The sequence below is a fragment of the Pongo pygmaeus genome, chromosome 21, assembly GCF_028885625.2.
Source record: "Pongo pygmaeus isolate AG05252 chromosome 21, NHGRI_mPonPyg2-v2.0_pri, whole genome shotgun sequence".
NCBI lineage: Eukaryota > Metazoa > Chordata > Mammalia > Primates > Hominidae > Pongo > Pongo pygmaeus.
The window spans coordinates 48,566,600-48,697,500 of NC_072394.2; the positions used below are offsets into that span (position 1 = coordinate 48,566,600).

General features: G+C 48.5%; 4 protein-coding genes and 1 pseudogene across 13 annotated transcripts in view; 4 read left to right on the forward strand and 1 right to left on the reverse strand.

The window, feature by feature from the left end:
* Positions 1-6,993, forward strand: part of MMP9 (matrix metallopeptidase 9) — a 7,669-nt gene extending 676 nt beyond the window's left edge. The window contains exons 2-13 of the mRNA XM_054467661.2: positions 289-521; positions 922-1,070; positions 1,368-1,496; positions 1,588-1,761; positions 2,019-2,192; positions 2,581-2,757; positions 2,871-3,026; positions 3,696-3,975; positions 4,098-4,237; positions 4,566-4,716; positions 4,813-4,916; positions 6,682-6,993. Coding sequence (XP_054323636.1) covers positions 289-521; positions 922-1,070; positions 1,368-1,496; positions 1,588-1,761; positions 2,019-2,192; positions 2,581-2,757; positions 2,871-3,026; positions 3,696-3,975; positions 4,098-4,237; positions 4,566-4,716; positions 4,813-4,916; positions 6,682-6,800 — 1,986 coding nt within the window. The 3' untranslated portion in view covers positions 6,801-6,993. The remainder of the gene's footprint in view (positions 1-288; positions 522-921; positions 1,071-1,367; positions 1,497-1,587; positions 1,762-2,018; positions 2,193-2,580; positions 2,758-2,870; positions 3,027-3,695; positions 3,976-4,097; positions 4,238-4,565; positions 4,717-4,812; positions 4,917-6,681) is intronic.
* A 5,108-nt stretch (positions 6,994-12,101) lies between these two features.
* SLC12A5 (solute carrier family 12 member 5) lies at positions 12,102-50,306 on the forward strand. Of its 2 annotated transcripts, none has more exons than XM_054467659.2 (26): positions 12,102-12,222; positions 25,147-25,241; positions 25,594-25,725; positions 25,967-26,113; positions 26,932-26,986; positions 27,446-27,576; positions 30,572-30,813; positions 31,527-31,738; positions 33,351-33,521; positions 33,831-33,929; positions 34,074-34,131; positions 35,164-35,338; positions 36,077-36,195; positions 36,536-36,634; positions 37,653-37,772; positions 38,181-38,285; positions 39,835-40,003; positions 41,868-42,063; positions 43,147-43,316; positions 43,768-43,899; positions 45,095-45,202; positions 46,333-46,455; positions 46,548-46,747; positions 47,058-47,072; positions 47,330-47,463; positions 47,674-50,306. In XM_054467659.2, exons 1-26 carry the CDS (start codon positions 12,102-12,104, stop codon positions 47,763-47,765), a joined length of 3,420 nt encoding a protein of 1,139 aa, XP_054323634.1. In that variant the 3' UTR covers positions 47,766-50,306. The 2 variants fall into 2 exon arrangements, with proteins under 2 accessions (XP_054323634.1, XP_054323635.1); XM_054467660.2 differs by lacking the exon at positions 12,102-12,222 and adding an exon at positions 19,451-19,646.
* An 840-nt stretch (positions 50,307-51,146) lies between these two features.
* On the reverse strand, positions 51,147-80,211 carry NCOA5 (nuclear receptor coactivator 5). 3 transcript variants are annotated; one of them, XM_054467627.2, is made up of 8 exons: positions 79,970-80,211; positions 69,561-69,627; positions 60,379-60,705; positions 58,655-58,791; positions 57,225-57,351; positions 55,222-55,421; positions 53,532-53,852; positions 51,147-53,066 (listed from the first exon to the last, which is right to left on the reverse strand). In XM_054467627.2, exons 2-8 carry the CDS (start codon positions 69,596-69,598, stop codon positions 52,477-52,479), a joined length of 1,740 nt encoding a protein of 579 aa, XP_054323602.1. In that variant the 5' UTR covers positions 69,599-69,627; positions 79,970-80,211; the 3' UTR covers positions 51,147-52,476. The 3 variants fall into 3 exon arrangements, with proteins under 3 accessions (XP_054323602.1, XP_054323604.1, XP_054323603.1); XM_054467629.2 differs by having other exon boundaries at positions 53,509-53,852; positions 79,970-80,134; XM_054467628.2 differs by lacking the exon at positions 69,561-69,627 and having other exon boundaries at positions 79,970-80,104.
* Positions 80,212-89,838: 9,627 nt separating this feature from the next.
* Positions 89,839-90,487, forward strand: LOC129021878 (large ribosomal subunit protein eL13-like; annotated as a pseudogene).
* A 17,961-nt stretch (positions 90,488-108,448) lies between these two features.
* Positions 108,449-120,280, forward strand: CD40 (CD40 molecule). 7 transcript variants are annotated; one of them, XM_054468014.2, is made up of 9 exons: positions 108,449-108,902; positions 112,332-112,410; positions 112,741-112,866; positions 113,118-113,264; positions 113,634-113,727; positions 117,170-117,231; positions 118,758-118,844; positions 118,950-118,978; positions 119,501-120,280. In XM_054468014.2, exons 1-9 carry the CDS (start codon positions 108,852-108,854, stop codon positions 119,657-119,659), a joined length of 834 nt encoding a protein of 277 aa, XP_054323989.1. In that variant the 5' UTR covers positions 108,449-108,851; the 3' UTR covers positions 119,660-120,280. The 7 variants fall into 7 exon arrangements, with proteins under 7 accessions (XP_054323989.1, XP_054323986.1, XP_054323987.1 ...); XM_054468011.2 differs by having other exon boundaries at positions 108,750-108,902; positions 117,170-117,271; positions 118,955-118,978; XM_054468012.2 differs by having other exon boundaries at positions 108,750-108,902; positions 118,758-118,856.
* The last annotated feature ends 10,621 nt before the right edge of the window (positions 120,281-130,901 follow it).

The following is a 130,901-nucleotide window of genomic DNA, read 5'->3' on the forward strand; positions in this document are numbered from 1 at the left end:
GCTCAGGAGTTTGAGCCCAGCCTAGGCAACATAGTAAGATCCCGTCTCTACAAAAAAATTAAAGAAATAGCCAGGCACAGTGATGTGCACCTGCAGTTCCAGCTATGCAGAAGGCTGAGATGGGAGGATCGCTTGAGTCCAGGAGGTCCAGGCTGCAGTGGGCTGATACCATCTCTCCAAAAAAAAAGAAAAAAGACTTCCTCCATGAGTGTCTGGAGGGATTCCTGGCCCCAGCTGGGCAGAGAAAGGGGTCAGAGATCTGGAATGTGTGTGTCCTTTCATCCACAGGAATACCTGTACCGCTATGGTTACACTCGGGTGGCAGAGATGCGCGGAGAGTCGAAATCTCTGGGGCCTGCGCTGCTGCTTCTCCAGAAGCAACTGTCCCTGCCCGAGACGGGTGAGCTGGACAGCGCCACGCTGAAGGCCATGCGAACCCCACGGTGCGGGGTCCCAGACCTGGGCAGATTCCAAACCTTTGAGGGCGACCTCAAGTGGCACCACCGCGACATCACTTATTGGTGAGCCGGGGCCGTGGGGGCAGCGGGGTGGGGCGGGGAGGCCGGGTCTGGCTCTTGGGCCAGCGGTGAACATGTCCTGTCTTGGACGCGTCCCTGGGTTTCACTAGTTAATGTGTGGCCCCGGGGGAGTGTCTCCACCTCTGAGCCTCTGTTTTTCCTTCAGGGAAATGGCTCTTGCAATCCAAGTCCTCCTGCCAGGGCCATTGTGAAGGTCTAAGTAGACAAAAAAACAAAACAAAACAAAACAAAACAAAACAAAAAGTCTGGAAGCGATTTATAGATGAGAGCATGGACGGCAGGGAGCATTGTGTATGTTGAAGTCACTGCGATATGGGGTGTCCCTGCTGCCCCGCTCCAGCCTTTCACTTCTGACCTCCTTCCTCTGGCTCTTACCCTACAGGATCCAAAACTACTCGGAAGACTTGCCGCGGGCGGTGATTGACGACGCCTTTGCCCGCGCCTTCGCGCTGTGGAGCGCGGTGACGCCGCTCAACTTCACTCGCGTGTACAGCCGGGACGCAGACATCGTCATCCAGTTTGGTGTCGCGGGTGAGAACGTGAGGAGGGAAAATCCAGGAGACTTGGGTGGGGTCAGGGAAGGGAGGACCACGGAGAGCGTGGAGGAAGCGTGGAGCAGTGGCCCCGGCTTCCTCTTGCCTGCCCGCGCTGCCCTGGCTTACACGGCCCCTCCTGCCAGACAGTGCAGAGGGCCAGGGCGCCAGGCTGGGAGAGCTTCGCGCAGGCGGGATTTCAGCCTGCACTTATTTCGGAGCCCTTGCCTTGGGCAGCGCACAATCTGCGCAACAGTACTCGGCTAACCCTCTTCCTCTCGACCTGTTTCTTCAGAGCACGGAGACGGGTATCCCTTCGACGGGAAGGACGGGCTCCTGGCACACGCCTTTCCTCCTGGCCCCGGCATTCAGGGAGACGCCCATTTCGATGATGACGAGTTGTGGTCCCTGGGCAAGGGCGTCGGTGAGATTCTGAGTCCTCCTGGCCCCTGATTCCCTTCTTCTCTCCCACCCATCACCCGCCGCCCTGACTTCGGTCCCCCCTCCTCCCGCAGTGGTTCCAACTCGGTTTGGAAACGCAGATGGCGCGGCCTGCCACTTCCCCTTCACCTTCGAGGGCCGTTCGTACTCTGCCTGCACCACCGACGGTCGCTCCGACGGCGTGCCCTGGTGCAGTACCACGGCCAACTACGACACCGACGGCCGGTTTGGCTTCTGCCCCAGCGAGAGTGAGTGTGGGGGCGCGCCGAGGGCTGCGGGCGCCCACCACCCTTGATGGTCCTGGGTTCTAATCCCAGCTCTGCCACTAGTGCTGTGTGGCCTGCAATTCACCCTCCCTGACTCTGGGCCCAATTTTCTCATCTGAGAAATAATGAGAGGAGGGATGAACTGCAGACCATCCATGGGTCAAAGAACAGGACACACTTGGGGGTTATAATGTGCTCTCTCCGCCTTCTCCCCCTTTCCCACCTCCCCCTCGCCCCAGGACTCTACACCCAGGACGGCAATGCTGATGGGAAACCCTGCCAGTTTCCATTCATCTTCCAAGGCCAATCCTACTCCGCCTGCACCACGGACGGTCGCTCCGACGGCTACCGCTGGTGCGCCACCACCGCCAACTACGACCAGGACAAGCTCTTCGGCTTCTGCCCGACCCGAGGTACCTCCGCCCTGTCTACCACGCTCAGCCCCGCCCTCTCATCATGCATTGGCCCCCAAAACGCGGCTCTTCCCCTCATCAGTTTGTCTTTCCACTCTCATTGGTCCTCAGGACTACCGTGACTCCGCCCACCTATACCACATTTCCACCCCTATCCCTGACTTCCAATGGCCCCGCCCCAGCCACTGAGGTTCGGCCTTTTCTGCTCAGCTGGCCGCCTCTTCCTTGGTCTGGTGTCCCAGGCACCACCCACGGGTCTAGCCTCTTCTCAGGAGTGCTCTACAGCGCCCCCTAGGCCACTAAGATTGTCTAGCTCCCTGTCGGGTCGGCCCCTGGCTCCTTATTGGACTCACCCACCTGGCTCATCCAAGGCCTTGGGTCTCTCCAGCCGACTCGACGGTGATGGGGGGCAACTCGGCGGGGGAGCTGTGCGTCTTCCCCTTCACTTTCCTGGGTAAGGAGTACTCGACCTGTACCAGCGAGGGCCGCGGAGATGGGCGCCTCTGGTGCGCTACCACCTCGAACTTTGACAGCGACAAGAAGTGGGGCTTCTGCCCGGACCAAGGTAGGCATGGTCCCGAGGCTTCGGGGCTGGGGTTCCCGGCAGTGGTGGTGGTGGGGTGGCCAGGGCTGGGGGCTCGGCCCGGCGCTCACGTCTCAGGCTCCCTCTCCCTCCAGGATACAGTTTGTTCCTCGTGGCGGCGCATGAGTTCGGCCACGCGCTGGGCTTAGATCATTCCTCAGTGCCGGAGGCGCTCATGTACCCTATGTACCGCTTCACTGAGGAGCCCCCTTTGCATAAGGACGACGTGAATGGCATCCAGCACCTCTATGGTGAGGCAGGGGCAGGGATGGGAGGAGGAGGGGAAAGGGCGTGGCTGTGCCACAGTACCAAAGAATTGGGGGTCGGGGGTCGGGGGAGGGACGGGGCGTGCAGGAGAGGTGGGACCTCAACGTCTATCTGGAAGCAGAGCCTGGGCCCAGTCGCTGCCATGTCAGTGCTTAGAGGTGGTGATAAAGAGAATCTAGAGAGAGATAGGCGTGACTTCAAAAGCCAGTCTACGCTGGGCATGGTGGCTCACGCCTCTAATCCCAGCGCTTTGGGAGACCCAAGGCGGGAGGATTGCTTGAGCCCAGGAGTTCCAGACCAGCCTCGGCAACATAGCCAGACTCCCATCTCTACAAAAAATAAATGAGCCAGGCGTGAAGGCACATGTCTGTAGTCCTAGCTACTCTGGAGGCTGAGGCGGGAGGATCCCTTGAGCCCAGGAGTTCGAGGCTGTAGTGAGCTATGATTGCACCACTGCACTCCATCCTGGGCCGTAGAGGATGTCGCTTAAAACGAAAAAGAAGAAGAAAGTCGTGTGGTTTGGGAAGGAAGGCTGAGTGAGGAGGGGCCTGTGTGCCAGAGGGGGCCTCACTGAGAGGCTTAGGGGAGCAGATGTTCTAGGGGTACAGAGGTATGCAGGAATAGGAAGAGTCTCATCCCGTGTCTCTTTTTAGGTCCTCGCCCTGAACCTGAGCCACGGCCTCCAACCACCACCACACCGCAGCCCACGGCTCCCCCAACGGTCTGCCCCACCGGACCCCCCACTGTCCGCCCCTCAGAGCGCCCCACAGCTGGCCCCACAGGTCCCCCCTCAGCTGGCCCCACAGGTCCCCCCACTGCTGGCCCTTCTACGGCCACTACTGTGCCTTTGAGTCCGGTGGACGACGCCTGCAACGTGGACATCTTCGACGCCATCGCGGAGATCGGGAACCAGCTGCATTTGTTCAAGGATGGGTGAGGAGGCAGGGTTGTGTGGATGCGGGAAAGGCCTTGGCAGAGGGGCTGCCCGTCCCTTCCCGCCCACTGGCCCAGTGTCCAAGGCTTAGAGCCCGTCCTTTCCCTCCTTGCGTTCTCAGGAAGTACTGGCGATTCTCTGAGGGCAGGGGGAGCCGGCCGCAGGGCCCTTTCCTTATCGCCGACAAGTGGCCCGCGCTGCCCCGCAAGCTGGACTCGGTATTTGAGGAGCCGCTCTCCAAGAAGCTTTTCTTCTTCTCTGGTTAGTTCCCTTCTTTCCCTCGCCGCCCCGTCAATCCCCATCAGTCAAGGAGGCTCAAGAGACTATCGATAACCCACCAAACGTCTTGTGCGTTTTAGAAAAATACGCCCCCTGGCGGACGCAGTTTAGCAAACGTAGGGGCGGCTGAGTTTCTGCCCCCTCCTCTCCACGTCCTCGCGTCGCTCTACCCAGCGCCTCTGCCCCTGGGGTGCAGGGACTGCGAGCACGCGGGCTAGGAAAGGCCTCGCCGGGATCTCCCTCCTCGCGTTCTAGAAGAGTACGTGCTCCCTCTGCGCCCTCAAACCGACGTGACCCTCCTCCCCTGCAGGGCGCCAGGTGTGGGTGTACACAGGCGCGTCGGTGCTGGGCCCGAGGCGTCTGGACAAGCTGGGCCTGGGCGCCGACGTGGCCCAGGTGACCGGGGCCCTCCGGAGTGGCAGGGGGAAGATGCTGCTGTTCAGCGGGCGGCGCCTCTGGAGGTGAGGGCCGCCGCGGCCGCCGGCAGGGGGAGCCCGGGCGCCGTCCGTCCGCCCGCTAGCCGGCTCAGCATCTGTCTCCTCCGCACCTGCCCGCAGGTTCGACGTGAAGGCGCAGATGGTGGATCCCCGGAGCGCCACCGAGGTGGACCGGATGTTCCCCGGGGTGCCTTTGGACACGCACGACGTCTTCCAGTACCGAGGTGAGGGCTGGGGAGGGTCCCTTCGTGAGACACCACACTAGGCTCCTCTTAGTGAGTGATCAAATTCTGAGCGAGGAAGAAAAAGCCCTTGGAAATGGAAGCAAATGCCCCAGTACAGACAAGATCCCAGCAGAGGCAGAGGCCTTCTCCAGGTCATTTAGGAAGTCAGGGATGCAACCAAGACCAGGACCCAGATTTCCTGCCTCCCCGGCTGGAAGCTCTTTCTCCTTCAGTACAGGACGCAGGTGGTTTGTATGGAAGCTCATTTATTAGACAACAGTCATCAAGTGCCGATAATGTGCCAGGCACTGTGCTACAGTGAGAGATAAGACAATTCACAGCCCTGTGACTTTGGGCAAGTCACTGCTTCTCTACTCTTCGAGCCTCAGTTTCCCCATCTGTAATATGGGGACGATAGCTGGAATTACACTTGACTTCCCTTTCTCACCAGTCACATCCAAACAGTTGACAAGGTGAACAAGATTTTCTGCCACCAAAATCTTTTTTGAGTCTGTCATTTTTTTTTGCCATCTTCTTTATAAACACTCCAGCCCAAACCATACTGGCTGTCCAGGACCTTTAACATATTCCATGAGATTAGGAAGGGGGTAGGAGTGGAGGGCAATGGTCTTGGGAGTGACCCCAGATGAATTCCAAGGTCAAAGAAACTAAGAGGATCTGACACCCTACGCCTGTGTTCTCATCTCTTCCCTCTCCTCCTGTTATTTACTCTGCTCCACCCACACTGGCTGCTCTTTGAACAGATCAAACTCATTCCTAGCTTAGAGCCTTTGTGCCAGTTGTTCCCTCTGTCTGGAAGTCTTCCCCTCTAGATTGTCACTGGGCCATCCCACTGTCTTCCTTCGGGTTTCAGTGCTAAGGCCATTGCTTCAACGAGGCCTTCTTTGATGCTTATTATCTATTTACTTGTTTTTATTTTCTCCATAGCTTTCTTTTCTTTTCTTTTGAGACGGAGTTTCGCTCTGTTGCCCAGACTGGAGTGCAGTGGCACGATCTCAGCTCACTGCAACCTCCGCCTCCCGGGTTCAAGCGATTCTCCTGCCTCAGCCTCCCAAGTAGCTGGGATTACAGGTGCCCGCCACCACGCTTGGCTAATTTTTTGTATTTTTTAGTAGAGATGGGGTTTCACCATCTTGGCCAGGCTGGTCTTGAACTCCTGACCTTGTGATCCACCCACCTCAGCCTCCCAAAGTGCTGGGATTACAGGCGTGAGCCACCACACCCGGCCGCTTTCTATATTTTCAAAACCAATCTCATTTATTTATGTGTTTGCTTAATTGTCTCTTGCCTCACTAGAGTGTAAGCACCAAGATAATTGAGATCATGCCTGCATTTTTTTTCCTGCTTACCCCCAGTATCTTGAACAGAGCACATAGTAGGTGCTCAATAAATATTTGTTGACGAATGAACAGATTTGTTCAATGAATGAGCATTGAATGAATTGTTCTGAGCATTAAGATAGTTGGTCTATTCATTTGTTAGTTCATTCACAAAATGTGTATGGTGTACCTACTGTGTGCTAGGCTCTGTGGCAGTGCTTTGGGCACTGAGGTCTGTGGTCTGTGCCCTCCAGCATCTCACAGCACCTCACAGCATCTCACAGGTGGGGGGGATGGAGGTGATATGTGAAAACCTTAGAAAGTTCTAGAAATGGCAGAAGAGATGGTTGTCAAGATCTTGTTCCTATTTCTGTATATGTGGGAGAATTAGAATCACTCCTCTCATGCCTGCCTGTCTCCTGCAGAGAAAGCCTATTTCTGCCAGGACCGCTTCTACTGGCGCGTGAGTTCCCGGAGTGAGTTGAACCAGGTGGACCAAGTGGGCTATGTGACCTATGACATCCTGCAGTGCCCTGAGGACTAGGGCTCCCGTCCTGCTTTGACAGTGCCATGTAAATCCCCACTGGGACCAACCCCGGGGAAGGAGCCAGTTTGCCGGATACAAACTGGTATTCTGTTCTGGAGGACAGGGAGGAGTGGAGGTGGGCCGGGCCCTCTCTTCTCACCTTCGTTTTTTGTTGGAGTGTTTCTAATAAACTTGGATTCTCTAACCTTTAGAAGCAGACTTTATTTATATATGTATGCACGTATGTATGCATGTATGTATTTAACTGATAGAGTGCAAAAAAAAAAAAAAAAGAAAAACAAATAACTGATAGAGTGCTTTCTGTGTGCCAGAAAGTATTCTAGGCCGGGCACGGTGGCTCACTCCTAGCACTTTGGGAGGCCGAGGCAGGTGGATCACAAGGTCAGGAGATTGAGACCACCCTGGCTAACATGGTGAAACCCTGTCTCTACTAAAAAAAAATAGAAAAAATTAGCCGGGCGTGGTGGTGGGTGCCTGTAGTCCCAGCTACTTGGGAGGCTGAGGCAGGAGAATGGCGTGAACGTGGGAGGCGGAGCTTGCAGTGAGCCAAGATCACGCCACTGCACTCCAGCCTGGGTGACTGAGCAAGACTCTGTCTCAAAAAAAAAAGTGTTCTAGGCACTTTGTAAATGTTAACATATTCAATCATTCCTATTAGGAAAGTATGATGTGATTATTTCTATTTTACAGTCAAGGAAATGATCAACCTGTTTATTGATTCATCAAACATTTATTGAGCCCCTACATGGAGCCAGGCCCTGTACTGGGCAATGGGGATAGAGAAATGAGTCAGACTTTAGAATGCATAAGATTGCCCTTGGAACTTGCTTAAAATGCAACTCCAGGCTCCACCTCCAGAGAGTCTGACCTATTTACAAGGGTAATTCTATGGCTGGTGGCGGTGGGATCATATTTGGGGAGTGTGCAGTGCATAATCTTTTATTCTACAATAATGGTGTGTGTGTGTGCACGTGTGTGTGTCTGTGTTGTGGTTGAGGTCCAGGAATGTTTCTCCGTCAGGATGACATCTGAACTGGAACTGAATCAGAAAGGATGAACGAGCTTCTTCCTGTGCAAGGGGCAATCTTCTTAGAGGGTAATTTACCAAGAACCACTAAACCTAAAAATGTAACTACCTTCTGACCCTCACATATGTGCACAAGACAACACATAGAAGGATGTTGATTGCAGCATTGTTTGTTAGTGAAAAACTGGAAATAACCTAGGTGCCCAGGAGTAAGGCAGTGGATAAATAAAATATGGATCGTATACCTGATGTTAGTAGCTGCCCCTGGTACAGCACTATGTGCCAGGCACTGTTCTATGTGCATTTTGTATGATAAAACAACCAGATGAGATAGGTACTCCTACTACTTTGTAGATACTATTATTACTGCCATCACCAATCCCTTGTTTTACAGATGAGGAAATTAAGGCACAGAGAATTATGCAACTCACCCAAAGTCTCATAGCTAGTGAGTGATAACAGTGGGATTTGAATGTGGGTTCTTGGTGCAAGTGCTGGGAGAAGAGAAAAAGCAGTGGTGTCTGGAGAACTTCAAATGGCTCCAAACTCCAGCATGGGGTAGTAGCGGGTGGCTAAGAGGGAATGGAGAGGATTCTGGAATGGTTAAGATAGCAGTGCTAGTTTGGGCTAGACGAGAGAAGTCCTGAACGCCAGGCTGAATATGAATTTGACCTTACAGGTTAGCAAAGGGACTTGACTGAAAGATTGGGGCCCATGAGTGGAGGTGATGGGTTTGATCAGGACCCACGTGGGAATTTAAGTAGGAGTCCAGAGAACTGCCCTCTTGAGCTTCCTCTTTCATCTGTTTCTTGCTCAAATGACCCACTCCCACTGGCGTACAAACATTCCCCACCACGACTTGTTTACAATCTCTCTTAACTCCTGCATCCCACTAGATACTAGTCTATTTCTCTACCTTCCCATCCCCATTCACAATAAAACTTCCCCAAAGCATGGTCTCTACTCACTGTCTCCACTTCCTCAATTCCCATTCTCTCCTCAGCCAATTTCCAGCCTGGCTCCCACCCCACTACACCACCAAAGTCACCCTCTTCAAAGCCATTTATGACCTTCTTGTAGCCAGATGTGACAGGAGCTCCTCTCTGCTCATCCCACACCAACTCTCCCCACATTGACATAGTGGATCCTGCCCTTCTTCCTGAAACTCTCGGCTTCTGGAACCTTACTTCTGGGTCTCCTCCTACCTCACTGGGTGGATTCTCCTCTTCTGGTGACAGAGTCACCCTTGTACTCAATCGTGGGAATTCTCTGCTCTGTGTATACTCATTCCCTGTGATGTCTGGTAGCCCACAGCCTTAAATAGCATCTCTCTGCTAAAGACCGTGAAATTTATGTTTCCTGCCATAATCTCCTCTCCCCTGCCCCGAGCTCCAGACTCATATGTTCAACTGCCTACTCTACATGGCTCCTTAGCTGGCAAACAGACCTCTCAACCTAACGGGTCCAAACTGACTCCTGGGTTTCACCTTCCAAACGTGCTCCTCTGTTGTTACCACCTTAATAAGAGACAGCATCATCCACCCTCAATCAAGCTGAACACCTAATCCGTCCTAAAATCTAGGAATCAGTTATTTAAACTTCTTTTCTAGTACTGGGTTTCTCAGTCTCTATACTATTGACATTTTGGGCTGGATACTTTGTTGTGGGGGATTGTCTTACACTGTACATCTACACTGTACCTTCTAGCATGTTTGGTGTCTTCCTCTAGGAGGTGACAGGATCCATGACCAGATGCCAGGCCCATTCAGGGTCAGCCCTCTCTGCTAAGGAAGGCCCCAGTGTGGGGATGGGGTGCAGCAGGGTAATGTTGAACTGTGACTCATGGCCAGGCAGCCCTGGTACAAACCTAGAGGACCCAAGAGGCCTTTAGCCCCTAGATGCTGGTACTAGCCCCTGCTCCAGTTGTGATAACCAAAAATGTCTCTGAATATTGCCAAACATTCCCTGGTGGTCAACATTGCCCCCAGTTGAGAACCATTGCTATAATATAATAAATAAACAAATGTATCTATCATAAGTGTACATTTGAAGACATTTTCACAAATGGAACACAAGTGTGTAACCAGCACCAGGTCAAGAAACAAGAGGCTGGGCATGGTGGCTCATGCCTATAATCCCAGCACTTTGGGAGGCCAAGGTGGGTGGATCATCTGAGATGAAGAGTTCAAAACCAGCCTGGCCAACATGGTGAAGATCTCTCTCCACTAAAAATACAAAAATTAGCTGGGCACAGTGGTGGGCACCTTGTAATCCCAGCTACTTGGGAGGCTGAGGTAGGAGAATTGCTTGAACTGGGAGGTGGAGGTTGCAGTGAGCCAAGATCATGACACTGTACTCCAGCCTGGGCGACAGAGTGAGACTCTGTCTCAAGAAAAAAAGAAAAAAAAACATTATCAGCACCCTAGAAGCCTGCTTGCAATCACTACCTCTTCTCCCCAAGGGGTACCACTATCATTACTTTTTTTTTTTTTCTGTCGCCCAGGCTGGAGTGCAGTGGCATGATCTCTGCTCACTGCAACCTCCGCCTCCCGGGTTCAAGCAATTCTCAGCCTCAGTCTCCCAAATACCTAGGATTACAGGCACCCACCACTACACATGGTTAATTTTTGTATTTTTAGTAGAGATGGGGTTTCACCATCTTGGCCAGGCTGGTCTTGAACTCGTGACCTCATGATCCACTAGCCTTGGCCTCCCAAAATACTGGGATTACAGGTGTGAGCCACTGCGCCCAGTGCCACTATCATTACTTCTAACAGCTTAGATAGACCTTGACTATTTTTTTACTGTATTTAAATAGTGTTATAGGGTATGTATTCTTTTGTGTCTGGACTCTTTTTTATCAAGGTTCTATTTGTCAGATTCATCCATATTGTTCTGAGAATTGTAGATGGTATTCCATTGTGTGAAGGTACTACAACTTATTTCTCTACTTTACTGTTGGCAAGCATTTGGTAGATTCCAATTTGGGGCTATTATGAACAATACCCCTATGAACATTCATGGTAAATGTCTTTTGGTGAACACGGGCAGTCATTTCTTTTGGGTATATACCTAGGAGAAAAACTGCTGGGTTGAAGGATATGTGTATGTTCACCTTCAGTAGATGTTTCCAAATAGTTTCCCAAAGTAGTTTTTGCCTAACTACACTCCCACTAGCAGTGTGTGAATTGCCAGGATTTCTCCTTGACTTCTCTCTTACGGTCACATGTCACATCCGATCCATCAGTGGGTCCTGATGGTTTCACTTTCAAAACCTAACTGGAATCAGACAACTGCCACGACTCTAGTCTGGCTGTCATCACCCCCCAGCCTGGGGTCTGCAGGAGCCTCCTAATTCGATTTCCAGCTTTTACTCTTGCCATTCTTTAGTTGAACCTTCACCCAGCAGCCAGAATGATCCTGTTAAATTATAAATTGGATCACATCATTCCCCTGCTCAAAAAATCCAGGCTCCTCCCCAAAGCCTTCAGAAGACCACATGATCTGCCCTTCTCTTCTCCCTCATCTCCAGTCACTCTCTTCTCCACTCACTCTCTTCCAGACACAATGGCCTTGCTGTTTCTTGGACAGTAGGGACTCCTTCTCACTCCAAGGCTCTGCATTTGCTGTTTCTTCTTCTAGAGAACTCTTCCCCTTAGATCTTTGCAGAGCTGGCCCTTCTCATCAGTGAGGTCTCAGCTCAAATACCACATCTTCTAGGAGGCCTTCTCAGACCACCCCTAAAGTAGTCCTCCCTCTTACCCGTTATCCCATGGCCCTAGTTTTAAACATACACCCAATCTCAAATGATCTCATCTATGCGTTTGCTCACGTATAATCTTTTTCTCCTTATTAGAATTTAAGCCACCTGAGGGCAAGAAGCCAGTGGATCTCATCCACCGACGTATCCCTCACACCATTGACCGAAACACAGGAGCGCTATCGACATGTGCCGAATGAATAAATGAATGAATGAGTCCCAGGTGTTTAGGAGACCCTAACAGAGGTGCCCCCGTTGTAGGGACGACTCTCACCTGCAGATGGCCTCCTCAGGCCCTTCGGGTGGCACTGGGGAGCCCAGGGCCTCCCAGCGAAGTGGCCAGATTCCGGAACCCTCCGCACAGCGGGCACTAGGACCCTGCGCGGCGCCGCGTCTGGCGGGGGGCGGGCGGGGGGGTTGGGGGATCCGCTCTTTCTCCCTCTTAGAGCCTGGCTGCAGCCACTTGTGCGATCCCGGCCCTTGCCGCGGCCGCCTGGCCCCTTTCCGCGCCATGAGCCGCAGGTTCACGGTCACCTCGCTGCCCCCGGCGGGGCCCGCCAGAAGCCCTGACCCAGAGTCCCGCCGGCATTCGGTCGCAGACCCCCGCCACCTCCCGGGGGAAGACGTCAAAGGTAGAGGCCGCAGGGGGCGGGGCCTGCCAGGGCCGGGCGGGACGAGGGGGAGGGGCCGGGGCGGACCGTCTGTTGAAGGGGGCAGGGCCAAGACCGGGGGTGGGGAGGGGTCCCAGCCCTAGGCCTGAGAGGGGAACGGAGCCAGGACTAGGAAACCGAGGGGCAGGGGCCGCGGAACGGAAAGTGTGAAGGGGAGGGGCCAAACGCGAGGTAGGCGTGGCCACAAGGGAAAGGGGTGGGGCCAGGGAAGGGGTTGGGACGGAGGCGAAGGGGGCGGGTCTGGTGATGGAAGGGCCGGGGTCCAGGTGGAGAGTAGGCCGGAGGGCGCTAAAGGGGCGGAGACATCTCGAGTAGGGAGCGGGACCAGAGTGGGGGGTGGAACTAGGGAAAAAGAGGTCTGTGTGTTGAAGGGGGGTGGTCAGGAGCCCCTAAATGGGAGGCGGCGGGACTAGGTTGGTTTGGGGTCAGGAAAGGGCGGGACCACTGGGGAATGAGTTGGGCCAGGAGGATGGGAGTGGGGCCTGGGAGGGGGGTGGGGTCGAGCGCGGGAGGAAAACAGTCAGGGTTGCGGAGGCAGGTGCCAGGTCAGCGGGTCCTCGGTGCCTGGCGGATCCTCCAATCTTCTAGCTCCCTGGAGGCTAAGCGGACAGCGACTGGGGATCCCGGGAAGGAGACGGGAGGCAGGGAGTTAGTGTGGATCCTGGGCAGCTAGATTCAGGGAGGATGCCGTAGGGTCGTTGATCCCGACTCTTGGGGACCCACTTAGCTCCTTGTCTGCTCGAGCTCCGGAAGTGTTGGGAGGAGTCAGCTCAGGCGGGATGGGGGCGTCTTCCTCGCGGGCCCTGTGCAGGGGTCTTGTAATGGAAGTTACACGCAGGGCACAGCGTATAGGGGAGGGGAAAGATCCTTCTGGCCTTCGGTGGAGAAGTAGCATCCTGGGTGCGTGCACAGTCTCCTCGCAGGGGGCACTCATCAGGGGTCCTCTCCCTGGCTCTGAGGCCCTCGGGTCTGGAAGGAACGAGGCGAATTGGCTTGTAGTGGCCCCAGAGAGGTGGGGAGGAGGAGGAGGAGGAGGAGCCTCCCCAGACCGCCAGGGGTCGCTGCCGAGCCGCAGGTGAGCTCGCCCCGAAGCAAACCCAAGCGCCGAAACCCCTAGAGTAACCCTTAGGGGATTATCTGGCGGACCTCCTCATTGTACAGATGACCAAATTGAGGCCTGGAATTCCGAATGGCTCCAGTCCCGTGAACCGAACGCCTCCTGGTTGTGGCCACTTGGATTTCTTGGGCTCCTTCCACTCTTCATCTTTCTCATAATCTCTTTTCTCATTTTCATGAATGACCTTACCAGCCTCCCAGATTTGAAAGTCAGAAATTCTGCAGCCATTCTCAACCCTTCCTTTTTTCTTTCCAGCAAATCCAACTGGTCCTCACGTCTTGGCCATTCACCTCTGAAACTTATCCTGAATCTGGCAGCATCGGTTCCCCCTCTGTCATCCTCGCCCTGCTCCAAGCCTCACATTGCCATGACCACATCCTCTCCACTGGCCTCCCTGCCTCCAGTCCTGCCCTAGCCCTCCTTCACAGAAGCCCCCCATCACTTGAAAAATGAAGGCCAAAGCCTTAAGTCTGTCATTCTCTTTCCTCATTTGCTTCTGGTGTTCTTGTCCACATTCATTCTCCCTCCTCCATCAGCCAGGAAAACTCCTACTCATTCTGTAAGTTATAGCTCATTTAACCTTTTCCAAAAACCTTTTCAGTTTCCTCTTCGGCCCACCCACTGCACCCTTAGTGCACACGTCCCGTTGGATGGCAGTCATTTTCTTTACTTATGGGTATCCTCCATTGGAACATCTCAAGGACAGGGACCATCTCCTTTATCTTTGTGTTCTGAGTTCCAGACCCAGAGCCTGGCACTTAGTAGGTGTGTAATGCTCATAAGATGAAAGGAGGGTGGCTGTGGGATCCTGCTTCTCTACCCTTGCATTCTCTTCTCTCACTCCTCATCCCTTGGCTTAGGAATAAGACAGCCCTCTGTCATGTCCCAAGGTGATTGCTGTTTTCCCATTCACACTCTCCAACTCCGGTATGGTCGAAATGAAACACGGCCCCCAAGCTTTGGGTGTGCAGGTGTGTATGAGCCTGGAATGCTGTGTGCTGTGGCAGAGGCTGTGTGTGTGTGTGTGTGTCTTGTGGGAGGAGCATCCCCCATTAGTTTTGATGAGCTGTGGGGTGGTCAGTGACTCACTCAGTGCTTCTGTGTGTCACTATATTGCCAGTGCGTTGAAGGGTGTGCTGATGTGTACATTTCTGTGTCTATCTGAGGGGTGGGTACCTGTGTGCAGGAGTGTATTGGAAGTTCCATCTGGACAATGATTTGGGTGACTTTTAACCTTTTAAGCCTGAAACAGCCTCAAGCACCTCCTCTCTGGTAGATCACTGCATGGGGAAGTAGACAAAGGCTACTTAGGGGAACCCAGCATCTGGTGGTATCTTTCCCATAGCTGTTCTTGTGTCAGCCCTCTAGCCCCTGATAGATTCTCTTTCCACCTCTTGTCCTCACCCAAAGGAGGGATAGCAGCATGTCTAAGACTGGGAAAGTTTGGGAGAGATGGCGTGTGTGTGTATTTTCTTTTACTCTGGGCCAAATGAGTGGGGTTTGCCACTTGGGGTGCTTTCTGCTGCCAGAGGATGAACTGTAGGTGAGAACATGACTTACAGGGAGTTAAAGAAGCAAGGCAAGGCCAAGCCTCAAATCTGCCACTAACCCTGGATTGTGGGCCACACACCTCACTTACTTCACCTGTGTCATGGGAGATTGATGGTGACTTGGATGAACAGAAGTAGACCTGGTGACAGTTGTTACAACTCTGAGATGCTCCCCTATTCCTTTACCTAATCCTCTACTGTGCCTCAGTTTCTCAGGGAGGAGTCAGGGCCCTGAAAAGAGCCCTGGGCCTGGTAAGACTAACAGGAGTTGGGATGTGTCCCCATGGAGGGAGAGGGAGCTAACTTATGCTGGGAGGATGGAGCAAGACCACAATATAGCCCATCTGTGTTCTAGCTCAGGCTCTGTGGTGTGATCTTGGGCACACTGCTTCCCCTCTCTGGGCCTTAATATACCCATCTGTAGTATAAAGGAGTTGAACAGGAAGCTATCTAAGGGTCCTTCTAACCATAAAAATGCTAAGATTTTGTGATGATTTGGAAGGATGAAGCTGTCTGCCTCCTCTAGACCCAAACCTCATGTTTCAGTCTCTCCATCTGTAAATTGGGAAGAATAATGCTGTTATTGGTATATATGTTGGATCTGGAGATTTCCAGTCTGTCTAAGGAGATCTCCAGTCATCTCATCCCCAAGCCAGAACTCAGAACCTCACTGCCCGGTACCTCAGCCCAAGGTGAGCCCTAGGAATCTCCATGGCAACAAACTGGTTACGAATGGGGCTGCAGTTGCCATGGTGACAGGCTGCTCTCTCTTTCTCTCTCATCCCCCTCCTCTCCCCTCCCCTTTTCTCAATGAACCAGAGCGATCTTTAGGCCTCAGTTCTCCAGGTGGGGTGGGGATGGGGGGGGTGAGTGCGGTGAGAAAGGGGTCCGGATTGGGAAAGAGGGAAGATGGGCTGAGTCTGCAGAGGAATGAGGGGCTGTTGGGGTGCTGTTGCTATGGTGATGGGGCTGCAGCCTGTTAATTAAACCCCCGGTTGCCACGGAGACGGTGGTGGTTGACGTGCTCCGCAGTGAGCCCTGTGTGTGTGGGGTGTGCTTTGCGCTGGACTCATCAATTCACTGCTATGGTTTTGGGTCCGAGGATGAGGCATGCGGGTAGGGGAGAAGAAGAGTGAAGGAGGGCATTCAGGACCCTGGGCCCATAAGGCCACAGCCAGTGGTGGGTGGGTTAGGTTGTGGGGGTAATGCAGTGGAGATGTGGAGGGAGAGGGATTGAGCCATAAGGAGGAATGCTATGCCTGCCTCCTGTGAAAAGAGGACCCAGTCCGGTGGCTCTAGCTTCCTCCAAACAGCCCCTTGTCCTGGTTCAGTGGATGGAATCCCAGACAGGAGGTCAGGGGGCTGGGTTCTAGTCCCTAGTCTGTTACAAGTTCACCCCATGAAGGAAATGTGAACCTTTCCATTTTCAGACTCCAATTTCACAATAAGTGGAGAGTGGAAAAATAATTTATAATATCTCTTCCAGTTCCCATATCCTGACACTCAGGAGGCAGCTTCTCTGAGCTTTTTTCTCTCTGAGACATATGGTGGGAGGGGGTATGAGTTTGAGAGACTCAGAGTTTAGAAATAGGACCCTCCTTAGCTCTGCATCTTGTGCTGCTTTAATGAGAGGGTTTCCCTGGCCCCAGAGCTCCCCAGGGTTCTTGGTGGGGAGGGGATGCTATGCTGGCAGCCAGGTTCCTGGGGCTCTGAGCTGCGGGTCACATTTTACTGGCCAGTGCCAGGCTGGCAGTGTAGTGGGTGCCTGCCATGTGTTTTCTTTAAACCTCACCACAGAGAGTTGGCTGGAGGCCAGAATAGGGCACAGTCTTCTTGAGAGGTGAGGGGTGTCAGTGGAGGGGCTGGGGTCCCCCCTTGGGATTGTCTGCTCACTTGGTCTGGGCTCCTTAGGAAGGGATATGTGGCTTTGGTCTGAGATTAATAGAGCACTAAGAGTTTTCAGAGCAGGAAGAAGTGCCATGGATTATGCAACCTAACTCATTTTTACAGACGGGATACTGAGGCCCACAGAGAGGAACCTGATTTTGCCCAGAGATACAGAGAGAATTTGGGGGCAGAGGATACGATAGAACCACTATCTCCTGAGTCTCAGATGGCTCTTGAGATGGGAACTCTAGTGAAGGTGGACAGATGGGTTCCCCAAGGAAAGAGGAATCACTCCTGCCTTCACCCGTACTCCCTAGAATCTAGGTTTCCCCATGCATGGGTTTAGTCTCTGAGTGGCCAAAGCTGGACTACAAATGAAGGAAAATAACCCCAGGGGAACATGCCAGACCTGAGATTACTGAAAAACCTTAGCATCGCCTTCATTCTACAGCACTCCTCTGACAAACATGCTACACGTGTTTTACTGTTATGCATCTCTGCAGAGTAGTAGACCACAGTGCTGCTGCTGCTGCTGCTAGTGCTGTGTGTGTGTGTGTGTGTGTGTGTGTAGAGTGGAGTGGCATGCTTAAAAATTTTTGAACACTGGCTTCTTTTAACCTCTGTCACCAATTCAAACTCATCTCACCCTTTTGGTGTTTTTTTCTCTGGGAGAGCCAAGAATACCAGTGCCCACAACTTGTCTGAATAGCTAACTCTCTACCCTGAAGGGTCCTTTGGGTATCCAAAAAACCAAGTGGCAGCGATACTTGGTTGGTAGGTCCCTCAGAGGCACTTTTGAGTCAGCTGCTGAAAACTCCACGGTTGACCCAATCTGAAGCCACTGACAAATTGTATTAATACAAGTACAGCTGAGCCCTGGATCCTGTCCATGGTCCTGAAAAAAGTGCTGTCCTATACCCCGGTCTCCAGGGATATGAATGGCTCTTTAGGATTTTTGCAGGTTTTCTGGAGGCTTCCCCTTCAGTTGCAAGCCAAGAGTCCATTCTAGCTCTGCACCTCTGAAGCCTGAGCACAAGAAAAGGAAGAAAGCACATCTCAGACCTAGTGCCTGTTTGTTTGTTTGTTTTTCTTTCAGGAGCTAATAATCAGAGGCTGCTGAAGGGCATGGATATGACTGCATCCTTGTCTCTTCTGTGGAGGCAAGACCACTTTTATAAGTTCTATCAATGAAGAGAGTCCTAAACTGGAGTAAAGCAAACTGGATGCTAGACCAAATTCTGCCATCCACTGGCATTATGTCCACAGGCAGTCATTTTCCCTCTATGGGCCTTAGTTTTTTCATCTGTGAAATGAAAGCTGTGTGTAAGATACAATGACTGATCTTTTCCCAACCGCAGAACTTTTCTGGAACTTAGAGAGCCAGGGAGAGAGCTAGTACGAGTGTGAAGATTGTTTACCCTGATCTGCTCCCACCCTCAGATGTTTAGATCTTCTAGAGACTCAAAGCTTTCAAACCTCTGATGCCACTTTCTGAGATGTCTGCACCACTGGCTCAAACCTGGACTCTAGGGGTGCTGAGGGGTCCCAGGATGATCAAGCTTCTGGGGAATTGGCCTAAGGGAAGGGGGGAGGAGGACAGAGAGCATGTCGGCTCTGGAAGCCTCAGAAAGCAATCCTGGATTAGGGGATTAGACACTTCTGCCCCAGGAGAAAATCTGGTCTCAAACCGACAGGCGGCCTCATTCCGCCCTCCCCCACTCTGTCCCTGGCCAGCCTCAGGACCGGCCTGTCCTCCCTAGAGGCTGCACCATCCCTGGTGGAAAGTCAGTGCTCCCTGGAACCTCACTGCTGCCTCTTCTCCTCCTCCTCACCAGGTCTCATCTCTAGATCAGTCCGCAGTCAGAAGGTCCCTGGCTGTGGGCTCCAGGGACTTGTCTTGGGGGTGGGATGCTGGGACTCTTGTCAGTCTAAGCACAATGAGAGAGTTCCTTGGAACTCCTCAGGCGCTACCCCACCCATTTTAAGACAGGTTGGGTCAGTCAGCCCAGTGACCTGAAAGCCCCTGGGGGTAGTACATTGCTTTAGTTATGGGCCCTGGGCTCTACATGCCTCCACCTCCAATCTCTTGAGCAGTGGTGTGAAAGAGGGTCTGGTTCTCCTCCCCCACTTCAGGGCTGGCCTCTCCAGTCTTGCAGAGAGGCTTCCCAAAGGCACCATGTTGCATGGCGCACCTCCACAGCCACTTCGGTGCCCTTTATCTTCCCCCTGGGGGTTACCCCAGACCCCCAGTCAGGCAGCCGCTGCGGGGCCGCCTCCCCGCGGCCGCGACCTAGTTCCCTGCCGTTATTTTTAGGGCGCGGGATGGCACCTGCCCACGTGCCGGGCCCCGCCCGGAGAGTGGGTGGGGGGAGCTGCGTCTGCTCAAGGGAGGCGAGGCCCTGTCCCCCGAAGCACCCCCTTCATCCCACCCACGCAATCCCCCAGTTTTCGTGCAAGGGGGCCACTAGTCGCTCTCTGCCCGCCCCTCATCTTCTCTTCTCCCTCCCTCCCGCTCTCCCCCCAAAACCCCGCCAGTGGCTCACGCCTCCTGCATACGGGATGAGGTGAGCAGCGCCGCTGCTGAGAGGGGGCGCGCGCGGGTGTGAGCGTGTGTCCGTGTGCGAGTGTGTGTGCGCCGGGCGGGCGGGCACTGCAGCTTCTTCCTCCGTGGAGCGGAGAGCGAGAGAGAGCTAGAGCGAACGAGAGAGCGGCGAAGGCGGGTAGAGGGGCGCGGGCGAGGCGGCGCAGCCATCCCCGGACCAGGGGCCGCGCCGCCACCATGCTAAACAACCTGACAGACTGCGAGGACGGCGATGGGGGAGCCAACCCGGGTAAGCTGTGGTCCGGGGGCGGCGGGGGAGGGGGCAGCGAGGAGAGGAGGCAGCTCTGGGGTTAGAGGCGGAGCGGGGGCCACCTCCTTCAGAGAGGAGGCTGGGACTGACCCGGGCGGTGGGCGCCAGTTGCAGCCTGGAGCTCAGCTCCATTGGAATGCTCTGGGCGCTGTCCAAGGTGCTGGAATGCGCCGCGCCTGGGGGCAGAGCTGCGGGCCGGGGGCTTGTCGCTTCCCACGGCTTCGGGCCGACTTGCGTTAGCTAAACCGAGGAGGCGGTGGGAAGGGGATAGAAGACCTAGAATGAGCTGATGTGGAGCTCGACGGCGGGAGGAGGGCTCCTTTCCCCGACAGGGGACCCCGGCGTCCTGGCGCAGAGCAGGCACCCCTGGTGCCGGGGGGCGCAGTCTGCTGCAGTCCCTCGTTCTAAGACTTCCATCTGGAAGATGGGGGAAGAGGTGGCTCTGTGTGTGTGTGTGTGTGTGCGTGTATGTGTGTGTGTGTGTGTAGGGGGGGTTGGAGCCATATGACAGCCCCCCGTCCGGGCTGTGGTGTCTCCTTAAGGGAACCCTTGGTGCAATCCGGGACCCCTCCCCCAAGGCTTCCCAAGGTCCGACCTCAGACTGAAGCGTACCTTCTCCATAGATTTTCAGCTCTACTTTGCAGAATCTCTCTCTCTCTCGCTTTCCCGTGGGTTCCTATTCAGGACGGGAAGCAAGATCACCCTCCTTTCTTCCCTCTTTCCCCCTCCTCTCAGTTCCCTGGGGCGGTCCAGGGCGGGGCGGGGGGAGTCTTTTTAGTTAGATCTGCTAGCTTCCCCATTGAGGCCTCAGAAATGGGGTCCCAGCGGCTGATTCCTCAGCGCCGCGGCGCGGACACTGCGGACGCGCTGCGGTGGGTGCGGAGACTCGCAAGGAGCTGAGGGGCTTGGGACAAGTCCTTTCGCTGCTCCCCCTCTCCCCCGCCCTCCTCCGCGGCTTCCTTGCTCCGAGGTCTTGGGGCCAGCCACCCCCTCAGGCTCCCAGGCCCCCCGCCGCCCCCCAGCGGTCTCAGCCATCCATCACGGCTGTCAGCCACCCCCACCCCCCACTCTCCAGCGGCGCTGCGTCCCCTGCGCACTAGCGCGCCTCCCGCGCCTGCTGTCTGCGCTCAGCGCCTTCAAACGTTCCCCTGGGCACTGCTTGACCCTATGAGCCTAGACTCCCGCAGATCCCTCTGGGGGATGGCGCCTAGGGCTGGAAGAGCAGGGTCTTCTAGGGATTGGCAACCTTGACTCTGAGGTCCTCCGGATCCTGGATCTCAGGACCAAGTGGCCGCTTGGAAAGGCTGGGGACACCAGGGTCCCTGATCCTTTGTCTGACTCCCCCCCCACCCCCCGCCGCTTCCCGCAACTCCTCATTCCTCCTGGGGGCTGAGTGGTATACAGGTGCCAGAACTCCTAGCTGGCCAGCTCATCCACCTCCCCAGTGACCCTGGGATCACCTCATCCAGCATCCGCCCCCTCCCCCGCTGGCTTCTGGCCGGAGGGGGAGAGGGTTTGGCAAAGTTGAGTCTGCGGCAGCGCCAGGCATCCCGACGCGAATCTTTCCATCCAGGATCCCCTTCAGGTGCCTCCACTCTGAGAGGGGGACTCAGATGGAGAGCATCTCTCTGTTCCCTCAGACACCAGGTACGGTCCCATTTCCCAGCACCCGCTTTCTCTGCCAAGGTTTCACCAGGCCTTGGGGTTTCCATGGGGGCTCAGGAGGCCTAGAAAAGAGGCATCAGTGTGTGTGAGGCAAGAGTTGAACTAGGAACTCGCTTCAGTTCTATCCCCTCTCCGTTAGTTTCTAGACACTGAGTGCAGCGGACCCATCTGGAGACCTTCTTTCTATACATAGGGTCCAGGACCTGGAACACAAGTGTCCAGAACCTGGGTCATGTGCTCTGGGTCCCAGAAAGAGAAGTGCCCCCTCCTCCAAGCGGTGCTTGGAGATGGTGGTAGGAGGTGCTAAGGACCTTCTGGGCTTGAGAGAGGACCATCAGGCCAAGAGACCCTGACATCTCTGATTCTAGATTCTTGGGGATGTACGGGAAGGAACTGGTTGCTGACCTCGGGCAGGTGGGGATGGCCCGAGCAAGAAGGCACTTCTGGACTAAAGAAGAGCCCAGGGATGTGTCCCGGTCTTCTTTCCCCTTGGGGTCTGACGCCCCCTCTCCCTCTCGGAGCTGGCCTAGGGATTCCCCCAGGCCCAGCCCCAGGCCCCGGGGAGGCTTCTTAGCCTGCGCCGCTCGCCTGTTTCCTCCCCGGGAGCTCTGGCCGCCGCAGCTTAATTGAAAGCCGATTCGGGTTGAGAGCTCCCAGGGGGCGGGGGCGGGGAGGGCTCAGCCTCAGTCTGGCCCTGCCTCTCGCGCGCGCGCGCCGCTCGGCGCTCCCGCATCACCCTTACTCTTGGCTCTGGGGAATCAGGGCGAGTTTTCCCTTAGCTCTTCTGGTCCTTTGAGAACTCGGAAGCTCATACCCCATCCCCCTCAACCAGTGCGCCTGGCGTTCAGGGAGGGGACGAAATAAGCCCTGGCTGACAAGTCCCGGGAGTCTGGCGTCCCGCCCAGGCAGCTAGTGGAAAGGCGGGATCCAGAACGAGCCTACCTAGCCGCCCTCTCCCCTGCCCTCATCTCCTGGCCCGGATCCGGCCTGGAGTCTGGCTCTGCGCTGCGCGCCGCGTTACATAAGCGGCTGCGGGCGCGCGGCCGGCTAGGCTCGGCGCTGCGCTCTCGGCCTGCGCGGTCGCCATGGAGACCGGCGCGGGGCCACCTAGTTGCAGGGTCTCGGGCCAGGACGCCCCCATTCCCGTCCCCTGGGCGCCACTCGCCCCCGCGAAGGAGGAGGCGCTTGGGAGGGGGTGTGAAAGGCAGAGGGGAGGGGTTCTCCTGTCTGGTTGTCCTGGCCCTACGAGGGGATGCTGCGGGGAAAGGGACCCAGCTCCATAGGAGACAGGACCCCAAAATCTTGCGGCTGGAGATGCGGTGTGGGATGGGGAGCCCCGGCTGGGTGGGCACCAAGTATGTTAATAATAATCGCAATTGTAATAATAGCAATAGCCACATTCGTGGCGGGCTCACCTAATATACATGATTTAATTTAATCGTAGCAACAGCCCTATGAGTTAAGCTTGGTGTAGTATCCCTTTGCAAAGGAGGAAACTGAGGCGTAGAGAATTTGGGACTTGCTGAAAGTGACGACACAGCCAGTGAAGCTGGGACTGGAATGTCAGTTTCCATAACTCCAGCCCCCTTTTTTAACCGTTAGGAAACATCCTCTCACCTCAGGTCCCCTCAGTCTCTCTAGTCCACACCATGATATGCTGAGAACAGGAGGCATACTGTCAGCATTTTAAAAGGACCTCTTCCTTGTTTCTCCTGTTCTCTGGCCCCAGAGAGCTCTTCTGAGACCCTGGGGTCCAGAAGGGAGCCCTGGAGAACTTAGCTCCAAAGATTTTTCCTGAGCTCCTATTATGTGCTGGGAGGTGGGTCTGTTATTCCCAGGAACTCACATATGTGAGAAGAAAGAGCTGACGATTGCACCCTATTTGACAACCGGGAGTTTCTGCCTTGATGGATGAGGTGGAGGTGGTGGCAGAAGACTGGGTGGTGGGTTTCTTTGGAGCAGGCGAGGTATCACTCCTCCTGGCCCAATTTTTAGTCAGGAAGAGATTGGTTTTATAACAGACAGGCCATGCTCTGGCTGGGTGACTGAGGAAGGTTTCCCAGAGGTAGAGAGGAGAATGGGGAAGACATGGATGGAGATGGAGAGAAAGGGATGTCAGCCGTCGAGGGGACAGGAGAATCAAGGTGCCTAGGGCCTCAATTTCACTTGGAATTTGATCAGCGGGGAGTTTCTCCAGTGTCCAGAGAGATGGCAACTGCTGGAATTCAGCCCTGGAATTGAGGAAGGGTCATGGCTGAAGCCAAGGAAATGTACCTATGGGGCCTCTTATATCTTTCTGAAGGGACCTTCCCCCCTGGTGCCCAAGATACTTTCTCCTCGAGTAATCTCATCTAGGTGCATGGCTTCACATGCATCCTACACGTGTTTACATAGCTTACCCCCATCTCTTTCTCCTGCCCAGCCTCTTTGCTGCATGTATCCTGATTCATATATCCAGGTGGCTTCTGCATGTATCCACTTGAGTGCCCTACAGTGCCTCACCCTCAGCTAAATTCAGCATCTTCTCCACCTCCAAACTCCTCCTCTTCTAGTCTTCCCATTTATCAAATAGCACCATCATCCAACCATTCACCCATACTAGAAACCCCAGATATTATCCTAGATTCTTCCTCTCCCCCTCACCAAACATCTGGCATGGAAACATGCCAATAATTCTGTCTGTTGCTCTACATTGCTCTGGTCAGGCATATCATCAGCCCTTACCTGGGTTACTGAAAGTCTCTAACTACCGTACTCTGTTTTCTTCACCTAAAAGCCCGAGTGATGGCTCTAAAACATGGGTTTATTCATGGTATTTTTTTTTGCCTGAAACTCTTCAATGACTTCCCATTGCCCTCTGGATGAGGTCCACATTCTTGAACACGACCTGCTAATCATTTAAGGGACCAGCCCACGCTTCCCTTCCCAGGCTCACCTTTTCATTTTTCACTGCCCCTTCCACAGACTCCAGCCAGATCATACTTCATTCCTCTAACCCACTCTATTTGCTGTCACCTCTGGGCCGTCGAACATGCTGTTCTGCTATTCTGTCTGCCTGGAACACCCTCCCTTCCTCCCTCCCAGGCTAGCTCTTACTCATTCTTCAGCTCTCAGTGGACACGTCACTTCCTCTGGGAAGCCTCCCATGACTTCCCAGGCTGGGCTGGATGCCTCTCCTGTGTCCCACAGTCCCTTGATCTTCTATCCTAGAATTGACCATGCCAGATTGGAAATTCCTGGCTACTGGTTTGTCTCCCTGCACTTGGGTTGCTCTCCTGAGAGCATGGATGATGTCTTCTGTGTCTTACCCTGCTTCCCCCATGCCTGTATTGGCACATGGTAGACACTTGGTAAACACATTGTGAATGAAGATGAATAAAGGGCATAGGAGATGTCAGAGGGGGTCACTTCTTCAAGAAGTGGCACATCCTTGGGGCCTTGATCTGTAGTGCTCCTGGAAGGCAGACCTTCTCCACTGGGAAGGAACGTGCCTCCACCCCAAACACCGGTATGAGCCCAGCTATAGTTAAGAAGGGAACTCTGGAGAGTCTTGGGGTGTCCTGGTAAATGGAATAGGACTCCCAAGAGCAAGGAAGCACTCACACATCTGTTAATATGCAGTGTATGCCAGCTAGTGCTTTAGGCTCTGTATACATGCTGTCAACTACAACTCTGCGAGGAAGGGTGGTATTAGCCCCATTTTCCCAGTGCATAAACTGAGATTCAGAGGGCTACCGTGGCTACACCACTGTATGCCCAGGTGGTTGGACAACAACTGATTGGTGCCAGATCCCTGACCCCTCTCCCTTCTCAGGTGATGGCAACCCCAAGGAAAGCAGTCCCTTCATCAACAGCACTGACACAGAGAAGGGAAAGGAGTATGATGGCAAGAACATGGCCTTGTTTGAGGTGGGCTGCTAGGGCTGTTGGGCCCCCACCTACAATTCATTATCCTGATTCATCAGCTGCTCTCTCCCTCCCTCCCTAGGGAGCAATACCCTCCTCTCCACCCCTCCCTTGAGTCCACCTTCTTCCTTGAGCCTCCCCGTCCCTCCTTCTCCCTCCTGGGATTTACTCCCTTCTGCTCCTTGCCCTCCTCTCCTCATCCTACCATTCTTACCCCTGTTCCTCCTCCTTTCCCATCTCATCCCATCCTCAATGGTTTTGTGCTCCTTGTCCCCATCTCTTCCTCTGCCCCTCACCACCCAGCTCACTCCACCTGCTCCCCCAGCCTCCTAGCACTGACACCCTCCCTCCATAGGAGGAGATGGACACCAGCCCTATGGTGTCCTCCTTGCTCAGTGGCCTGGCCAACTATACCAACCTGCCCCAGGGAAGTAGGGAGCATGAAGAGGCAGAAAACAATGAGGGTGGAAAAAAGAAGCCGGTGCAGGTGAGGGCCTCAGGGGATGAGAAATGGAAGAAAATGGACGGATGGGGGGTGGGGAAGGATGGGGGAGGAAAATGGATTTGAATGGAGGGAGGGAAAGGGGATACAAATCAGAAAGAAGAGGGATGAAGGGTTGGGGATAGAGAGAAGAGGAAGGTGGGGGTGGAGAAACATGGGGGAGGAGCATGCCTGGGGTGTTGGTAGTGATGAGGACTGCAGAGACTGATGCTGGCCTCCCTGGCAGGCCCCACGCATGGGCACCTTCATGGGCGTGTACCTGCCATGCCTGCAGAACATCTTTGGCGTCATCCTCTTCCTGCGGCTCACCTGGGTGGTGGGCATTGCAGGCATCATGGAGTCCTTCTGTATGGTGTTCATCTGCTGCTCCTGTGTGAGTGACACCCCTCCCCTCACCACCCCCTGACAGCTGGGGCTTGGCAGAGGCCTGGGGGTGGGAGGTGGGAGGATGGAAGCATGAGACCTGAGCTTTTTATAGGAACCACTGCTTATGATCTTTGAGAGTAAATTAGGCCTGACTGGTCCTTCCTGCATCTCACAGGCTTGTCCTTGATGGCTGTTAACCAGGTTTCACCTGGATCTCTCTGTGTATAATTACACAAGTGATGTAGCTCATTGATGGAAATGATAAGGGTAGAGAAGAAAATAAAATTCACCTATAATCTTACAATAGTTAACATTTTGGTAGGTCCAGACTCACAAAAATGAGATTACATGTCACAAACAGCATTGTAACCAAATTCTTCCCATTCTCTCTAAAAAATCAAATATTCGCCAAACACCTACTTCTTGATACATTTACGTGTCCTCGTACATAACCTTGAGACAGCTGTGCATGTGAGGTACGCAGTGTCGAAGCTGTTACTCCTATTCTATAGATGGAGAAACTGAGGCTTGGAGAAGTGAAGTGAGTTGTCTCAGGTCAGGCAGCTGGTCTGAGACCAGGCTGGGATTTCCAGAGCTCTCTGATGCTGTGGCTTGCTTGGGCTCCTTTCGTTCGCATGGTGAATAAGAGGTTTTCTTGAGAAGAAGGACTTGGCAGGAGTAGAAGTTGGAACAGGCCCAGGGAGCAGCTCAGCGGAAGAGAACCTGTGGGTTTGGCTGGTGTTTGTTGGGTATAAGTCTTGGCCCCCACTCAGGCCACTGCGGCCCCCACCCCAGCCACCGCTCTGATGATCTTTTTCCTCACAGACGATGCTCACGGCCATCTCCATGAGTGCAATTGCAACGAATGGTGTTGTGCCTGGTAGGTGACTGGGGCTTCGTGGGGAGGGGGGATGGCTGGGTGGAAGGAGAGATAGTGCCCTGGGCTTTGGGGGACATCAAGACCCAAGAGAGGTAATATTATAGACTGGGGGGCTGGGCTGTATCTGTTTTCAGCCCTATTGGGGGCAGAGGAGGAGGCAGCTGTCGGTGTTGAATAGGGCAGCCCTCCCCCCACTCATCCTGAGACCCTCCTCTCCACCATCCGATTTTCTGAGCCATGACCTCCTTAAAGGGGTAATTAGCAACATAGTAATTAGTGCTGCAAAATCCATGCAGAGTGGTTGCTTGGGTCTCTCACCAGTCCCCTTTCTAGGGCTGCAGCCCATAAGCCTGTGAGGCCCAGAGCAACCCCCTTCTGCCTCTGTCACTGAACACCCCTCACCCCTTACGGCAGCCCAGTGCCCCCGACCCTCTCGCTGATACCAGATTCTCCCTGCAGCTGGTGGCTCCTACTACATGATTTCCAGGTCTCTGGGCCCAGAGTTTGGGGGTGCCGTGGGCCTCTGCTTCTACCTGGGCACTACCTTTGCTGGAGCCATGTACATCCTGGGCACCATTGAAATCCTGCTGGTAAGAGGGGCTGAGGAGGAGGTGTGGAACCCCAGGCTGTCAGTCAGTAAATCAGTGTTCCCTGGACACCTCCTATAGGCCAGGCCATTCAGTGAGGCCAAAGATGTGGTTCAGTAAGGCCAAAGTCAGATGTGGTTCTGTTTCTAAAGAGTTCACACAGTCTAGTTGGGGAGACAAGATACAATAATTATGTAACATACACAGCTGTCGTTTATCAGGCCCCCACTGAGCTCTCAGCATCCTTCCAAGTGCTTTCCAGCCATTCTCTTGTATCCTTATGAGGTTTAAGTATTATGATGCCCATTTTACAAATGAGAAGCTCAGAGAGGTGAGATAACTTCCTCAAGGTCACTCAGCTCTCAGGTAGGCGGCAGAGGTTGGTTGATGAGTTAAAATATGGTAGAAATAATAACAGTAATGTTATGCAGCAGCTACCATTGTGTGATTGCCTCCCACGGGCCACGGACTGTGCTAGGTACTCTATGATGTTAATGGTAGATGGCTGGTGGCTATTGGATTGCAAAAGAGAAGAACCAGGGGAGGGACCCGTGTAAAGATATCTGTTGGGAGTAGCGACTGATGGAGAGAAACCAGGTTGCTGTGCAGTGCTTGAAGTCAGGACTGGTGACTTAGGTCTCCATCCTTCATCCCCTTCCTGTAGGGCATGGGTGCTGATGAGGTGTCCCTGGTGGATAGGAAGTAGAGCTGACATGTCCCAAGCCCCTACTCTGTGTAGGCCCCAAGGCTTGAAGTATGTCATTTTATTTTATCGTCACGACTCTCTCATGAGTTAAAGGTGGCCATTTCATTTTATTTTTTATTTCTTTTAAGACAGAGTCTCACTCTGTTGCCCAGGCTGGAGGGCAGTGGTGCAATCACTGGCAGCCTCCACTTCCCAGGTTCAAGTGATCCCCCCCAGTTCAGCCTCCCAAGTAGCTAGTAAGCACCACCATGCCCAGCTAATTTTTGTATTTTTTTGTAGATAGGGGCCTCACTATGTTGCTCAGGCTGGTCTCAAACTCCTGAGTTTAAAATGATCCTCCCACCTCAGCCTCCCAAAGTGTTGGGATGACAGGCATGAGCCACTGCACCTGGCTAAAAGGTGGCCATTTTACAGATGAGGAGAGCAAGGCTCAGAGTTTAAGGAACGAATGGAAGGAATATGAACCTTGGTCTTTCTGACTTCCAGAGCCTTACACAAGTGATGCAGCTTCATTGATGAAAATGATAAGGGTAGAGAAGAAAATAAAATTCACCTATAGTCTTACAATAGTTAACATTTGGTAGGTCCAGACTCACAAAAAATGAGATTACATGTCACAAACAGCATTGTAACTGAATTCTTCCCATTCTCTCTAAAAAATCAAATATTCACCAAACACCTACTTCTTGATACATTTACATGTCCTCTATACCACACTGCCTTGGAAACCTAGAACTAGAAGGTGCCACAGCAATTAGTGTCATGGCAGGATGGAAGAGGGCAGGTCAGGGAGGATGGATGGGGCATGAAAGGCCTGAGGAGGCAAATGATGAGGGAGAACAATAGACCTCCATGACTTTTAAAAATAAAATATTTGAAAATTGTTGTAAATGCAATTCTGCCCATTGCAGAAAATAGGGGGAATATCCAAGTCATGAAAAAATGTAAAGAAGGAAATAAGTCACCCAAAGAAAATAACCATTAACATTTTGGTGTATTGCCTTCTAGTTTTTGTTTTTCTATGTGGTATTGTATTCTGTCTATGTAAAATATAACCCTACACCTAAGCAACTCATATTCTCTTTGTATATATTATTTACAGTGAAAATAACTTTTGGGAGAATGTAAACATTAATATTTAGCATGGGAATTTTAGAAAATACAGATGTGCACAAAGAATAGATTATCCACATTTTTTATGATTCAGGGAAAACTACTGATAACATTTTGATGTACTTATGAAAACACATACAGACATATACTAATATATGTATATATCTTCACATATACATTTATAAAAATGAGATAATAAGACATATTCTTTTTCAAAAACCTGATTGTGTTCACCTAATGTACCATGGATAGCTTTTAAAGTCAGTCCATATAAATCTATGTGATCTAGCCGGGCACAGTGGCTCATGCCTGTAATCCCAGAACTTCGGGAGGCTGAGGCAGTTGGATCACCTGAGGTCAGGAGTTCGAGACCAGCCTGACTGATACGGTGAAACCCCGTCTCTACTAAAAATGCAAAAATTAGCCAGGGGTGGTGGTGGGCACCTCTAATCCCAGCTACTCGGGAGGCTGAGGCAGGAGAATCACTTGAACCCAGGAAGTGGAGGCTGCAGTGAGCCAAGATCGCGCCATTGCACTCCAGCCTGGGCAACAAGAACAAAACTTTATTTCAAAAAAAAACCAAAAAAAACAAAAAACCACCACCACCACAATAAAAAACCAACAACAACAATAAAAAACCAACTATGTCATCTTTTTTAATAGCTCCATAGTCTGTGTGGGGATATCATGATTTATTCACCCAACCTCTAGTGATGAACATTTATTTCCACCTTTCTATTAGAAATTATTAAAATGATAAATAATTATTAAGAATTATAATTAACAAAAACAACAGAAGTAATCGCTTCCAGCATCCTTGCAATGTCATTTTTTTTAAATGTATTTTTATTTGTTTTTGAGATGGGGTCTCGTTATGTTGCCCAGGCTGGTATTGAAATCCTGACTTCAAGTGATCCTCCCACCTTGGCCTCTCAAAACACTGGGATCACAGGTGTGAGCCACCTTGCCTAGCCTTGCAATGTCATTTTTAAATGGCTGCATCATAGTCCTTGCAGGACAGGCCATGCCTTCTTTAGCGATTCTCCTATTACTGGATATCTTTTCCAGTCTGGTACCACTGTGACTGTGCTGTGATGAGCATCTTTTTTCCTAAAGCCCTGCCTGTAGTGCAAAGGGCTGCTGACTTAGGTCTCTGTTCTTCTTGCCCCTTTCCCACAGGCTTACCTCTTCCCAGCCATGGCCATATTCAAGGCAGAAGATGCCAGTGGGGAGGCAGCAGCCATGCTGAACAACATGCGTGTTTACGGCACCTGTGTGCTCACCTGCATGGCCACTGTGGTGTTTGTGGGTGTCAAGTATGTCAACAAGTTTGCCCTTGTCTTCCTGGGTTGTGTCATCCTCTCCATCCTGGCCATCTATGCTGGGGTCATCAAGTCTGCCTTCGACCCACCCAACTTCCCGTGAGTGCTGCTACTCTGAGCCCAAGGAATCGTCCTCCAACCTCCCTGGCCCTGTTTCAGAGTCTCTGCCAAACTCCCCCTCCCTGGCCCTCAGAATCTTAGAGTGGTGTGGGTTGGGAGCAGCTTCCCTTGGGAGGGAAAATCTCCCTTGGTTTGGGGGCAATCTCTTCAGAGTGAGGTAACTTTTCTGGAGGAGGGAACAATTTACCTTGTAAGAGTCAACTTCTTGCTGGTAGGGGGGACTTAGGAAGAATTCAGTGGGAATGGGTTCCAAACAATGAATACTGTCTGTGGTAGGGAAACCTTTCCTGGGTGGTGACAACCTCCTGGAATGGGACAGTCTCCTAGTGTTGGACAACTCCTCCAGGATGGGAAAAGACACAGAAGTCTAGAGGGTCCAGGGGCTCAGGTCCAAGTCCACTCCATCCACTGCTCAGAGGTGGAGGGCGTCCCCCAAGACCGCTGTCCACGGTGCTGAAACACAGCATTGCACTAACGCGATGCTTCACCACCTTGGCTGCTTATTAGAATCACTTGGGGAGCTTAAGAAAAAAAAAAAAAAGCCAATGGCCAGGCTTCATTTAAATTAAACGAGGAACTCTGGATATGGGGACCTGGCGTCCGTGTGTTTAAAAGGTCTCCCGGTGACTGTATTGTGCAGCCAGGGCAAGGTTATGTGGCTCCCCACCTTCCTCCCTTGTTTCTCTCCCTAGGATCTGCCTCCTGGGTAACCGCACGCTGTCTCGCCATGGCTTTGATGTCTGTGCCAAGCTGGCTTGGGAAGGAAATGAGACGGTGACCACACGGCTGTGGGGCCTTTTCTGCTCCTCTCGCTTCCTCAACGCCACCTGTGATGAATACTTCACCCGAAACAATGTCACAGAGATCCAGGGCATCCCTGGTGCTGCCAGTGGCCTCATCAAAGGTCTGCGGGGGGACAAGGGCTGGCATCCAGAGAACGCTGCAGGGATTGTAGGTTAAGCGGTCAGGATTAAGGGGCCCTCCTTGGGATTCAGCTAAATTCAATCAGCTTTAACTGAGCACCTACTCTGGGTTACGTTCCGTCCTTGGCATCAGGGAGGAGTAAGGTGAAAAGGAGACAAGTATCTCACTGCTAGTAGGAAAAGAAGTCATCAACATAACAAGTGGTCACTGAGCACCTACAGAGTGCCCAGCATTGTGCTGAGTGCTAGGAACACAAAATAAATAAGCCACAGTTCCTGGCCTCAAGGAGACTAATGGCAGAAATAGATGTATTAGCAAATACGTTATGCCATATGTAGATGTGCATTCAATGCACAGAGAATGCCCAGGGGAGGGAGAGTTCATGTGTGTAAGATGGCAATAGGCTTCCTGGACTCACCTGAGGAGGGTTTTGAAGGACAAATGAAAGATCTTCAGTTCTATGAGAGGAGTAAGGAAATTGCAACCAGAAGAACAGCTTGCCTAAAAGCACGCAGAGGCAGAAGAGTTTATTGTGTCTTTCCAATCGCAAGTAATTTGGTATGACTGGGGCATAAAGAGCAAAATAAGGTAGAGAAAGAAGCGATGTAGGAGAGGCTGGCATGAGCCAGATCATGGCAGGCCTTGGAAGCCATGTTGGAGAGTTGGGACCACATTCTGAAGGCAATGAGGAGCCACCAAGGGGTTTTGGGAAAGGGAGGGACGTGATCAGATCTCCATTTTTTGAAGGTTCATTCTGGTTGCTAATGTGGATGGGTTAAAGGGGTGAGAGGAGAGAGGCAGGGGGTCCAGGAAGGGGCTGATGCTGTGAGTTCAGGGAGAGAGATGGTGGTTTTCTGAGTGAGAGTGATGGAGTGGTGTCTGTGGGCATTACTGCAGTGCTTCTCAACCAGGGCTGTTTTGCCACCCAGGAAACGTTTGGCTGTGTTTGCAGACATTTTTGGTTGTCAAAACTGGAGGGGTGTACCTGGCATCTAGTAGGTAGAGGCCAGGATGCTGCTAAACATCCTACAATGCTATGGGGCAGTCCTCCACAGCAAAGAATTATCTGGCCGGAAAGGTCACTAGTGCGACAGTGGAGAGACCTTGGAATGGAGAGAAGGGGCATATTTAAGAAATATTAAGGAGGGGTTAAAGGACAGAAGTTGGAGGTGGTATTGAAGTTGGGGAAGGGAAGAGGGAGCAGTGTAGGGCAGAGCGTCAGAATTGATGATGGTGCCATTTACTGAGATATGGGATGCAGGAAAGGAGCTGGTTTGGGGTGGGTGGATGGTGAGATCAATTTGGGACACATCGACTCAATCTGAGATGGGTCTTTATTTGCCCATTTACTCCACTAGATTGGTCTGTTTGATGGTAGAAACTGGGTCTGATTAGTCTGTGAAAGCTCTGTACATAGCCTGGCCCAAATCAGGAGCTTAGGAAATGTCAGTGGAAATGAAATAGAGATGAGGCCGGCGAGAGTGAGATGGGGTTGATCTTGACCCTGACTTTTTGCCCCCTCCCACCTCCTGGTCCCAGAGCTCTGGTCCCCTGATGTCTGGCCTCCCCCTGAGCATTCTGTCTCCCCACAGAGAACCTCTGGAGCTCCTACCTGACCAAGGGCGTGATTGTGGAGAGGAGTGGGATGACCTCGGTGGGCCTGGCTGATGGCACTCCTATCGACATGGACCACCCCTATGTCTTCAGTGATATGACCTCCTACTTCACCCTGCTGGTTGGCATCTACTTCCCCTCAGTCACAGGTGAAGGGGAGCTCAGAGAGGGAAGACTCTGCCTGTGAGTGGATGGGGAGGAGAGAGTCGATGATGATGTTGGGAATTTCTTAGTCCAACAACCCCATCATGAAAGCAACCCCAACATTTCACTTCCTATTGGAGAGATGAGGGAGTTAAGGCCAGGAGAAGCTAAGTAACATGTACAAGGTCTCACACAAGCCAGTATGTTAGGACTAGATCCCAGGCTCACTGACTCTGAGGGTGGTGCCCTTTTTTCTCATCTGCCTTGTCTCCTGTGGCCCTGGCTTGAGTCCTAGCTGCACTTCTGTTTTGCAGGGATCATGGCTGGTTCTAACCGCTCTGGGGACCTGAGGGATGCCCAGAAGTCAATCCCCACTGGCACCATCCTGGCCATCGCCACCACCTCTGCTGTCTGTATCCTGCACAGCTGTGCTGGGACCACCCTCGGGGGAGGGCAAGAGGGAGGGCAGCTGAACTTGCTGCCTTACCTGCTGGTGCAGGAGGGGTGGGGAGGGGGAGGACTGAACCGTGGGGATTCTCCTTTATCCTCTGCTGCAGACATCAGCTCCGTTGTTCTGTTTGGGGCCTGCATTGAGGGGGTCGTCCTGCGGGACAAGTAAGATAATTGGGGTTGATCCTATTCTGGGGGAGGGGTGGGTATAGAAGGCTGAGTTCTGGGAAACAGACCCGTCAGGAGGTGCTGGGACCTGTGTGAGGGGCCTGTGGGAGGGAGGCCACGGGGATTGCTTGCAAAGTCATCTTCTTATATTTCATCTTCCTTCCGTCACTCCAGTTCGAGAAGCTTGAATGGTGTCTCACTTCCTTTAGGATAATGATACTTTACTTTTCTTTAAAACGGATTAATTCAATAGTGTGTGTAACATTTACTGAATGTCCATGTGTTGGTCACACAGACAGGAGTGGTATTTATCTGTGCTCCCTCTGAGATTCTGGAGGCAGCACAGATAAATAACGCATGGTTTTTGTACTGAAGGAGCTCTTTTGGGTGGGACTATACTGGCCAACAGACTTTAAGTGCAGTCGGTAGGGGTGGCCATACAGGAAAGCCCGGGGGCTTCAGTCCAGTCCTTAGGGGTCTTCCCAGGGAAGTCTTCTCAGAGGAGGGGAGGCTAGAAGTGTCTTATATACTTTATCTCACTTATCCTTCCTGCTTTCAAGGTTGAGCAGAGATTAGGCAGCTTGGAGGAAGGGCATTCCAGGCAATGGGGAGCCAGGGTGGAGGGGAGAAATGTGTGCGCATGCCTGCAGCTGTAAGTGCTCAGTGTCCCGGAGCACTCACGTCTGAAGGGCATGGGCACACACAACTGGCCGGGTGGTGTAGGAGGTCCTCTCAGAATCACTTTCCACTGGTACCACCAGGCTCCTGTAAGGGAATGCAGTGGGGGACGTGGGGCTGGGACCTATGCTGGAGCCAGGCCTAGAGGCTTGGTTTTCAGTATCAGGAAATTAGAGAATTATTTTATCAAGGAAAAAACAATGGAACATTTGGGGCTCTGCCTCCCCTGTCACCCTTACAGAACTTAGTCCTGTGGCAGGCACACAGTTGGTTCTGTAGTTGGTATGGAGACCTGCCCTGGAAATCCAGGCAGCACTGCTCACCTGGCATCTCCTGTCCACATCATTCCAGGTTTGGCGAAGCTGTGAATGGCAACCTGGTGGTGGGCACACTGGCCTGGCCATCTCCATGGGTAATTGTCATCGGATCCTTCTTCTCCACCTGTGGGGCTGGGCTGCAGAGCCTCACGGGGGCCCCACGCCTGCTGCAGGCCATCTCGAGGGATGGCATCGTGCCCTTCCTGCAGGTCAGTGTGGGAGAAGAACAGCCCACCCTCAGTAGACCAGCCAGGCCCCTGCCCAGAGAGACCACACAGTGACCCAGGGCCATAACCAGCCTTAGACTACCTCCTGGGCCACTTCTGCTCTGCACTGCACTGGCCAGGCCTGTCTGGCAGGGTCTGAGGCACAGGGACAGGGTGGTGTGGGGTGTCAGGAGTTGGGCAGGGCATTGGGTGGTGCCCTGTCTGTGGCTTCTCCTTCACCCAGGTGGAAGGATAAATGTGTCTTACTTAGGATTTGGCCCACGGTCAGTGCATCCCTTGGAGCACTGTCTGCTCTTGGGGAAAAAATAAATGGCCCTGTTTTGGCACAGTGGTTGGTCGGAGACTTGGGGAGGCAGTCAAAGGACAAGAAAAGGGTAGCTTCCACCATGGTGCTAAAAAAAAAAAGACGGATGGAGCACAGGGTCGTGGTGGCTTGCTGGCTTCCTGACAGCTCCTCTCCCATCTGGTCCTCTGCAGCTGCTTTCCCCCTCTAGGGATCATTTGAACTTCATGGCACTGGGGTGCCGATGTCAGGGTGGGCAAGACGCAGCAAAAGCCTGTTATCCATTTGCATTCTCCTAGAGGAAGAGAAATGCATCCTCTCCCTACCTCCTCTTTGGTGATAGGATTCCTGCCTCTACTCCACTGGTTCCAAAGACTAGGGGAGAGGGCTGAGAAGTCCTTGAGGTCTCAGTCCCATGATGATTGCTGTGTCCCCAGGTCTTTGGCCATGGCAAGGCCAATGGAGAGCCGACCTGGGCCCTGCTCCTGACTGCCTGCATCTGTGAGATTGGCATCCTCATCGCATCCCTCGACGAGGTGGCCCCCATCCTCTCTATGTGCGTGCCTGACTTCTTGCCCTCCCCCCGGTTCAGGGTGTTTCTCTATCTGAATCCTGCAGCTGTTACCCGTGACAACCCACCCAGACACTTTAACAACACCAGGAAGTTCCCCACTGGTCATAGAAGCCCATCGTTTGTTATAGAGAGATTCATCCACACGTGTTATTAGGGTGTGTTGTAAGGGTATTTGGCTTGAAACCCCTTCCTAAGCACCAGAGCATGATCTGGCCACCTCCTGACTTCTTGTCCACTTTCCCCCTTTCTCTGCCCACGTTGCTGTTTCTGTTTCTGCCTCCCTTTGCATCTCTGTCTCCCCTGGGGCCTTCCTGTGTTCCAGGTTCTTCCTGATGTGCTACATGTTTGTGAATCTGGCCTGTGCGGTGCAGACGCTGCTGAGGACACCCAACTGGAGGCCACGCTTTCGATATTACCACTGGTGGGTGCTCTGTCCCCACACTTCCACTGAGCCACTTGCTCACTTCCACCCCAACCCTCACCTTACTCCAGTCCATCCCCTCTGGGTCCAAGGACCCCAAACCTGAAGAGGACAACCTTTTTTCTCCAGCTTTTGTTGACCAACTCACATGAGGAAGGTCCCGGAGAGGGTCTCCTAACAATCATAAATAATAACATAGCAGCATCATAAGCGGTCTCAGCTGGAATCTCTCTCCTGTCCCTGATGCCCAATAGCTCACAATGTAGCAGGGAGGCTGGAAGTCAGCTGGCCAGAGTTCAAATCATGACTCTGCACTTCCTAGCTGTGAGACCTTGGGCTGATGATGTAGCTTCTCAGAACCTCAGTTTCCTCAGCTGTGAAATGGGCATGATAGCTGCACCTGCCTATGGGTTCTTGTGAGGACTATAGTACATGGCAGATGCTCATTGCACAGAGGCTGCAGTTTCTCTCATCATTTTCCTCTATGGCTCTTCATCCTCACAATAGGCCCTCGGGGGCAGACAGAGCAGAAATGATCACGCTTGTCCTACAAAAGGAAACTGAGGCCCAAAGAGGGAAAGGGACTGGTCCAAGGTCCCCCAGCAAGACTGTGGCATAACTGGGCTAGAACCAGGGCTGCCCACTCCTGTCTGGATGCTCCGGCTTTGCTGGTGGCCTTCTCCTGGGACGACCTGTTTCCACTCCCCTGAGACCCTGGCCTCAGAATGCACCTGGCCAGGCCTGTCTGGCAGGATCTGAGGAACAGGGACAGGGTGGTATGGGGTGTCAGGAGTTGGGCAGGGCATTGGGTAGTGCCCTGTCTGTGACTTCTCCTTCACCCAGAAGGTCCCATATCCCCCTAGTCCTCATGGGGATGATGGTGTGAGTTCCCCTAGATCGGGCTGTCACCTCCCAGATCTTGCCCATGCCCTGCCCCATTTCCCTCTTGCTATCTAAGTCCCAGCTTCAGCAACAGCCCTGCTGGGGCTCAGAGGCTGGGTCTCCCCACCTTGTCTAGGACCCTCTCCTTCCTGGGTATGAGCCTCTGCCTGGCCCTCATGTTCATCTGCTCCTGGTATTATGCACTGGTAGCCATGCTCATTGCTGGACTCATCTACAAGTACATTGAGTACCGTGGGTGAGTGTGGGAAGTGGAGGTTGGGGTGGCTGGGGAAGGCTGAAGGGTGGTGGGAAGGAGAGGGAAGGGGTCATGAGGGATTGGGGTGGTGGGGGTGAGACGAAGCAGGGAGTGGGAGAGGATGGGGCTGGAGTAGAGGGAGAGGGTGATATGGGGTGACATTGGAAGATGGGGGGTGGAGGCAGAGGCTTTGAGAAATGGACAGGAATGATGAGAGAATGGATTTAGAAGTGATTTTCCAAGGAAACTTAGCCAAGGCTCGGTTGGGTCTGTTGGCAGGAGTGATACACATGTCCTTTCTAAGCCTGAGAGATGGCTCTGCCCTAGGGTAGCTGGTGCAGTGTAGATGGTTCTCCCTGCCCCTGCCTGGCTTTCTGCTCTCACGTGATCCCCCTTCCTGGCTCCCAGGGCAGAGAAGGAGTGGGGCGATGGGATCCGAGGTCTGTCTCTCAGTGCGGCTCGCTATGCCCTCTTACGCCTGGAGGAAGGGCCCCCACACACCAAGAACTGGAGGTAAGTGGTGAGGGCACGGGTGTGCATAAGAGTGTGTGTGCGTGAGTGCAAGGCTCAGGAGATAGGGGGAAGGGAGCAGGGCCTGACTTATCCTGCTTGCTTTGTTTTGCTGAGCTGTGCCCTAAAAGCCCAGCCTTGTCTGATTCCTTCCCACCTGAAACACTGAGGCTGAGCTGAGTTCCAGACATTTATGTGGGTATGTAAATGTCCACATACCCCACCGTGCTAGCCTCCTGAGCAGTCATCCATTCATTCACTTCATCATTTCCATCATTTTTTCATAAAACATGAATGCCTGACGTATGGCAAGTCCGCTTCTAGTCTCTGGGGATGTAGGACGCTCACAGTTTTGTGGAGAAGACACACACGGGGACAGACAAACATCAGATCATGTAGCATTTGCTCTGAGACAGGTGGAATCATTCCCTTTGAGAGTTATAGGGGCTCTTAGGCATCTCTAGATTAATGACAATTCCTCCATTTTATTCACGTGAAAATCAGGGATGCCGGGCGCAGTGGCTCATGCCTGTAACCCAACAGTTTGGGAGGCTGAGGCAGGTGGATCACTTGAGGCCAGGAGTTTGAGACAAGCCTGGACAACATGGTGAGACCCCGTCTGTGCTAAAAATACAAAAATTAGCCAGGCATGGTGGCATGCACCTGTCGTCCCAGCTACTCAGGATACTGAGGCAGAATAGCTTGAACCCGGGAGACAGAGGTTATAGTGAGCCGAGATTGTACCACTGCACTCCAGCCTGGGTGACAGAGTGAGACCCTGTCTCAAAAAAAAAAAAAAAAAAAAAAAAAAAAGGGGGAAATCGGAGGTCAGAGAGGATCTCACAGGTCACAGAAGGCAGACCTGGAGATGGAATCCTCACACCCCACCTCTTAGCCCTGGGTGCTGCATGCCCAACCCCTCATTCATCTCCCTGTGTTTCACCTTGCCAAGAGTAGAGCCTGGAACCCTGACTTAGGTTAGGGCATTGTTGACTTGCCTTTGCTGATGTCTACTAAACTGGGCTCCCAGAACCTGGGGCTCTGTATTATTTATCTGTGAATTCCCAAATGCTCAGCACATGGTCTATCCCAGAGTAGGTGCTTAGAGAATGCTACGAAGTTGATAGGTGGTTGGAGGACTAAGATGGCTAAATGACTAAGGAAAGGGATGCGTACATAGATGGGTAGATGGATAAGTGTATGTACATGTGGGAGAGCAAAAGCGTGAATCGATGGATGTAGGAATGGATGATAGGTAGGTAGATGTGTGGATAATTGAGTGAATAATGCATGTATCGGTAAAGAAATATGCATATGAGTGGATGACTGAAGGATAAAATAGGTGGGTGGGTGGTTGAATGGGTAGATAGGTGAGTGAGGTGAATGGAGAAATGGGTTGATGGGTAGATGGATGGATGGGTGGTGAGGGGTATAGGTGGATGGGACAGATGGTTATAGAGGAGAGATGGTTAGGTGACCTGGTGATGGGTGTATGGTGTGTGGATGGTTGGTTACATAGTATATGGATCATGTGACTCTGCACACTCTTCAGGCCACAGCTGCTGGTGCTGGTGCGTGTGGACCAAGACCAGAATGTGGTGCACCCCCAGCTGCTCTCATTGACCTCCCAGCTGAAGGCAGGGAAGGGCCTGACCATCGTGGGCTCTGTCCTTGAGGGCACCTTTCTGGAAAATCATCCCCAGGCCCAGCGGGCAGAAGAGGTGAGCAGAGGCCCTGGTGGGCTTGGGAAAAGGTCAGGACACTTAGGAAGACAGTCTCTATCTTTTTGTACTTTCCTTCCTCATCACCTTCAGGATCAAAGGAGGTGCAGGCATTTCTTTTCTTTTCCTTAGAGGAAGAGCCTAAGGGCCTAGAGAATGAGTTCTTTAGAATTCAACTCACAGCATGAAAGACCATCAGAGGCAGAAGGGCCCATTTTATGGACAAGGAAACTGAGGCTTAGACAAGTCAGGTCATGTGTCTAAGGACAGAAAACGAAGATTCAAATTAGGACTCCTTGAACTCCTACTCTAGACTCCTTCCTGCCAAAGTATAAATCTTTCAAGGTGATTTCCCAGCTGTAGACTCTTGATCCCTACAGTCTGGGGTTGACAAGGTGAGTATCCACATTTGATACAGGAAGAAACTGAGACCCAGAGAGGGAAAGCTGCTTGCTGAAAGTCAGAAAGCTGGTGGGAAGCAACATCAGGATTTGAACCTAGGCCCCTGCTCTGTGTCACCTGCTCTTGGCTCCACCCACTAGTCCATGCTTACAGAGCAGCCTACAGAACCAATGTGGGCTGTGGTTGCCAGTGTCTGCCTTAAGCACACAAAGAGGTGACTGGATCCCAGGGGTAGTAGAGGAAGTAGGTTTTGTCTGAGGGTCAGGCCTTTCTCCCCTTAGGGCTGTGGCTAGCAGTGGAGAGAGGAAAAGAGGCCCGAGGGAGCAGAGGTGAGATGGGGAGGGGCACCCCTGATGGCTTGCAACAGTCGCTGCTTCTGCCTCGCTGGGCTGTTCACACCGATCTGTCAGGGCCCAGAGCTGGAGGCCTTGACTGGTCAGTTCCATTCAACACGCGGTGGCTGAGAATGTGCAGTGCACCAGGCATTGGGCGAGGCACAGGGGAGATGGAGATGTTCAAGACCAAGTCCCAGCCCTCGAGGTGCTCACAGGCTGGTGGGGAAGGCAGAGCATACACAGAAGGCTCTCAGACCCACCAGATGTCAATAAATGCTGTTAGAGTTAATAACATCAGAGTTGTACAATGTGCTGAGTGTTTACGATTCCTCAGGCAGGATACTAACTAAGCCCTATGTGCATGATGACATGTGGTTCTCCCTATTCCTAAACAAGGTAGCTTGTCCTGACCCCTTGGGTGGTTAGGTGACTCACCCAAGGTCACACAGCCAGGAGGTGGCGGAGATAGGAGTTGAACTTCTATCTGTTGGACTTAGGGGTGGCGGTTAAAAGTGTGGGGGTTGGAGTCAGACTTCCCTGACTTGAATCCTCACAGTAACATTAGCTGTGTGTCCTTAAACAAGTCTTCATTTCTCCAAGCCTCGGTTTCCTCATCTATAAAATGGGAGTAATGAGACTATGTCCCTCATAGTACAGTTTAAATGGGGTGCCCTTAAAATACTTATTATACTACTTAGAAAGATTGTTGAAACAAATTGTCTGGCTGTGCAGGGAAGCCCAGTTTAATTCTGGTCTGGGTGGGGGTGGCATCTGAAGATGGCGACATTTGAGCTGGGCCAGACAGGGTGTCACGTACAACTTGGTAGGGGCGTGGGTCAGGGTGATGGTGGAGAGCATGTCGGGCAGGGGGGCTGTATGAGCAGTGGCAGGGTGGCAGAAAGTGTGGTCAGATCATGAAGAGCCTTGATTGATCAAGAAGGAATGGGGCACAGAGATGATGGGGGAGCCATGTGCCATTCTGGAGCCAGAGACTGATGTGATCAGAGCTGAGCTTCAGGAAGACTGGGATGAAAGGAAGGGAGAGATGGGATGGAAGGAGGCTACAATGGGCCCAGCTAGGGCCAGGGAGGCCTGAGGCTGGTCCTTGTCTTATCCCCCTCCCCTAGTCTATCAGGCGCCTGATGGAGGCAGAGAAGGTGAAGGGCTTCTGCCAGGTAGTGATCTCCTCCAACCTGCGCGATGGCGTGTCCCATCTGATCCAGTCCGGGGGCCTCGGGGGGCTGCAACACAACACTGTGCTTGTTGGCTGGCCCCGCAACTGGCGCCAGAAGGAAGATCATCAGACGTGGAGGAACTTCATTGGTAACGCTGTCGGGGGCTGGGGACGGAAGAGGGGTGGGGCTGGGGGCTGTAGAGGGGTGGAACTGGATTTCCGCCCCTTTGGGCCTGAGGGGTTTCCCAAGCACTGCATGCCAAGTGTGGATTCAGCATATGCAGGTGACAGCAGTCAAGGCTGGCCATGTGCCAGCCACTGTGCTGGGCGCTGGGGACTCCGCTGTGAACGAGACAGTCTTGGCTCCTGCAGCGCTCGCAGGCCCTGGGAGGAACACAGTGCAGGGCAGTGGGAAGAGCTACAGCTCTGAAGTCATGGAGGCTGGGCCCACATCTCAGCTCTGGTCCTTCCTAGCTGTGTGATTGTGCACACGTGACTCACTCCCTCTGAGATCAGATTTCTTGGTAATCGTAGGTAATAGTAAATATAATAACTAACGTTTCTAGAATGAGTTCTGTGTGCCAGAAAGTTGAGGCTTTCTCTGATTCTCTCATCAGTCCTAGGAGGGCTAGGCATTTTTATCTGCATCTTTTTTGGTGTGAAACTGAGGCACAGAGAGATTAAGAAGTTTGCTCCGGGTGGGTTCAGTGGCTCACGCCTGTAATCCCAGCACTTTGGAAAGCCAAGGCAGGTGGATCGCTTGAGCTCAGGAGTTTGAGCTGGGCAACATGGCAAACTACAGAATAAAGAAAAAAGAAATTTGCTCCAAGTCACAAAGTGGGGAGCCAGGTTTTGAACCAGCCCGGAGGCTACACTGTTAGCTCCAAGCTATTCTGTCTCCTAAGGTAGATCATGGTTACAAGGTGTTGGGAGGATCCAGTGAGGTCATACATGCTGGGTTCTTAGTAATCAGAAAGGGCAGGTGGTGTTATTGCCGTTTGACAGGTGGGGAAACTGAGGCCCAGAGAGGTTGAGAGACTTTCCCAGATCTAAACAATGAATATATGATGGGGCCCAAGTAGATGCTGGTTTTCTGACCACTCAGCCCACGGCCAAGGCCAGGTGGAGTGGGGGGGAGTGCTGGGTGCCAGGAGCCCTTGTGGCTGCTGCTGTGGGTTGGGAGAACCAGAGTCACTGTTTCACCCTCTGGCCCTCTCCTTGGCCTCCCTCAGAGCTGGTCCGGGAAACCACAGCTGGCCACTTAGCCCTGCTGGTCACCAAGAACGTTTCCATGTTTCCTGGGAACCCTGAGCGCTTCTCTGAGGGCAGCATCGATGTTTGGTGGATTGTGCACGATGGAGGCATGCTCATGCTGCTGCCCTTTCTGCTGCGGCACCACAAGGTGAGTTGTGTGCGTGAGTGTATGCATGTGTGAATGTGTATATGCATGTATGCATTTGTGTACATATGTGCACAACCACAGGTCAGACACATGGGCTCTTGTCAGAGTCAGCTTCCGTGTCCTTCCTCCCCTGTAAACTCCTGGGAAAGGGATCTGCTGACCTACTTCGTTCTGAGATGTTAGGAACTGATGGTTTCTCCTTTTGCAGGTGCACTGCTGTAAGGAGAGCAATGCTTAGCCCAAGCCAGTGATGCTTTCTTTAATGGGGGACCCTCAGACCTAAGCAGGGAAGGTTTTGTAGAGAGTGGCCCCTAAGACAGAGGATTTGGGGTCTGCATGTATGTGTGAGGAGTGGGTGGGAAGAGGGGAAGGGTGAGGGGACAGGGTCTGGCCCTGGATCTCCTCATCACATCTGGGCAGGACCTTTCTGAATCCCCTTCACCGCCTGCAGGTCTGGCGGAAGTGCAAGATGCGTATCTTCACCGTGGCCCAGATGGACGACAATAGCATCCAGATGAAGAAGGATCTGACCACATTTCTGTACCATTTACGCATCACCGCGGAGGTCGAGGTGGTGGAGATGGTGAGTCTCCAGGAGACACCGTTGGGATTCCACCAGGCCTTCTTTCCTCTTGGCCCCAGCACCAAGTAGGGCAACTCTAACACCCTTCAGCTTATGATGCTGGATCCTTTCCCCCGATCCACCTCTTAGGCTCTCACATATTCAGCCATCCCTCTCTTCTCTATAAAAGTAGCCATGTCTACCGCTTCTTATATGTCGGGCACTGTTCTATGCACTTTATATGTATATCAGTTCCAACAATGACCAATGAGATAGATACAATTATCAGCATTTCCATGTTACAGATTAGGAACATGAAGTGCAGAGAAGTACAGTCATGCATTCATTGCTTAACAACAGGGATATGTTCTGAGAAATGTGTTGTGAGGCGATTTTGTTGTATGAACATCATAGAGTGTATCTATACACACCTAGCTGGTACAGCCTACTACACACAAAGGCTTATTGCTCTTATGCTATAGACTTATACAGCATGTTACTCTCCTGAGTACTGTAGGCAATGGCAACACAGTGGGAAGTATTTTTGTGTCTAAACATAGAAAAAATACAGCAAAAATACAGTAATCTTAAGGGAACACCATTTTATGTGCAGTCTGCCATTGACGCACATACAATGGTGTTATTTGGCATATGACTGTAATTTGCCCAGTAACACAGAGTACATGGTGGAGGCAGGATTCAAACCCAGGCAGGCTGGCTCTAGAGCCTGTGCCCTTGGTGATTATCCTGTAGAGCCTCTTGTCCAACCATCCTCTCAATTCATGTGTCCATCCACCCATCCCTCTGTGTATTCGTTAATCTACCTATGTATTCATTGAAGTACTCATTCACTCACTCTCCCGTTCATTCTTGCATGTATTCATTCATCGCTTTGTTCCTTTTCTTCTTTCCCTTCTCCATTCACCCAGGTGATTAACTAATCCACTCATTCATTAGTTCATCCATTCACATGCCTGGTCCTGTGCTGGGCTCAGGAGGGAATGAGCTGCCTGTCTTGCAAGAGCATTGCCCTCTCTGCTGTGTCCTTGCCTCCTACAACTCTTGATAAAATTAATGATTGGGTAGGAAAGCCCTAGGCTGCCAGAAGGATGGGGGCCTTCCTTCCTTCCCTTGGCCTTTCACCTGGGCTCAGACCTCATGCTTTCCTCTGTGTTCCTCTCCCCACCCCCCAACCCCAACCTCTGTCTGCCCACAGCATGAGAGCGACATCTCAGCTTACACCTATGAGAAGACGTTGGTGATGGAGCAGCGTTCCCAGATCCTCAAACAGATGCATTTAACCAAGAATGAGCGGGAGCGGGAGGTGAGGTTGCCCTGGCTGGCCCCTGAGAGCCTCAAACTGCTGCCAGTTCTGGGTGTCAGGTTTAGGATGGCTCAGGGCTGACACTCCTGGCATTTCAACTTCACCCTCATCTCCCTGATTCCCCCAACCACACCTCCTGACACTGATCTCTCAGACAGCAGGAGTACACACTGCAGCTTCACCGCCAACCTCCCAGCCAGGAGGCAGAGGGACTTTGGTACGGGTGACAGATCTTCTCCTCTGTATGTGACTTCTGGGGCCTGAGAGAGAAGAGTGGATGCTAAATACGTATGGATGATGAGTCCTTAGGGGTGTGGGCTGCCAGTGTGAGGGATAAGGGCTCATGTAGAAACCCTTAGACAGTGGGTAACAGATGGGTGTTTAGGGATATAACTGATGTGTGGGAGTTAGGGGAAAATCCCCTAGGGTGTGATTGATGGGATCTCAGGGGGTAATGGTGATGAGCCCCCCCTATAGGGTGTGGGTGTAAGATCTTCTAGGTATGGGTGATGTAGAACCACCAGAGTATGGATGAAAGACCCAACCAAGGAAGTGGAGTCCTTGGGAAAATGAGTGGTGTTACCCCAGCTGGGGACAGAAGGGCTCCTGGAGGTGGGTGATAAGTTGCCCAGGGAATGGGTGGCAATCCTACACGTGAGGGTAATAGAACCATGGGGTTTTAGTCTCCCAGGGGTGGGTAATGTATTTATCAGAATGTGGTTGATGGATTCTCAGGGGAATGAGTGATGGGTACCACTTTGAGGTGGGAAGGATGGATCCTCCAAGGCTGGGAGTGTTATCCAAGGGAGGTAGTAAAAATGGTAAAACATGGCATGGCCACTGACCAGTGGACTGTGAGGACTGACATTGGACCATAGTGCTAGGCAAAGCCTTGCTGTGCCAAGGTTAACAGTTTTGTTGCCAGATGAGGTCTGGGGTTCTGGAGAGGAGGTGGGGCAGGCAGATCAGTGGTGCAGTAGCTATTTGGTCTCAAATCATAGCAATATTTTAACAACTGGTACAGTTCCAGAAAGTGCATCCTGGCTGAACATCATCTCTGGTGATAGCTCTTTGCAGGGCATGGGTGGTGACTCCCAGCAGAGCTGGCACCAACCTATGTCACTCCCTAGATCCAGAGTATCACAGATGAGTCACGAGGCTCAATCCGGAGAAAGAATCCAGCCAACACGCGGCTCCGCCTGAACGTCCCAGAAGAGACGGCTGGTGACAGTGAAGAGAAGCCAGAGGAGGAGGTGTGCAGCTGGGGTGGTTTGGCCCCAACCAGTGGGATTAAAGCCCTTGGCCTCCAAAGGACTCAACTGCCATCGCTTCATTCATCCCTCAGGTGCAGCTGATCCATGATCAGAGTGCTCCCAGCTGCCCCAGCAGCTCTCCGTCCCCAGGGGAGGAGCCTGAGGGGGAAGGGGAGACAGATCCTGAGAAGGTGCATCTCACCTGGACCAAGGACAAGTCGGTGGCAGAGAAGAATAAGGGCCCCAGTCCTGTCTCCTCTGAGGGCATCAAGGACTTCTTCAGCATGAAGCCGTACGGGCCTGGGGGCTAAGGGCTGGGGGCTGGGGTGAGCTAAAGGGTCTTGCTCCCCATGGCAGAGCAAGAGAGCAGAAGGCATCCTGGTCTGTCAGCCTGCAGACCCAGCTCAGACATTGTCTTGGTTTCCCCATCTGAGGACTTAGGGGGTTGGGCCCCATTGCTAAGGCTCAGAAAGGTGAAGGGTGTGGGGGCTGGCAGAGCAGGACTCAGGGCAGATGACCGTGGCCCAAGCCCCCAGTGTCTTCCTCTTTTTCTGACTCTGCTCTTTTTCTTTCTCTCTTTGCATCTCTTGTGTTTCCTGAAGGGAGTGGGAGAACTTGTAAGTGCTTCAGCATTTTTTCATTCTCTCTCCTAGGATGGCCAGGGTCCCTACCCTCCTCACTCTATTGTGAACCCCTAATTGGTGCCACGACCTCTGGGATCTCTGAATAGCCCAGCCTGGAGAGGTTTAGGATTGGTGGTCCTGGGCTTGCAGGAACCAGTCCCCAGCAGCCCAGTTCGGGCTGGAAGGGCGACTGGCTCCAATCTTCTCTACCCCCCGGCTCACGCGGTCTCCACTCCCCCTTCCTGCCCCAGGAACCAGTCCAACGTGCGGCGCATGCACACGGCCGTGCGGCTGAACGAGGTCATCGTGAAGAAATCCCGGGACGCCAAGCTTGTTTTGCTCAACATGCCTGGGCCTCCCCGCAACCGCAATGGTGATGAAAACTGTATCCTGGAATTAAAATTGGGGGAAAGAGGGAGGTGGACGTCAGGGAATCTGGGTCCTGTTCCTGGGATGGAAGAGCTGAGCTGTTCCTGCCTCCGGATCAGCACCTCGGACAGGGACACGGGCGCGAGAGGTCCCCTGGCAGCCGAGCGCGACCCCAATTTCGTCGGGAGGGAAGGAGACCGGGTCTTTCTCCTTGACCGGCTCTCAGACATGGAGTTTCTCGAGGTCCTCACAGAGCACCTGGACCGGGTGATGCTGGTCCGCGGCGGCGGCCGCGAGGTCATCACCATCTACTCCTGAGAACCAGGACCTGCCACCCGGGCCCGAGCGCGCCCGGCCCGCGGCTCCGGAGCCCTCGCCGCGCCCCCCGCCGCTGTCACCGTTTACATACAGACCCTGTGCCCGTGTCCTGGCCCCTTACCCCGCTGCCTGAAGCCCGGAGGCCACGCCTGTTGAGGCTGATTCGGAGAGGGCGCCCCGCTGCGCGGAGACCAGAGCTCCTCAGTGCCGGGTTGGCCCGTGGGTCTGCGCTGCCCTTTTTCTAAGCCCGGCCTCGTCTCGCCGGAGGAGACGCTGCAATAAAGGTTGGGAGAAGGCGCGGAAAGGAGAGGAGCTGGGGCCTTGGGGACCCCCAGGTAGTCCATGCGGCCCATTCCTCCCCTTCCCCCGCCAGCCGCGGTCCTCGCTCTGCGCTCCTCCGGCGCTGCTCCCTGGCTCCCGGCGGCCCGGAGGCCCACGGGGTGGGAAGGCCGCGCTTGCAGTCTCCGCCGCTCCTTCTCGCCGAGCCGTGGGGCGCGGGCGGCCAAGCCTATACATAGTGTACAGGAGACATCGCGTGTATTTTTAACGTCCCCATATTTATGTGACTAGAAGCGCAACAGACTTCTCGCCACAGTCGAGCTCTCCCGCTGGGGCACTGCGGGGAGGCGAGGCCTCGGGAAGCTGAATTTTCCTTGACGTCCAAGAGTTTGAGAGCGAAAGTGCTTTAGGCCCAGGCGGGGGTCGTGGGCTCGTTCCCTCGACACCTCCGTTCTGCTCTCGCCTCTTCGCCCTTTCCGCGCGCCCTTGGCTTCCCACCCTCCCCTCCAGTCCTTTTCTGAGATGAGGTGAGACAAGGGTCCAACTTTTCCTGGATTCGCCTCCCAGCGGACCTGAGCTTCCACTGCGGCTGCAGAGACGCGCGCAACCTCTTCTCATCGGCTCTTACGCAAGTTGGGGCCAGGATGGGGGAGGGGCGCTCCTCAAGGGGAAGAAACCGAGAGGCCCGCGCCCCACAGAGGAAGCCCCGCCCCGGTGCCTTCGCTGGGGAGCAGGCGTCTCTCCTCAGTCGGCTTGTCGCCTGCTCCCCGTATCCCATGGCTCCTCGCCAAAGACTGAAATTGTGGAGCTGGAGGGCGCCCCCTCCCCGGAGTTTCCTCCCTGGGACAAGTGAGGAAGGAGGGGGCCGATTCTGGTTTAGGGGCCGGACCCACTGAGAGGCCCCAGAGCCGCCCGTGATGTTCCCTCCACCGTCCCCATCTGGCAGCTCCTGCCTCGCCTGGGGGACCCAGCCGCCTTCTCCGTGCTCTGGGTCCGGGCCTCGCTGCTTAGCAGCGGCCTCTAGCTCCGTCTCCCAGGGACCTGGGCCTGAGGGAGGGCTGGAGTCGCACACGCTTTGTCCTTAGCGCCTGGCTGCTCTCCTCTAACTAGGACCCAGGGCCTTTGGCTTCCCCCACTCGTCCTTGGCGCTTCCGCTCCACCAGCCTGGTCTGAGGCGTGCTCTGTCCTTAGAGAAGGCGCGGTGGCCGGGTTCCCTTCCCCTAGGGCACATTACTAAGGGGGTCAGGCACTGCATGCTCGTTCCAGCACCATCTGGGACTGGGTACAGTACCTCCAGCCCCAGGGCCCTGACCTGCGCACCTAGTTAAACATCTCACTCACCTCCCAGAGCTGGGGCCACTGAGTAATCCTGACCTCACCACCTCTTTTCCTTTGAGCCCAAGGCAGAGCTGGAGCTGGGGCCACCCAGACAGGGTCAGGTGTGGCTGGGGTAGGTTTGGAGGTCTGCCAGTTACGCCAAGTCCCCTCTGAGATTCGATCAGGGGACTGGATAGATTCTTTCAGGTACTCAATCAGGAAGCTGGAGGTGTTAGACACCAGTCCCCTGCATCCTTCAGTAGGCCTCCCTCTGACCACCACAGCCAGGTCCTGCCTTCTGGGGGCCTGAATATTCCAGAGCTGATGTGGTGGGCTGTGCAGAAGGGCGCTGTTATCAACATCAATTAGGGAACCAAAGTTGCACTATCTGGGCCCAGATTGTCTGGTTGGCAAGAGCTAAGTTTCCGTTGATGAAACAGACATCCCACAACAAAAACCCAAGTTTTCTGTGCTACATGTGCAATATTTGTTATGAATGTTATCACAAGTCATTCATCAAATTATCTTTATAATCACTGTAGTTAGATGTTTCATGTCCATTCAAGTGACTTTTATTCTGAGTGCAATATTTCAATAGCCTTGTAGTGATAACTAGTGTTGCTTTTGTTTTAGACGATCTATGTGCAGGGCAATGCAATGAAGTTGAAAACCCTTGTAAATAGGAGAGGTTGCAAACCAAATCAAGAGTATTTATTACTATTATTACTATTATTATTAGGCCTGCCTTTAATTTTCAGTGTAAGTGTTCAGTATTCCGCATCCTGCCTCAGTATTGATCTTGTGTTCTTTGTGCCAATATGAAAAGGAGAGGGTTGGTTCTTTCCTTTATTGTTGAATGCTCCCATTTAATGCTTTATGGCTTTTACTGTATTACTTTTTTAGACTCCCGTCTGCACAAAATGCAATAAAAATAATTTTATTATACCCTTCATGGCCTGAGATGTGCTGTTTGGACACTCCAGGGGGCCTTCCAGGACCCCACACTCTTAAATCAGAAACAATGACCACCGACAGAAGAGATGGGCTAATGGCCCAGGTCTGGTGATCTTATTTATCTACCGATAGCTCCAGGGCCCTGGCCTAGAGAGCAGCACTATCATCTCCTAAGAGACTGGCAGGCACTTACTAGGTGTCAGGCCACACTGGCATCTTCTAGGAGGTAGTGAGCACTTTCTAAGTGTAGGTGTCAGGCTGCACTGATATCCCCCAGGATGCAGTGAGCACTTACTGGTGAGGCTCAGTGCTCTTGGCACATTGGTCCCTAACTCACTGGAGGCCTGTGCCACCCACTTCACCACACCCACCCCAAGTTATTAAATGCTCTTCAAGGCTCCTTCAGGTCCTATGAATTCTGCCAACTCCCTGCACAATGGGTAGAACAGAGGGTGGCAACTGAGACAAAATGAAAACAGGAAGTGCCCCCCTACCAATGGCCACTAACCACAAATGGCCTCCTCACATCCTGTTTTCCTTTCCTAGAATAAGAGGACAAGGCTGCTGACACAATGAATGTCTACCAGAAGCAGGATGTTGAACACAGCACTATAATTAGCCAACAGGCCTTTGCTCTGAACTGTTATTAAAGCCTCTAGCTAGGTTAGCTACCTATGAAGAGAAGGCAGGGTTCAAAGAGGTTTGAGGCCGGATCATATGCTGAGGACAAAAGGGGGCAGACCAGAGTCCTCGAGACAGGAGCCCTCACCTCTGACTTGGGGAAAGCACCCTGCAAAGAGCATATTCACACCCAAGAAAGATGAACAAAGCTTTTACTTTTTTCATTTTAATTAAAAAGTAATCATTTCATTTTATTAACAACACAAGAGTTCCAAAGAGGAAAAAAAAACCACTATATAACACAAACAGGTCAGAACATAAAATGCTGCCATTTGGGGACCTTGAATTTTGAAACCATTGTTTGCTTAACCACTGGCAGGGACTCAGCTGAAGTCGCTGCTCTCCCTCACCCCTGCTAGAGGACCTCAAGACTGTGATCCACAGGGCTCTACTGAGCACAAACCCTGGGGAGAGGGCAGCTTCCTGGGGCTCCATTTAGAACCACAGCCAGAAGCCCTCCCTCTAACAATTTCACTCTAGTACAAAAGTCGTGAACAGCCACCTATCTCAAGAACATGTCCAGCTACCAGAAGTCTGACATCAAAGTGGTCCCTACCTCCTGCTGCTCAGGAAACAGAGTAAGAGTCTAGACAAAAACAAGAGCCTGGGGTTTTGAGCCAAAAGCCCAAAACAAATCACTGAAGAAACGGGTGTTCACGGCCAGAGTCTCAGAACCGACTCCATGGAAGTGCCGCTGGAGAGGGGGATGCTGACAGAACTGGTAATGGGGAAGAGTGGTGGGGCCCAGATTCACAGTTTGTGGTAACTGCTGCTGACTGGAGCTGTTCAGTCCATTGGAGATCTTCCAATGAAATGAAAACAAAAAAGAAAAGAGAAAAAACAAAAAACAACCTTGGCTCAGAGAGAAAAATTCTTTTTTCTGTGGCTGCCATGGCCATTCCTCAACAATCCAGAGTGGCTGATTTATGAATCCTCAAGCAGACCCCAAACATATGGGGTGAGGGTATGATGACACTGTGCCTGCCAAGGCCAGTTTGCTTTTCTTCAACTCTAGGCAGGAGTTGCAGGCAGGAGCTTGAGCTCTGGTCGACGTGTATGAAGCTGGAAAGCCTTGGTAGGTTCACAATTAACAAAGGTGGTGGCTACTGACATGACAAATGCCATTCCAAACTTGGCTAGCTGGGCCTGGCTCCAAATCCAGTAGAAACAGGGACCGGAGAAACCCCATCAAATATAAGCCCAGACACCTGTACTGCCCAAGTGATGCCCTGGAGATATTTATTTTCTACAAAACAAAAAACAAAAAACAAAAAAAAGATACAACCCCAAATGCAGTATAAACTTTGTAAGAAATAAGCAACACAGCCTTAGGCAGAAGAGAGAGCAGGTGGTAGAAACTGATGACACTCGATGCTGGCCTGGGAGCGCAGACAACATCCTCCAAACAGCTCTATTTAGAACAAGTAAGTGGGAGGAGGCCAGGGGATGAGGGGACTGGGGTGAGTTGAAAGATTTAGCTTCAGTAATGCCTCTGGTAAGATCCCATGGGGGCCTGTGGCTGCCCCATCTGTGCTGTGGTCTGGCTAACCAGGTGGGAGAGAGCAGGGCCACTCTGGATCAGGGTATCCAGAGCCTTCTGTACACTTGGATTGTCAAAGTTGATACCTGTGGAAGACACGGGCCTCTGGCTAGTCATGTTGCTAGCAGGTGCCAGGCGACTGGAAGGCTGGCCAAAAAGCCCCTGGGAAGGAGCCCCAGGTCTGGGGCCCATATTCTGAGCAGATCCTCCCTGTCCCAAAATGCTTGGAGGCTGATTGCCAGAGGCCTGTGATCTTTGTTGAGGCTGGCTGTTTGCTGCTGTGGAAAAATTCTGGTTTGGGGTGTTTCCGGCAGCAACTGAGGGGGATGCAGAGCTGCTATTGGCCGTCACTGTGCCACTATTGAAGAGGCTGAGGATTTTGGCCTGAAGCTCTTGCTGGGAGGTGGGGGGTGCAGATGGAGTGGGTGTAGCAGAGGGGAGCACTTGGCCGCCCTGGAGCGGTTGGGAGCTTGGCTGTGTCTTCAGCGAGGCACCCGAGGTCGCCCCGAGTGGTTGGCGGGAAATCGGGCCTGGAAGACAGAAGAGGGAGGTATCTGGTTCAAAGTACCCCCCAAGGGCAGGAGGCCTAGCAGCCAAAGGAAGAACAACAATCACTGAGTCACATCAATCATACAGTACACAGACGATAACATAATTTCCCAAAGAGGCGCTTCATATGTGCTGTTTACAGAAAACAATAGGCTAGTTCCCCTAGAGAACTGCTAAAAAACAAAAGGGCATCCATCCTGGCTACCACGGAGCCAGCAATACTAGTCAATCCACCACATTAACTACAGGGATCAGCATTCAGTACCCAAATATAAAGTTATTATTAACATTATATCAGCATGGATGGCCCACGGGAGAACCCAAGGGATGGACTTATTTCCCTTACCCACTCCAAAGAGCCCTGGGCCTGACACCCTCCCAACAGAGCCTGGGGATTAGAGAAATGCAGAGTCAGAACTTCACCTCGGCCCTGCCACGTAGCTCACCAGGCAGAGAGTCGGTGCTGCTCCTCATCAGCCGCTCCTTCCGCTCTCGCAGGTAGTTGATGATCTTGTCAGTCTCTTCAGCAGTGAGGTACCTGTTGTCTGCCAGCAGGTTGATGAGGCTCTGGATGGCTGGAGGGTGGCCCCCGCGCACTCCCTCCTCAGGGCCTCCTCTCTCTCTTTCCTGCAGGATGGCTTCATCGGCCATCTTGGCTGCCTGTCTGGCAATCTCCTCACGTTCCTTCTCCCGGCACTCATTCTTGTAGCGCTCATAATTTCTGGCCACCAGCACCATGGCATCTGCTTGGGGCATGTTGCGATGCTCTGTAGGAGGAAATGACATGAGTTATTTTCTTCCATGACATATTTAAGTGCCCACCTGCTGCACTCTGTCAAGTCTTTCCTAACCTAATACCAGCAAGAAAATCATTTTGGTGACAAAAAGCCTTGAGACTGAGAGTGGGGTGTGTGGGGGGAGAGATGAAGGCCAGGAAGGGAAGGGAATGAATACTTTTGGTGGGGACATGCACCTTTGTATACAGCTGGTTCTTTGGGGGAATTCTCGATCACAGACTTGTAGTAAAAACTGAAGAAACATGACACCCTCCTGCAGATTCAAACTGACCATGTGGGGAACAGCCACGGGAGGCAGGCCCAACAGCCTCTAGACCAGCAGCAGGAGGCCAACAGGCCCCTCTGGAAAGCAGCGCTCTCCATTGTGCTCCTCAGGACAGAGCTGGCCTACCATTTTTTAATTCATCAGTTCAAAAGTCATGGATTAAGATCAAACTGTGACCCTAAATAACCTTTTCTCCTCACCCATGGGCAACATGGTTTACTGGGTAGTGAGAGGACTCCTCAGAACTTTTGTCCTCACACATCTTGAGGACTATTCCTCAGACAAATGACCCACTGGAGATCCTTATGTAATTGTATGGTTATGGGGGTAATGGGTGAGGCAAAGAGAGATCCTGAGTATAGTGGGAAAAGGGTTAAGTCTGTGCTGTAAGAGTGAAGAGCAGGGTATCAGCTGGCGGAATCTTAATCCTCTGGGCTCAATGCATGAAAAGCTACTTCTGAGGAGGACTTCGAGAACTGTGCCTGGGCCTTTACAGGGTCAGGGCCTCTTAGCCCCTCTGGTTACTTCTCATAGCCCCTCTGGTTACTTCTCCAGCACACTTACAAAAAGGACCCTAAATGCCTGTTATATTCTCTGTCCTCCATTAGAAAGCTGGGAGAAGCAAGGATTTTGTCGCATTCAGTGGAGTACATGGCAGAGGTGTGCTGGAGCCAGATCTCAGTGGCAAGAGCCAACTGTGTACATTTCTTTCCAACTCTCCCTTCAGTGACTTCATGTTGGTGGCTTGAACTGAAACATGGTGGGAGTATTTACACCATGGAGATCAGCAAATGCTATAAACGCCCTCCCCCCACACTGGAACTTGTTGTTAAAACGTATGCCAGCACACCACTGTATATACCTAGTGGCTAAGTATAGTGTAACAGAGATCCACTAAGAAACTATCAGATAAATAAGTGACTATGCAAGACTCTTCCACGGTACTTAAGAGAGGGGCCCTACCATATATGAACTGAGATACAAGAGTCATTTGCCCAAAACCTGCTTCTTCTGAGTAAGGCATAAAGGACTAATAATGGACTAGTGACTACCTCTGGTATTCTGACTCCGTACCTTGCGGGGTTCCAAACATGATGTTGACTGTGCAGGAGCGGTGAATCTGGTGTTGCTGGGTGATGACAATAGCAAAAGGAGAACCTCCCCTGCTAACATCCTCCAAGGCTTGTGACAGTGACACTTCTGTGTTAAGGAAGATCAAGTCCACTACCATGCCCAGGTCTCGCACCTTCCGCCCCACAGACTCAGCATAGTCTCTGTAAAAATAAATAAGATCCAGGTGAGCGATCAACTCCAAATCTGCATCGTTGTGTCTCAAGCCAGTTGTGTGTGTTCCCACCGAGAACTCAAACCCTAGTCTACCCCAGTACTGTATTCAGGATCCAAGGATCTAGACCAATACTCTCTACCCTGGCTCAGAACGGCTATGACTTGCTTGAGATCACGTCAGAAGTTGCCAGTAGCACAATATGATACCCAGGTCCTTCTCTTGATTCTCCAGCCCTGTGGTCCTTCCTTAACACCATCCTGCTCCCTAAGACTTGCGGCACTTATCTCTTTTTGGGTAGGCTGTACAACACAGTGGGAAAATCATGGGTTTGGATCCCAGCCTTTAAAATTTATTTGCAAAGTTGTGAAGCTTAAGCAAGTCTATTTACCTCTTACAAACATCAGTCTCTTTACTAATAAAACAGGAGTAACGTGGCTCAGTCCATACGTCATTTTTTTGACCTTCCCTCTAATCTAAATTAGATCTCTGACATTCTCTTCTCATAGGACTCATCACCTGTACGCTTTTGTCACCTGCCCCACTGGGTGTAAGCTCCACCAGTGGAATGAGGCCATACAGCCCCAATACCCGCCATCCACCATACACATAAAAGATTTGCTGAATGCTCATTTTATATGATTACTGTGAAGATTAAAAATAATTTATGTAAGGTGCCTAGTATGGGGTAGTACATAAAGTAGGTGCTCAGAAAATAACAGCTATTATCATGTGTCCAAAAAAAGCTCTCTAGAATTAAAAGCAGCATCTATCGCTGAACAAGACAGCCAAGAGCGTGTGAACTCTGCCTACTGCTTGGTGTCTCAACACCTATTTCCCTAGTCACTGCCTTGAAATTAGCTCTTTAACCCCAAACTGCTAGAAAATACATGAAGTTATTTACTTAGTACCACCCGGGGAAAGGGAACATAGCTACTGCCAAGCCTGCAAGCTGCTATACTCCTTTCTGCTTCTCTGCTCTGCCTCTTCAAGGAGAAAATGTAAAACAGGGATGCAGTGAAACAATGCTATGAGCCCTAGCTTGGTAACATGGTCATATAACAGTTCTGCAAGGCCATGGTACTTCACAAAGACTTGGTTCTTGGCTGACAAATGCAGAGGCATGTCTCCCAAAGTACTGGGCATTTGGGTTGTCCCATGAAGGGATTATATACTACTCTGCTTGACCAGCGCCTACACCCTCTTCCACTCTCAGTCTGCATGGTTCCACAGGGCTAATCCCACCTCTAGCTCTTGGGATGGGAACATGACTTAGCCCTGGCCAATCAGAACATCCAGCACCCCTGCCAAAGTGACAGGCTCAGGGATGAGAAAGTGAGTCAGGTCAATCTAACAAGAACTGCAGAACTTCAGGTGGAAACACTGGGAAAGAGAAGCTCTCTTTCCACTTGGCTTGCTAAGCTAAGAAGACACACGTTTAGGGCCAGTGCCATTCTGCCTCTTCAAGCACAAAACCTGCCTGAGAACAAAGGCAAAGCTGAGGAAAGCAGTGCTTAGAGACTAACACAGAGACCAATTTTGATGACATGGTTTGACCCTGGATGTGGCCGTGCCTCAACTTCCCAGTTACTTTCTGCTTAAATGAAAAATGTCCCTTTTGGGCTCAATTTGAATTGAGTTTTCTGTCACCTATAACTGAAAGAACCCTGGCTAACAGAGCACAGCAATGCAAGAATACACAGCTCAAATTCAGTGGACAGAGGTGCTAAACAGGAGCCTGAATTTCTCTGACTCTTCTCCTTACTGGGGAGAAATATTTAAGGGTTCTTACTTTGTCTGTTTGTTGACCACAATCACAGAACAATCAACGGGCCTTTCAGCATCAAAGCGTCTCTGGATTTCCTCAAAATATTGACGATAAAGCTCTTCTCTACGCCGTTCCTCACGTTTCAAACGCTCTGCAAAACACCAGCAGGGTAAACTGAAGTAAGGACTGGACCCTCATTTTAAATCCTGAGCTACTTGTAGGCAAAGGTCATAATACTCTGAATCAATCCTCTGGTCTATCTCCTAAAAACAGCCAGTATTAATATTTTTTACTATTATAAATTAACCAAAATGTAATGTTGGATTAAAGGACATGGCCATTTTAATGCTGCATCTGATACTTACTGCCAAGCTGCTCCCTGGGAAGGCTGATACTGATTTATACCTCCACAGAGGTAGATCATCTAGTGCCTATTTCTCCACACCTTAGTCAACAGTGAGTATTGTTGTCTTGCCAACTTGACAGGTAAGAATAGTATTCATTATTATTCTAATCTGCATTTTTGCTTTTTTTTTGGAAAAAAAAAAGCAGTAAAGTTTAACATTAAAAATTTAAAAGTTCTTTTTTTAAAAGAAAAAAATCAAGTAGTAAAGTTTAAAATTAAAAAATTAAAATTAAAAATGAGATTCTTAAAGATTTCAACTTGGCCAGGTATGAAATAATTTAAGAAACTTTATAGATGTATTGAGAAAAACCAGGCTTTAAAAAGACATCTTTGTCTTCATCTAAAAAAGAGATGCTGTTAGGTAAAAGCTACAAAAAAAACCAAAAACCTATTTTGCATAGATAATACAGATAGTCATAGTTACCTGGTCAGTAGGCAAAAAACAAGCACTTAATGTCTTCAGCTCCAATTTTTTGTTCATTTTTCTCTTTTTTTTTTGAGACAGGGTCTCACTCTGTCACCCAGGCTGGAGTGCAGTGGCACAATCACGGCTTGCTGAGACCTCAACATCCTAGGCTCCAGCGATCCTCCTGCCTCAGCCCCCCGAGTAGCTGGGACTACAGGCGTGCACCACTGCACCCAGACAATTTTTGTATTTTTTTGTAGAGATGGGGTTTTATCATGTTGCTTAAGCTGGTCTTGAACTCCTGGGCTCAAATGATCTGCTGGCCTTGGCCTTCGAAAGTGGTAGGATTATAGGTGGTGGCCACAGTGACCAGCATTTTGTTCATTTCTTATTGCTGGAATTTCATATTTATTTCTTCTTGTTGGATGACTAAACCAGATGATGGTACTAATTTGCATCTTAAAAATCATTTTCAAACCAAAAGCTCTTTACCCACTAATAAGCTACTTATATTTCTTCTTTTTATACACTGCTTGGCCAAGGCACTAGCCCTTTTTCAGAGGGGGTACTGGTTATTAGTTTTCTCTCTCTTTTGTAAAGTGTTCTATCAATAATAGGAATAGACTGTTTCAGCTACTTTACCTTTTGCACGAGACTGACTTTCTGGGCCTGGAGGGCCCCGTCCATCAAAGCTATCTCTGTAACGGTCAAAATAAGAGTCATCCTTTCTCCTGCAATAGTCATCCATTCGTAGGTATCGGTCATAAGAGCCTTCTCTCCTGAAAAGTTAAGGAAATTTTCATGAAGATAAAACTGTGTCCAATCCTGAAAAAATCATCTAGAGAATTCTTTGGGATTAGACAAACGAGGTTTATATCTGGGACTCACTGCATTATCAGCTCTGTGGGTGTGACAGAGTTAACCTGTCTCACAAAATGATGAATGGAGATGATGTACAGAAAGCACTTAGCATAGTCTTTGGCATATATTAAATGCAAAATAACTGGCAGGAATTATTGATATTAGTTTTGAGGAAACATTACATGTCCCTCCCTTGTGCTTTTTAAAATTATACCCAAATGTATGTAACAATAATTTGCCATTTTAACAATTTTTATTATTTTTATTATTTTTTTTTTTTAGTAGAGATGGAGTTTTGCCATGTTGCCTAAGTTGGTCTTGAACTCCTGAGCTCAGGCAATCCGCCCACCTCAGCCTCCCAAAGTGCTGGGATTACAGGCGTGAGCCACTGCGCCTGGCCTAACAATTTTTAAGTATAGAATTCAGTGGCATTATATTCACAATGTTGTGCAACCATCACCATTATCTAAAATTTTTCATCACCTCAAACATAAATTCTGTATTTGTGAAATAATAACTCCCCTCTCCCCAGCCACTGGTAATCTTTAATCTATTTTCTGTCTCTATAAATTTGCCTATTCTTAATATTTCATATAAGTGAAATCATACAATATTTGTCTTGTGTCTGGCTTATTTCACTTAGCATAATGTTTTCAACGTCCTTCATGCTGTAACACAGACCAGAATTTCATTCCATTTTATGGCTGAATGATACCACATTATATGAATACACCACTTAAAACAAATCCACACAGTGGCTTACACCTGTAATTTCAGCACTTGGGGAAGCTAAGGCGGGAGGATACCTTGAGCTCAGGAGTTCAAGACCAGCCTGGGCAACATAGTGAGACTCCATGTCTATACAAAAAAATTAGCCAGGTGTGGCGGCATATGCCTGTAGTCCCAGCTACTTGAGAGGCTGAGGTGGGAGGATTACTTAAGCCTGGGAGGTCAAGGCTGCAGTGAGCTGTGATCATGCCACTGCACTCCAGCCTGGGAAACAGAATGAGACCTTGTCTCAAAGAAAAAAAAAAAAAATCCATTAATCTGCTGATAGACATCTGGAGTGTTTTTACCTTTTGGTTATTGTGAATAGTACTGCTATGCATATTCATGTACAACTATCTGAGTCCCTCTTTTCAATGGTTTTGAGTGTATACTCAGGAGCGGAACTGATAGATCATATGGTAATTCTATGTTTAACTTTTTAAGGAACTGCCAAACTGTTTTCCATAGTGGCTATACCAATTTGCATTCCTACCTACAATTTCTGAGAGTTTCAATTTCTCCATACCTTTCCAACACTGTTATTTTCTGTTAAAAAATGTTTAAAATCATTCATACATTCAGCAAAATTTATTGAGCAGCAGCACATCTACCACTTGACAGTCACTAGAAATAAAAGGCTGATAAAATTACTGCTCTTACAGAGCTTTCAATTAGTTTAGCAGAACATACACAAAAAGAACTCTGGAAAAAACAAGCAGAGTAACTACGTTATGTACCTGTACATAGGATCTCGGGAGTCTCTCATGTCTCTGTATCTGTCGTACATGGGGTCTCGCTGATCTCGAAAATCCCTAGAGTCTCTTACATCACGAAAGTCTCTAAGATCCCTCACGTCCCGAACGTCGCGCATATTCCTGCTGTCTCTGTGATCCCGCAAGTCTCTACTATGTCTGTGGTCCCGCAAGTCTCGGGGGTCTCGAATGTCTCTGCTGTCCCGGGCATCCCGGCCATTTCTGCCATCCCTGGGCTCTCTCCTTGGACTTCCTCGAATTGGGGATCGATCACGCCTTGAATCTCGACTGTCTCCAAAGCCATATGGATCCCTGTGGGAGGTAGCAAGAAAATGCTAAGACAAAGAAATTGAAAGTAGCCAACCCATCAGCTCTTCATACGAGAAAACCCCCACCCTCCAAGCATTTTTCTCTAAAACAGGGCAGCCAAACAGAACAAGACTAAATATTTAAGGCCAGTCATCCATCTGGTCAGCAAATAGTCTAGAGGTTCCACAATCTCAAAAGATTAGGACATCAAAAGAATGCACGACCAAAAACTGAAGGTTTTGACTGGGTACCAATATACATCACGCTTTCAAAGTGAAAGTGTCTTTCCACCAGACTTGCTTGAAAGAGACAAGGGTAAAAAGTTGGAGGGACAGAGTAAGGAGGCAAGATTCATGAAGAAAAAAAGAGCGAATGGCACAATCTTATAAAAGCGATCAAAGGAACTGTCCTTAAAGTATGGAAAATTCACTTGAATTATCTTGGCAGGATAATGAAATTAAGGGGAAAAAATTACTGAGATACATACAGTAAAGGATCAAGAACAATCTGTTTCTCTGTTTTGTCAGGGCTATTGAGTAGTGGTATCTCTCAATCTGAGGGTTTACGTAGAACCTGATTCTTTTTTGCTCAAGATGGTTTTAAAAAAAAAAAACAACAAAACAAAACAAAACAAAACAAAACAACAACCTGAATAGTGAAGTCACAGATATGCTTTGTCTGCTCTGACTCAATGTTCTTCATGAGATGTTTCAACCCACTGGAAACTCCTCTTCAACATATTTAAAATTAAAAACTTCTTACCCCAACCCCATCAGTCCCATTCCCCACTTTTCCACTTCTGACAAAATCATCTTTCTACTTATCAAGTTTTAAGTTCTTGAATATTAACTATGCTTTTTCCTCCCCTATCCCAATAAAGTCACTTGTGTCCCGTTCACTTTTTCTTTCCATTCCCATTGGATTTGTAAGTCCAATCCAAGCCCTTATTTCTATTCTGACACCAACAAGTTTCCAAAACACAAAATTAAAAATCAACCTACTCGCTTTCAATTCATTCGACACATAAATACACTAACTATCCTAAAATGCCAACTTCTACGTTAGAAAGCCTAATAAATCTGACAGCTATTATCTCCCTCTCATTTCTAATTCAACCTCCTCAGTTCTACTTAATTCTTATGAGATAACTCACAAGACATAATCTATCTCAATATTTTTATTTATATGATTTCTATACTTGGAATATTTTTCCTGCACTAATCCAAGTACCATCCAATCCACACAGGCAAGTTCATGTCCCATGTCTTCCAAGAAACCTTCCCTACCCTTCCTAACTGCTGATCTCTTCTGCTCAGCTCAGGGCACTTTCTATCTGTATTACTCATCTTGATCTGGCATTTACCTTTTTACAACAACGTCTTATGTCTGACCCGCTTTAAGGATTACCTTCTCCGTAAAACCTGCCCTGAACTCTTGATCTTCCCCAACAAACATGCTCCTCCTCCAGTCCTTCCCATCTCAGTAAATGGCACATCCAACTACTCAGTTACTCAAGCCATGAAACTGGATGTCATCTTTCCCTTAAAGCCTCATCCTCCCTTCCAACCATATTTCCAAATTTTCTCCATTCTTTCTCAGTTCTGCCCACTTTCCTTTACCTTCTTTGGCACTACTGAAGGCCAGTGAATAATCATCTCACCCTCAAACCACAGCAAGGGCCTTCTAAAACAGTCTCCTCATTTCTGTTTTTGCCTCTTTTCAAATCTTTCTCCAGAAAGATCACTCTACAGTGATCTTTTATGTATGTAAAGCCCTTCACTGGTTTCCCACAGTATGTATTTATTTTTATAGGGATGAGATCTCACCTATGCTGCCCAGGCTGGAGTGCAGTGGCTATTCACAGGTGGGATCACGGAACACTACAGCCTTGAACTCCTGGGCTCAAGTGATCCTCCTGCCTCAGCCTACCAAGTAGCTGGAATTATAGATATGTGCCGCTGTGCCAGGCTCCCACAGTATTTAGAATTCAACCTACAACCTCTACCAATGCCATGAAGGTCCTATATAATCTTGGCTCCTGTCTTCTCTAACCCTGTCACACCCTCTCCCTAGTTCACCACTCTTTGCCACACTGGCCTTTCAGCTATGACTAACCAACGTCTTTCCTGATCCCTTTACGTGAGTAGCAGGAAGAGATCTATACTCATTTTCCAGGTCTCAGCATATAAATATCCCCTACTCCCTGATTCTGTTAGAGTCAATCAAAGTTTACCTTCTGCCCCTAAAATTCTCTCATAGCACTTTGTTTTTACTTTTGTCATTTATCACAAATTGACATTACATATTTATTTAATGTCTGTCTGCCCTACTGGACTACAAGCGCCACAAGGACAAGAACTATGTCACTTTGATTCTGCACTACAAACCCACTATGCAGAACAATGTCTGTTATATGACAGATGCTCTATACATATGTTGACTGAATCTTGCTCCAGTATAAACTTCTATAACTGCACTTACCACACTGTTCTGTAATTATTTGTTTATGTGGCTTCCCTACCAAATAAGAAGTTCTCTTGAAGGCTTTGTAGCTCTAGGATACAGCATAGGAGTTCAGTAAATGTTTAATGAATTGAATTATCCTACTAAACTGTAAGCCTCTCAAGAGCAGGCAACATGTTTTGCTCCTATTTTTGTCATCTACCATGGTTACACACATTAGGTATTCATCATGATGTCATCAGCTGGTGGAAAACCTCACCTCAGCCACATGGGCACAGCAAAAACAATTTAAATGTCAATTTTGCTTCCATGAAAAATATTTGTTATATATTTTAAGGTTCACCAGCATTCCTGACTTGTGGGAGCAAACATATCGTAGACCAAGGACTTTAAATGAGGATAGCTAAGCATTATTTTTCTTATTAGAATAAAGTGAAGACTAACCAAGATTCTTACTTCAACTTTCCTTATTATATCATATAATCCTCCTAACATGCAACATCTGATGTAGCGTGTAATGTGGGCAAACACTCAAGATCCAAAGAGAAAGGACAACTGCAAAGTATTTTTGGATTAATGATCGGCAGATAAACCTGCCTTGGGGAGCAGTTAGAAGTAGTCATTAGAAGTGGAATCCAATTTCAAGTGTTCTTGGCAATCAGGGCTGAGATATCATGATCCTGACAGACCACAGACCACACACAAAGCCTTGGGCTGGTGGAAATGGGGGTGGGGCATGTCATAGCATGTTATTTACCACCTTAGGAGTATTATAAGTGCTATGTTTGGTCCTCATTCTTTTGAATCCATTGAAAAACCTTACTTACCTGTCAGAGTCCATCCCTGCAAGTTGACTAAAACTCTAGATTCGCAAAGTCTGGGTTCAATCTTCCAGTTTGAGAGGGCAAGCCCCTCCCTTTTCCTCAAATAATCTGAAGTCCATGTGCAACAAAACTACTAATTCCCTCTCAAGTGCCTTCAGGGTAAAAATGTAGAAGAGGTGATATTCACAAAAGGAAAAAGAACCAAACGCATGGTGGAAGTAGGGACAAAGAAGACAATAATTTTCTCAAAAGGAAAGGCAAAGCCTTTTTTCCTTTCTCCAAAAGATAAACACTATGGTAGACTGCTGTTCTTCTGGAGATGAAAACAAAACAAAAAAGCCTTTAAGGTTGCTTTAGGACCCAAACAAAGAACTCCTCAGAACAAAAGGGCTCCTGCTGCTGGCCCCAACATATTTTTCAAAACAAGACTACAGCTAACAAAAGGGCAGTAGTATGCAGGAATCAAAGTGCAAGAAGACAAAGCTTCCTGTGGGAGATACTGGACCTCAGATGATAAGTGGGTTAGAATCAGGTTTCTGGAGCATAATAAGGTTAACAATATCATCCCACAGCACCAGAGGTGTTTTACTAAAGGAACCAAATGCAGCATACCCTCAGGTACTACATCACTAGAGGATAAAAAGAAACTGAACAGTGGTTACATTTCAGCACTGGAGTCCACAAACTGAAGGCAGGTGGCAAACACAACTAAAATTCTGCTGTAAATTCCTCATCTATTCAGCAGGGGGAAAAAGGCAAATACTCTTTGCCTTGAGAGGAATATAGTCACATTGCTGGGAAACATTTGAGAGGTAAGAGCGAAAGGGGTGAAGGGGAAAACAATGGCTCTGGTGGCAAGTGATGAGCTTCTGGTGGAATGTGTCTCTTCCTGAGGACTAAAGGGGTGTGCAGAGCACCAGGCATTTGACGGCCTACAGAGTAAGAACTGATAGATAATCATCTTGGAAAACTGTGATGGACTTTGAATTTCTCTTTGGCAAAAGACTGAAACTTCACATCCAGGACGGTTTTCTTTGGCTTTGGTTCTACAGACGGTCAGGGAGAAAGACCCGTCTTTTTCTTTCTTTTCTGCAAAGGTCAGCATCTCCTTTCTTCTCTTCTGTTCACTGGAATGTCTTCCTTGGGAGGGCCAGCCTCTTTCTGACCCTGAAAAATCCTTCATTAGCTCTTCAAACTTCTGTCACAGATATACTGTCCACAAATATCATCATCTAAATGACTGGCTGCTGTATGATGTTGATCCACCAGGAGGGCTTCATGCTACTGTTAGAAATGGAGACAACAGACTTGTCCAGAATATTGCCATTAGGTGGAGGTAGGATACAGGGGTGCAATGAGATATCACACCTCACAGACCCAAATTTTACACGTCTATGCTTTTCCTTAGGAAGCACTGACGACCTTCTCCAGCACAAACAGAACTTTCTTATTGGTAGAGGTGGCAGTTGCTGAGAACTGATGACTTCTTCAAGTGTTACTGCAGAGGTAATCACAACCTGGAATTTCTTTGTGGCCCACCTAGAGCAAGGGCTGTCTCACACCCAAGGAGCAAGCAATAATCAAAGGCATTAAGGCCCTGTGGATAAGCAGAAAGCATTTCAGGTCATATAAGAAACCTGTCTACAGCCAGATTATTTCTGATGAGCTGATACCCAATGACTTTCACCAAAGAGATACCAGGTTTAACATCTTTCACAAATATATGGGGAAAAATCCTCTGCAGAGCTTTGGATGTAGACAAGTTAATTCTATTTGTTCTTCTTTAAGTCATTCAGAAGTACAGTCTTACTTCTGGTACCTAGAGGCCACGTCTGCATAAAGATATGCTACAAGATCTGGACTGTCAAGGTGTTGAGCTGAAGATGGTAATTGAGACATCTAAGGCACAACCGGAATCATGATCCTGTCTTTGAAGAAGGACTAATGCTTAGTATCGATGCTTGACAACTTGCATGGTAACTATGCAAGGTACTCACAGGAGTTCAATGAAGTGGCCCTCAAGAGTTAGATGATAAGAATTCAGACTGAAATATGATCCAGAGCAGAGATTCCTCATGCAGAGTTCTGTGCTTGGCTGGGCCGATATTGTCAGAATCATACACTGACAGCTGAAGTCATCAGGGCGGCATATTACTGAATAGAGAGCAAAGCCAGCAGAACTGTGGTTTACTGAAACATTTGAAGAGGTGATAATCCTGTGAAAACTCCCAAAGATACCTACGTTAAGTCCAGCAAAACAAGGTGTCATAAAGGTCTTGCCAGTATGCTTATACCAATATTCTTATTAAACGTAGAAAGTGCTAAAAATGTAGAGGTATAACTTTAGGAAATATTTGCCATAGGTAGTGTTTTTTTTCCCCTGTGAATGATGCATCCCCTGTGGCTGGGGGCACACAAAACGATTAGGGCTGCCAAATAAAGGCAGTTTGTTGTTGTCAACTATTGATACATTTGGAGTTATCTCAAGGCTTTGACTGGAAGCATGCACCCAAAGGAGGTACCCAGTGTTCACCCTCAGTTAAATGATTTGCCCCTTCCAGGTTAACTACTTGCCCGTCTTGCCTACTCTTTGCAATTTATGTCTGCCCTATTAGTATATCTTAAGAGATAAAGTATGATCAGGACAATGATTAAAATGTTAGTGCTCTCTATTTTGAATACAATGTTAAACTTGTCTTTTTTTTTTTTAAGGTAAAAAACTGGGATTTTGAATACAATGTTAAATTTTTTTTTTTTTTTTTTTTAAGGTAAAAAACTGGGACTCTTAGCTCGGTTTTTAGATGGGGTTACTAACTGTGACCATCATTCTTCCCTGAAGCAAATAAACATGACTGTATGGAACTTCATCATGTTAAATAACATGCTGAGGAACCCAGCTAGGGAAATATCACCAAGGGGAAGATGGATTGTTAATGGAATTTGAATTAGCCTAGCTGTCCCTCCTGTTGATTGTAAATAAAGCAGGAAGTCACTGCCCTATCCACACCACCAAATGACCTCATTTTACAATTGATTTCTGAGGAATGTGATATTTTAAAAGGCATACAAAGGTGACTTGTATATTTATATAGTTGGTAAGGAGCTCATTTTATTTTTTGAGACAGGGACTCACTCTGTTGCCCAGGCTGAAGTGCAGTGGTGTGATCACGGCTCACTGCAGCCTCAACCTCCTGCACTCAAGTGATTCTCCCGCTTCAACGCCTCCCTAGTAGCTGGGAGTACAGGCAAGAGCCACCACGCCCGGCTATTTTTTTGTAGAGATGGGGTTTTGCCATGTTGCCCAGGCTGGTCTTGAACTCCTGAGCTCAAGTGATCCGCCCACCTCGTCCTTCCAAAGTGTTGGGATTACAGGTGTGAGCCACTGTGCCTGGCTAGAAGCTCATTTTATAAGGCCCTCTCCAGTGCTGTCTGTATGTTTGTTTGTGCGGGGACTATTATTTAAAAAAAGGATAAAACTATTTCTAGATTGGGGTGAATTAATATTTTTAATTTAATGCTCTGGCAACGGCTATTACTGGGTTCCAACCAGGGAAGTTGGTCATTCCCCAACACTGCAATGTTGAATATCTACAATCAACTGGAAATGTTAAAAGCATTTGGTCAAGTATCATTAACAGGATGATATAAAATACCCTTCTCAATCCATAAAAGAAACAGGATCTATTCTCTATTCTGCAATGTGGCTTGTTTGTTGTTGTTGTTGTTGTTGTTTTGCCTGCAGAAACACACAGACATTATCCAGAGATCACCAAGTATCATGGAGACAACAGAGAGGGGGAGGATTTTACTAGTGGAGTCAGCGTCTTTTATAGTTACAAATTCCACACTCCCGGTAAGTCACCAGGAAACACACACGTTAGTGCTCTTTGGAAATTGGATACACACCATATCTCCTTTCAAGCCACCTGGCAACTAAAGATTCCAATGGGAACCCTGTACTTCTGACCATTAGATGCAACTCTTATCCACCTGTATTCCATTCTGTACTGGGAAAATAAGGAGCAATACAGATAGGACTGCCCAAGATCTGTGGCACGGTTAGATGAAGGCTAATGAAAGCAGACATTATATGGAACTGCTGAAGTTCTGCAGGATTTGTTTATGTTCTTCAGGACACTCACACATATAGACAAATCAACCAACAGAGTATTTACCTGCAAGCTGCAGGCATTCCTTAGAGAGAACAGATAGAATACCAATTTACATGCCCGCTTCCGCAGTGAAACCAACGAATGGCCAGGGAATCCACACATGACAGCTGTGGTATATAGCTGTAGCTATGGTATTGGATTCAACTCTGCTGCACAGGCAGAGTGGACAAAGACTCCAACTGAATGAAACCAGCAGCATTACCTTGCCCTTAGGGTCTGCTTAAACTGCAGAGTGGGCATGCGTAATCTATTCCCGGTAGCTAGAATTTCACATCCAAGTAGGAGTATATACATGAAACACACAGTGGACATTCTTTCATAAGTAGGTAACAAAATACAGGTGTTTTTGTCCAAAAGCAGGACAGCTCTATGTTATGTGTAATGCTCAGTTAGTTGGGTTCACAAGGTGACCAGTGGAGCTACCAGTACAGACGAGGATTCACTGTATGCAGCACTGTCCAGTTCACTGTAGGAAATGCAGTTTACTGTGGTACAGAGTTATGTTTCTGGGCAAAACTGGCTTTTTTACTTAGAGGCAAGGCAAAATCAATTAATCCATTTGGGCCTTGAAGAGACACCAGATATGATATACATCATTCATATGAAATATATCATATCTGTCTGCCCTCTACACAAAACTGCATCCACTTGTGTGCTGTTATGGGGCCAGAACAATTGAATACAATATCTTTATTTTTGGTGTAAATGATATCATTAATAAAGCTCTTCTTTGAGAGAAGGGACCAATTTAATGTGTATCTTGAGGGTACACACCAGGATCATCTCTTTTGTATACACCGGAAGGAAGAATACATTGGGAAAACACCCTCGATTTCCGTGAAAGCTAAGAAAAAGGGAGACCTTCGAGAGCTGGAGTGTTTTGCCCTTTTTATTTCCCCTCAAACAGATAACCCAAGTATGTGAGCAAACAGGGGATCTGCAGCACAGGCACAGCAGCAATCTCTCAAGCAGCACTTTCCGTAAACCTGGGTTAACATCTGGACCGGCAGCCATTTGGAATGAAGAGTCGAATCTCTGCTGCCCACTGCAGTGCAGCATGGCATACACCAATGACTCTGGGGCACTCCTTCTGCTCTGGAGGCTCCCAATGACACGTGAGCTGGGGACAGACAGAGGTTTATCCTCTTCCAATTGCCTGCAACTCATGTTGCAAGCTGAACTTGCTGGATTTGCCACCGAAAACACAAAGCTTCCTCTGTATCTCCTGATGTATGTTTACAAAAAGCAGCAAGGCCCTTCACACAGGGTTCATGTTCTTATTGTTTGCTTGAGCGTTTCACTTGTTGGGGGGAAGAAAAGACCTTTGGTGTACGAAGCTGGGCTTAACTCCCCAGAGCCCAACTCTCCCAAGGTAACTCACGGCTTCAGGGTACTTTACCTTCGTGTGGGGCTGGGTCTTGATGGAGCCGTATTCATATTTCTTCTTTCCGCTGCCTTATTAATATCTGAAAAGAATAATCAACCCATCTGTTCAATGCTACGGAATAAAAACAAGATCATCAGCACATTTCAAATGAAAGCAACAACAACAAAAAAACTACAATGACAACCAGATGGTGTAAGAAAAGCCATTCAGCAGAGACACACTGTCACTTGGGCAATTTTTATTATTGAGTTAAGGTAGTACATTGTCACGGCTTGGTAAGAAATGTCCCTTCGTTTTCTAGTTAACACGTAATTTGTCTTAAACTAATTACGTCAATGCTTTAACACTCTGCCAAGACCTAGACCTGACACATTCCCTCCAAGGGGAGGAAAAGGTTGTTTTCTAAACTCTTAGAAAGCAGCTGTAAGATTCTTTTTGTGAGGAAGAAAGTAGGGGGGAAGATAAGGAGAGTTTAAAAAACAAAAGAGCAAAGGCAAATAATTCTATTTTATGTTACTAAGAAGTAATAGCTGGATTTCATTGTCTTAAAACTTCCAATATCCCATGAAGCAGGGCCTCCTGTTAGTGTGTCTTGTGTTGAATTCCACTGGATAGAATCTTCCAGAATAACATGCAGGAAAGAAAATTATTATTATTATTTTTAATAAACAAAGAATATGACCTGTTAACATCTACAACCTTCACAGACAGATAACCAAGAATAAGGACTGGCATTTGGTATAGTAGGGTTAGGTAATAAAACACTCCTCATAAGTTGTTTTCATTAGAGAAGGCTGGCGTATAGAACTAGATATGGGAGAAAAGTAGAATCACACAAGCTTAAAGAAAAGCAAATTTGTATAGCTAAAGCCTGCTTTGCTAAAAACAAAGACTACCTGCTTTACAAAAATTGAAGTGAATAATAAACACCACATATTAAGAAATCTATGCCCCAAAATAACACCTGACAATTTTCATATGACTTAAAGCTAAATAAATACATTACAAATTTCATACTTCAGATGAATGAAGAAATAAAACTGCTTTCTGCTGCAGTATAGTTTGTTCCCCTTTTTCCGTATTAAACAATTAATAGTGTATCTAATGACATTAAACGGTATTAAGTACTCACATAATTCGAGTGCTTTAAAATAATAATTATGTGTTTTAAAAATCCCAACCAGATTCCTATCACATGAAAGACCACAGCAATAACAAGAAACTAAGAGGTCTGGTAGAGATTTTATGCTGCTATGTTGCCAACTTTAGAGTTCCTGATCAAATAAGGGTAATCTTCAATTCCATTTTAAATCAGAAGTCTCTAATTTGTCTAGAAAAATGGCTGACAAAACTGAAGATAATATAAAGCTAAATAGTGAAGTATATCTTAAATTGATTCTTACCTTTTCAATTAACAGACACAAGATATAATCCCTCTATTTTAAAAAAACCTGAAAATATTTTCTATGTAAGACTTGGCCAGTAATATCTGACCACAGCTTTGCTACTGCATGCAGTACTTTCACAATTTACAAGTCTTAAAGTTTATAATGGTCTAAATTACAAATTATATAATGACAGGCCTTATAGGGAATATCTAGTTCTATTATACGTAATTGTGAAGAATACTAGTTCAGGTTTACAACTTACTGAGTCTGTTCACTTACTGTGTACCACTTTCTAATTATATAGGTTGGCTATGATTCAGAGAGAAATATAATATCTTTGAGTATTTTAAGTAGTTTTCAAGGTGTCTCTGGAATACACTGGTGTGTATTAAGATTAAAAAATATATATAACTTCAGCAGGAGTTCATATATTATTAAATGGTCTTGTGAATAAAGAAAACTCACATCTAAACACTGACTAGACCGGGCAAACATTCAGGTAAGAGTACAACACATATAGTATTACTTTAATTGGTAGGATTCTATTACCAATAATTTGCCCTCTACATATGAAAAGGAATATTACACTGTGTAATTATAGCCAGTTTTGTTAGCACCTATATACAGAACTGGGGAAATCACATGGTCATGTATACTATATCTTTGGAACAAAACCAGTTCTGGTTAGAATGAAGGACATAAATATTTTACTTTGAAGCTGGTGGAATCTTTTTGTAATTACTTGAAAGATTAAAGAACATTCAAGATTATATCTTTAAACCATTTTGATTGTAATTTGCCTCCTAGTATCTATTTTCATTGGGTAGTCCAAAGTATTTATATTTGACAGCATGGGATGTTTCTTCTGCAAAAACAAGAATTTTCAGATCATTGTCTCATTTTAGGGTTTAGTAAACTTTTAGTGTAGTACGTCAAGTATCTGTTTATTCATCTCTATTTAAGAGTTCCTTAAATTTCCATCTTGGCTGACGTATGGAGAAAATGAGACGTGATTTTTTTTTTTTTTTCTATCTAATGGAATTGCTCAGATTAGGGTAGGGCTGGGGAGTTTTCAGTGAGAGTTGTAAAAACACAACCACCAACATTACTGCCAATCCCCATACACCCAAAAAATCCTAACACATGTGCACATAGAACTTATGGGAAATCCATGAGTTCAGAAATACAGAAGAATAAATAACTTTAAGGAACTAATCACGGAGAGCAAAGATTTAGAAGTCAAGAAAAAACTTGCCTCATCCTATTTTTTTGTCACAGAATTTGAAAACCTGTCAATTGGAAGCAGGGGGTTCATTTAAAAAAGATTTTCTTTGAAAATGCAAATATTGAGACTGCTAAAGCACCAACTCAGGGCTTTACATAAAAGCAAGAAACCAGGAAATAATCCAGAAAACATGTAGGAAATGGCAGAACCGTTTTAAACCACAAAAGAATGGGGTGAAGAATTCCCAAAGAAAGACACAGTATCTAATCTATAGTTTTATTTTGTATTAAATAATCAGATTATTTTCTCCTAAATCCTTATAGAGAGATATAATCAACACCGAGGAAATAGAAATGGTGTTAACGTAAAGAAGGGAAAAAAAGGTAGAAAGACAATTTGGAGATCTTTCTGGACATTAGATGGGGAACTATGATTGAAGAAAAATTAATCAACAAGAGGGAAGTGGCAACTTGGGAATCTCTTCCAAGGAGAGGTCTGATGTCTCCTCTGAATAGAAAAGGGAAGAAATGGTACTTCTTTCCCCTTCTGCTATACTTCATTCTGGCCAACTGCCCTTAAGACCAAAAGTCATCTCTCAGTGTCTTCTTCACTTCAGTTTGGGTGGTACTTCTACACTTTGTTAATTATACCAGCAATGTGAATGCCATTCAAAATCATCATAATCACCATGAAGTGCTTTATCTTGGCCTGAATATCTATAGTGTCCAAGTGGTGGTCTGAAAACAGTTAAAAGCACTTCTCAGTTAAGAATTTTTAGACAAGAAAAAGAGCTTTACATACAAGGAAAAAAACTGGAAAATAATCTAGAAAACATGCTGGAAATGGCAGAACCATTATAAACCACAAAAGAATGGGGTGAAGAACTCCCAAAATACACAATGTCTAATCCACAATTTTATTTTAGACTAATATGCCAGACAGGGTTCAAAAAATGGTCCTTGGATAACGCTATAAATAAAAATGCATGTTTCTTTCACTCACAGTACCAAAAACTACTTTGTTCTACCTATTTTTTAATTGTACAATCATAAAACAACTCTTTTCATCTTAAAACCAGATTTTATAGTTCACAAGCTACAGCCACAGAAAACAATGAGGACTAGGAATAACAAGAGCGATGTTAAAGAAAATTTCCAGGAGGCCATTGCTTTGGACTGAGCTCCTGAACTAGGCCCAAAGACCAAACCAAACTCGTGATGAAGTTCCACGCTATCAAGCCAAGACAAAGATCTTTTTCTGACGTTCTGCGAAATCAGGAGATAAATAATGGCCAAATCCACAAATAGGCCAGTTTCAGCCAGCATGAAAAGGAAGTCTGCACTGCTTTACCCTTCACAAGAAAAGTAACTGAAATGACCAATCTGCTTTTTGTTCCTTGTCTCTGCTTTCCTCAGCTCCCTTCTCTGTTTATAAAGCCAAACTCCTCTGCTCAGCTCATTGGAACACTTGTTCTATTTTATAGAATGAGGTGTTGCCCAATTCTAGAGTTGCAAATAAAAGCCAATTGAGATCTCTAAACTAAGTGTGCTGTAATTTTGTCTTTTGACAGCCACATGAACTACAACACTTAGTGACAGTACCACCACCAGTTGTTCAAAGAACCCAGAAGCCTATACTGTTTTAATAACTGACTACAAATGACATAAAACTCTCTAAAAGGCTTAGTTGAAAACCAACTAACAATCAAGAATTACTAAAGTGGAAATACGTGCTGATAAAGATAATGCCACTAGGAAAACCATACTGACAAGACAGCGAGTATCACACATTAAATCCCCCAAATTGGGAGGGGAAATGACAGGACTTCTCGCTAAACTATATTTACGAAGACAACTTTGATGATATATTGCAACATCAGGGATACTGTAATGAGTTATATTGTAACAAGTCAGGGATAAGAGAATGCTATGCTTGCTCTTTCTAAATCAACCCTTTAAGTTCACTTTGAATACTATCCCTCATATTTGATTATCTCCTTTATTCTCCAATTAAAATAATTATTACACCTTTAACTGTATTAGAATATTATTCCTGGGAACAGAAATGGGGGAAACAATAGTTTATACTTACGGAATGCTTATTTTGTTCCTGAGCCTGTGTACTAAGAACATTATGTGTATTATTTCATTCAATCCTTTTACAACTCTTGGAGTTAAATACTACTATAATTTCTACTTTGCAAATGAGAAAATTTGAAGTTTAGAGAAATTAAGTGACAGGCCAAACAATTATCAGGAGGCAGAGCTAAGACTCAGACCCAGGTCTTTCTTACACCAAAGTACTTAAACATTATGCTATGCTGCCTCCAACAGGGAGTGGAAAGACATGCTTTCCATTTAGAATATTCTTGCTAGGACTCCCTGATCAAATACTGATGGAACCTGGAAAAGGTCCAGTCTATGCTAGACACTCCATTGCTTAAATGCCCCAGGGACACCCAATAGGGTAGAACCTACTTATTCAATGACTACTTCAGTTTCCATTACCTCAAACTACAATGTTTCTGGGGTTTGCTATTAACATTCACTACAACCCTTCTGACAAAAATTATCAACATTTAATTTCCTACCTTTTTTATTCTTTTAAGGAAAGGGCATTTGGCTGGGGATAGCAAATCTGAGCTGTGGTCCTTACTTTGGGAAATTTACTCCAGTCATTTGATTTCTCTGAATCTATATTTCCTTTCTGACAAAATGGATATTCTGCCTGTGTTAGCTATTTGACTCAAGGAGAAAAATCAGCTGAGGAAAAAATGATTTTGGATTTGCAAAGTTTGAGCTAATCTAAACTACAAAAAAAGAGTCTGAGCCGCTTAAAATTTTAAAATACAGATTTAAAACTGGCAAATTTTCAACTAAACTGTACAAGTGGAGAACAAGTGACGAATGTGAAAAGGATAGCTTATAATTAATACATTGAATGCTTCATTGATTCATAATGTCAAATGCCTACTATGTGTCACACATGTCCCAGGCCTTATACATGTGGAAATGACACAGCTAAAGTCCATGCCTTAAAGAAGTTAATTTTTAAAAAAGACAGGGTCTCAGCTCTGTTGTCCAGGCTGGAGTGCAGTGGCTCGATCATAACTCACTGCAATCTCAAACTCCTGAACTCAAGCGATCTTCCTGCCTCAGCCTCCTGAGTAGCTGGGACAAGACGCATGCACCACCACACGCAGCTAATTTTTTTTTTTTGAGATACTGTCTCCCTATGTTGCCCAGGCTGGTCTTGAACTTCTGGGCTCAAGTGATCCTCTCACCTCAGCCCCGCAAAGTGTTGGGATTATAGGCATGAGCCACCATGCCTGGCCTGGAGTTCACTGTTTATTTAATAAAGGAGAGGCACAAGTACACAGATAATTACAATATAATCTAAAGTGGGATTACGGCAGAGATAATGGAGTCCTAATTTTGTGTATGTGTGTGGCAGGCGAGAGGAACTGAGCAGAGAGGAGACTAGGAAGAATGTGTGTATGGAGGGGGTGGGGGTGAATGGGGGAGGAGGCAGGGAAGGCTTAAAAATAACATTTAAACTGGGTCCTGAGGAATGAGTGGGAGTTTACCAGAAAGGGAAAAGTCATCCCAGAACATACAAAGGTAAAGGAAAGGTGTGAAGGACATAATAAATTAGAAAAACTACAGGAAGTTTGGTGTTGGGAACACGGGGATAGGAGGAAGAAAAGAGAGAGGAATAACATGAAGAGTTAGACCAGATCCAGATTGCAAAACACTTTATGCTATGGACAAGGAAGAATCTAGTGGCAAGAGGGTCTATTGGGGGCTATAAACTGAACTACCACAGAGTCTCAATGAAGCTAAATTAACGAAACTTTATGTATATTATCCCCAAATGCGGTGAGGGAGTATTTAAATGTAAGACATTCAAAATATTGCCCATTTTAGTAACGTTCTTCAAAGACCATTGGTTTGACACTGAAGGAGAAAAAAATTGAAAAAGTCATGATTTTACTTTCAATAAAGGGCTCCCATGTAGCTAGGAATACAGGTGCATGCACCACCACCCTGGCTAATTTTTTTTTGCAGGGTCTCACCATGTTGTCCAGGTTGGTCTCAAACTTCTATCAAAAGGGATCTTCCCACTTCAGCCTCCCCAAACGTTGGGATTACAGGTGTGAGCCACTGTACCCAGCCTTAAGATACTTTACAGAGCTAAAGGTATAAGACAAGACACTCTGTTTTCTAATGCAACTTAAGCTGCCCTGACCCTTGCCTAAAGTTGTCTGGTCTTTACATAGAATGTCTGGAAAAGTTCCGATTCTTATGCGGTGAACTAGTTCCTTAACATAAAATTGGTCCAGTTGACCTATTATCTCTTTTTTTAAGTGAAAAGATAAAGAATGAAGATGACCATCCCCATAAATATTCATATCTGGTGGTAACAAAACCACCATTTAAAAAGCAGCACGCATGCTGGTATTATACATTTAGCTGTCAATATACTTCATATTTCTCTAATGTACTGCTGCTTGAGACAGTGGCTTTACCCTGATCCTGTCATTAATGACTCTCATTAATGAGAGTAACATAGAGGATAATTCTGTTAGTCATTGCTCTTTTAACTTTTTGACAATTTAACTCTGCTTAAGCAGAATGGTCTAAACAAATATATGTGCTGTTCACAGGACAACTATTTTGGCACAAAAAAAGCTGATATTGAGCTTTAAAAGCACCTGTCTCAAAGATATGCAGTAATCATTAATAAACCACAAGGTACAGAGAGGAAATACAGCATAGTAGAAAGAGTAGTCAGTTCTGAGGAACACTATTACTTCAAAATATTCATGAGAGGATAGCAGGAGAAAGGCACCATGACAACTTCCTCTCTCGGATATTGACATTGCACATATTTAGCATATAAATGCCTCTGAGAAGTTCTGGAGTAAGGACACCACTATAGCTCAACATTTCCCAATTTTGCTTGACACTGAAATCAATTATCTCCAATGATGTCTTGAATATGTTCTACTAATTATGTGATCTGGGGCAAGAAATCTAACCTCTTTGAGTCATCATTTCCCTATATATAAAAAGATCATACTAGTTTATCAGTCTCATAAGATGACGGGCAGGAGCAAATGATTTAGTATTTACCATATGCACTACTGGCTGTATGTTATTATCATTACTACACTAAGAGTAACAGTGACTTCAGGAATAGACGTTTCATTCTTCACGTGAGGAGTCAAAAACAAGAGAACAACGTAAACTGAAGGGAAGAAAAAGTTTAATGTATTTCCTGTGAAGATTTTCCATTCTTAAAAGCACAACTAAATTTTATTAATCCTCACAGTAGTAAAACATTACACAAAGGCACTGCCATCTGCAGGTCATAAACATGGACTACTTGCAATGATTATTTAAAATGAAGTTTCAAACCATTAAATCTTTTCTCATCAGACTTCTAAAGTCTTTCCAAAAGTTGTTTATTCTGGTTGGACGCGGTGGCTCATGCCTGTAATCCCAGCACTTTCGGAGGCAGAGGCGGGCAGATCACCTGAGGTCGGGAGTTCGAGACCAGCCTGACCAACATGGAGAAACCCCGTCTCTACTAAAAATATACAAAATTAGCCGGGTGTGGTGGCGCACACCTGTAATCCCAGCTACTTAGGAGACTGAGGCAGGAGAATTGCTTGAACCCGGGGGCCAAGATCGCACCACTGCACTCCAGCCTGGGGAACAAGAGTGAAGCTCCGTCTCAGAAAAAAACAAAAATAAAACCAAAACAAACAAGTTGTTTTTTCTTAGCTCTCAAGCACTGGTAGATGAGTTTCCATTTGCTGAAGTTCTGAAATGGACGCCGGGCTTAAATCAAATTCTCAGAAATGTGAAGAAAATGACCTTAGCCTTACATAAATTCTACATTGTGATCATACCAAGGTAACCCCAAAGAAACATGTTTTTAACAGGGGGAGAGATACACACACACACACATACATATACATATATATATTTTTTTTACACAGCCTTTGAGGGGAGGGGAAGAAAACTTGAATAAGCCTGAACTGACTTATCCGACTTTCCTGTCAATGATTTAAATTAAATCTGCTCTTACATTCACATAAACAGATTTTATGAACACACTATTAACTTACAAATAAGTTAATCTGTCAATGCCTCCTTTAAACTTATGGTGTTCACAGGTATCCAACATTGAGCAAATTGAATCTAGAAAAACTCCTTCCAATGAGCCTTGCAATATGGATTTGCTAGGACATTCTACAAGGAAAATCAGTGTTTCTAAGTTTTAGGTTAACAGAAGTGTCAGAGGTTCCAAAGGCAATCTGAAGAGTGACAGATGAGCTCAAGGAAAGGCAAAGAAATCACAATAAAGGAAGAAATGGATGTTAACAAATAGCCAACTGATTTCTAATATCCACAATGGAAAGCATGGGCTTTACTGGTTGCAAAAAGTCGACACGAAGTTAGTTTTCACACCCAGACTGACTCATAGAGAAAACATTAAATTAACAGTTGTCAAAACTCACAAAAGCTTCCCCAGCATTTGTAGAAACATCTTTTTATAAGCCATCGGGGGCTACGACATCACAACGCTGTAAGAAAATTCAGGCACATCGGGTGCACCTGAGCGGACACAGTTCTTGCAGTTCCCTGGGACTAACACTTTTAAGTCAACAATGAGAAGAGTTTACAACAAGAAAGCTGTTACATTATCCCTGAAGAGCCCAGGGCATTCATAGAATCTGCTTTGCCTCAGGGAAAAATTCTGTGCACAGGGTGCAAGCCAGAAGAACCACAATTAATCAGCTACTCCTCGGGCAGCGTTTCCCAAAGTGTGGAACGCAGAATAATTTCAGGAGGAACAAGGACGCACTGTTTATTTCAACAGACAGATATTTATTTTTTTATAAGCATTAGAAAAATAACTGGCTTTCCAGTACCCGGTTTGTGATTGAAGTTGCCGCCTTAAATATATTTAAGAAGAAAAAAAGAGTTTGAATTTTTTAAAAAATGTAACATTTGGTAAACAGCAGTACAGATGGTCCACGGACATAAAGGTGCAACGCGAGACTGAAACGTGGGCAACGCCGTCCTAAGAAAAGCCCCACGCCTGCTGGCGGGGAGCGGACAGTGCCCCGCGCCGGGAGCCTGGAAAGCCGGCCGGATCGGACGCTGGCGCTGAGCTACGTGGTAAACCCGGGCACAGTTCCTCTCCCCGTTCTCTGGGCCCGAGGTCCGCGCCTACAAAACGCGTGGGGTGTCACACGACAAGGAGACACCCCGAGAATGCGGTCAGGGGCCGCGAGGCGGTGACGGGGGACAGCGCTCCGTACACCGCTCGCCGCTGCACGCCTGGAGAACACCCGGTGCCACGGGATGCCTTGGGCCCGGTTCGAATCCCGACTGCGCCACTGACTCGCTGAGGACCCGCGGGCGAGCGACTCCACCGTTTCGACAGGGTGGTGCGGGGTGTGCGGCTCAACCAGAGAAGCCTTGAGGACTCCTAGTGACCGACCGTTCGTGCACAGACAGGCGGCTGCAACGCGACGCCGCCGACCTGCGTCCACCACAGAGGACCATAGGCCGCCTCGGCCAGCCGGGCCTGGGCCTGACGGGAGCCGGAGGCGGCCGCGCCCCGCACCGGGCATGCGCAGCACCGCGCGCACCCGGAGAGGAGCCGAGACCGTGGCCGCGCGTCGAGTGGGCCTTCCCGCCTCAGCCTCCCCGTCCGGCCAGGCCCCCCCCACAAAGGCCTGCCCGTCAGCCCCACACCTCGGCTGACGGCCAGCGCTTCCCGGCACTCACCGCTACCAGCGCGGCGGGCTCCCGGCCGCTCCTTCGCCTCAGGCCCGCCGCTGCCGCCTCCGCGTCGGCCCACCTGCCCGCCGTAGGACAAAGGCGCCACCAACCGACCGGCGCGGGCACGAGGCAATGGCGGCCGGGCGGAGAGTGGAGATGGGGGCAGAGGGCGCGCACGTAGCGGCAGGCGCGGCACTGTCGCAAGACCGCGCGTGTTTACGGCAGGGCTGAGTTGGGGCGTCGATCTCCTTGGCAATGAGGGCCCGGGAAGTGGTTCTCGGGCGGGAGTTGAGAACGCAAGGAGTTGCCTAGCAACAGCGTCCTAGGCTGAGGATGGGCCCCACGGTGGTCCCCCCAGCCCCCGCCCCAGAGTACTTTCCTTCTGTTTTCAGAGCACATTTCCTCCTCCCTAACTGTGGGAACAGAACATTCAAATCCCCAAATACCTTGATTTAGTCTTGCATAAAACCGAAAGCAAAAACCCCAAATCCCTATACACGCGTGTATTGGAGAATATATATAGTCCTGTAACCTCCGGATCACAAGGAACAAAGAGAGCAGAAAGGTGGAGAAAATGTTGTATTTAAATTTACATTTAAATAGGCTCTGTACTCTATTCGTTTCACTGACAAGCGGCAACAGGCTTCTAGAGATATAGTCACAGGTTCTTCTTGAGTTATTTATTCTTGGAATATTCGTTCAACGTCAAAAATTTCCCGGAATGTAACTGTTGACCGTGAAGCCTGTAAAATGTTGTACTGTTCATTTCATGTATAGAATACATTTGTCACAGGGAATGGGATTTGCTCACACAATAGTAAATGCACTCTATTAATCACAGCCATAGCTATATGAATCAGGTACTCTTTTATTAGTGTTGGAAACGCCTCAGACTCCATGGGGTCTAGTTCTTCTCCTTGCGAATATTGCCTGCTAAGAAAAAATGGTGCCTGTGGAATTTAAACACTACAAGAAGCCAGATTTCTTTGACATCTACCCCTATGCTCACTCCACTCATTTATTCACTGAATGTTTATTACATACCTACTATGTAGCCCTATACTTATTATATGCCTGCTTGTTAGGTGCTGTTATGTGCAAATGCAGACCCTTCTCTGCTATCTTTGACATTACAGTCTGGTGAAAGATAGCATTAGACGAATAATCACACTTGAGTGTGTAATTGCAAACTGAGATAAACGCTGTGATGGAAAGAAATAGGGATTCTCAATGGGTGTAACTAGAACTTTAGTTTACTCACAGGCAAAGTGGGCTATTCCAATTCCCACTTTATAAGACTGTGTGAAATTAGAAATGAAGACATAAAGTCTGTCAAATAATGGATACCCAACAAATGTTCATTCTTATTCCTTTCCCTCCAATATAGATCCTAATACTATGAAAATTTAAGAAGAATCATATTAATTAGATGATTAAGATAACCAAGCTTAGGGAAAAATGTTGGTTTAGAGGTGAGTGGCAGTACCTCAAGTGGGTAGTGGACTTTAGCCAAAAGATGTATTCAGTGACTTGTGTAGTAAGCATTTAATGAGTGTTTTCTATGCACTTGATTTTGTGGAGAGTAGAGAGTAAGGTAGACAAAATCCTTGTGCTTAGGGAGCTCATGGCCTATTAGGGAATATAAGCAATAAACAAATGATAATATGTAGTGTTTGATGAGTATTTTTGATAGAGGAGCAAGTTAATTTTATGAAGAAAGATTCTTGTAGGGAGGCAGGTGCTCAGGACTTGGTGACTTCTCATTTAGATGTTTGCTTTACATAATAGGTAACATCTATTGTGTGCCTACCATGTGCTGAATCCTTTACACATATCATCTCATTTAATCCTCACAATAACCCTATTGAGAGGTGACAGCGTGCTGGCAGCCCTCGCAGCCCTTGCTCGCTCTCTGTGCCTTCTCGGCCTCGGCGCCCATTCTGGCTGCTCTTGAAGAGCCCTTCAGCCTGCCGCTGCACCATGGGAGCCCTTCTCTGGGCTGGCCGAGGCCGGAGCTGGCTCCCTCGCCTTGCGGGGAGGTGTGGAGGGAGAGGCACGGGCGGGAACCGGGGCTGCGCGCGGCGCTTGCGAGCCAGCTAGAGTTCCGGGTGGGCGTGGGCTTCGCCGCCTCGCACTCGGAGCGGCCGGCCGGCCCTGCTGGCCCCAGGCAGTGAGGGGCTTAGCCCCCAGGCCAGCAGCTGCGGAGGGTGCGCCGGGTCCTCCAGCAATGCTGGCCCACCGGCACTGCACTCGATGTCTTACCAGGCCTTAGCTGCCTCCCCGTGGGGCAGGGCTTGGGACCTACAGCCAGCCATGCCTGAGTCTCTGTCCCCCCCCACACCCCCTCCCGCGGCTTCTGCGCGGCCTGAGCCTCCCTGATGAGCGCCGCCCCCTGCTCCAAGGCGCCCAGTCCCATCCACCGCCCAAGGGCTGAGGAGTGCTGGCGCACGTCGGGGGACTGGCGGGCAGCTCCACCTGCGGCCTGGTGGAAGATCCACTGGGTGAGGCCAGTTGGGCTCCTGAGTCTAGTGGGGACTTGGAGAACCTTTGTGTCTAGCTAAGGGATTGTGAGTGCACCAATCAGCACTCTGTGTCTAGCTCAAGGTTTGTGAACATACCAATCAGCACCCTGTGTCTAGCTCAGGGTTTGTGGATGCACCAATTGGCACTCTGTATCTAGCTAATCTGGTGGGGACTTGGAGAATATTTATATCTAGCTAAGGAATTGTGACTACACCAATCAGCACTCTGTATCTAGCTCAAGGTTTGTAAACACACCAATCAGCACCCTGTGTCTAGCTCTGGGTTTGTGGATGCACCAATCAGCACTCTGGATCTAGCGGGGACTTGGAGAATCTTTATGTCTAGCTAAGGGATTGCGAATGCACCAATTGGCACTGTGTATCTAGCTCAAGGTTTGTATATGCACCAATCAGCACTGTGTGTCTAGCTCAGGGTTTGTAAATACACCAATCGACACTGTATCTGGCTAATCTAGTGGGGACGTGGAGAACTTTTGTGTCTAGCTCAGGGATTGTAAATGCCCCAATTAGCACCCTGTCAAAACAGACCAATCAGCTCTCTGTAAAACAGACCAATCGGCTCTCTGTAAAATGGACCAATCAGCAGGATGTGGGTGGGGCCAGATAAGAGAATAAAAGGAGGCTGCCTGAGCCAGCAATGGCAACCCACTCAGGTTGTCTTCCACAGTGTGGGAGTTTTGTTCTTCTACTCTTTGCTGCAAATCTTGCTACTGGTTTTTGGGTCTACACTACCTTTATGAGCTGTAACATTCACCGGAAGGTCTGCAGCTTTACTCCTGAAGTCATTGAAACCATGAACACCCTGGGAGAAAGGAACAACTCCAGACGCGCCACCTTAAAAGCTGTAACACTCACCTCGAAGGCCTGTAGATTCACTCCTGAGCCAGCAAGCCCACGAACCCACCAGAAGGAAGAAACTCCGAACGCATCCAAACATCAGAAGGAACAAACTCCGGACACGTTGTCTTTAAGAACTGTAACACTCACCGTGAGGGTCCGCGGCTTCATTCTTGAAGTCAATGAGGCCAAGAACCCACCAATTCCAGACACACTGTAATATATGTACTATATTCCTATTTTACAAATGAGACAATTGAAGCCAGTTAATTTGCTTGTCCCCCAGAGAGTATGTGGCATGGCCAGACTCAATGAGCCTGTGCGGCCTGATGCCCAAACATGCTATTTTAACCACAAGTGATACTGTCTTCTGGGATAAGAAGTTCACTTCCAAGTCAGGGGGTACCTGATTGGTGTAAAAGCCTGTAACCCTTCAGAGGTGAGCACCAAAGTTTGACCAGGAGATAAAATGAAAGTTTGCTACAATGGAGGCCGTCTGATTTCTGTCAGATGGATCTTTAAGCTCACTGGCTGTTAAAATTTGGTGTACAGTGGGTTACCGCTTACTGTAAGGGAAGAAAGGTATAGTTTAATGTGTGGCCAGTACTAAAGAACGATTGTGTGTTTCGTAGAACATATGAGTAGGCCTTGTGATTTACAGGACAGCCAAGACAGGGCAATGAGCAGTTCCACTCAAACAGCAAACTGGAGGGGCAGCATTTGGTGCTCAGCAAATACCTGTTGAATGAAGAAAAAAAAATAAGAAAGAAAGAGTAAATTAAATACCATAGTCAATAGTGGAGGAATTTTTTTGAGATATCAATTTGGTTTTATTTTAATCTGGTATTTTTCTTAGTATTTCAGACTGCTTTATATGATGAAGCCAGATACGTTTCGGGTAATGAAGTGGTGATTAAAAAATGTCTAAGCAATGGGCTCAGGAATATCCCGGGAGAGAGAGCCAGAGGGTCTATGATAAAGAAAACATGCAGTTTTTTTTTTTTTTAAAGACAAGATTACTGCAGAGAATCAGAAAGTAGGATCAGAAGGCAATCTTGAGTAAAACCCTTCCATTTTGACAAATGCAGGGCGTAATATAGCCTCTTAAAATTTTGATTTATAAAAATTAATTTTTTTAGAGACAGTCTCACTCTGTCAAGGCGATCAAGCCTTGACCTTCCGGGCTCAAGTGATCCTCCCACCTCCACCTCCTGAGTAGCTGGGACTACAGGCATGTGCTATCATGCCGGGCTTTTTTGGGTAATTTTTGTAGAGACAGGGTTTCATCATGTTGCCCAGGCTGGTCTCAAACTCCTGGGCTCAAGTCATCCTCCCTCTCGGCCTCCCAAAGTGTTGGGATTACAGGTGTGAGCCACTGTACCCTGCTGAATCTCAGTTTTGTATTGGTGATGAGCGGGCTGGCATAAAGACTTATTCTTTTATTTATTTTTTTTTTTGAGACCGAGTCTCGCTCTATCGCCCAGGCTGGAGTGCAGTGGCACAATCTCTGCTCACTGCAACCTCCACCACCCGGTTTCAAGCAATTCTCCTGCTTCAGCCTCCCGAGTAGCTGGGAGTACAGGCGCCCGCCCCACGCCCTGCTAATTTTTGTAGTTTTAGTAGAGATGGGGTTTCACCATATTGGCCAGGCTGGTCTCGAACGCCTGACCGTGTGATCCACCCGCCTTGGCCTCCCAAAGTGCTGGGATTACAGGCGTGAGCCACCGCGCCCGGCCCATAAAGACCTATTCTAAACGCCAACAGCACTCAGATGCAGCCTGAGTTTGCAAAAACACTTTCAAGAATACTTTGCATATCATCTGACACAACCCAGGAGAGGAGAAACCTAGTACTTAAGAGTGGCAGCTTTGGTGATAGAAGTCAGAATAGAGGTTAACTCTGGGGGCATAGACTGGGAAAGAGCTTGAAGGAACTTTCAGGAAGATGGAAATGTTCTATATCTTGATCCCATAGTGGTTACGTGGAATATATACACAGGTAAACGTTTATAGAGTCATGTGTTTAAAATTGTGCATTTTACTATATGTAAAGTATACATCAATAAAAATTTAATTAAAAGAAAAAAACTGAAGATTTTGAAATCAAAATGATTTGGGTTCAAATGATGGCTCTGTCCCTTAATTTAGCTATGTGAGTTTGGGTCTTCTTTCATACATTTGATATGTATTGAGTACCTCCTAGGTTTACCATGCTAGACACAAAGGACACCGCAGTGAACAAGAAAGAGATAGTCGGTGCTTTCACAGAGCTTCAACCAAGCCACAGGTACCTGTCTTGACAACAGGGATAATAAGACCTTCCTCATGAGGTCATTGTAAGGATTAAGTGAAATCATGCATGTAAAGTTCCTGGAATATAGTTGATGCTGAAAAACAAACAAATAAACCCCAAAATTTTATACAGTGTGAGGAACCTGATGCTTAGGTTAAGTGACTTATCTAAAGCCATACATTTACTAAGAAGTCAAGTTGAAACCAGAACTTAGAACCCAAGTCTTAATTCAAGGTCCTATAATTTTTCAATTACAACCACATTTTCCTGTTATATCTTTCATTTGCGTGAAAGGAAGGCACTTTACATCTTGTGTACTATAGCTAATGTTTATAAAGATCCCTGAATGACACTGAGGTAGAGTTGTCAGATTTAATAAATACGAGTAAAATAAACTAAACATTTTGGGCCAGATATGGTGCCTCATTCATTTAATTCTAGCACTTTGGGAGGCCAAGGCAGGAGAACTGGTTAAGCCCAGGAGTTTGAGGCCAGCCTGAGCAATATTGAGGGACCCCTGGCTCTACAAAACATAAAAAAACTAGCCGGGTATGGTGGCATGCACCTGTAGTCCCAGCTACTCAGGAGGCTGAGATGGGAGGATTGCTTGAGCCTGGGAGGTTGGGGCTGCAGTGAGCCATGATCGCGCAACTGCACTGCAGCCTGAGTGACAGAGTGAGAACCTGTCTCAAAAGAAATAAATAAACAAAAATTACGTTTTTTAAAAAGTATGCCCATGCAATATTTTGGACATATTTATACTAAACAATTATTCATTGTTTTCCTAAAGTTAAAATGTAACTGGATGTCCTGTATTTTATCTGGCAGCTCTACACTGAAAGAATCATTGAATTTTAAATAGATGTTTCTTCATTAGAAGCGATCTTAGTTTCTAAAAGATTCACGTAAAGAAAAAGACTGAAAAACATTTAGAGGTTGAGGTGCTTGTTTCTTTTTTTTGTTTTTGAGACAGGGTCTCCGTCTGTCACCCAGGCTGGAATGCAATGACATGATCAGGGCTCACTGCAGCCTCAACCTCCTGGGCGCAGGCGATCCTCCCATCTCAGCCTCTCAAGTAGCTGGGACCACAGGCACACACCACTAGGCCTAGCTAATTTTTGTATTTTTTGTAGAGATGCAGTTTCATCATGTTGCCTAGGCTGGTCTCACACTCCTGGGCTCAAGTAAGCCTACCTCCTTGGCCTCCCAACATGTTGGGATTATAGGTGTGAGCCACTGCACCTGGCCTGGTATCTCTTAATTTAATTTTTTAATTATTATTTTTCTGGTTACATATACAGGGACAGAGATTCTGTCATCCAACTTCATCTTGCCATCTTTACCCAGAACTTTCACATTACCTCATTTACTCTACACAGCAACCCTGTGTGATGAATGCTAAATGATTTAAACTTTAAACGTTCCTTAACATTTCAAACATACATAAAATACATACCTTTCTACTCACCACTGTGATGAAACAAGTATAAACGCTTTTGCTAACTTGCTTTAGAAATGAAGTGATATAAAAACAGCTGGCTGGGTGCAGTGGCTCACACCTGTAATCCCAGCAGTTTGGGAGGTCAAGGCAGGTGGATCACCTGAGGTCAGGAGTTCGAGACCAGCCTGGCCAAAATGATGAAACCCTGTCTCTACTAAAAATACAAAAATTAGCTGGGCATGGTGGCGCCTGCCTGTAATCCCAGCTACTCGGGAGGCTGAGGCAGGATAATTGCTTGAACCCGGGAGGTGGAGGTTGCAGTGAGCTGAGATTGTGCCATTGTACTCCAGCCTGGGCAACAAGAGCGAAACTCTGTCTCAAACAAACAAACCAACAAACAACAACAACAAAAAACAGCTAAGATCCTTCTATCACCCTCATCTCTCTCCAGGTAATCAATCCCCTGAAATACATTCCCATGTATATTTTGTACTTTAATTTTATTTTATTTTTAACAGACAGAGTCTCACTCTGTTGCTCAGGTAGGAGTTCAGTGGTGCTATTGCTCACCGTAGCCTCAAACTCCTGGGCTCAAGCAATCCTCCTGCCACAGCCGCCCAAGTAGCTAGGACTGCAGGTACACACCACCATGCCTGGCTAATTCTAAAAATTGTTTTTTTGTAGAGACGGGGTCTTGCTATGTTGCCCAGGCTGGCCTCAAACTCCTGGTCACAAGGGATCCTCTCACCTTGACTTCCCAAAGCACTGGAATTACAGGCATGAGCCCAGTCACAGAGTGCCCAGCCTATATTTTTTACTTTTATCATAAAAGATATATCCATAAACTGTATAGCATTGTTTAATAGTGTTTAGATACAGTTTATGTATCCTTTTATGACTTTTTTTTAACTGTACTAGGTTTTTAAGATTTAAGTGTGTTGAAACATGTAACTAGTTTACTGGTTCTTAAAGTGTAGTCCCTGGACCAGCAGCATCAGCAACATCTGAGAATTTGTTAGAAATGCAAATTTCCACTGAATGAATCAGAAACCCTAGGGGTAGGACCCAGTCATCTGTCCTTTACCAAGCCCTTCTGATGATTTCCATATACCCTGAAGTTTGAGAACTACTGCTCTAATTTATTTATTTGTTGTCTAGTATTATACTGTATGAATCAGCCACAGTTTATGTATCTGTACTAAGGAAGTTAGGTTTTTGTTTTGTTTTGATTTTTGTTGTTGTTGTTTTTGAGATGGAGTTTCACTCTGTTGCCCAGGCTGGAGTACAGTGACGCGATCTCAGCTGCAATCTCTGCCTCCTGGGTTTAAGTGATTCTCCTGCCTCAGCCTCTTGAGTAGCTGGGATTACAGGCAACTGCCACCACGCCAAGCTAATTTTTCTATTTTTAGTGGAGGTGGGGTTTCACCATGTTGGCCAGGCTGGTCTCGAACTCCTGACCTCAAGTGATCCTCCCGCCTTGGCCTCCCAAAGTGCTAAGATTATAGGTGTGAGCCACCGCGCCCGGCCCTGCTTCTTTTTACAAATGGTGCTGCATTGAACCTGCTAGTGTGTATCTCCTTGGGTACCCATTTCAGAGCTTTCCAGGATACCCATTTAGGAGTGGAATTGCTATCTTTGTAGTAGATCACATTTTAAACTTTACAAGATTTAGCAAGATTACTCGCCAAAGAAGTATTATTTAAAGAAGTATATTGCTGCCAGCAGTGTATAAGTACCATTTGTAAATTTCCTTGCCAACTTTTGATATTTTCAGACTTTATTCATTTATTTATTTTTGACTATGATGATGGCTGTGAATGATGTATTTGTGGATTTCATTTTAATTTTCTTGAATTCAGCGATATTCAGCACCTTATCCTACAGCTCTCCAGGTTTCTTTCTTTGTGAATTGCCTGTTCACATTTCTGGCCCATTTTTCTATTAGGTTTACCTATGGTTTTAAAAAATTAGTTCATAGGAGTTCTTTACGTATTCTGGATACTGATCTTCTGTCCGGGTTGGGTCTTCTCTCTGTGGTTTGTCATTTTACTTTGTCAATGGTGTCTTGTCATTCAAAAGTTTTAAATTTTAATTGAAATGTTTCAACATTCCCCTTTATGGTTCATATGTAGTGTCTTATTGAAGAACGCCTTTCCCAGTGTCATATAGATAGTCTCCTTGGTAAATACTACCATGATGTCAGTTTGGTAGATGAGTCAACTGAGGCACTGAGAGCTTAAATGACATGCTCAGGGTCACAGACCACTGGAGATGAGAGACTTGAGCTCTTGGTCCCTGGGTTGCACTGCACTCCATAGTTCCAGAACTTTTTGCCATCCTATTCTGCTGCTTGTTTCATGAGAACTCTTGTCAGCCTTTTTCTGTAGGTAGAGAGGGTGTGCAGAGCTCAGAAAGGATGCAGGTTTGGTGCAGTTTTTATTTACTCCATAATGAAGCACCCATAATGAAGCACCTGGCTCTAGACTTTAGGATTTTTAAAAAGATTTAAATTATTTCAAACAACTTCAGATTTATAGAAAAATTTCAAAAAATAGTATAAAGAATTATCGGCCCAGCATACTGGGTTACGCCTGTAATTTCAGCACTTTGGGAGGCCGAGGTGGGTGGATCACTTGAGACCAGGAGTTTGGGATTAGACTGGACAACAAAGTGAGACCCCATCTCTACAAAACAAACAAAAAAATTACCCAGGTGTTGCTTCCGCTTGGCTGTTTTCCTGCACAGGAGGGCCGTAGGCACCCATGGTGCCCAGCCGGAATGGCATGATCTTGAAGCCCCACTTTCACAAGGACTGGCAGCGGCGCGTGGTCACGTGGTTCAACCAGCCGACGCGGAAGATCCGCAGACTCAGGGCCTTGCAAACCAAGGCGCGCCGCATCAGCCCGCGTCACGCATCGGGGCCCATACGGCCCATCGTGCGCTGCACACCCACCCACCCCCGCCCCCGTGGTTCGGTACCACACGGGGCTTCAGCCTGGAGGAGCTCAGAGTGGCCGGCATTCACAAGAGGGTGGCCCAGATCATTGGCATTTCTGTGGATCCGAGGAAGCGGAACAAGTCCATTGCTGTCCCTGCGGGCCAACGTGCAGCGGCTGAAGGAGTACCTCTCCAAACTCGTCTTCTTCCTCAGGAAGCCCTCGGCCCCCCAAGAAGGGAGACAGTTCTGCCGAAGAATTGAAACTGGTCACTCAGCTGACAGGACCGGTCATGCCCACCCGGAATGTCTATAAGAAGGAGAAAGCTCGAATCGTCACTGAGGAGAAGAATGTCAAAGCCTTCGCTAGTCTCCGCATGGCCCGTGCCAACGCCCGGCTTTCCGGCATACGGGCAAAAAGAGCCAAGGAAGCTGCAGAACAGAATGTTGAAACGAAAAAATAAAGCCCTCTTGGGGACTTGCGATAAAAAAGAAAAAAAAATTACCCAAGTGTAGTGGTGCGTACCTGTAGTCCCAGCTGCTCGGGAGGCTGAGGCCGGAGAATTGCTTGAGCCCAGGAAGTTGAGGCTGGACTGAACCATGATTGCACCACTGTACTCCAGCCGGGGTGACAGAGTGAGACCCTGTCGAGAGACAAAAAGAGGGAGAGGGAGAGGGGAAAAGAGAGAGAGAGAAAAAGAGAAAGAGAGAGAAAAAGAAAGATAGAATTTTTGGGCCGGGCGCAGTGGCTCACGCCTGTAATCCCAGCACTTTGGGAGACTGAGATGGGCGGATCACAAGGTAAGGAGTTCGAGACCAGCCTGGCCAACATAGTGAAACCCCGTCTCTACTAAAAAAAAAAAAAAATACAAAAACTAGCTGGGTGTGGTGCTGTGCGCCTGTAATCCCAGCTACTCCTGAGGCTGAGGCAGGAGAATTGCTAGAAGCTGGGAGGTGGAGGTTGCACTGAGCCGAGATTTTGCCATTGCACTCCAGCCTGGGCAACAGAGTGAGACTCCGTCTAAAAATAAAGTAAAATAAATTTTAAAAAAAAGAATTTTTGAATGTCCTTCACACAGATTCCCCAAATGAACATTTCACTGTTTGCTCTATAACTCCCTCTCTACCCATCTCTTTCTGTTCCCCTCTCTCTGACTCTTGTCTAATCTACAGACTTCATATGCATTTCACAAATGGTCCCAGTAATGTTCTTCAGAGCAAAAGAAACACTGTTTTTTTCCTAGTCCAGAATCCAATCTAGGATACATGTTGCCTTTAGTTTTCAAGTCTCTTGAGTCTCCTTTAATCTACAACAGTTCTTCAGTCTTTTTTGTCTTTCATGACGTTGACATTTTTGAAGAGTACAGGCCATTTATTTTATAGAATATTCCTCTTTGGGGCTTGTCTGATATTTATTCATTGTTAGATTCAGGTTATACATCTTTGGCAGGAATGTGCAGAAGTGACGTCGTGTCCTTCTCAGCCAGTGTTTGTTCTAAACCCTTTTGACTAGAACCCCCCAAAGCATTATGTGCATAGATGCATTTTTTTTTTCCAGGCAAAGGGATTAAAATCTCTTATATACAATTCTCAGAGGGCTCACATGACCTAATAAGAGCCAACATATGGCCAGATGCGGTGGCTCACGCCTGTAATCCTAGCACTTTGGGAGGCTGAGGTGGGTGGATCACCTGAGGTCAGGAGTTCAAGGCCAGCTTGGCCAACGTGGTGAAACCCTGTCTCTACTAAAAATAGAAAAATTAGCCAGGCATGTTGGCGTGTGCCTGTAATCCCAGCTACTCGGGAGGCTGAGGCAGGAGAATCACTTGAACCCGGGAGGCAGAGGTTGCAGCGAGCTGAGATCGCGCCGTTGCACTCCAGCCTGGGCAACAAGAGTGAAACCCTGTCAAAAAAGAAAAAAAAAACCAAGACATTCCACATTTCTCCTTGCAGGTCTTGGTGGGAGTCCTTGGCTAACAGGGCTGTCTGAAAGAGGCTAGGAGACAGGCACTGAGAGTGGGCGAGAAGAGGTTTCTGCATTCTTTACAGACTCCACAGCCTTCTGGGACCTGCCTGCTGCCCCAGGGAGGTGAAGGTTGCACTGAGCCGAGATTTTGCCATTGCACTCCAGCCTGGGCTGGAATTTATCTAGTGTGCCATGCAAACAGATATTCCACTCTCCACCTTCCTTGGCCCAAGTTTATTGAGGGAATTTACCATTTATGAAGTCTCGGTGGATTAGAACACAAGCTGTGGAATCTGCATGGTCTATGTTCACTTCTTTCTCCACCACTTCCCAGCTGGGCAAACTTTAGCTTTAACCTCCCTGCACCTCACTTCCTTCATCTGTCAAAGCCGTGTAAGAATAGTCAGGAGGTCAGGACGAAGTAAGTTAAGTTAAATGAGGTAGCACGTATCACTCTTAGAATCATGCCTGGCTCATCATATGGGCTCATTAGCTCATAGATCTCACCTTCTCTAGGTTCACTTGATGACATCACACTTTGTGTCTTCCTATAGATTTGCTTGTGCTATTTGTTAGACCATTCCTAGAAAGCAGAGGCCCTTAGGTTTTCATGGGCTACTCTGTTGACAGAGGGAATAAATTTCACTGATCACTGAGTGATCATTGAATTCTGGTCCACTAGGGCATTGGAGTGGGGGTGGAGGGGACTTTGTTGGGACCATATCAAGTTTCTGGTGAGCCCCAACAGAACTAATAGCTTCTCAAAGCAAGATTCTGTAAAACACAATGAATCAGAATGGGACTGCACACACTTGACAAGCTCTGTTGTATGTTGATAGAGTTGGCTCAGAGAGTTGTTGAAAGACTACCTTAAAGTCCCTCCCAGCCAGTAGAGAGCTTCTTTGGCAGGGTTACCTGGCTTGAAGCCCAGCCTCGGTGACACCTACCATATCAGTATAGCTCTGTACAACTGTGGTAGTCAGAATAGTGACTCCCTGAAGAGGTCCACGCCCTGATCTCTGAAACCTGTGAATATGTCACCTTACACAGCAACAAGAACTTTGCAGATGTCATTGATCTTGAGATGGGGAGACAGTCCTAGATTACTTAGGTGCACTCAATGTAATCATGGGAGTTCTTATAAGAGGGAAGTAAGAGGCTCAGAAGCAGAGAAGATGTGATGACAGAAGCAGAGGAGGGAGGGAAGGAAGGAGGCATGGGCCAGAGGAGAGAAAGTTGCTACACTGCTGGCTTTGAAGACAGAAGATGGGGCCACAAGCCAAGGAAAGCAGGTGGCTTTTAGAAGCTGGAAAAGTCAAGAAAACAGATTCTCCCCAGATCCCCCAGTGCTTCTGACACATATTTGACTTTGGACTTTCTTCTCTCCAGAAGACTAAATAAATACATGTTTTCTTTTTCTAATTTACCGTGGCTTACTTTTTTCCCTTTTAATAATTAAATCTTTAATCCAATTAAAATCAGTTTTGATGCATGATGTCATGGGTAGGTGTAATTAGATTATTTCTCCTTTTTAATAATTAAACCTTTAATCCCATTAAAATCAGGTTTTTTTGGTGATTTTTTTTGTTTGTTTGTTTTGTTTTTTGAGACAGAGTCTCTGTTGCCCAGGCTGGAGTGCAGTGGCAAGATCTCAGCTCACTGCAACCTCTGCCTCCCGGGTTCAAGCAATTCTTCTGCATCAGCCTTCCAAGTAGCTGGGACTACAGGCACACACCACCATACCCGGCTAATTTTTTTTTCTCTTTTAGTAAAGATGAGGTTTCACCGTGCCCAGGCTGGTCTTGAACTCCTGAGCTCAGGCAATCTGCCCGGCTTGGCCTCCCAAAGTGTTAGGATTACAGGCGTGAGCCACCGAGCCCAGCCTAAAATCAGTTTTGATGCATGATGCCATAGGTAAGTGTAATTAGATTCTCTCTCCCCTCAAATAATACTGCGCAACCATTTTTGTGTTTCTTATTTGCCTCATACATTATTTTCTGCAGGAGGATCAAGTTCAGGGACATCAATTGTTTCTATAGCTGTCTCTTTTTGAGGCATTCTGTACTGTTTCAATTATGTTACTCTAGATGGAACGTATTTAGATATTCTGTTTCCAGAAGCCATGTGAAGTATGCTTGTGAAAATATTTAAAGACAATTATCTTTAGTGTAGGTAAGCGAATCTTGTTTGTGCTAGTCAAATGACCAGATTAATCTGATTAATTCCTTCCTTCACTTGAAATTCAAAGGATCCATTTTCCAATTTGCCTACAAGTATTGGGGTATATAAATAGAATGTAACTCTAATAATCATACAGAAAGATAAAGGAAAATGTCAGAGTCAGGCAGGTCAGCTGAGTCGGTGGTAGAAGATTTTTACTCATTGTTTCCTGAAGATTTTTACTCATTGAGTCCAGGGTAGAACTTGAGAATATTTATTTATTTATTTATTTTTAAAAAGCTCTCTCAGGTTGTAAACCACTGGGCTGGTTTACAAATTAAAACTGCAGAGATAAACTACCTAAAAGCCATTTTCCACGTGTCACCAACTTTCAGGGTTCCTTGCAAATAACCCAAACTGAGAATGTTAAATCTCCTGTATGAGGGTTAGAAGTGGATAACTGGCCAAGTCAGTAGAGACAGAATTTGAAGGATAAGTTTTCCAAACTCAAAACTTAGTGGTGTTAAGTAACCATTTTATCCTTATTCATAGTTTCTGGAAATCAGGGTTTCCAGAGGGGCTTGGTTAGGCAATTTTTCTTCACATAGTCTTAGGGCCTATCCACGTGGTCTCTGCACAGGCTTGTGGAGAGAGGGCTTCCTCACTTCATGGCGGCCTCAGGGCCGTTGTGCTGCTCACATGAAACTCAGGGCTCTGAGGGAGTGGCTAAGAGAACCAGGCAGGAGCTGTATTGCCTTCTGTGACAGTTTCAAGAGTCACATAAGCCTGGCCAGATTCAAGGGAAGGAAGCACAGAACCCCATCTCTCAATGGGAATAATATCAAAGTCCCACTCTGAGATATGGTTGTGGCCATCACTGGGAAATGCAGTCTGCTACAGTGGAGTCATCTGTTGCCCCCACATCCAGTGCACCAGAGCCTTTCTCTCAAATCTTTCTCGAATCTGTCCACTTCTCTATGTACCCCTGCCAACCACTAGTCCAAGCCATCATCATCCCTAGCTTATACCCCTTTGACTGCCTCCAAACCAGGGCCCCTGCTTCCACTTTTCTTTCCCTTCAATTCTTTCTCTTCTACAGCTACAGTGATATTTTTATAAAACAAATTTAACTGCACTCCCCATTGTTCTTAGAATAATAATAAAGCTGCCTTCAAGGCCCTGTGAGATCTGGATACTTTCTGCCTTCCAGACTTATCTTATCCCACTGTGCCCCTTGCTTTCCAATCTGCAACCCCATCGGTATTCTTTCAGGTCCTACATCCACCATGTTCTTTCCACCTCAAGGCCGTTGTACCTCCTATTTGCTCTGCTTAAAATACTTCCCCAGCCCCTTTCCTACCTCTCCGCGCTCCCTCCTCCCTTTCACCTCTTTAACTCCTACTCCTCCTGAAGAATGAGTCTTTGCAGATATAGTTAATATGGGGTCATACTGCATGGTGGGGGGGGGAGCTAATTCAATGCTGGTGCCTTAATAAGAAGAGAGAAATGTAATTGAAATCTTACTCCCCTGCAGAGTAGAGAGGGAGTATGGCATGGTAGCTAGGAGCACAGACTATGGATTCCAACTTCCTGGCTCTAAATCCTGGCTCTACCATTTACTGGCTGTGTGACCTTGGGGACGTACCTAACCTCTCTGTGCCTCAGTTTTTTCCTTTGTAGAACAAGGATGGTAACAGTACCTGTCTCAAAGGATTGCTGTGAATGTTGGTGAGTTAACATAGGTCAAACACTTAGAAAAACGCTTGCCACTTAGTGCTAAATAAGCTTGGCTGGTAGTAGTTTGTCATCTTGTTGCATGCTCTTATAGGATAGTGCATTTCTCTTTTCTACCATTTGCTCAATCAGAGGCCAGATAATGGGATGTGAGGAGATGTTTCCTATTGTCTCCTAATCTATGACTTTAGACCCACAGCTGAGGATAAACGGGTGCTAAATATATTATGAACCTTAACCTGGGGTTCATGAACTTGGATGGAAAAAATTTACTCCTTTATTTTCATTGACCTCTAACTTAAATTAAGCATGTCTTTTGATCATGAATGTAGGCAATAAACTACAGTAGTGTTAGTAGGGCCTGCTACATTGTCACCAATAGAAGGCACAGATATTTCTATCTGATATCACACTAGAGTTGCTGCTGCAGATGTCTTGAATTATTGTTTGCACACATCATTACTCTGAAATTATGGAGGTTTTAGGCTTGCCACTAGAGCTTGTTATTTAATCCAGTATTAAAGAGGCATGTATATACTGTATCACATACTTGTCTTAATATTTTGATGACTATATTTCAATATAACTGGTCTTCTTTACAACTCTATTATATTTTACATTTACAAAGATTTTTCTGAGAAGAGTCTGTAGGATTCTCCAGATGGTCAGAGAAATCTACAACACAAAGAAAATTTAAGAATCCTGTTTTAAAGAAAGTAGCCAACAACTTGGGTGAAAAGCTCTTTTAAGGTGTATTAAGAGGTGAGTGCTTTCTTTGAGTCAGCCATAGTGCTGAGGACTTTACATATATCTTCATTTAATCCTCCCAACACCCTTAGAAGTAGGTGTTATTACTTATTCCCATTTTATAGATGAGAAAATTGAGGCTCAGAAGAGTAGGGATATTACCCAAGGTCACAGGGTAGTATGTTAATGGCAAAGTCATATAAATCATTTGAGTCGGCTGGGTGCAGTGGCTCACGCCTGTAATCCCAACACTTTGGGAGGCTGGGTGGATCACGAGGTCAGAAGTTCGAGATCATCCCGACCAACATGGTGAAACCCCTTCTCTACTAAAAATACAAAAATTAGCTGGGCAGGGTGGTGCAAGCCTGTAATCCTAGCTACTCAGGAGGCTGAGGCAGGAGAATTGCTTGAACCCTGGAGGTGGAGGTTGCAGTCAGCTGAGATCACGCCACTACACTCCGGCCTGGGCAACAGAGCGAGATTCCATCTCAAAAAAAAAAAAAAAAAAAAAACCTTTGAGTCTTTGCCACTACCCTGCAAAGTAAGTACCTCGTACTTTCGTTTTACAGATGAGGAAACTGAGACTCAAAAAGGTAGAGTCATTTTATTTCTCACTGTTAAGTGATATAGTCAGGATTTAAACCCATTTCTGTGAGACTACTAAGCCCACATGTTCCACTGTACCTGGCAGGGTTAATTACAGGTACCATGGAAATATAGCCTGGGAGAGCTGGTGGTTTATCAGATACCTTTCTATAGCATCCATCAGGATCAGGTAGTTTGGAAAGAAATTATTACTTTTACTGTTTTTGCTGTGGGGTGACAGAACTGTGCGGGAAATGTCTTTATGGATGTGAAATTCACGTCAGCATTTGGAAAACTCCATTAGCCACTATTGTTTAGACTAGGGAGTTAAAAGTAGGAAGCAAGACATAAAAGAATACATGGGTAGGAAGTTCTGTGTTGGCTCATGCTGAAACAGAAAGAATCAGTATTTTGAAACCATTAAGGATGAACTTGGTAAGGATCAAAGTAGTCTCGTGACCTGTAAATCTAATGAAATGAAAATGAGGTAATGGTATGTTTTATAACTACGGAGGATCTGAGAAGCTGGAAATTATCTCAGCATGAATACTGTAAGAGAAGAGGGAACAATGGAAGCCATCTAGAAAAGAATCTTTATTCAGCTTTATTTATAGCAGGTATTCGTCTTGTCTTTCAATACAGGGATCACAAAGGAGTTTGTTTCACCTCGCTGGGTGTATGAAAATACAACAGTTGTCACAGTCCCTGCTGCTTCCTTCCATGGAACTTAGCACGTACAAAGGAGGGAAAGGTGGAGACCTATGATGAGGGGGATGAATAGCTCAGGCTGGGAGGGGAGACTGGAGGTAAGAGAGACTGGGGAGAAGAAAAGAACTAAGAGAGATTCTTTCCACCATTTCCCAACCCCCTTTCTCTAATTTTTTACTTTTTAAAAATATTTTTTTTTACAGAGATGGGATCTCACTATGTTGTCCTTACTGGTCTCAAACTCCTAGGCTCAAGTGATCCTCCCTCCTTGGCTTTCCAAAGTGCTGGGATTACAGGTGTGAGCCACTGCACCTGGCCCAAACCCCTTCTCTCTAGACCTGAGCTATCTAACATAGTAGCTACCAGCTATATGTGGCTCTTTACATTTGATAAAAGTCAATACAATAAAACCCCCACTTTCTTCGTGGTACTAGCCACATTCCAGATGTTCAACAGGCACATGTAGCTAGTGGTAGCTACCATATTGAATGGCATAAATATACAACATTTACATCATCACAGAAAATTCTATTGGACAGCACAAATAAACACTCCAATCCACTTAGATGTTTAGGAGTATTTAAAGCCTAGGACAAGGGAAATCCCATGACTGTAACATCCCTGGCCCAAAGGATGACAGAGAATAGAGTCTTTGAAATGAGGCATAAGGGTCCCAGTTTCCTGGGTGACCATAGGCTAGCTACTTCTGTTCTCTAGAACTCAGTTTTCTAATATTAAAGAGCAATACCATTTTTTATTAGACATTATGTGAGAAAATCACATAGTTAACTTAGTCCTTATAATAACCATGTGAGCTCTTAGGCTCATTTCACAGAGAAGAAACTAGAAGTTAAGAACATGCTCAAGGACACACAGTCAGTAGCAGAATCAGATTTTGGGCCAGGCCTATGACTTCAGAAATTACACTTTTACTCATCAATCGATGCTGCCTCCTGCTGCTAGTTCCTCATTTGTAAATCAAAGTGCCTTTGCTGTATTCTCCCAGAAACAGAAACTGAGACAAAGATTTGAGTGCAAGTAGCAAGTAGTTTATTTGAGAGGTGACTCCGGGAAGAACTGATGGGGTAATGGGGAACTGAGACAGAGAGGAGAAGGAAGCCATTACAGGGTGGGGGAATGAGCAGTTACACGGGGGGCAACTGTGGCTTCACCTTGACTGGACAGACAGTGTAGAACACATATCTTTTAGTTATCCCAGCTGAGGTGAAAGGGAGCTGGGGCATTGATCCACCAACTCCTCATCTGTCATTAGTAGAAGGCTGCATTATCTCCAGCCCTTCTGGCCTGCCCTCTGAAGGGCTAAACATGCTCTTGTGGCCAAAAAATGCTCTGGGGCAAAAGGTCACAGGTGCTTGAGATAGGGGACAGGAAGAGTGGGAACAGTGAACACGGAAGGCCTGAAGGTGGAGTGCCAACAAGGTGCTACATGGGGATTGGATTAAGTCCTCTTTCTGCTCTAACCAATTAGTGGCTAGTGGTGCTAGTACTAGGTATTATTAGGTATTTTTACATCTTAAAACCTGAAAGCATAATGACTACAATATACCAGAGCAGGGATCCCCAACACCCGGGCCGTGGACTGGTACCAGTCCATGGCCTGTTAGGAACCGGGCACCCAGCAGGAGGGCTCACAGGCTGCAGGTGTACAGACACACGCACACAGGCTGCAGGTTTACAGACACACACGCACACAGGCTGCAGGTGTACACAGACACACACACAGGCTGCAAGTGCACACAGACAACACACGCACACAGTAATGCTGAGCTCTGCCTCCTGTCAGATCAGCGATGGCATTAGATTTTCATGAGACTGCGAACTCTATAGTGAACCGCGCAGGCGAGGGATCTAGGTTGCGTGCTTTTTATGAGAATCTAATGCCTGATGATCTGAGGTGGAACCGTTTTATCCAAAACCAGGAACTATCCTTCCCAACCCCTCTGTTCGTGGAAATATTGTCTTCCACAAAACTGGTCCCTGGTGCCAAAAAGGTTGGGGACTGCTGTACCAGAGCCTATCTGTAGAGGAGAGCCTGGAGATACAATTAGACATCTGAGCTGATTTTCAACGTGGATGACAGAGTAAAGGGTTAATATTCAAGCCTGGGATTTTGTCTAGTCCAATACTATAACCCCAACACGTGACCTAGTAAGTGCTCAATGCATATTAGTTGAGTGACTACATGATTGAATAAAGTTAATATGAAACAGACAATTTAATAGAAAATGGACAAAGGATATATACAGTTAGTTCACAGAGGGGAAGATCCAAATGGTTGATAAACATTTGATAGGATCCTCAACTTCCCTAATAATTGAGGAAATGTAAATAAATGCAGCAAAGAGATCTCTCTCTTCACCATCAAATGGTCAAATATTAAAATAAATGATAACATTTAGTACTGGGGAGAAGGCAATGTAAAGGTCCCTTCAAACATATGAATTTCCCAAGGTTTTTGGAAAGTATCTTTAAAATATCTGTTAGCGTTTACAATATAAATACCCACAAATTCCTTCAAGAAATCTATTGTATAGAAATAAAAACACATGTGCCTAACCATATGTGTAAAAACATTGTTGCAGCCTGCTTTGCAGTAGAGAGAACCTGGATGCAACCTGAATGTACATCAACAGGAAAATGGTTAAATTGGTTGTGACAAGTCCACACCATGGAATCTTACACAATTATTTTAAAGAAAGAATGTGTACGATCTGTATCTACTAACCTGGAATTATTTCCATGATATATTATTAAGTGACAAAAATGATTGCAAAAAAAGATAGAGATTCCTTTTCTTATTAAATGAACAAATATATTCTTAAATGTGTAGACAGATATCTATCAGGCTATTATGGGGAGAGAGGTGTAAAGATAGATAAAGAAAAAAAAATACATGCCAAGGCGGGAGGATTACTTGAGTCCAGGGGTTTGAGGCTGCAGTGAGTTATGATAGTGCTACTGTACTGAAGCCTGGGTGACAGAGTGAGGCCCTGTCTCCAATAAGAAAAAATAGGAAAAGAAAAGAAAACAATAAAAATAGGAGTTTACAAAGGTGGAAATAATATACATGGTCTAATATTATAGGACAATGTAAAATAGATAATCTATTTATGATATCCCTTGGAAAGAAAAATCTGAAGGTCCCTATAGGCAAGGATTAAAAGGTGGCACATGCAAATGTACAAACCAAAATGCTGATTTGATTATCAGATGGGACTATGGATTTTTTGGTCTGTAATAAAGCGCCTGTTTCGTATTTATCTTGAGTGGGAAAGTCTCGATTACTCACTGGGCTATGGCTGCATGAAAAGATACAGAATTGTATCTCTTGATCCTGATTCCCAAAGTGCTTTTTTCTTTTCCCCAGCTAATTCACTGGGCAGAAGTTGCCTTCTAATGGGTCTTTCTTCAGGGTCTGGCATTTTTAAGGCAATCAGAATTTTGAGGATGTTTTCCCTGCATTATTGGGCCAAAAACTATCTGCCCTCTCTGGTTCTTATGTTTGGTGTGTGCCCAAAATTAGGAAGAGCAAGGGGAAAGGAGAAAAATGTCATCCTGCATAGAGAACAACAAGTTGTGCCGAGTGTTCTGAGGGAATATTGCAGGGCAGATGGATTGTTCCGGATGTTCAGGATGTGTACCCTTCTTGAGGGGAAGGAGGGCAGAAGGCTTGACAAGGAGGCCAAGGAGGCACAGAGTGTGGGTTGTAAGCCAAGTGTGGCCACTCTGATTCCTTTCCCAAGACTTTGAACTTTGAGGGAGTGATGCTCAAGTTCGGGGGCAGTTAGAGATTGTGTTCATTATCTATTGCTGGGCAAGAGGTTGACCTGAAACTTAGTGGCTTGAAACAAGAAAACATCTATTATCTCACAGTTTCTGTGGGTCAGGAATCCAGAAACAACTTAGCTGGGTGGTTCTGATTAGATCACCACTGGGATCAATGTGTCAGCTGGGGCTGAAGTCATATGAGGCTTGACTGCTGCGAGAGGGTCCACTTCCACTTCCACTTTCACTTCCTATGTGGTTGAGGGCTGGAAGCTTTGAATCTTTGCCATATGGACTTCTCCACAGGCTGCCTGAGTGCTGAGTGTCCTCATGACTTGGCAGACAGCTGCTTCCCCAGAGGGCCTGGAGACAGCATGGGGGGTGAGGGAGAGGGGAGAGAGAGAGAGAGGAGAGAAGAGAGAGAAAGAAGAGAGACAGAAGAAAGAGAGAGAAAGGAGAGAGAGAAGAGAAGGAGAGAGAAAGGAGAGAGAAAGAGAAGAGAGAGAGAAAGGTGAGAGAAAGAAGGAGAGAGAGAACAGAGAAAGGAGCGAGAGAGAAAGAAGAGAGAAAGAAAAGAGAGAAGAGAAAGGAGAGAGAGAAAGTAGGAGAGAGAGAAGAGAGAGAAAGAAGACAGAGAAAGGAGAGAGAGAAGAGAAGAGAGAGAGAAGAGAGAGAGGAGAGACAGAGAGAAAGGAGAGAGAAAGAAGAGAGAGAAGAGAGAAAAAGAAGAGTGAGACAGTGCACACATAAGATAGAAGCCTCGGTCCTTTTATTTTTATTTAATTTTTTTTGTAGAGATGAATTATTGCTATGTTGCTCAGCTGGTCTAGAACTCCCTGCTTTAAGTGATCCTTCCTTCCTTGACCTCCCAAAATGTTGGAATTACAGGCATGAGCCACTGCACCCAACCTCAGCGGGTTTGTAACCTAACCTTGATGTGACCTGCACTCACTTCTGCTGGTTTCTGTTGGTCACACAGACCAACCCTGGTACAACAAGGAAGGGGACTACATAAGGGTGTGAAGACCAGGAGGTAGGGATTGTTGAGGGCTGTCTTGGAGGTAGGCTGGCACAGAGATGGTTTATAGAACTTTTCTGTGGCAGAGTCTCATCTATTCCCTGCCTCCTGTGGTTTTGCCTGGGTTCCTCCCTTGAGCCTTCCTGTCGGCTCTCTGGGCTGCCCAACAACTTTTCAATAGTGTCCTCTTTTATTTAAGTTCACCGCTACGTCTTCTCTTGTTTGCAAGGACAACTCTGATTAGAACAGGTGCTACAAGAGAGGACAGTGGTGAAGGAGGTGGGTGGGTAGTGGAGGAAACTCATTTTAGATAAGATGGTCAGGGAAGGCCTCTTTGAGGAGGCGCCACTTACCCTGAGACATGAATGGTGAGGAAGAGTCAGCAGATGAAGGGTGGGAGGAGGGGCGTTTTAGACAGAGGGGGCAGCATAGCCAAAGCTCTGCGGTGGGAACCGAGGTTGCCAATGGCCAGGTCATGCAGCCTCTTGAGGTCATAGTAAAGACTTGGATCCTTTCCCCTGCAAACAAAGCATCTCTTCTTCCAAACATCAGAGTCTGGGAGGGCTGAGGACCAGGCTCCAGGCCTCCTTGTGCGGGGATCAGATCAGCCGAGTAAGTGGCTTTAACCAGATAAGGATCAAGGCATTCTCTGCTTTGTTCTCCCATCTGTTTTGCTGGCTCTTGGGTTTTCCAAATTTCTGCTTGGGTTCTTTTCTGAGTTTCTTAGTTCCCTTTGATAAATTCCCACCTGATACTGGCGAGCTAAAGGGAAAGCTTTTTGTCCATGGTTAGGCCTGGGAATCCCAGCTAGAGAGCCCTGTCATCTTACGGAGATGGGCTGCTACCCAGGACGGTGTGGGAATGGGCAGGTGGGTCTGAGAGATCCCTTCAGCCTCATTACTCCATAGTTCTGCGTTTATTCAACAAATACCTGTTCAGCATCTGGCAGGTGTTCAGACTCTGTGTGGGTGTTAGGTTAAGAAGATAAAGGAGGCACTGTTCCTCCTCTCCACAATTCAAGTTAGAAGTGAGGGATGGCCTGATCCAAAGGTGATTGAGTGCAAATTCCTTGTTCCTTAGGAATCAGCAACATGGCTGGCCCACAGCCAAAGCCAACAGGTCCTCTGTACCCTGTATTCTAGGGAGCCAGATAGTTTCCCTCCAGGTTTACTAAAGGAGGCAGAACTCACTCTACACCCACAGCCAAAAATCCCAATTTCCTCTTCCTTGCCCATACAGCCATCTTGGGGAGGAAGGAGGTCCTTGGTTTTACTGAGTAGTCAGGTGTTCATAGGAGAAGGCAATTTCCTCCCTCCCTGTTAAGGGTGGGGTGGCGGAAATTCAAAGGAAGTCCCTCATGGAGACTGAGGGGTGACTGCAAGCATGGGGTGCTGGCATGCTGTTCCCTGATGGGTGGTGGACTGTGGGCAGTGGTCTGTGCCTATGTGAGCAGGGGAGAGGAGAGGTGAGAAGAGGGGCATTGTGGTGTAGCTGACTGGATGCGTGAGCTTCTCTAGGTCAAGTGGACATTGCAGTAATTAGCCTGGCTGGAGCACTTTTCTGGTGGCCTACTCAAGCAGGTTGACTGCTGGGCAAGAGGGTCAGGACAGTCGTAGGCCCCAGGTGGTGGGGTGAGGTAGGAGAGGTCAAGCCTGGGCTGGATGACCCTGTCAGAGAATTGTGCAGTGGAGAAGCCGCTAAGGAACTTACTCATTTGCCCATGAGAAACCATATATGGACACGGGGTTGGGGTGGGGGTGGTAGGGTATGTCTCCCAATCAGACCATCGCCCCACCTCCACCAAGTCCTTTTCCTCCTAGCAGGCAGGGTCGTGGCTCAAGTTAACTCTTGAATGAGTAAAAGAGAAGATAAAATGAGATTTAAATTGAGTTTGAGAATAAAGCTCTAAAGGATGGAGGTTTAACAACAGAAAGTGATCCAAAAGTAACGCAATCTGCCCAAAATGTCATTAAGGGATGGAAAAGGGAGATTCAACACAGCATGACTGAAGGCAGAGATTAGGGGAGAAAATCTTCATTATTATGCCCCACGGAGTTGAATCGCCTCAATACACTGGCTCCACAAGTAAACAGAATAATTGAAATACAGTATGGTTGGGCTAGAGTCTTGCTTGGGTAAAGCTGCCCCAGGTTCTGAGAGAGCACAGGGGGCTAGGTTGGTTTTTAGAGAGAGATTTCCAGAGGAGAGTCGCCTGAGATGGACCTTGAAGGGTGAGAAAGACTTGGCCAGGTGAAAGGAGAGTGGCAGTGGGAAGGGAGCTCTCCAGGCAGAGGTGACAGCACGGGACATCTGGGGAGTGGGGCTGGAGCATGAAGGGGAAGGCAGGAAGGATGCTTAGAGATGTACACCAGGAGGCCCATGGCCTTGCAGCTCTGTAAGCTTAAGGGGTGAGGGCCCTGGAAAGCCACTTTAAACCTTGGAGCAACACAATTGGATTTGCATATTAGACAGAACACTCTGGATGCCAGATTCTGGCAGTGCTGTGGACACTGGACCTCTAGGCATGCTCCTCACCCATTCACCTGGCACTGTGAACCCACCTCCCTACAAAGGCCATTTCATCTCTGTGTTTCCAAAATCCTGACTCCCTACTCTTTTGAATGTCCTTTGCTCCATTACTATTGCAGAACCCTTCATTGTTCTCTTTTTGATTGGCCTCCGAATATTGCCACTTTCCCTTAAATCATCTTCTCGCTTTCCTCCTCCAGCACACTCTTCTCAGCTCAACAAGATTCTAGGTCTTCTCTGGGCCTGTGCCCGCCAGCACATGCCTCCTCAGGATATGTATGTACTAAAATATCTTCCCTTTATCTTATCTGGTCTTCGCCCCATGGGGCAACCCGAAGGCTAACATTTATTCCTTCACACATTAATTTAAGCTGCTTTAATTGCTGCTATGATATGTTTTATATAATATAATTAATGTTTTAATTCTGTGTACTTGCTTCCCCAGGCAGTTTTGTGAAAGGCCCAATTTTGGAATCAAGCAAATAAAGAATAAGTAATGGCTGAAATCATTATAGTAACACCCCTCTCTCAAGGATTTAAAACCGTGCTTGTTTTTTTCAAAGTATGTTAAAAAGGGAAAAGATATTTTAATCTTCTCTTCATCCCGGGCATGTTTGGGTGGCTTTAACGGAGTTCCCTGGACTCTGATTTCAAGAGTTTCTGGCCTTTTGGTGTCTGACCACCATTCTCAAGAGGCCACTGCAGCTTGAGGTCTGTGTTGAGATTACCAGCTTCGCACCCACTGCCACCAACTCTTTTTCATGATGGAGGCTGTACTTAGGTTGAGAAGTTGCTGAACCCACTTATTCATTTATTCATTTATTCATTCATTCAGTACCCATATACTGATGTCCTATTATGTACCTAGGACTGGGATAGATCCAGTCCTGCCCTCAGGGAGCTCACAGTCAAATGGGACCAGGCAGAAGGAGTTATGGTCTGGCATGCTAAACGCTGTGGCAACATGGGGGAGGAGGCAGGGTGGGATAGAGTACCTACCTCTGTCTCAGGGAGTTGGGGAAGGTGTAAGGGCAGGCAACATTTAAACTGTTTAAGAAAGGAGAAGGAAAGGAAGGAAACATCAAGAGCAATGAGATAAACTGTAAGGAAAAAAGATCGTGTGTCTGGGAAGTGGGGAGAGGCTGAAGCCGGTGTGCATGGAAGGACATGGCAGGAAGTGAGCATAGAAAGAGAGGTTGGGGCTGAGTGAGGAAGGGTGTGCTCTGCCAGGATAAGGAATTTGGATCATCCTGAGGGTGCAGGGAAACCCAAAGAGGTTTTTATGCAGGAAAGTGTCCCAGTCGATCAGATCTGGAGTTTATCAAGAGAATCGCAGCAGTGTAAAGAGTTGCCTGGCACATAGTAGGTGCTCAATAAATCCTGTGGCATGAGGGAGGCTGTTGGGACAGTCCAGATGAAAGATGGCAGCCTGTGAATTAGGACAGTGGCAGAGGTGACAGAAGATAAGGGATGGATCCTAGAGACAGAATCCACAAGACTTGCAAATGTGCCCTTAACAGCAGAAGCCATGAGAATGGGGTTAGAAGCATCCTCCCCTTCCATCCTCCCTGATCTGTGAGGTCTGGCCTCTTGGCCTGTTCCAGAAATTGAGAGCTTGGAGGGCCATCACCTCAACTGTTGTCTAGTTCAAGCTCCTAAGTTTTCCTTGGAGAAAAATTTAGGCCTAAGGGAACACAGTCCTTCAGAGGCAGAGGCTGCACCAGAACCCAGGTGTTCCATGCTGCAAAGCAGAGTGTTAACACTGGTTCAAGAACATCTTGAGGGCCGGGTGCGGTGGCTCATGCCTGTAATCTCCGCACTTTGGGAGGCCAAGGCAGGCGGATCACCTGAGGTCAGGAGTTTGAGACCAGCCTGGCCAACGTGGAGAAACCCCGTCTCTACTAAAAATACAAAAATTAGCTGGGCGTGGTGGCACCAGCCTGTAATCCCAGCTGCTTGGGAGGCTGAGGCAGGAGAATTGCTTGAACCCAGGAGGCAGAGGTTGCAGTGAGCCAAGATCCCACCACTGCACGCCAGCCTGGGCGACAGAGCGAGACTCCGTCAAAAAAAAAAACCAAAAACCAAAAACCAACCAACCAAACAAAACACCCAAAAAACAAAACAAAACAAAAAAACGAAAGCACATCTTCAGAGTTCATAAACCCAGGAAATGTAGGCACAAGTGTGTGTGTTTCTGCAAAATGAGAGGGTCCCAAGTTTCCTAACATTCTTAAAGTGTTTTATGATGCCACAAAAGGCTGGCCCACTCTTTTTTTTTTTTTTTTTGAGGTGGGGTTTTGCACTGTCGCCCAGGCTGAAGTGCAGTGATGTAATCATTGCAGTCATGGCTCAGTGCAACCTTGACCTCTTGGGCTCAAGCGATCCTCCTGCCTCAGCCTCCTGAGTAGCTGGGACTACAGCTGTTTGCCACCATGCCTGGCTAACTTTTAAAACTTTTTTTTTTTTTGGTAGAGATGGGGGTCTTGCCATGTTGCCAGGCTGGTCTTGAACGCCTGGCCTCAAGCAATCTCCCTTTTTGGCCTTCCAAAGTGTTAGATTACAGGCGTAAGCCACCGCGCCTGGCCCCCACCTTTATTTTTTTTTATTTATTTATTTTTGAGACAGAGTCTCAGCCTGCACTCCAGGCTGGAGTGCAGTGGCACGATCTCGGCTCATTGCAATCTCTGCCTCCCCGGTTCAAGCGATTCTCCTGCCTCAGCCTCCCGAGTAGCTGGGATTACAGGCGAACGCCACTACATCCGGTTAATTTTTGTATTTTTAGTAGAGATGGGGTTTCACTATGTTGACCAGGTTGGTCTCGAACTCCTGACCTCAAGTGATCTGCCCGCCTCGGCCTCCTAAAGTGCTGGATTACAGGCGTGAGCCACCGCGCCCGGCCCCATTCTTAATAAATGCCTGTCTCCAGGTACTGGGTGGGAGGTGGGATGGAATGGAATGAGGTGAGGACGCATGGATGCGTGGATGCATGGATGAATGGATGCGAAGTTGAGACGACGCGCCCACACAAGGGAATTTCCTTTGAAAGAGAGTGAAATTCTGAGTTGGGAAACTCTTTTCCTTGAAACGCCTCCCCACACCCCAGCTGTGGCCTTCCCGTTTTCTGCGTGGTGGTGTGGGGGGAACTTCCTCAGGCCTCTCCGCAGTGGAGCCTCTTTCGGTTCTGCCAGGATACCTAGAGGCAGCGGAGACGGGGGCAGGGAGGGGAAAACCGTGAGGGTCCCTGTGGCAGGCCCCAGCACCCATGGAATCTGTCTCCGCTCGCAGGAAGCAGGCTAGCTCCTAGCCCGCCTCGGCTTGGCCTTTGTGGGACCTGGGGGCAAAGAAAAAGGGCTGTCTCTGGGACCATGCCTCCTCCCCTACCCAGCAAGATGCGTCCCTAAACTCCCGGGGGAATTAGACTTTTGGGAATGTTCTGGGGAAATCCCTGCGCGGTGAATTGCTGGGGGCTCCGCCCCCCGATAGGTGGGCCACGATTGGTCTTTGAAGACCCCGCCCCTTTCCTGGGCGGGGCCAAGGCTGGGGCAGGGGAGCCAGCAGAGGCCTCGCTCGGGCGCCCAGTGGTCCTGCCGCCTGGTCTCACCTCGCCATGGTTCGTCTGCCTCTGCAGTGCGTCCTCTGGGGCTGCTTGCTGACCGCTGTGAGTTGCTTTTGCCCCGACTCGACGGGAGTTGGGAGTGGGGAATGAAAAGGAAAGGGAAGGAAGACTTCGGGGAAGAGGCCTTCCTGGCTGATTTTTGTGGGGGCAGGAGGGTGGGTGGGAGCTGGGCAAGGTGCCCCTGCTCCTGGCTGAATGGGGTGGGCTGCCTCTCTCTTCTCCCGGGCTGGGGTCCCGGGAGCGGCCTACAGGGGCCGCTCAAGGAAGGCACTGGCTGCACAAGCGTGCCTAGACGGCCTGGATGGGTTTAGGGAGCCTCAGAGGCTGGCCACACAGAGACTGGTAGGGGGTTCAGAGGGCGGGAAGTGAGGCGAACCAAGGGAAGGGGCGGATCTGGCCCGTTTCCTGTCCCCTTCTTATTGTGGACAGATGCCAGCCTCTGTAAGTGGTTATCATCTCCTTGCCAGCTGGGGCTGCCTTCTTCCAGGGCATCTTGCGAGAACAAGAGATGGGTGCAGAGACCCAGGTACTTTTGTGAGAAGGCGAGGAGCTTTTAACATCGCCCTCCGCCCCGACCCCTATCTTGGGTGTTCCAACCTAGGAGGAATCCCCAGGGCTGTGCCTTTTTCTCCTGAATTTAAGATGACATAGGAGACCCCTGGGGGAGATGAACAGTTTATGGGACCCAATAAAGGGTTAGGAGACCAGAGTTCTGGTTGGCTCTGACCAGGGCTGGTGGTCAGAGGGCTGGAGAAACCAGGGGTTTCTCCAGGCACCAGAAGGGCTCAGAGCCAACGAAGCATATCTCCGGGATTTTCAGAAGCCTACACTTGACTCACTTTTTGTTTAAATGTATTTTTGTAGTTCCTCATTCTGGAGGCTGGGAATCCCCTAAGTACCTGGCTCCTTCATCCCAGCCCCTCTGGCCTCCCCCTACTTTAGAGGGCTGTAGATTCCCGCCTGAAGCATGGGCAGGAATGACCCATGGTATCAAGGAAAGCAAGGGAAGCAGCAAGGGAAGAGAGGGAGAGGGAGCCCTGCTTTGGTCCCAGAGCTTTCACTTTCACCTGAAGCAATGGCTCTTAGGGAGCAGGGAGGCAGGGGGCGGGGCAGAGCTGGAAAGAGGTAAAGGGGGGCCCTTGTGGTAGGAGTGGAGAAAGAGCCAGAGAAGGTGGGGTGAAGGGTGTGATCCAGGCTTCTCAAGAGCAGAGTTTGCCCTCATAACTCCCAACTTTGGCTCCAGGTAGAGGCTGGGCTGTGACAACAATGTCAGAAGCTATCTATTGAGGGCTTCTTGTGTGTCAGGCTCTGAGCCAAACACTGCCTGTCTTCTTTGATTTCTCACAACTCCCCCATTATACAGATGGGCAAATTGAGGCTCAGAAAGGGAGATTGTCTTGCCAAAGGTCTCATAGCTAGCTAATGGAAGAACCTGGTTGTGAATCTACATCTGCATGATTCCTGAGCCTGCCTCTCAGATAGTGAGAGTCTTCAAGCTCTGGTCCTGAGCTGTTTTGTGGCAGAAGGACCAGAACTACGGGGAGTGAGAACTGGGGATTGACAGATTTTTAGAGGAGAGTTTTATTTCTCATGTGTTTGAAGATGGTATCAAGGACTTTCCTATCTTTGGGAGTGTGGGAGCTCCACATTCACAGGACGGTGTCTTGTGATGAGCTGGTGGGGGGCAGTAGCCTTTTCTACTTCCTTTCCCATTTTGGGTAAGACACATTTCTGTAAGTAATTTGCTGAGATACCCAGGTTGAATGGCAGCCGCCAGTTAGGTAGGATTCTGAACAGCCAGCCAGGTAGCCGGGGTGCTGGCCATATATCATGCAAGCAGATACAACTGAATGATGATTAAAATTGCCATTTAATGAGCACCTACTATGTTCCCGACACTCTGCTAGGCCATATACATGTATTCTTTCTTATCTTCACAATCCAACCTGCAGGGCAGGCATTATTAGTCCCATTTTAGAGATAGGGAAACTGAGGCTAAGAGAAGCAAAATAACTAGTAAGTGTTACAAAGTCAGGACTGGAGTCTAAAGCTGTCTGACTCTCAAACTTGTGTTCTTTTCCCTGGCTGTTCCCAAAATGTGGGACGATTTTAAGGAGCACATAGACCTAGAATTAAACATACACTCACTTTACAGTTCTTTTAAAAATCCTTCTAATTTTTTCAAAGAGGAAGTCTCTGGAGCTAGAATAGAGTTAATGCCTCTCAAAGGCTTGCTAATCCTCCTTTTAAAACAAAAATCAGGAGCAGGCCTGGGGTGGAGGGCCTTCAGCAAGCAAAGCAACCAGCTAGGTTTTAATAACTTTGTTTTGTTTCCCCAGAATTTATTTTTAGGGTTACCTTTTATTTATGAGAAGTGATACTGGTTCTTGTCTCTTGGCAATGATGTGAGGTTTACATTTAAAGTAAATGTACTGGCCAGGCATGGTGGCTCACACCTGTAATCCCAGCACTTTGGGAGGCCAAGACGGTCAGATCACTTGAGGTCAGGAGTTTGAGATCAGCCTGGCCAACATGGTGAAACCCCATCTCTACTAAAAATACATAAATTAGCCGGGCATAGTGGTGCACATCTGTAATCCCAGCTACTCAGGAGGCTGAGGCTGGAGAATTGCTTGAACCCGGGAGGTAGAAGTTGCAGTGGGCTGAGATGATGCCACTGCACTCCTGCCTGGGCGATGGAGTGAGACCCTGTTTCAAAAAATAAAATAAAATAAAATAAAAGTATTGAAATTAACAATAAGTAATTAATAGCATGGGTAGTACCTGGATGTAGTAAAATGGTGAGGATGAAACACAAGTTGATGGAGAGAGGGAGCATTGAGACCTGAGTCCGAATGAGAACTGTGAGACTCTGGGCAAGTGACCCTCCTCTTTGGTGCTCAGTCTCAACTATCTGTAAAATGAAAGTGTGAGTTTACCCTTCCAGCTTTACATTCTAGCCTTTTATGAGGGAAGGGCTGGATGAACAGATGATGAGGAGTTGGAGGAAGAAAACATGATGGGCTTTGGAAAGGAGCAGGAAGGGAAGCAGAATAGGAGGAAGAGGCCAAGTGCTAAACATAGCCCCAAACAGCACTGGGGCCAGCTGAAGTCAACTAGCTTCAGGACTCCAGGGGAGCTGCTGGAGTCCCCATATCCTATGGGATCTTTGGGAAGAGGAATGACTCAGGCATCAAGCCCCAAAGAATTCTGTTCAGTTCAGAGAATATTGTGAGTTTCCAGTACCATTGCTTTGTAAAAATACCAGAATGATTCTCTGGGTGCGATTATAATCATCTCAGTTGACAATTTACTTGAAATCAAACATGCCAAATATCATGCAGGTTCCACTTTCTGTTTTGACTTGCACTTCAGTTTGCAGCCTCTGTCCTGGATGACTTTTACCTTTCTGCTGAATAAGTTGCAGTGGAGATTTCAAGATCCCTTCAAATTGCACAATTCTGTTTTTAGGTCCATCCAGAACCACCCACTGCATGCAGAGAAAAACAGTACCTAATAAACAGTCAGTGCTGTTCTTTGTGCCAGCCAGGTGAGATGCCAACCCTCTAGCCCCATCATGGAGTCCCCCTTTGCTTTGGTGGCAGACGCAGACCCCGTATGTTAACTGTAAACTCAAATCTGAAACGACCCACTTCCCAGCCCTGCTTCACTGTCAGAATGTTCTGGTTCCCTACCAGGTAAACCTCTGTCTACCCTGAACTAGGGATCCCAGCTTCTCCATCTTCCTCACCTGACTATGAAGGGTCCAAGACTTTCATCTGTGAATCCCCTACCCTAAAGCCTGGCCTGATCATTGTGTGGTTAGTGTGTGACTCATGGAGTTGGCCAGAGCCCTCCCTCATTTCCTGATGTTTTCCAGGACAGAAACTGGTGAGTGACTGCACAGAGTTCACCGAAACAGAATGCCTTCCTTGCGGTGAAAGCGAATTCCTAGACACCTGGAACAGAGAGACACGCTGCCACCAGCACAAATACTGCGACCCCAGTGCGTGGGCTGTTGGGAAAGGGACGCTTGGGAGCCGGGCTGATATTCCCGACAATGCAGCCATTCTAATTTTATGTAGCCAGGATCTGTTCTGATTGGTTGGAGTCCAGGCTGTACTGGTCATTAAATGATTTGATTGCCATCTCTACTTGGAAGAGGGTCTGAGGAAGAAAGAGCAGGCAATGTGGGGAGTGAGGCTCAGAGCATGGCGCAGCAGGGGGTTCCCATCCTTCCTGCCCTTCCCTTCTCAGACCTAGGGCTTCGGGTCCAGCAGAAGGGCACCTCAGAAACAGACACCATCTGCACCTGTGAAGAAGGCCGGCACTGTACGAGTGAGGCCTGTGAGAGCTGTGTTCTGCATCGCTCATGCTCACCCGGCTTTGGGGTCAAGCGTATTGGTAAGTGGCTCATCTGGGAATCAGTTTTGGAGGGGGACAGAGGAGCTTAGGGCCCAAGGTGAGGGGCTGGGCAGTGGGCACTTAGCCCCAGCGGCAGAGGAAGCAGAGGCTCCAACCTATGTTGGTATCTCCACTGGAGTGAGCTGCAGACGGGACCTTGTTTATTCTGCCTTCTGCCATGGGGATCTGCCTTTGAAGGGCAATGGGAGAAGTCCTCCTGGGGACTGCAGCTGTCAGGGGCAGTACCACATCGGGGGAAGAGTGCTCAAGGCAGGAGCTCTTCCTGTCCTGCCTGGCCACTGGCTGCCTTGTGAGCCAGACAGGTGGTCCACTGTGATGGTTAATGTCCCCCTCCCCACCCACTCCCAGCTACAGGGATTTCTGATACCATCTGCGAGCCCTGCCCAGTCGGCTTCTTCTCCAATGTGTCATCTGCTTTCGAAAAATGTCACCCTTGGACAAGGTATAAGCACTCATCCCTTGTGTTTCCTGCTCTAAGAGTGGCATGGAGCTGCCTCCATTCTCTCCAGCCACCTGTCCTGTCCCTGCTCCCAGAGGTCCACACACACTCATGTACTTGTGAAGCATCTGCAGAGTGGCCTCATGGCCAACCAGACAGGCATGTTTCCACATTTTTCTTGCCTGCTCTCTTTGAGGTAATAGACACTGTTGATCTCTCGCTTCATGAGCGCCTCCTATCTTGGGGGTATTGGGACACTTATCTTAGCTTTCCTTCTGCCCCTCCTGCTTCTCCTCAGTTTTCCTCGTCTTGCTTTCACGTTACCTGGCTTTCTAGGGCTTTCTGGGCTCTGGGTGCTCACCCTGAGGGCCTCCCTCTCTTACCTCCAACTCCAGACCCACACCAGGTCCTGCCACTGGCTGTCTACATGTTTTGGGAACTTACTCACTGTCTCCACTGTTGTCACTTTAGTTTGGGCCTCATCACTGTGGTCTGGGTGATGCCTTTTCTGCTTCCTGGCCTCCCTGCCTCTGGTCTCTCCCCTTCTGCTGGTTCTGTCTCCATCCTCTTGCCAACATGAGCGTTCGACAGTTTCTTTCAAATCATGACACTCTCCTATTTGAGATGCTTCCTGTCTGTCTGTTGGAACTAAGACTCCTTAGCATGGCACCCGACCTTCCTGTTGCATTTCCTGCTCTCTTTCCTGCATTGCATAGCTTCATGCTACTTGCAATCCTCTGAACACACTGTTCATTCTCTTCCATCAAACTCATCTGCCTGGAATACCTTAAACATGGGCCCCAGGCCAGGCGTGGTGGCTCATGCCTGTAATCCTAGCACTTTGGGAGGCCAAGGTGGGTGGATCACTTGAGGTCAGGAGTTCAAGACCAGCCAGCCCAACATGGTGAAAACCCATCTCTACTAAAAATACCAAAAAACTAGCTGGATGTGGTGGTGGGTGCCTGTAATCCCAGCTACTCGGGAGGCTGAGGCAGGAGAATCACTTGAACCCGGAAGGTGGAGGTTGCAGTGAGCCGAGATCGCGCCACTGCACTCCAGCCTGGGCAACAGAGTGACATTCTGTCTCAAAAAACAAACACCTGCCCCATTAACTTTTTGCATTTGATTTTTAAAAATGGGCAAGATGGGCACATGGGACAGAAGGCACGAAAGAGCAAAAGTGATGTCTTTCTCCCATCCCTGCCCCTTAGCCTCCCAGTTCTTTCTGGAGGGAGCCATTGTTCCTTGCATATCCTTCCAGAGATTCTACATATAAACAAACCAACACACACACACACACACACACACAAACACACACAAACACACACAAAATTTCCCTCCTTTTACTTTTGCACAAATAGGAATATACCATATACACTTTATTTGTTAACTGTCTGCCTTTCCCTAATAGATTGAAAATTGAAATGTAGAGACTTGGCCTTTTTTTTTTTCTTCCATTGATACATCCCCTATACCTGAAACAGTACCTGACGCATGGTAGGTACTTAAATTTTTACTGATAAATGTTGACTGATAACTGGAGGCACCAGTGGTATAGTTTTTATTTTATTTTATTTTATTTTATTTTTGAGACGGAGTCTCACTCTGTCGCCCAGGCTGGAGTGCAGTGGCGCGATCTCGGCTCACTGCAAGCTCCGCCTCCCAGGTTCACGCCATTCTCCTGCCTCAGCCTCCTGAGTAGCTGGGACTACAGGCGCCCACCACCATGCCCAGCTAATTTTTTTGTATTTTTAATAGAGACAGGGTTTCACCATGTTAACCAGGATGGTCTCGATCTCCTGACCTCGTGATCCGCCTGCCTTGGCCTCCCAAAGTGCTGGGATTACAGGCGTGAGCCACTGTGCCCGGTCACCAGTGGTATAGTATTAATGGAATCAGTGCATTGGCTTACATATCTGATTACAGCTCAGTAAGTGTGTGACCCTCACTGAGCCTCAGTCTCCTCATCTGAAAAATGGGAATGACCTTCATTTCACAAGGCTTGAGCTAAAAACATGTAAAGTGTATTGTAAATTCCTGAATGCTCTACTCATGTAAGACTAAAGTAGGCCGGGCATGGTGGCTCACACCTGTAATCACAGCACTTTGGGAGGCCAGGCGGGCGGATCACAAGGTCAAGAGATCGAGACCATCCTGGCTAATATGGTAAAACCCTGTCTCTACTAAAAATACAAAAATTAGCTGGGCGTGGTGGCGCACGTCTGTAGTCCAAGCTACTCGGGAGGCAGAGGCAGGAGAATCACTTGAACCTGGGAGGTGGAGGTTGCAGTGAACTGAGATCACGCCACTGCATTCCAGCCAGTCTGGCGAAAGAGTGAGACTCTGTCTCAAAAAAAAAAAAAAAAAAAAAAAAAAAAAAAAGACTAAAATACATGGTTTCTTCAAAGCTTCTCTCTCTCCCACCTTAGATGATTTTTCCTTTGCAATGTCCTGTGTCCATTCCTCCCCACTCCTCCTGGGGCCACCTGGACCAGGTCTTCATCGTCTCATATCTATATGCTTGCTGTGTCTCCTGGCTGGCCACTCTTCTGTAATTTCTCCTCCTCTGAGCTCTCTGGGCAGCTGAATCCTTTCAGTAGTGAAGTTGCCTGGTTGGATGCTGATGAGACTGACCAGCTGAATCCAGTCGAAAACTTCACACTTGGCAGTGATCTGGTTCTAAAGACACAATTTTCCATAGTTTCCTAACACCATCCTGCAAGCCACCTGCCTGATTTCCCCACATCACATCGTCCCACTTAGCGGGACTGCACTGCTGATCCAAATTTTACATCCTTTAGGGCCCACTCAGGTCTTATGTCCTCAGGGAAGTCTTTCTGGAAGACCCTTAAATGAGAGGTTCTCAACAGGGGCAGTTTTGCTCCCTGTGGAACGTTTGCCAATGTCTGGACACATTTCATTTGTCACAAACGGAGAGGGGGATGCTACAGGGATCTGGCGGATAGAGGCCAGGGATGCTGCTGAACATCTGCAATGCATAGGACAGCCCACCCCCACCCCTACACCCCCAGTAAATAATGATCCAGCCCAAGCGTCACTGGTGCTGAGGTTGAGTAACCTTATCTTAAGCTGAACTCATCATCTCTCCATTCCAGGCTTGGTGGATTCTGTCTCCTCTGAACCATTCCCATCTCACTTTAGCCTACCTAGATCACAAAGCTTGGCACTCATTATAGACTCCCCTATGTATTACTGCTTCAAGATGTGCAAGAATCTTTTCTCTGCACTTTTAAGTTCTGTAAAAAGAGTCTGTGTCATTCCTATAATAACCAGCAAAGGATGTTGCACGTATTGCGTGCTCAGTGAACCTGGATTTGTTGATTGTTGACTGACTCACTCTAGAGTTGGAAATCTTATACTTGGCGAAACTTAATATCTCTTTCTTTCTCTGTGTGTGTGCATTTGTGCACGTGTCTGTGCATAGCTGTGAGACCAAAGACCTGGTTGTGCAACAGGCAGGCACAAACAAGACTGATGTTGTCTGTGGTGAGTCCTGGACAATGGGCCCTGGAGAAAGCCTAGGAAGGTGGGAACTGAAGGGGGAGATGAGGCACACAGGAACACTGGGTGGGAAAAGGGGGAGGGGAGGCAGTTTGGGGGTGTGGTATCACAGCTCTGCCACTTATCTTGGAGAAAGCCTAGGAAGGTGGGAACTGAAGGGGGAGATGAGGCACACAGGAACACTGGATGGGAAAAGGGGGAGGGGAGGCAGTTTGGGGGTATGGTATCACAGCTCTGCCACTTATCTTGGAGAAAGCCTAGGAAGGTGGGAACTGAAGGGGGAGATGAGGCACACAGGAACACTGGATGGGAAAAGGGGGAGGGGAGGCAGTTTGGGGGTGTGGTATCACAGCTCTGCCACTTATCTTGGGAGCCTGGGCAAATCACTTCCCCTCTCTTAGCCTCAGTTTCTTCATCTGTAAAATGGGATGATAACAGCACTTCCTTAGTAGGTTTTGATTTTAGAGTGAGGAGGTTGGCCTACAGCAAAGATCAGATAATGTAAATCAGTGAAAAAGGTCAGGGGCAAGAAAAATACATTCTCTTTGCTTTTTCTCAAAATGTACTTTCCTCTTTGTAGGGCTGGGACTAGAATGAGGTGAGCAAGGCACTTTCCCTCGGGTGCAATATTTAAGAAGGTGCCATAAAAGTGTAGTAATCAAGGTAAATTCATTTTGATGCAGTATTTTAAAAACTAAAAATTAATGCAAAGAAATCCATGATGAGCAAGATAGCAACATTTTAAATAAAGAACAGGATCCGACCCTGTGTTTGCATAACCCTGCCTCACTCACCTCACCCTAATCCTGGCCCTGGTTCCAATAAAACGAATAGGCAGCCAGCCTGCAGGCCGTAGTTTGCTGACTTGGTGTCTGCCTGATGATTTTCAAAATATGGCATTAAAAGAGTGTTTACTTTGATGACTGAGTTTTTTGGACATCCTTTTCAACTTTGTCCTGAAACAATTTCATCCCTTGCCTCACCCTAGTCTTTGCCCTGCCTTTTGGTCTTTCTTTTATTTTCCCACTTTGAAAAAAAAATTTGGCATGAGAAATACTTTACCTTTCCCCTCCACTCTTCTATACCAAAAACAACATGCAGACATGAATCATGCTAGACCTCAGCATTGGGCAGAGAGCAGGGAGTGACGGGGAGCATGGTGAGCAGGTGGTGACAGCCACTGCCACCACTCGCTTCTAGATGGTTCCCAGGTGGGGAGGCTGCCGACTGGAACCCAATCTTCCCAGTTTGTAAGAGAAATCAGATGTCTAGGTTTTAATATGTGATCTCCCAGTTTAAAAATGTCCACAAATATTTCCAAACATTAAAAAAATGTTCTGGCTCCTTTAAAGACATCTGCCAGCCACATTTCCCCAAGGGCCGCGGTTTGAACCCTCTGATGTAGATGAGCTCTGACATTGGAGGATTCTGGAGTCTGACAAGTCACAGCAGGTTGAGGGTAGGGAGAAACTGCAGGTGAGAGGTACATGCTGAAGTCCTGATTTCTCCAGGTCCCCAGGATCGGCTGAGAGCCCTGGTGGTGATCCCCATCATCTTCGGGATCCTGTTTGCCATCCTCTTGGTGCTGGTCTTTATCAGTGAGTCCTCAGGTGGGGAGGTGATGGGGGAGGGAGGGGAGACCACCTCTTTCTTATCTGGCCTCTCCAACTCAACTCCCCATCCTTTTTTTTTTTTTCCTCTAGAAAAGGTGGCCAAGAAGCCAACCAATAAGGTAGGTCACCCCTGAGAACCGGGACAGAGTTTTGACGAATTGGGAAGATGGCCTCACGGTTGCCTATGGGGCAGTAAAACTGATTCACAGTCTGTCCCTGCAGCCAGTGGGGTGACAGCAGATTTGGGGACTCTCACCCCCACCCACCATGCTCCTTCCATCCAGAGCTCAATCCCCCACAGAACTGCCCCTGGCACCACTGGCAGAGCCTAACACTGGCTGTTCTTCACTCCTTTCCTGGCATTCAACGCGTGGGGAGCTGCATCTTTGGGCCTTGAGGCTGGGTCAAATGGGTGGGAGCAAATGTGGCAGCCCCTTAAGCCCACTGGCTCCCACTCTGGAAGCTCTTCGTCGCCCTTGGTGTGGCCAGCAGGGGGCAGGAGGCGCCCGAGGAATCAGCACTGACCCGCCGTCTGGGAAAGGGAAGAGGGCTTGGGGAAGGGATCCGCTTCCCAGGGAGGGGCTCCTCAGAGGCACAGCTGCCCCTGTTGCTGGGGGTGACCTCACACCTTGCCTTTACAGGCCCCCCACCCCAAGCAGGAACCCCAGGAGATCAATTTTCCCGACGACCTTCCTGGCTCCAACACTGGCGCTCCAGTGCAGGAGACTTTACATGGATGCCAACCGGTCACCCAGGAGGATGGCAAAGAGAGTCGCATCTCAGTGCAGGAGAGACAGTGAGGCTGCACGCACCCAGGAGTGTGGCCACGTGGGCAAACAGGCACTTGGCCAGAGAGCCTGGTGCTGCTGCTGCTGTGGCGTGAGGGTGAGGGGCTGGCACTGACTGGGTATAGCTCCCCCCTTCCGCCTGCACCCCTGCAGTTTGAGACAGGAGACCTGGCACCGGATGCAGAAACAGTTCACCTTGAAGAACCTCTCACTTCACCCTGGAGCCCATCCAGTCTCCCAGCTTGTATCAAAGACAGAGGCAGAAGTTTGGTGGTGGTGGTGGGGGGGTATGGTTTAGTAATATCCACCAGACCTTCCGATCCAGCAGTTTGGTGCCCAGAGAGGCATCATGGTGGCTTCCCTGCGCCCAGGAAGCCATATACACAGATGCCCGTTGCAGCATTGTTTGTGATAGTGAACAACTGGAAGCTGCTTAACTGTCCATCAGCAGGAGACTGGCTAAATAAAATTAGAATATATTTATACAACAGAATCTCAAAAACACTGTCGAGTAAGGAAAAAAAAGCATGCTGCTGAATGATGGGTATGGAACCTTTTTAAAAAAGTACATGCTTTTATGTATGTATATTGCCTGTGGATATATGTATAAATACAATATGCATCATATATTGATATAACAAGGGTTCTGGAAGGGTACACAGAAAACCCACAGCTCGAAGAGTGGTGACATCTGGGGTGGGGAAGAAGGGTCTGGGGGAGGGTTGGTTAAAGGGAGATTTGGCTTTCCCATAATGCTTCATCATTTTTCCCAAAAGGAGAGTGAATTCACATAATGCTTATGTAATTAAAAAATCATCAAACATGTAGAAAGAAAAACGGGGGCGAACATGCTGGGTGACATGAGCTGTTTAACCTGCTGTCAGGCTCATGGAATGAGGGCATTTTCTGTAGATAAATAAGAATGTCCCCAGGCCGCTGCCCCTCCAGGGTGGTTTCCACGTGTGCTCACATGTGGTATTGAGATTGCAAAGTGCTCTTCCCATTTGATTCATGTTCACAAAAATAGCCTTCCCAAGCAGGGTGGGTCTGCATCCCTCCCTCTTTTACAGAGGTGGAAATGAGGTCCAGAGAGGCGAAGTGACTTGCCTGCAGTCACACAGCAGTGTCTGGTGGTGCCATGCTCAGAGCTCCTCACTCTGGGTCCTGAGCTCCTCCCAGATCTGCCTGCTGTCTGGAACCGACATCTGTAGCTCCTTCCCAGGGAGATCCTGGGTCTCTCACCGCCTTCTGACCTCCCTGTGGCTGCAGGAGCTACTGCTTCTCGGTCAGATGGTATCCCCTTCCCCCCAGCAGTATCTCAGGATAAAAATAAACCATCCTGTTCTCTTTTCCTGCTGAGCCAACTGAGGGGGAGCCTAGCCAGGAGGAGCGGCAGATGGAGTGGGAGCAGAGGGGAGGGGAGGGGAGGAAGGTTGGAGGACAAGGAGGAGAAGGAAGAGCAATGCAAAGTGCCATGCAGAACCCCGGCACAAAGGTTCGAGGTGAGGTTTAACCCAGGGGTCTCAGCCTTTCCCAGGAAAGAACCTGCTTTGGATTTCCCCAACACATCCTGCTGGCTGGAGGGTGTGGGGCGACGGGGGGCAAGGGGAGATGTGGAGAGGGCTTATCCCAGTGGAGATTGTGAGGGCAGCTGGGAGCCAAGAGAGGGGCACCTGGCTTGGCAGGCTTCCCAGAAGAGCTTCAAGAACCATTTGGATGCACCAGGTGGAGGCCTTTGGTTTAGAAAGTGGAGCAAAGTGGTGGCGGTGGGGAAGGGGAACTTTGGGACCTAATTCTTGTCTCTTATCTAGAGCCTAAGCGTGAGTGTTGTTCACTTCTGTGGTGGTATGGTGGAAAGAGACCAAAGACCCACGCCTGCCACCGATCATCTGTGTGACCTTGGATGAGTCACTTTCACTGCTTCACTTCTCAGTTTCCCTATCTGACAAATGGTGACAATATCTGCAGCAGACGCTATTGATGCCTCCTGTGTTCTCTTCTAGGTCAGAGCTTCTCAAATTTGAGTGTGGGTCAGGCGCGGTGGCTCACGTCTGTAATCCCAGCACTCTGGGAGGCTTAGGTGGGCAGATAACCTAAGGTCAGGAGTTCGAGACCAGCCTGACCAACAGGGCAAAATCCCGTCTCTACTAAAAATACAAAAATTAGCCAGGCATGATGACAGGTGCCTGTAATCCCAGCTACTTGGGAGGCTGAGGCAGAAGAATCACTTGAACCCGGGAGGCGGAGGTTGCAGTGAGCCGAGATCATGCCACTGCACTCCAGCCTGGGCAACAGAGTGAAACTCCATCTAAAATAACAACAACAACAACAATAGCAACAACAACAACAAAACTTGAGCGTGTATCTGAACCACCTGCAAGGTGGTCCTCTCCACTATTTTCAGAACTGGAAGGATCCTTAGAACTCCTAGGGACCCATCATGCATCCGGGGACAAAAGCCCAGAACTGAGTAACTTTCCTGAGGCCACATAGAAAGCTCCTGGCCAATCTCTATTTAGAACCAGAATGTGCTAACACTGCCAAGAATAACCACCTCTTCTTGTTAAAGATCGTGGGGCCCCACCTCCTGTGTTTCTGATTCTGTGGGTCTGGGATGGAGATCAAGAATTTGCATTCTAACAAGTTTCCCAAGTGGTATTGATGCTGCCGGCCCAGGGTTTATACTTGGGGAACTACTGCCTTCATATTTCTTTCTTTCTTTCTTTCTTTTTTTTTTGAGGTGTTGTCTCGCTATGTTGCCCAGGCTGGAGTGCAGTGGTGCCACCCCAGCTCACTGCAACCTCCATCTCCCGGGTTCAAGTGACTCTCCTGCCTCAGCCTCCCAAGTACCTGGGACTACAGGTGTGCGCCACTATGCCTAGTTAATTTTTTGTATTTTTAGTAGAGACAGGGGTTTCACCATGTTGTCCAGGCTGGTCTTGAACTCCTCACCTCAAGTGATCCTCCCTTCTCGGCCTCCCAAAGTGCTGGGATTACAGGGTGAGCCACCGCACCCAGCCAGCATTCATATTCCTATACTGTGTAAGCAGCCAGTTTCTGACTGCAAGCACTGGGGATCACTTGCCTCAGGGCTTTTCCAGGTCTTGAAAACATGCTTGGTGCAGAGGCAGGCCAGATAAGCTGTAGATGGGGGAGTTAATTCCCCGAAGTACTCTCAGCCAGCCAGGGTTGAAAGTGGGAGGATAAATACTCAAGCTTCCTTGCCCTTGGGAGGGACAAATGTGAGCTGTGTTCTACAGTGTCTCCGAGGCTCCCTGGAGGGACTGAACTATGGAGCCTCCAGTGGGCACTCTGCACTGATTCCCATCCTTTCCCTGTCTCACATCCCCTCTCCACCACTGGTGCTTCCCGGGTTCAACTCCCATATAAACGACCTGCATTCATCCCTAGTCTCAGGATCTGCTTCTGGGAGAAGTTCCCCCTGAGAATCAGCAGAGCCCATGCACAACAATGTGCAATTTTGTTTTTCTTAGCGTCCCTAATGAAGGGAAGAGGTGGTTATTCTTGGCAGCGTTAGCACGTTCTGATTCTAAATAGAGATTGGCCAGGAGCTTTCTATGGGGCCTCAAGAAAGTTACTCAGTTCTGGGCTTTTGTCCCCGGATGCATGATAGGTCCCTAGGAGTTCTAAGGATCCTGCCAGTTCTGAAAATAGCGGAGAGGACCAACCTCTTCAGGGTGTAGGGTCCTGCCCGGTGCGTGGACGGAGGGGGTGGCTGTGAGGCGCGCATCAGCCAGAAGGTGGCGCCAAGGTAACGCCCGAAGACCCTGGCGGCGGCTTGGACGCCCTGAGTAAAGTTGCGTTTGCTAACTCGCCCCACACCCGCCCACACTTGGGGGAGGAGACCTTTCTTCCCTTGGCCCCATCAGCCTGAGCCTCCTAAAGCTTCTACTCTGCAACTTCATCCATTCCCAGGTCTCATCCTTGTCATGAATACTTCCTTCCTTAACAAACATCAGCTGCGGTCCCACTGTGTGCCCCATCCGGAGCTAGGGTTGTGCACAGTGACACTGCTAAGACACTGATTGAGTGCTCACTGGGTGCTAGGCACAGCGCTAAGGACTTTGCATACATTGCCTTAGTCTGTATGACAGCCCTGCATAAGACGTGGTCTCTTACAATACCCATTTTACAGATGAGATGCAGAAGTCAAATGACTTGCTAAGGTCTCGAGAGTTAGAGCTGGAATTTGGACCTAACTAGGTTGACTCAAAAGCCTGTGGTTTTTGCTCATTCAGTGAGTAGGAAAGTAGGTACATGTCACGGGGTGATGTAAACTCATGCCCACAGGGGCTGGAGAAAGGGCTGGGAGTCAAGTCAGGTGGCAGACGCTAGGCAAAATGGAGAGGCTATGCCCATCTTTGGGGGACAGCCTCCATTGGCTCCTTCCAATGGTTGCCCAGCAGGAATGAGGGTTGCAGATTTTCTGGAATCTGGATTTTTTTTTTTTTTTTTTTTTTTTTTGAGGCAGAGTCTAGTTGTGTTGTCGCCCAGGCTGGAGTGCAGTGGCGTGATCTCGGCTCACTGCAAGCTCCGCCTCCCGGGTTCACGCCATTCTCCTGCCTCAGCCTCCCGAGTAGCTGGGACTACAGGCGCCCACCACCATGCCTGGTTAATTTTTTGTATTTTTAGTAGGGATGGAGTTTCACCATGTTAGCCAGGTTGGTCTCCATCTCCTGACCTCGTGATCTGCCCGCCTCGGCCTCCTAAAGTGCTGGGATTACAGGCGTGAGCCACCGCGCCAGGCCTGGAATCTGGATTTTTATGTGAACTCTTACTATTTTTAAATTCCAAAAATTGGTCAAAAAATCCACAAAAGTGGCTGGGCTTTGTGGCTCACACTTGTAATCCCAGCACTTTGGGAGGCTGAGGCAGGCAGATCACCTGTGGTCAGGAGTTCAAGACCAGCCTGGCCAACATGGTGAAACCCCATCTCTGCTAAAAATACAACAAAATTTGCTGGTCACGGTGGTGGGTGCCTGTAATCCCTGCTACTCGGGAAGTTGAGGCAGGAGAATTGCTTGAACCCTGGAGGTGAAGGTTGCAGTGAGCCGAGATTGCACCACTGCACTCCAGCCTGGGCAACAAGAGTGAAACTCTGTCTAAAAAAAAAACAAAAACAAAACAAAACAAAAAACCCCACAAAAGCTTGGTGAGAGCACGGGAAAGCATGTCACAGATGGCTGGGATTAAAAGAGACTGGAAACTTCACTGTGTCCTATCCTTTTGTTTTTATACGTGGGGAAACAGAGGCACTGAGAAAGTCCAGAGCTGGCTCAGGCAACATGTCCTAGGCAGCTTGTCTCTCTCTGCGTCCAGCCAGGAGTTGAAGAGCCCGTGGGGACTTAGGATCCACCCTGTGCACCCCAGGTAACCAGGGCCTAAGGCACTGATGCTCTGGGACTGAGGGACTTCCCTTGGGAGGGGCCTAGTTGTGTGTAGATGTCCTCCTCATTCTATGAACAGCCCCCCCACACTCCCACCCGTGCAGCCCCAGCCACAGGCAGGAACACACACCAGCTCCCCTACTTAAGCCTTCAGGCCCCGCAGTCAATTCCTCCGGCAGCAGAAGTTATTAAAGACCCTGCCCCCAAGGACTTCTCTCCCACCGACTGATTCTGGCACAGCAAATTACAAACCCACCTGTAGGGGTGGGGAGATGCAGTTTTAATTTGTAAAAAAAAAAAGAAAGATAAAAAAGAAATCTATGCTGTGGTCCTGGAGTTGGGGAAATGGAGGAAGCTCCTGAGGGGGCTCCTCCTGGGATGAGCAGTATTGTTATCGTGGGCGCTCCAGGAGAAGCCCAGCAAGGTCAGTGAACAGCTTGGGCCCAGCCAGCTACAGCCAGTGGGCAGGGGGTGAGGGTGCCTCTCTCTTCCTATGCTCGCCCTCCCTCCCTGTCCCTGGGGCTCGCTGCTGACTCACACATCCCGCTGGGCCTTGGCGCCCAGCTAGTTCCTTGCCTCCTGCTCACTCCAGGGCTCCTTCCCACCCTCTGCAGCGTCTGCCCCCACCCTGCTTCCTGCTTTCTCCCATGCTTTCTAACTACCTCCTTTCTCATCTCCAGCTATTCCGACTCACCTTGTTCTCTTTTGAACAAGTGTTATTGTCCTGCCTAATTATAAAACTCATGCTCACGCACCATACTCCCCATCCAAGCAATAAACAGGACCAGGGAAGTAAGACCACTTGTAAGCCTCCCACCCCCTGCTATCCACAAGGTATGGGTCCTTCTAGACTTGTTTTCTCTGAAATAAACATTTTTTTTTTAAACTTGGGCTATTATTATATGCATTGTTTTGTAAGCAGCCTTCTTTGCTTAGCAGTGTATGGCAGACGTCTCTCCATGCCAATTACATAGAAATGGACAGCATGGCTTTTTTTTTTTTTTTTTTTTTGTCTCACTCTGTCACCCAGGCTGGAGTGGCATGATCATGGCTCACTGCAGCCTCAACCTCGCGGGCTCAGGTGATCCTCCCGCCTCAGGCCCCTGAGTAGCTGGGACTACAGGGATGCAACACCACACCTGGCTAAGTTTTGTGTTTCTTTGTAGAGATGCCATTTCGCCAGGTTGCCCAGGCTGGTCTCGAACTCCTGGGCTCAAGTGATCCACCTGCCTTGGCCTCCCAAAGTGCTAGGGTTACAGGCCTGAGCCACTGCACCCAGCAACAGCGTGCTTTTTAATTGGTGCATAGGATTCCACTGTAGGGCTGGATGCTGATTCATGAAGAGGATCCTGTGAAGTCTCTCCTGGACTTTTAGGCGGGGTTTCTCTTTCCTTTTCCTCATGAGTCTTTCCCTGGTGCCTCCTCCGCTTTTTCTCTCTCTCTATCTCTTCATCTCCTACCTCCCATTTTCTCTCTCCGCCTTTCACTCTCCCCTCTTCTCTGACTTCATCCCTGAGTCCCCACCCTTAGTTTCTCCTGTCTTCTCCCCTCCACACCCCACTCTCCCCACCCCTCCCCATTCCCTCTGACTCTCTGCTCCCTGTGGAGGGTGGGGGATCTGCAGTGTTTAACACCGGCTCCCGCATCAGACACGTGCCATCTCATTAGCGTGCCTGTCCCCCAAAGTGAGGCAGGCAGGAGCAACAGTAGCAGCGAGAGGCCTAATTGAATGTAACTAATTATTCACTCCCTTAAATGGGCCTGGGAGTGACAGAAGTACTCACTCTGAACTGGGGAGACAGAGAACTGGCCTCTGGCAAACAAATCCTGGGGCCTGTGGAGAGGGCTCTCCTTGGAATACTAATTAGGGCCGAGTGATGGGATAAAATCAGGGACAGAGACGCCTCTCCCCGCCCTCCCACCTCGTCTGGGAAATTGGGGGTCAGGAGGAGGAAGGGACCCTTGTGTGAATCTAATTGAAGGACCCCAGGGAAGTGTTAATACGGGGTGGGGGCAGGGGGAATGAAATGCTGAGCCTGGGGCTTGAGGAAGGCAGGGGGCTAATGTTTAATATGGAGAGAGGCGGGAGGGCACCACAGTGCCTGAGGGAAGGAGCTGGCAGCAACCCCAGGGCCACCCAGAGCCGAGGGAACCCCACTGGCTCCTGGGAGGAAGCCCTTCTCCTCCCAAGCACTACCAAGTGCCAGGCCCTGTGCTAAAGACCGGTGTTCCAAATCTTCTTGAAGCCCTTTGTGCGTTGGCTCGCTCCGTATCTCAGATGAGAAAAACTGAGGCTCAGAGAGGGGAAGCGGCTCCTTCACCCATGATCCAGCAGCTAGAGCGTGCAGGGCTGGGGCTCGGTTCCACCTGCCTGCAAAGCTTCTGTTCCTAACCCCTAGAATTACCCAGGCCACATCCCAGACCAGTTAGATAAAATTTCCATGGAGGTGGCACATGATGGTCATAGTCTAGGCATCAGTATTTTTTTTTTGAGACAGTCTTGCTCTGTCACCCAGGCTGGAGTGCAGTGGTGCGATCTTGGTTCACTGCAACCTCCGCCTCCTGGGTTCAAATGATTCTCCTGCCTCAGTCTCCTGAGTAGCTGGGATGACAGGTGCCTGCCATCATGCCAGGCTAATTTTTGTATTTCTAGTAGAGACGGGGTTTCACTATGTTGGCCGGGCTGGTCTTGAACTCCTGACCTCAAGTTGATCCATCTGCCTTGGCCTCCCAAAGTGCTGGGATTGCAGGTGTGAGCCGCTGCGCCTGGCCAATCATCAGTATACTTTTTTAGAGCTTCCCTGGTGATTCTGAGATTCAGCCAGAACTGAGGACCCCTGGTCTGGACTTTATTTCCCTATTTGAGTAACTGCTTCTATTTCACAAGTGGCATTCATCCTTCTACTGAACCAACCTGTCCCAAAGGACCTCTAGGCTCTATCTAGCCTTATCTCTGGGGCTGGTTTCCAGACAGCTGGGAGCACGCAAGTTGGGGCAGGAGGGACTGTGTGGAATAGGATGGGGGAGGGTTCTAATGTCCAGGGGTGGACCCAGGGTAGAAGACCTGAATGCAGCCCCAGGAGACTCTGGGATGCATCATTCTGGGCAGCTCCTGAAGGTCAAAAGTGAGAAGTCAATTAGGGATTGTGCAGACATGGAAAGAAGGACAAATCACACGATGGAGAGACGTATAGAATGGAGAGGTATGTGTGTGTGCATGCGTGCGTGCACGTGTAGTCAGGGAGTGGTTGGTGTGGGTGGGTATAGTAATCGTGATTCTTGATGCCATTTACGTGCTAGGTACTTTTCCCATATTATCTCATTTGGTCCTGACAACAGTCCTTTGAGGGTTTATGGTCATCCTTGCAGCTGAGCAAGGTGCAGCTCAGAGAGGTTGAGTAAGCGTCCCAAGGCCACACGCAGAACCGGTATTCAACATCTGGCTCCCAGTTTCAAATCCCATGCTCCTTTCTCCTACTCTGCCTTGATTGTGCTATTGTACTTGTGATCTCTTCTCTAGCTGGTGTTGGTGTGTGTGCATGCTGGTTAGGTGTGCATGATGTGCATGTGCTTGTGTGTGTGTGTGTTGCTCCCTCCTTTTGGGAGGGACAAGACTTCCATTCTGTCCAGCACAACGCCTCCTGCTGACCGGTGAGAGGTAAGAGGAGGGGCACCCACTCCTGCTTCTTGCCCCTGTTCCCCAGTGCCACTCAGCTGGTGACTGCCTCTCCTGTGGCTGGGGCTGAGGAGGGGCGGGGCAAGGCGGGTTATCCTCCCAGCCAAGGGACAAATAGCCTTATTTGCAAGAAAGGTGGAGAGACAACCTATTTCTAGGGCAGGGAAATTCTTTTTTAGGCTTTTAAGCTGCCCTCCTGCCACCCCTGTCCCCTGCCCCAGTGAAGGTGGCAGGGAGAGATGGGCCTGTCACACTCATCCCCCTTCCGTTCCCCCACCTCAAGTGCAGGGGACCGCATGGGAGCTTCATAGAGGGGTAGCAAATTTATGAGCTCAACACCGATTCCCCGATCACCTCGCTGGCCAATCCATCTTTCTGGAGCCAGAGATGAAATGAAATTATTGTGAAATAAATCCGTACAGATGATCGAGGGACTGGCAGCTGGGGGACAGCAAGGGGTGGGAGCCAGGAGCTGGGGCTCAGGTGGGAGGGCTATTGCCACTCCCCTTGGCTGAGACTCAGAGAGGGGACTTCACTGGCTTTCCTCCCTTTGATGGGGTGGGGCTGCGTTCTGCTTATGCCGCTAACTCTCTATGGAGCCTCTTGCCCAATAGGATTCTTATCTAAGGGGCTGAATGAAGGTCCCCTCCAGCTAGTGATGGGTCCTGTGTCACACATGCCTCCAAACTCCCAGGGTCAGAGAGCAAGGAGGGGGTGGGAGGGGTTGCATTCAGGGTGAGGTGGGAGTGAAGACAGAGTCAGAGTCAGGGCCAAGGGCCTGGGTGATGCTTCCCATGTTTAATTACCCGCCTTGGAGGCCCCCTGCTGTGCCAGGTGTTCGCGCCTAAGTTTTGGGAATGAAGGGAGACCCAAGGGAAGGCACCAGTGTTGGGGTTACTCAGACAGCTTGGGGCCACACCTGTGTACCAGGAGGTTTGGAAGTAGTTCAATATTTTAACAACCTCTGTAGTAGGACTTCATATTCCAGCTGAGTACCAATCTTGGAGCAGGGCGAGGGTTGGGGCAGCTTGGTGCCCCCTCTCCCTCCTCTTTGCCCAGCAGTGTCTGGGGTCTTCCCCACAAAGATCCTGCAGGACGACTGCATCTCAGGCTGGTGCATCAGGGGCTGGCCTCAGAGCTGAAGGGTCCACAGTGGACCTGCCAAGCCCAGAGTGCCAGAGCTTTCCTGCCTCCCCTCCCACTTTAGCGAGCTCTCAGGGGAGCCCCCCACCACCCTGAGCACTGAGCTGGAAGTGGAGGCAGCCAGCCGGCTGGGATATGATTATTCGGCCTCCTGAGCAAGGCCAGCCCTGGCCATAGGGAAACAATGAGGTCCCTTGAGTAGTCAAGGGTCTGCTGGGGCCACTGGGCAGGACAGGCCCTCCCTAGCCTGCCCTGGTCTTGCTCTGGGACCTTGACCCTCTCCCCTTCTGAGGAAGGAGTACAGTGGCTTTGGGGGATGATGAGGGCCAGACAGCCAGACCCTCAGCACCTATTGATGTTGCTGGCTGGGTGGGTGCGTGTCTGAGCGCAGCCCCGGGCTCACATTAGGTGGGGCGGGGTGGAAGCCAGACATAGACTGCTTTGGAAATGAGATTTGCCTTGTTATCTGTGCTTGCTCAGACCGAGGGCCTTGGGCATTAACCAGCCCATCCAAGGAGTTAAGAAGCAGGGGGAGGGGCAGGGAGCCGAAATCCAGGCTGGAGTAGATAGAGCCCCTGCTGGAATGTGTGTGTATGTGTGTCCCTTGGTGGTTTGGATTTGTGGGGTTTTGTATACAAAAGTGTGTGTGTTTTCCTGGTCAGTGTGGATGTCCTTTAAAAGAATGTGTGTATAGCACCTTCCCTCCTGCTCATGGTGGTTGCTGTTTCTCTTTAGTGTGTGTGTGTGTGTGTGTGTGTGTGTGTTGCTGGAATTAACACAAGTATGCCTGTTTCTCTTTAGTGTGTGTGTGTGTGTGTGTGTTGCTGGAATTAACACAAGTATGCCTGTTTCTCTTTAGTGTGTGTGTGTGTGTGTGTGTTGCTGGAATTAACACAAGTATGCCTGTTTCTCTTTAGTGTGTGTGTGTGTTGCTGGAATTAACACAAGTGTGCCTGTTTCTCTTTAGTGTGTGTGTATGTGTGTGTGTGTGTTGCTGGAATTAACACAAGTATGCCTGTTTCTCTTT

Excerpts from the sequence above, each read along its gene's own strand:
- SLC12A5 (XM_054467659.2), top strand. The coding sequence starts at position 12,102 with ATGAGCCGCAGGTTCACGGTCACCTCGCTGCCCCCGGCGGGGCCCGCC. Across the intron at positions 33,522-33,830 it reads CTACTTCCCCTCAGTCACAG|GGATCATGGCTGGTTCTAAC; the intron begins GTGAAGGGGAGC and ends TCTGTTTTGCAG. Across the intron at positions 36,635-37,652 it reads CGCTTTCGATATTACCACTG|GACCCTCTCCTTCCTGGGTA; the intron begins GTGGGTGCTCTG and ends CACCTTGTCTAG.
- NCOA5 (XM_054467627.2), bottom strand. The coding sequence starts at position 69,598 with ATGAATACGGCTCCATCAAGACCCAGCCCCACACGAAG. Across the intron at positions 58,792-60,378 it reads TCCCGAGATCCTATGTACAG|GAGAGAAGGCTCTTATGACC; the intron begins GTACATAACGTA and ends TTAACTTTTCAG. Across the intron at positions 53,067-53,531 it reads CAGCACCGACTCTCTGCCTG|GCCCGATTTCCCGCCAACCA; the intron begins GTGAGCTACGTG and ends TCTGTCTTCCAG.
- CD40 (XM_054468011.2), top strand. The coding sequence starts at position 108,852 with ATGGTTCGTCTGCCTCTGCAGTGCGTCCTCTGGGGCTGCTTGCTGACC. Across the intron at positions 113,265-113,633 it reads CTTTGGGGTCAAGCGTATTG|CTACAGGGATTTCTGATACC; the intron begins GTAAGTGGCTCA and ends ACCCACTCCCAG. Across the intron at positions 117,272-118,757 it reads CCTGGAGAAAGCCTAGGAAG|GTCCCCAGGATCGGCTGAGA; the intron begins GTGGGAACTGAA and ends TGATTTCTCCAG.